The sequence below is a fragment of the Archocentrus centrarchus genome, chromosome 22 (genome assembly GCF_007364275.1).
Source record: "Archocentrus centrarchus isolate MPI-CPG fArcCen1 chromosome 22, fArcCen1, whole genome shotgun sequence".
Taxonomy (NCBI): Eukaryota; Metazoa; Chordata; class Actinopteri; order Cichliformes; family Cichlidae; genus Archocentrus; species Archocentrus centrarchus.
This window is the reverse complement of record NC_044367.1, coordinates 22,097,894-22,206,722: the sequence shown is the minus strand read 5'-3', so window position 1 is coordinate 22,206,722 and position 108,829 is coordinate 22,097,894. Positions and strand designations below refer to the sequence as shown.

The 108,829-nt window shown below is 41.8% G+C and overlaps 2 protein-coding genes and 1 long non-coding RNA gene across 7 annotated transcripts; 2 read left to right on the top strand and 1 right to left on the bottom strand.

The window, feature by feature from the left end:
- The first annotated feature begins 4,186 nt into the window (after positions 1-4,186).
- Positions 4,187-20,376, top strand: dcaf5 (ddb1 and cul4 associated factor 5). Its single transcript, XM_030759179.1, has 10 exons — positions 4,187-4,294; positions 4,389-4,665; positions 5,863-6,006; positions 8,491-8,527; positions 8,674-8,813; positions 9,321-9,450; positions 11,494-11,707; positions 14,977-15,043; positions 16,001-16,128; positions 18,843-20,376. Exons 2-10 carry the CDS (start codon positions 4,458-4,460, stop codon positions 20,178-20,180), a joined length of 2,406 nt encoding a protein of 801 aa, XP_030615039.1. The 5' UTR covers positions 4,187-4,294; positions 4,389-4,457; the 3' UTR covers positions 20,181-20,376.
- A 14,370-nt stretch (positions 20,377-34,746) lies between these two features.
- Positions 34,747-51,037, bottom strand: LOC115801391 (uncharacterized). Its single transcript, XR_004021753.1, has 3 exons — positions 50,913-51,037; positions 39,052-39,177; positions 34,747-34,795 (listed from the first exon to the last, which is right to left on the bottom strand). It is a non-coding gene; the product is annotated as an uncharacterized LOC115801391 (long non-coding RNA).
- Positions 51,038-51,393: 356 nt separating this feature from the next.
- Positions 51,394-105,412, top strand: actn1 (actinin, alpha 1). 5 transcript variants are annotated; one of them, XM_030759178.1, is made up of 22 exons: positions 51,394-51,521; positions 76,929-77,043; positions 77,473-77,592; positions 83,951-84,037; positions 84,697-84,784; positions 88,017-88,095; positions 88,234-88,315; positions 89,045-89,130; positions 93,971-94,063; positions 94,720-94,950; positions 95,488-95,635; positions 95,804-95,954; positions 96,284-96,392; positions 96,806-96,946; positions 98,315-98,497; positions 99,281-99,415; positions 99,951-100,130; positions 101,268-101,414; positions 103,671-103,751; positions 104,062-104,127; positions 104,446-104,604; positions 105,194-105,412. In XM_030759178.1, exons 1-22 carry the CDS (start codon positions 51,414-51,416, stop codon positions 105,350-105,352), a joined length of 2,748 nt encoding a protein of 915 aa, XP_030615038.1. In that variant the 5' UTR covers positions 51,394-51,413; the 3' UTR covers positions 105,353-105,412. The 5 variants fall into 5 exon arrangements, with proteins under 5 accessions (XP_030615038.1, XP_030615037.1, XP_030615035.1 ...); XM_030759177.1 differs by lacking the exons at positions 89,045-89,130; positions 103,671-103,751 and adding an exon at positions 90,368-90,453; XM_030759175.1 differs by lacking the exons at positions 89,045-89,130; positions 104,062-104,127 and adding an exon at positions 90,368-90,453.
- Positions 105,413-108,829: the final 3,417 nt, after the last annotated feature.

Below are 108,829 nucleotides of genomic sequence, written 5' to 3'. Positions count from 1 at the left end.
AATAATTCAGGATTCCATCAATCTTGACAAAATCGCCAACACCTCTGGCTGAAATGCAGCCCCCAAACCATGACAGAGCCCCCACTGTCTTTTACAGATGGCTGGAGACACTCACTGTTGGACCTCTCTCCTGACCTCCTCCATACATACAGTATTGATGACAAAATTGTGTTTTTGTAACTGGGTACTAGTAACAAAGTACCAAAGATACAATTTAAAATTGGTTCTTTGCTAAGTTGTCTGTTATTTGCAGACACAACACTAATTCATTTCTTGAGTTAGGTGCCTTTTTTTTTGATGCTTTAATGATTGACAGGTCAGTGTTAAGTGGCTTATCAAACAAACAAAAAAAAACATTTGTCTGAAAATGGTCAGTCACAAGGACTGAAAATAAGTGAAAGAGCAGCCAAAGTCTAAAGAAAAACTTTGAAAGACTTTCAGAAAGCCTGGAGAAGTATTGATCAAGACCACTTTAAAAAGTTACAAAACAGTCTGGCTCCTTGGAGGAAAATGGGGGTGGCTCAAGACTTTTGCTCAGTACAGTAGTACTTGAGAAAGTTGGAATCCAAAGTCCAGTGTATTTTATAACTGTTATCTGGAGGAAGCAGACTCTGCACAGGTGCAGCACATATCACTCTGCCAAAAGCAGGAAGTTCGCCACTGATTATGGAAATGATGTCAGCATTGCTGGAATGCGTATCGCTCGTTCAAACGTGACTGCTGCTGATCATCGGTCACGTAAGACGCAAGCAGCCAGCACGAATTAAAGCAAAGTTATCAGAGTTCTTTGGTGTGTAATACATGCAGCAGCAGTGTGAAGTCAGAATCTGCAGGAACTACAACTGCATCATGGCCATCATGGTTAAAGCAGGGTACAGACTGATTTTACCTGATCACAAATTGTGTATTGTAGAGCTGTGATGAAGGTACTGATCTTCTCATTTAACTTATCTCTCAAAATGCCAAAATTGCAGAGTGTATCATCTGCATTAATCGATTAGTTTTATAAGAAACTCTTCCTCCTTGAGCCCCACACTCCTCCAACACACTCCATATGTTTCGCTAAAAGCAAATGTTACTTTTGCCAAAGTAAACGCTCATGAACTGCAGCTCACTCGTTACTTGTGTGGTATTATAGATGACTTCATAACGTAGAGGTGAATGTATTGATGGTACCTTAATGTAAAGCACTTTTAAATGTTTGTCCAGTATAGATTAGTACGTTACACCCCGGGAACCTGCAGGCACTACTGGCTGTCTGCCATCACGTCTGAGCAACGTGAAACAAGCATCTGCGTCTCCTCAGTGCTGTGAAAGAAAACGTCGTGCTCAGTGTGAGGCCTCGTCGGACTATTTTAGATTTCAGTTTCACGTTCTGTGAGGTTAGCCTAGAATGTGTATGCGGTTTATGTCAGTAGATTTTGCTCCATCTTTAATTCACTGTTTAGACTGAGTAGTATTTTTGCTTAAGTTTCTTTCAGTAGCAGTGTCATCATAACCTTTACCAATTTCTTGATAAGTGCCTAAATTGCTTAATTTTGACAAATCAATGTACGTAAATATCCCTGGCTGAAATGGTGCTGATTCGAGTCCAGACAACAACAAAATATCTCAGTGCAGCACATTGATTTTGCAACACAAACACGTACAGCCGTGCCTGTGCATCGGCGGGGGGTAAAAATCACGCTTGACCAGCTGGTTATCAGTAATTAAAAGAACACTACAGCCCATTCGTGTTGAGCATACATTTGTTGTTTCTCTGTGTAGAGAATGTTTAGATGTTTTTTTTTTCTTCCATGTTGTCTCAGAAAAGGCTTGTTGAAAGTTCCCTAAAGACTACCACTGTAATCCCAAAACTGGGAGTAATAAAACTACTATACACACTAAAATGTACTTTTCAAGCGTGGGTTACTTAGCTCTGTTATGTACCCGGGAACTGGTAAATAAAATATAAGCTATTAATTAAGAATATCTGATAAAAATGAAAACACAGTCCTTTGGATATTTCTCTTTAGCCCTTTCTTCAAGAGGGCCTTTACCTGGTTGCCACTGTAAGGTAAGAATGGGCTCACAATGACTTCCCTGGTTAAATAAAGGTTACATTGACTTTCTGCACCATCTTGTGGTACATACTGGTATTAGGCCAAAAGTATGGTCCAGCCTTAATTCAACTTCACTTACCTTCAACACAATACACAGATGTTTTGGACCTCACAGCAGTTGTGTCTTCAGTTTTAGCTTCAGGTCACTGTTTTTAAACTCACGATTTCACATATTCAAGGAATATAGCTGTCGATCATGTAATTTTTATCAAGAGACAAACTACTAAATGGACTGAGGTGATATTTCTGCGATCAATAATAAACTCAGCCAAGAAGTCATTAGTTTTGTTGAAAATATGAAGATCTACATGTCTAGAGAGGATCATGTGATCGAAAGTGCCAGAATAGATTTGGTGACCTTTATTATTCTGATGCCAGCAATAGCGGAAGAAGTGCTGACATCCTTTGTTTAGGTAAAAATGGTGATGCAAATACAAAGATGCTCGGGGAGTATTGTTAAGGGAAAATGTACAGTCTATAGTCTTATCAGATATGGTCTCAGCGGAGGAGTGGCTATCAAGAACAGGCTGAGGTATTCCAGTGGGGTGTGTGCTCCTCAAGCTCAGTTCCTTTACCAGAGGCCTTGGAGTTTGAGGGTTCTGTGCAGTATCTTAGCTGTTCCTAGGACTGCGCTCTTCTGGACAGAGACCTCCAGTGTTGTGCCTGGAATCTGCTGGAGCCACATTTCCAACTTGAGGGTTACAGCTTCTAATACTCCTATTACCACTGGGACCAATTGGGACTCAACCTTCCATACAGTCCAGTTGTTCCTTCAGCCCTGGTACTTCTCTATTTTCTCCTCCTTTCTGATCTTACTGTCTGCTGTGATTGCCACATCTATCACAACTGCAGTCTTCTGCTCCTTGTCAAGCACCACTATGTCTGGTTGCTTGTCGGTCTTGATCTATAACAAGGTATTGTACTTTACACACTGTTAGATCAGATCTAAATTTAAACTTAAACTTAGCCAAAAAAGTAAGGAAATTTGTGTTTGGTCAATTATTTCTTTGTTGTAATAATGTTTCTTGGCATTAAGTCTTGTTTGGTGTTGTTTATTGGAATGGATGATTGAAGTCTGAAGAAACAATTGACAATTTAACAGTTTATTAATTTAACAAAGGGGCCTCGGTAGCATGTGGAAGATTCATATACAGCCACAACAACCTGGCACCTTCTTCTCCACTCTGCTGTGTGACAATATCTTCAGCCAGCATTTGTTGCAAGCCAGCCAGTGGGATTGTGTTGGTCACTCTGGCATGAACAGGACGCCCAAGCTGATCCCACAAGTGTTCAGTGGGACTACAGGCAGCCATTCCATCCACTCCACTCCCAAATCCAGCAGGTATTCTCTGATAAACCCCACTCTGTGGGGGCAAGTGTTGTCATGTTGGAGGATAGAGTTTGGTAACAGACTGTGGATATGGCATTGCCACCGGTTGCAGAATCTCATCTTGATATCTCTCTGCATTCAGACTGCTGATACCTCAGCACCCCAGATTTGGCAAGTTTTTCGTGAGCGCAACCCACATACTCAACTCTGCTGTTCAACCCACAAATGCATTTTCCTTACAAGTGTGGCACCATTTAAAGGGAAATAAACTTTCCAACAGCATTGGCTAATGCCAAGTGCTAAGGATAGATAGATAAAATGGAATATAGAAAAAAGTTTATATGTATTTAAAATTTTTATGATATGTAAAAAAATGCACAACTGGTTTATTGATCAGTTTGGCAATTAGCAAAAAGTAAAATATGCACTATTCTTTTAAGACATCTTCATGCATACATGTTAAATAAAATGGATCCTGCCTCTCAAATATGAGTACTAGCAGCTATTTTTTTTTTTAAATATTTCAAATTTGTTACTGATTTTTTTAATATTGTACTTGTATAATTGCTTTGGAGTCTTCAGTGTAACATTGGCATTAATTATTAAACCATAATTTTTTTTTATTTTTTTTTTAAAGCGTAATTGGCAGCATTCCTGTGTCAAAATAGAAAGCAAACTAAAAGAGTAAAACGGGAGAAACCAAACACGGCTTCAGTGAACGGTAAAATGTGACTTGAATGGTTGTGAATTAAAGGGACTGAAGTGCTGGCCGCTGATGCCGAGTGACAGCCAGGGGGAGAAAGAGGTCCTCCTCCACCGGAGCAGGAAGCTGCTGTTGGGACTGGCGGAGAAGACAGAGGAGGTACGAAATAACGTCGACATCAGCAGGCAGGCGGGCAGGTAGCGGGGTATCCACCATAATGTAGACCCAACAGTGCGCCACCTCTTCCCCACAGCGCGAGCAGATGTCCCGGGTGCAGTGGTGAAAACAAAAGCAGAGCGGGCCGTATTTGTGCGCGGTGAAAATGAAGGAGCTGAAGGGCTGCGGTATGCGCTCCTCAATGGGCTTTCTGTCCCGCAGAGAGCTCACTGGGCAGCCGCTCCTGAAGGAGGAATTCCAGAGACGCAGGCTGGCAGGTTGCACCAGCCTCTACAAGAAGGATATGCTCGGACATTTTGGCTGTGTCAACGCCATTGAGTTCTCCAACAACGGCGGAGAATGGCTGGTGTCTGGTAAGTTGTCACCCCCCCCCCCCCCCCCCGCTTTCCTCTAGCTTGCACTGTTTTAATTTGTTAGCATGCTAATGCTAGCTAGCCAGGCAGTCAGCTGTAACCCTAGCCGATGCTAAGTTAGCATAGCTTTTTTTTTTTTTTTTTTTTTGCTGGCTAGTGAGAGCCAAACAGAGAGGGTAGCAGCAGCCCCGGACCGGTCCCCCCTCCAGTCAGGGCAGATGATCCGTGTGGCCGCTGAAGTGCACATTTTTCGCTCTCATGAGTCTAATCATGGCGACCTCCTGGAAGCTGTTAGTGTCCTGAGAGGATTAAAAACAATCATCTGGCCTAGTGTGACAGCCTGTGGCTTGCCATTTTGAGTCTACAGTTTACAGAGCTGCAGTTTGCTGGGATTCCAGCATGTTAGCGACCCTATGAGACGCATCTGTTTAACTGCCACAGTCAAAAGTGCATGCCAGGCAAACTTTGGTAGAGTTGATTAACATGTATGGATGTTGCATGAAATGCAAGTCATCGGGCGTTTTAGTCTTCCCCATATATATGTGGATTGGCTGTCATATGGAGACTTGAGCAGAGATCTGAGAGGCAAATTTACCTCATAGCAATCCTGTGAATTTGGATAAGGAAAATTAATTTGACTGGGAATCAGTGGCTCCAGGACCAGCATGTTCATTTTTTTTTTTAGTTTACTGCTGTTTTCTCATGGCTTTAAACACACACACACACACTCATGCTGATGGATGCATCAGGGGCAACTTGGGGTTCACTATCTTGCCCAAGGATGCCTCTGACTGGAGGAGTCAGGGATCGATCCACTGACCTTCTGATTTGTAGATGACCCGTCCTACCACCTGAGGGCAAGGGTGAGAAGCAGGTCACCAGACAAATAGACAAATAACCATTCACGCTCACATTCACACCTATATCCAGTTTATAATCACCAATTAACTTAACCCCCCTAACTAAATGTTGCAGAGACTCTTGCGCTGCCACTGGAAGGTGAGGGGGTTGCAGAGGGGTGTAGGAAGCAGGAGCTGAATCTAGAAATCCATCGGTTGATAAGCTGGTAGAGTTTCACTCCTGAAACCTCCAGAAAGTTTTGCAGTTAACCGATAAATGAAGGGAGTCATTAGTCTGCATCCTGTGATACTGCTTTGCTTTTGAAGTTTGGCGGTAACGGTCCATCTTTCCCTGAAGGAGGAGATGACCGCCGGGTGCTCCTGTGGCACATGGAGAAAGCCATCCACGGCCGCTCCAAGCCTGTGAAACTGAAGGGGGAGCACCTCTCCAACATCTTCTGCCTGGCCTTTGATAGCACCAACAAAAAAGTCTTCTCTGGTGGTAAGAAAAAGACAAACTCTATCTGATCCCTGCTGGGAGTTATTCTTCTTTCTAATCTTTGACCCGGAAGTGTTTGTGGGACATGTACAGCAAAGAGAATTAACAAAGTATTCTGACAGATAAAATGTTTAATGGGGACTTTGATGTGCACTTACGTGGCTGTGGAAAAACTGTGGTAGAGTCATTGCCCATGAATGATTATGGGTATAAATAATAGATGTAGAAAATTTAAATTAGATGCTGGAGTTGGTGAATTATGTTTTGGGTGCTGCTTACTGTCTACAGTCTAGCTGCTAAGCAAAAGAGTCCGGCGACTCAAAAGTGCTGTCAAGCTTTACTGAGCTGTTATAAAGTTACATACTATCTGAAACATTCTTGAAGAGAAAGCTACAGTTGTGGTGAGTTTACATACACTCATCATGAGAATGAATGTTATGGAAATTTTGGGCTTTTATTGATTTCTTTGAACTCTTCTTTTTCCAGGATGGAATGATTGTACAGGATACATCTTTAATGACCAAAAAAACAAAAAAACAAGAATTGGGTGCACAAATTTGAATTTACTTCTGACTTTCTCTGATCCATACAAGGTCAAAAGTATACGTACAGTCTCAAATATATACATACAGTTACTTCAATCTTTTAATAAATGGTGCTGAAGGTTCTACAGTGTCTTTTAACTTGACAATGGCAAGGCTTATTAGCTTCTCACTAGTGATCATGATTGGCTACTATTGGTGCTTTCTCTTTGCTGGCATAAAAATGATTTGTTTGATTCATCAGACTGACCAATACTCCCAGCAATAAGAAAGTCAAAGGAACTCAGTGAAGATCTAAGAAGGAGAATTATAGGTTATAGAAGGATTCTTGGAGCCATTTTTAACCATGTAACACCAAGTGTATTATATTTGATATGTGACTTTTTGAGACCTCTGCATCAGTGTGATATATTTCACCCCACTCCCCCCAGAAACAAATAAATTGCACAATACATGTTTAAGCAATAAATTACACAAAAAAATGCCAGATGCAGCAAAAATGATACAGATTAAAGCTGATGTATCATCACCCTCTTAAAATAATGGCGTAAGTCATTTTTTTAAAGGCCTTTCAGAAAAGACAAAAACTGAACCAAACACTGAAAAATATGATGATTTAGGCAAGAATAAAACTTTCATTAAAAATGACTTAGGCCATTATTTTAAGAGGGTGATGCTATGCAAACTGATATTTCTTTTTTTTATATATATATATATTTTCAGAAGGTTCAATAAACACTAAAAAACAGGCTCAACAACTGCGGATTCCAAGATCATCAGTTCAATAGTTGCACATAAGGACAAGTTACTCAGATGTGCCACCACTTTGTCAAGTTCTGGAAGAAGAGCCAAACTGTCACTGTCAGATGAGAGGAAAATGGTTAAGATGTTTGGGAACAAACCAGGAACCACCAAGGCCCAAGCCTGCCAAGAGCTGGAAACTGCTGGAACACCAACATCACTGTCCACGGTGAAGCAAGTTTCGCATCACCATGGACTGAGAGGGTGCCAACCAAGAAAGAAGCCCCTGCTCTAAAATCAACACCTTCAAGGTCAACTGAAATTTGCAGCTGCCCACATGGACAAATGCCTTTTTAGAAAAGTTTTATGGTCAGATGACACAAAGATTGAGCTATTTGGCCACAATGACGAGGTATGTTTGGAGGAGTAACGGTGAAGCTTTCAAACCTAAGAAAACTGTGCCACCTGTCAAACGTTGTGGTGGTAGCATCATGCTCTGGGACTGTTTTGCTGCCAGTGGTACTGGTACATTGCACAGGGTATAATGAAGGAGGACTACCTCCAGATTCTTCAGCTCAACAGCTAGACGGTTGAAACTTGGGCAAAGTTGTGTGTTCCAACATGACAATAATCACAAACACACATCAAGACTTGATTTTGAAATGGATAAAACAGGCTTACATTAAGCTTCTGGAATGGCCTTCCCAAAGCCCCAAGCTCAACCTTATGGAAAATTTGCGGATTGTGCTTAAAAGCCGGGTCTGTGCCAGGAAGCCAAACAGTTCAAATAAACTACCAATTCTGCCAAGATGAGCGGCCAAATATCCATCCAGAATTATGCCAGAATTGTTGGTGGCTACCAAAAGTGTTTGGTTGAGGTCCAGCTTGCTAAGGGACATTTAACCAAATATTAGTGGGGGTCTATGTATACTTTTGACCCTGTGTGGATTAGAGAAATTTCAGAATAAATTCAAACTTGTGCATTCAATTCTTGTTTTTTAAAGTCACTAAACATGCGTGCTGTACAATTACTCCACCCTGGAAAAAGAACAATTCAAAGAACTCATTAAAAGCCCAAAATTACTATGATATTCATGCCCATGATGAGTGGCTCTAAACTCCTGACCTCAACTATAGTGTGAAGATTAAAATATAGCCTTTTCCTTCACCTTATAAACCTTTTCTTGTCTTTGTTGTTGAACAGGAAATGATGAACAGGTGATTCTTCATGATGTGGAGAGGTGGGTAAAATGACCCCCCCCCCGTTACTGTAGTATCAAAATGTTTTGATGAGCTCGTAGCCATCGTGAACAGGTCGGCAGTTAAACTGCACTTGTCCCTCGCACTAACAAAACAATTAACGCTTGAATGATCGCTGCTCCTGCAGGAGGGAAACACTGAACGTGTTCCTGCATATCGATGCCGTGTACAGCTTGTCCGTCAGCCCGGTCAATGATAATGTGTTTGCCAGCTCATCCGACGACGGGCGTGTGCTTATCTGGGACACTCGCGAGCCGCCTCATGGAGGTAAGTGGAAGTGGATTAGATGATCAATACGTTTGTGTATATCAGGGATATTTTACTGGGTTATTCATACCTTTTTAATAACTGGATGTTTCAGGCAGTGATCTTTTATGTTTACTGTCATGGTTTTAGTTAATAAAGCTCCTCATTACTACAGTTATGCAGTGTATTTTGCCTCTGCCTGTGTGATGGGTCTTGGTGAGACTTGTTGATACTTTTACCAATGCAGCGGATCATCTTGCATGACGTCTCCATCTTTCTATTTTAGAAGCCTTCCTTGTGACCAAGTTGGCTCGATAATGCATTTAGCAGCGTTGGTCTTCCATTTCTGCCTGCAAGCCTTTTATGTCGCCCACTGTAGTCCAAATAAATGCTTTTGCATTCCTCTCGTGGTGGAGCTGCACATAATTTCCACTATGTTTTAAAAAGCCTTCTGCTGCTATTTGAGTGTGATTGTGTGAAACCTTTATGAAAAGCTGCTGTGAATCAGAAAATCTTCTCTCCCTGCAGAACCCTTCTGCTTGGCCAGTTACCCCTCAGCCTTCCACAGTGTGATGTTTAACCCTGTGGAGCCCAGGTTGCTCGCCACGGCCAATTCCAAGGAGGGTGTTGGATTGTGGGACATTCGCAAGCCACGCAGGTCAGACATATTTATTTTTTCTTTGTCTTGAAAACATGATGAACTTCTATTCTGGCAATTGTTAAGGTGCTGAAGCATACAAATAAATCAATGTATGTGGTTATTTAATCCATTGTTCACTAGTACGTAGAAGGTTTCATGCAGTAAACCTCAGCATATTTCCTGAAATGAAAAAACCCTGAAATTGTGATTGGTTCTCATAAAGCAATCTAAACTAGAAAAAAAAAATTATTGGAGAACAAACACCTGAATGACAATCTCCACCAGATGGTGCTGTAACGTCACCATTAAACTAACACGCGCCTTCAACCTGTGTCCTTCAACTGCAAAAAAGCCAAATGTTTGCACCAATGAAAAAGCGACTCTGTGAAAACAATGAATGGTGCCGAGTGTGGGTTTAGACATACTTGGGATTTTAGCACTCAAATGATGGTCAGTAAAAGTAAACACTGAGTCAGTTCTCCCCCACCGATGTTGGCTCTGCTTCTCTGCAGCGAGGGGATGTTTAGAGGTGCTTCTTAGAAATTCCCTCTGTTGACTATCAAATCTAAAAATGGCTTCCAGCTGAAAGGTGTTTCATGAAATATTTATTTTACTTAGCCAGAGTAGTTTCACAGCCTCTCCTTTGCTAAACTGTGGATGTGCTTTCTGATGATGTCATTTTCATTAACTTTATAATGTACAATACAGTGCAAAAGTCCTGAACAACCCCTCAGTTCTTTGTATTTTGCTTCCAAGGAGCCAGACTTTATTGTAATTTTGAAAGTGATCTTGAGCAATAGTTCTTCAGGCATTTGGAAGATCTTTCAAAGTTTTCCATTTTCAGTTCAGTCTAGTACCTGACCATTTTCAGAGGACACCTAACTTAAGAATGAATCAGTGTTGTCTACACAAAACAGACAACTTGGCAAAGAACCAAATTTAAATTGTATCTTTAGAAATGTTGTTACTAGCAGCCTGTCACAAAAACAGCTGGACTGAAAATCAGCTGTTATGGAGTGATGAGTCCAAATTTGAAAATTTTGGTTCAAATCGTCGTCTATATGTACGGAGGAGGTCAGGAGAGAGGCACAACATGAGTGTCTGCAGCCATCTAGAAAACACAGCGGATGTGCCCTCATGGTTTGGGCTGCATTTCAGCCAGTGGTGTTGGAGATCCTGTCAACACTGATGGAATTATGAACATAGAAATGTATCATCAGATTTTGATCCACGATGCAATACCATCTGGAAGGCATCTGATTGACAGCGGTTTAATTCTAAGCATGGCAATGATCCCAAACACATTGCCAGTGCTGGATAGAAAAACACACAATGCAACGGTGTTGGTCATGGCCTGGCCTCCCTAGAGCCCGGACCTCAACATTATTGAAGCAGTGTGGCAGCTAACATCCAAAGAAGAGCTTCAAATGTCCTTCAAGAAGCCTGGAGAACTATTCCTAAAAATTACATTAAAGAAATTGCAAGAGAATTCAGGCTGTGTTGAAGAATAAAGATCCCCTCACACATTTTATTTCCATGTATGCTTGCAAATGTTTGAATAAATTGCTGCACCTATTTCCCATTTTCCTAGCAACATATAAAGAAAAGACTCAAGACTTTTGCACAGCACTGTATTTTTCTCTGTCTCTGTTTCTCCCCTGGGTTTTATTTTGTTTTTTTTTAAGGTGCCAAAGTATGTGGAAAAATGTTAGGATCAGTACTCAGAAGTTGAGTAATGTTGTTTGTAGTAAACTATTGCAACACGTTCACTGAAACCAAAAGAAAAAGGAGTGATCTCATCCCTAACAGCAGAATGTCATCGGACTAATGAATCATCAGCAGTGTAGTTTTTCTTAAATATTTTAATATTTTTGGCTCTTATTACGGGAGCCATGCAATACTTACTTTAAGTTTACTTAGTGAGCTTTACAGCTGTTTATCCCAGTTTTCCCATTAAAAGCAGATGTTTGGTTACTTTCATAGCCCTGCTGTCTTCTCTGTGATTGTAGTACAAAGAACTGTTGCATGTCTGTTATAATTTCTCTCCTCTTGTCCGCTCAGCTCACTGCTCCGCTATGGAGGCAGCATGTCCCTGCAGAGCGCAATGAGCGTTCGCTTCAACAGCACCGGCACCCAGCTGCTGGCTCTGCGACGCCGCCTGCCACCCGTCCTCTACGAGCTGCACTCCCGCCTTCCCAGCTTCCAGTTCGATAACCAGGGCTACTTCAACTCATGCACCATGAAGAGCTGCTGCTTTGCTGGGGACAAGGATCAGGTCGGTTAACAGATTATAGGAATTGCTGTGTGTGTGTGTGTGTGTGTTTTTAAATGTCACACAGGATAGCTGACATTCTTCATTTTAATGTGCATGTGTAACAGTAAAAGAAAAGTCTCACATATAATGTGTCACAGTCAAGAATGTGATTTAGCTCCTGAAACAACAAGCACATGCGGAATATAGAACAGTGATTGTTTTAACTGACTTTGTGGATACCTCAAATGAAATTGAGGGATGTTTGAAGCATGTGGGCTTATTAGAAGCAATAAAAATAGAAGAATATATTAGTTCCTTCTGTGAAATTGGGACCTTTTGAGTGCTGGAGAAGCACCAGAAGCTCCTGGACTCGGTCACTGATCCTCCTGTTGGTCCTCCTCAGACATGACATCAGCCTGTAGTCATGTTTATTACGTTAACATTTGCCTTTGGTGTCAGTTAGGCTTAAAAAAAGATCTCAAGATAGTTCAAAGAGTGCAGAATCAGGTCAGGACAGGTTTGAATTTGCTCAGCTGCTGCCGTGTTGAATAGGGAAAATGGAACTGATGTGGATTTGGTGTGTGTGTGTGTGTGTGTGTGTGTGTGTGTGAGTACTGTCTGGCCAAGGAGTTTGTATTTAGTGGTGATTTTGCAATTGTCAGCTGTACATTAACATAATTAGTAACTCATTCTTAAGTATCTTGACCTGTGCTGTACTAACCTTTGTGCAGCAGCTGTTCTGGGCATGTTTTAATCACAAATCATTTCCCGGTACTTAATGCTGAGCAGGATTTATTTTAGGTTTGATATAAACAAAGCAGGAGGCATTGTAGAAGTGGATTAATATCCATGGAAATGGTTTATCTTCTGATTTTATTTTCCCCAGGAAATGCACTGCATCATAATTACATTGATTATTTTAAAAGTGAGTTTACAGAGCCCCGGAGCATATGCTAGCTGTAAGAATTACATCGTGGATGTGAGAGGAAAAGGACGCGATGAAAGTTTGACCAAATGATTTCATATGTTCAAACATAAGGGCTGTATCCGGGCAGCACTCCTTTTCATGCAGGCTCTACATGCAGTAGAGGATTTTCTCAGAATGGTGTGAGAGCAGAGGAGCTGAGTGGCAACTTGCTCCATGAAGCTGATGGAAAGGAAAGAGGGAGGGAGTTCTGGGTGCAACATTCCTTTCCTGATGTGTCCTCTGGGAACGTGAGGTGGAGCACACAGGTGTTGAGTTTAAAATGTGTCCGTTTGACCGGCAGCTACACTCATCTCACCCCACCCCGACTCAGGAATAATTACTGTTCATCTCTGTGTAAGGTTTCTCTTAGATGAAGAAACAGGAGATGGTTTTCTTCTAAAAGCATGCATGTAATGTTGAAAAAGAACAGTCGCAGTGTAGAAACAGTCTGGAGTAAAACCCTGAGAAGAAAAATGCACCGACAGAGACCAGCAGAATGTTTACAGAAGGAAATTGAAGACATTCATTTAAAATAATTCGCTGATGAAACACCACAGAAATATTCCACAGCTTGAAAGACTGTCAGGAACAGAAGACGATGCCTCAAAGCAAATGTGAATTATTTTATCACACAAAAATCTGCTTCCACATTCTAAAATGGGGCTTGAAAGACATTCCCATGAAATATAAATGTGCTAAAAAATAGTTCTGAAAAGATTTTTGGCCACATTGTAAACGCTGCGGCTAGTTATAGTCTAACATCTCGCTGTCTGATTTAAAGTTTCCTGCTGCTTTGATTTAAAAATTTGTGTAAAATGTGTCTAAAATATGCACTCACTGGACACTTCATTAGGTACAGCTGTTCAGCTGCTTGTTCTTTCAAATATCTTATAAGCCAATCACATGGCAGCAACTCGGTGCGTTTAGGTATGTGGACATGGTCAAATCAAATTGCTCAAGTTCAAACTGAGCATCAGAATGAGGAAGAAAGGTGATTTAAGTGACTTTGAATGTGGCGTGGTTGTTGGTGCCAGACACGCAGGTGTTTCAGAAACTGTTGATCTGCTGGGATTTTCCCACACAACCATCTCTAGATGAGAAGAGAATGATCCGAAAAAGAGAAAATGTCTGAAGAGTGACAGTTCTGAGTGAAAATGCCTTGTTGATGTCAGAGGAGAATGGCCGGACTGCTTCAAGCATAAGAAGCCAACAGTAACTCAAGCTACTGATGCAGAAGAGCATCTTTGAATGCACGGCACGTCGAACCTTGAAGCAGATGGGCTACAGCAGCAGAAGAACACATCCGGTGCCGCTCCTGTCGGCTAAGAACGGAAAACTGAGGCTACAGTCTGCACGGGCTCAGTGTCAGCTGCTACATTCAGATGGTAGGATCCGAATTTAGCATAAACAACATGAATGGATCCTTCTTGCCTTGTATCAATGGTTCAGGCTGCTGGTGGTTTAATATTGTAGATGATATATCCTTAGTACCAACTGAGCATTGTATAAACACCACAGCATACCTGAGTAGTTGTTGCTGACCATGTCAAGCCTTTTATGACCACATCTGGAAGCTCAGATTATCTCAAGCTGGTTTCTTAATCGTGACATGAATGCGATGCTCTTGTGTAAAGACACAATAATAAACAAACAGCAGTCTGTTTTGCAGACTTTAGAGCCAGTTAGTTACAGATTTATAAGCTATAAAGAGAATTTGTTTCTATTTTGTATAAATGTAGCCTTTATTTAATCAATCATGCTCCTATGGATTAAAATCCTTTTTTTTCTCTTTACCAACTCTCTAAACTCTGCTAAAATCACCAGGTAACCACACACACACTGTAAAGATGCTAGTTGTGAATGCATTAACCATAACGTCTTTTCTGTCCATGTTGTTTTAAGCCATGTGTATAAGAACAGAGAGCCCCCCCCCCCCCCCCCCCCCCCACACACACACACACACACACACACACACCCAGACTCTGTCAAAACCTACCTTAAACGACAGGTTGAAGTGGAACCATCTGTTTCCAAAGTGTACCAACAGTTGAGACAGGCAGCCTAACAGAGAGCTCTGTTAGGGTCAGACTGCCGTGTCGTGTAAAGACGGCGTTTGATCGCACATAATGAGGCGCGGTGCTGTGATAAGATCTGTTGTTTTTGTGCTGCGTATTGCCCACCCAGCTCAATTCCCTATGGTTCATTTCTTCCAGCATGTGTGTGCGTGTGTGATTTCCTCTTTTTTAGGTGAAATGGAAAGTTTAAGTCACACAAAGTGGGGCAGACTACAATCTAAACAATCCCGTTTGTTTCCCTCCTCCAGTACATCTTGTCTGGGTCAGATGACTTCAACCTCTACATGTGGAAGATCCCAAAGGACCCAGAAGCAGGTGAGTTATTGGATCTGTCTGCACCGACTGCATATTTATGTGGCCTTATGCTGATATGTTGAGCAGGATATATTAGGTTTTTTTTTTTTTTTTTCAGTGCAACAGAAAAAGTTAAATGACCTAATAATCCGGTTCCCAGTGTGAGATTGTCTTCTGTCTAGTCAGCACATTAATGGAAAAAAATGCATTCTTTTGTCTGTGTGTGTTTTTTACATTTTCAAATCATAAGTGAACCATGGCTTGTGCCGGTTCTTAAAGGGAGCTTGTTTGTAAGAGATTTAGTGGCCTCTCTTTTTGCAAGCTCAAAGATGTGCTGGAAAACCAAGCCTAATTTTAGTTTTAACTTTTAGTCACAGAAAGCCTGACAACTTCTTTGTGTTTGGAGACATCGTCAGGGCGGACTGCGGTTTGCCCTCAGCTCATTTGGTTATAACAGACTTCACAGGCATGAGTAACTACAGAATATCCTGTAGCATAGTTCTCAATGCAGTCAAATTAACGTTGAATGCTTCCACCTGCCCACACCGACTAAAAACAGTTTAGAAGTAACTGCTCCATTTGCTCTTACAGTCAAAATGCCTCTGATATAATTACTCTGGGAGGAAAATCCCCAGAAATGCAGCAATCCAAGAATGTGGTATTTGTAGCTCTATGGCACCACCTGCCAGATTTATGACTTTCACTTTTCCTGGAGTTACTCACACTTAAAATATGCACACAGAACCTATTTGTTGTCAGAATAATGGTATATTATAAGGATTATGACTACTATATTTCACATTCTGTATTTTCTGTCTCAGGAGCTCCAGAATCAGGTTGAATTACTGCATAGTTGAATGTTTTGGGGGCTTTTTTGGTTTGTTTTTAATGAGTCCCTGTTGTAGTCTTCCATCTCTGTGACTCTGAGCTGATGTGTTTTGTCCGCCGGTATCACATTAATAAAGTCTTTCTTTTAAGGAGGCCCTGGTCGTGTTGTCAACGGAGCTTTCATGGTCCTGAAAGGTCACCGCTCCATAGTCAACCAGGTCCGTTTCAACCCTGACACCTACATGATCTGCTCCTCTGGCGTGGAGAAAGTCATCAAGGTTAGTAAAGGAATATCCCTGCTGGGATTTTTAAGAAAGGAGTTTCCTGAGTTTACTAATTGCATAGAAATGATTTTGGAGCAGGCGCTGCCTTCGTGTTTCAGCTCTGGAGGTTGCTGCTTGGGATCATCAGGGTGATGAGTGGTTAGAGAAATGGTCCTGTTAGTGGACTGTCCCAGCATCGGTCTCTCAGCATCCTCTGTAGTTCAGATAGCAAACGTGCCCTTAAGTGAGACATTGATCTCCAATGACACCACTGAGTAACCGACTGAGCTCTAATGTCCCCCTGTGCAGTGGGGAATGAAAATAGATGGATTTCCCCGATCACTGACTGTCGACTGAAGCAGATGATGTTGAGCAGTGTTCATAAACTGGGTCATGAAAGATGGGAGAGGGTTTTCTGAAACCAGAGCCGGACTATGATATGAGATACTAAAATCTTTGCAATTTAAGGCAGCTAACAGCTTTGTAAGGATTCAAATAAATCAAGTATTATTGCTAAAGGCTTCAAGCTTGATTGGACTGCAGTATTGGTTTGATTTTGTAGTTAAAATTTAAAAACTGAGTCTCCTCATTAAGTCCTCTCAGTGTTAGGAAGCCGTTTGATTTGATCTGTGGACCACGTTGTATCTGGTCGTCTGCAGATAGTGAGGCGCTTGGCACAGCGTGAGGATTTTATAATATTAGAATTACAGTTGTAGTTCACAGCAGCTGCATTTCTGTATTATCTTCTGAGAAAATGTGTTGTCCTGTTGCTCACGGTCTCCCAGCAGGCAGTATTTGAAGTTTGCTTCATGTCTCAGTTAATAACACAGTTTTGCATCATCAGTTTGCCTCTGCCCATAGGATCTGCTGTTTTATCCTCTTTGTCAGTAAGTGGTCCACTTCCCTGGATGTATGCCCCCCCCCCCCCACCCCCACAAAAAGCTTAAATGAGAGAAGATGGTGTTATAAATATACACTGCTGTGCAAAAGTCTTGAACCATTCCTCGTTTCTTTATATTTTGCTGGGAAAACAGGTGCAGTGATTTATTCATACATGTGCAAACTTACATGGAAACAAAACAAGGCAAAAATTGAGGCAATTCTAACAAGCCTGAAAGTCAATATTTGTTATGACCACCTTAATTCAATCCAGCCTGAACTCTCTTAGGGAAGCTTTCATGTAGTTTCTTGGAGTCTTCAGGAATAGTTCTCCAGACTTGTTGAAGGACATTCAAAGCTCTGCTTTGGATGATGGCTTCTTTTTGTTCTGTTTCTGTGAAGATGATCCCACACTGCTTCAATTGCTTTGGGGTCCGGGCTCAGGGGACGCCAGGCTATGACTGATAGTGTGCCATTGTGTGTTTTTTGTTTTTTTGATACAGGTATGCTTTTACTGCATTGGCAATGTGTTTGGGATCACTGTCATGCTAAAAAATGAAGCTGTGGCCAATCAGATGCTTCCCAGATGGTGTTGCATGGTGGATCAAAATCTGATGGTACTTTACTGAGTTCATATTTTCATCAATTTTGACAAGATCCCCAACACCACTGGCTAACCTATAACCCCAAACCAAACACAGAACCTCCATATTTACTAGATAGCTAAAGAATAAAGAAAAACTTTGAAAGAGCTTCAGAAAGTCTGGAGAACTATTGCTCAAGACCACTTTTTTTAAAAAAAAAATTACAAAGTGGTTGGGGTGGCTCAAGACTTTTGCACAGTACAGTTAGAATAAGTTTTAACTTTGCATGAAGATAAGCACATTTCCAGCATACAATATAACCTGAGTAATGGCTGATGTTTCAGACTCACCTGACACAATGCATCCCACTAGCAGGGGAGTTTGTCTTCTTATGAAGCTAAAAAAATAAGAAGCTGGAAAGCAACTTACAAAAGAAATGCTCCTTCGCAATCTTTTAATCATAGTATGAAACTTTATATATTTGTTAATTTGGTTGTCTTTATTCCTTTATTTATGAATTTTCTCAGTTTGTCTGACCTCAAAGATGCAACCACAGCTTTTGTTTACATAAAACAAAAAATGGCTCCTTAAATTTAAGCAATTACGCCCATTGTTGGTGACAAAAGCAAATTTGCAAGGGAAGATTTAGCTTCCTTTTTTTTTTTTTTTTTTTTGTTAACACTGTAACACAAGCTCTCTATTTTGTATGTCACTGCACTGGGAGGAAGTAGATACAAGAACAGGTGTTCATTTATGATCTGATCTGGGCTAACTCTTCCCGATCCTCACTTATTTTGCATCATCTCCTTTTCCATCTGTTCATCTCAAATCTTTTTACCTCCGCCAAGGAGGTTATGTTTTCGGTCGCGTTGGTTTGTTTGTCTGTTTGTTTGTCAGCAGGATTACTCCAAAAGTTATGAACGGATTTTGATGAAATTTTGTAGAGTGGTTGGAAATGACAAGAGGAAGAAGTGATTACATTTTGGCGGTGATCCGGATCACGATCTGGATCCAGGAATTTTTTTTAAGGATTCTTCACTATTGCGGGATAGGGGGTTATTTTTGTCTGGGAAAGATGAAAGATTATTTCACAGTATTTAGATACTTATTACAGCGGCAGTGACCCTATGGCCTTGGGGGGGGTTTGCGCTCTCTGAGTGCTTCTAGTTGTTATGTTATTTAATTGTGTCATTCCCTTTTCCTTCCTTCCTTCTACTTCACCCTATACCTTTTATTCCTACCCTTTCACATTTCTGCCCATCCCAGGTGTGGAGTCCTTACCAGCAACCTGACAGTCTGGGAGATCTGGAGGGACGTGTGGAGGACAAATCCCGTAGCCTCTACAGTCATGAGGAGTACATCAGCCTGGTGCTCAACAGCGGCAGTGGTCTGTCCCACGATTATGTCAGCCAGTCTATCCAGGAGGACCCGCGCATGATGGCGTTCTTCGACTCGTTGGTGCGTCGGGAGATTGAAGGCTGGAGCTCAGACTCTGACAGCGACCTAAGTGAAGAGGCCATCATGCAGCTCCACGCCCGTGGACGTCGCTCCACACGAACCACACCAACAACTCCTACCGCTGCCTCTGCTGTGGGTCATCACAGTGACTCTGATAACTCCTCCTCTTCCTCCTCCCTGGCTGGACCCGATGCTTCAGGAGGGGAAGAGCAAGCTGGAGATGAGGGGGAGGAGCGGCCCAGGAGACGAAGCAGACATCAGCGCCATCAGTCTGGCTTCCTGGTGAATGAGGATTCAGACTCCAGTGAATTCTGGCTCGACCCAATGCCCCGGCCTCGATCCCCAAGCCCCAGAGACAACTCCACGCTTTCCAGCCCCACCTCCTCTCCCTCATTTCCCGCCGGAGCCTCTAGCTCCTCCACATCCACTTCCAGTTCCAGCAGCGACGACGAGGAGCGCCGCAGCGCTGTGAGGCGGCGCAACGTCATGAGGCGACGACGCATGCATGTTGTCTCCAGAGCTGGGGATCGACCAGAGTCTGTACAAGCTCTCTTTTCCGCCATCGACTCTTGCAGTTACCCATCAATCTCCATCGATGACCTGTCTTCCTCTTCGTCAGGCGAGGAACAAAACTCCCTCGACATCAAGCCCCGAACTGGCGGCGCCAGAGAGGAGGAAAAATGTCTGAGCCCTTCTGACTTTGTGTGTCTGAGCCCAGTAATGTCCCCTGGGAGCCAAGAGAATGAGGAAGGGAGTGACAGGACTGAGCTGGAAAGACATCCAGCTGGATCTCCTCAGTCACTGGATGCATGCAGGACTGAAGGGAGGGCTGCTACAGAGTCAGTTTTAGACAGCTCCGATAGCGGAGAAGTGTGTGGCAGCTCAGCGGCTGTAGACAGCACCCCTCAGAGCCGACGTAGCCCCGGAGTGAACGGGCAGCACCGGACTGTGGCACCAGCAGGGGAACACATGACTGAGAGCCCCCATGTTTCCTCAGACTCAGAGGAAGAGACAGGTGTTCCACCTGAAGACAAAAGGTCACGGCGAGAAAAAGGCCCCGCACAGAGCGCTCTAAAGCGGACTCATGTGGGATCAGACGAAGCAGAGTCGGGTTCCTCGCCCTCAGAAAAGAAGTTAAAAACATAATGATGCTTTTTCTCACCCTGGAAAGAAATCAAACTGTTAAGAGACTTCATTTAGGAAGTGGGTTTTCTATGCCTTTTTACAACTCAGCTCTTTTCGTTTTTCTGTCTTGTCATGTGACACAAACTCAACGCCGCTTACGAGCAGAAGACGCTAAGCAGTTTAAAAAAAAAAAAAAAAAAAAGATGGCGTGTTAGTTTGAGAACAGATTAATCGGACAGTGTCGTCATTCTTCAGGTCGAATCACAGATGACGTTAAAGCATAAGCTAAATAGTGTTAATAACAGTGAGACACGTTTAAGTGAGACTCATTTATTCTCGTGCACCATCAGTGTTTCTTTCTCATGCGCTGGTTGTTGCACAAAGCTCCACCCAGGATTTGGAGCTCTTCCAACCATAACAACAGAACAGTCTTTTGTAGGACAAAAGCTTGGCGGAATTTTAATTTCTGTGGTTTCACACTGAGTGTAAATCTGGTTGGGCTTATTCTCATTTCTAAGTGATTCTCAGCTCAAGGCTGCTTCAGGGGGGGCCTGAAGAATTGACTGTCTGCATAGAAATCCTGAGGAGCGCCATTTGTATAAGCTGCGCATTGAAATGATGCTTTCATTGTCTCAACCAGCTGTTTTTGGTCTCATTATCCAGCCCATGGGTACCATTACAAGCCAGCTCGCTTTTGTTTTCTTGCAATTAAAGAATAATTTGTTCTCTAGTGACAAAGCTACAGTGTCTTCCTGAGTCTGCCTCACAGTACGGGTTGATGGGTGAAACATTTATTCTTTCTGACACTTGTCTGTCTGAGGTAATGGAAAACGAGTAATTTTATTGTAGATATGGGCGCTCCGCTGCCGTGAGCTTACAGGGTTGCCGTGGCAACACAGCCTCAATTCTCCCGTGAAAGAAACGCGAAGCCTTTTCGGCTGGCCGTGACCCCGAGCAGCCGCTGTCGGTCAGAGTCGAATATTTTATTGACTGAACCAAAAGGCTGTCTTTACTTTCATTAGGAGCAGTCAGTTATTAGCAGTCTGCTATGCCTACAAACTTTTAGACATCAATACAAAAGGTTCATTTCTGAGAAACAAAATAGGAAAATACTACCAGACCACAGTCTTGGGACTCTGTTATGGAACAGGATGAGGATGGGGTAAAAAATTGGGGGTCAAGCCTTCTTTTTTCAGAATTTTCGAAGTTTTTTTTGTTTGGTTTTTTTCCACTTTAATTTCAGAATTCTTTATTTACTCTTAGAATTTACCTTTTTCCTGGAGAATTCGGGGAGGAAAAAAGTCAGAATTGGGAAAAAGAGTCATGGGCACATTTTTTTTCATTTTCAGTGTCCCCTAATCATTTTCCATACTCTGGGAATCTGTTTAAAAATGGTAAATTCAATCCAAAGGTGTTCATCTGTCGTCTGTTGCACTTCAGACCGACTACCCTGCAATCAGTGGACAGCCCACTCCACCACCTGAGCCACAACCACCCCTAAAACAGCTGCATTTAAAGCCGCTAACAAAACAAACTCACCACAGGTTCCATGCATCAGTTTTCATAGACCTGCCAATCACATCACATGAACTGTTGCTGACTTGGCGCGTGGATGCGTTCAGTTATTCTGGACTCTGTTAGGACTTCTAGTCCACATTGATTTAAAGATGAGGTTGAATGTGTATTTCTGACTTAAAAATCATTGACATTTGAGAATGCACAACACATTGACCAATCAAAAGCTTCAGAATGGCTTTGTTGCTTACATTTACACTTTGTTGTAAGACTGATCATTAAGGATTTATTGTACTTTGTGTCTGCCTTTCAGCACCTTTTAAAAGATAATTGTCCCAGGTCACCCTTTTCTAACTTTTGACAAACTCTGTGCTGACAGAGCTTTAGGAAAAATTATTTAAGTAGTCATTGAAGGCAGTAATGTTCCACAAACAGTAAGTGTTACATTATGTATCCCCTACCGCCAAAAAAAAAGTTCAAATATGCAGATTTTGGGGATCTGACTGTGTCTAAACAGCTATAGGAGCCAGATATCATTTATTTGTAAATTAGACCTACTTATTTTTAAAAAACTTTTTAATTAATAACCTTGATTTATAAGGTGCAAAGTGTCAGCGCAGTTATGGACATGACTGAACTACTTTGAAAAACTGCGCTGCGATTAACAGGCTGTTGGTTTCTGTTTTTATATCTTTGCAGCCTTTTGGACTACTTTTGAAATAGTTGCACAGCAGTAGGCTCATTATGCCTCGTGTGGAGTAACCAGCGCTAGAAAGTTTAAAATGGATATGTTGGATATTCCTTATGGTTTTTGAAGTTTTCCATGGACTTGGATAATTACCACAATTTGTTTTTCAGCTTGGAAGAAGATGAGTAATGCGGCGTTCTGCCTTTCAGGCTACCGTGAGGGTTCACATTTAGAAACAATTAGACTGTATTCTTGTCTTTCTGATGCAGGTCATGGTTTCTGCCACAGCTGCCGTACATCTGGCTTGTAGCCCTCAGTGCCAAGCTGCCACCAAAGTGGGCGTACACATGGGATATACTTAATATTTAAAACTTGTGCATTTGTCCGTCCTTTTAAAAACATGAAAGACGAAGGGATTTTCACACTGTGACTTTATATAGACACAGCAATGCTTTCTAGAGGGGCAGATGTGTTCTCTCAATGAGTGTTTTGTCATTGCACTATATGAAAGTGAATTATGAGATCATACAACCACTGAATTATTAATCCCTGACACACACGCTGATTCAAGAAGACATTTTGATGAATATCAAAAACATTTTGAGCCACTTGGTGACGTTAAGTTTGAATAGCTGTTTTTTTTTTTTGTTTGTTTGTTTTTTTGTTTTTTTTGTTTTCTCATTAATTTCAAGGTAATGCAGCTTCTCCAACATAGCTGAAGTGTACATGGTTACTAAAAATCAGCTCTAAATCGATGTGATGTGCAGAAAGTTCTGAACATGAGCAGAAATCTTGCAGAAACACACGAACTAAAAGGTCCATGTATGGATACATGAATTAATCACTGATATACACTTCTCACTATAAATTGGTGCATACAAACAATCAAAATAAAGGAAATTAAGTATATCCTATGCTGTTTTGTGTGTGGGGGGGGGGCAAGCCCTGCTTAATGAGTCCTTCCCTAAACAAAGTGCCCCCACATTCCCATTCTTCATGCACAAACTCTTCGTTCAAACCCCAAGATTTTGTCACATATAATGAATTCTATTGGCAACAGCAAACAAGTTGATAATTCTGGTGTGTGTACTGTTTTTAAACTATAATGTAGACATTGTGTTTAGAACTGGAGATAAAGTTGATCAACAGCCCAGGAGGTAAAGAATGAGAGACTGATATGGGAAACCTGGCACTGTAGAACAACATTATCATTCATTTTCTGGCCACTGGGTGAAAGTAAATGGTCTCTTCACACCATCCCAGCTCTATTTTTCATCTTTACCAAGTCCAAAGGGATAGACCCGGAAGCTGCTAAATGCTTCACTGTGTCCAAAGGCATTTCCCAGCTGTATCAGTCAAGTGTTTGGTGCTGAGCAGGAACTGTAAAGCTGATTTTACAGCTTTTTCTTGCCCAGGAATAAAAAGGAGTCTTATTTTAGCCATACCCAAAATATTTTCAGCAAATAGTCTCACCACGCCCCCTCAGACTCCACTCAGCTCTCCCAACAGTGTAATGATTGTCCGTGAAGCACATGATCTCATTAGTTTCTGAGGAAACGGGCATCCTGTCTCCACTTGAGCGACGAGACTCTTCTGCCGGGCAGAGACTAACGAAGGGCACACCGGCAGCTGTCGAGAAAGATTACAAAAGAAAGCACAACACAAGGCATCACAGTCTCTCGAACTGGTACTCTCCAAGTGGTAATCTGAAGGCAGGCTTATCGAGCTGTTTGCACAGCTTTCTTGTCAAAATAATTTCCTCCTCCTTACTACTGGTTGTCACTTATCTGCAGGAAGTAGACACCCTCATTTAACCCATGACTCCTCTGGGACAAGTATTCAAGTTACAATTGCAATTGTATGCTTTGGGGCTGCTGACGGACTGCGTGCAGCTTAATGATTAATTACAGGCTACAGGCGCACAAGGAGTCCGCCTTTTTTAATAGCTAATTGTACTGTTTTACGCACTGATGTCAATCAGTATTATGTAGAGAGTTAAGTAACCTAAAAATGAAAACTGAAGCGTCCTTGGCTGGTCACATCAGGAGGAGAATTGCACTTGTTTGCGAACTCTTTATCTGTATTTGTTCAGGCAAGGTTAACTAGCTCTGTGTTCGCTTTCCTTCCCTCATAGAGGGCCAGTAGAGCCACAGCCTTTGAGGACTTCCACCAGAGCAGGCATGGGTTTAATCGCCTGTAACGTTCTGGTCTGGGAGGGGACACCATGTCAGTTTCAGTTTCTTAAAAGCCTTGGAAATGAAATTTCTCCATCAGCCTCCTCCTGGCGTGTTTTGGTCCAACACAAAGACTGTTTTCTGACAGTTCTGTTATTTTCTGTTGAGGTATTTCTGGGTTTTTTTATGTTCATCTCTTTGCATTTCTTACTGGCTTGTAGATGAGAGGGCACCATGAGTGAGGATTTAGCAATATCTGAATATGTATTTATCGCCAAACTCAGTCCTATCAAACCACATCGTGTTATGCTGACAGCATCTAATATATAATGTATAATATAGCTGCTAACCCCTTTTAGATTTTACTTACACTTCTGATTTGCCCAAACAGACTGATTTGTGTAATTTCGGGAGTCACCCGCCACTCGAAAATGTGTCACTTTAAGCTCTTGGGTGTTTGATTATCACTGAGTACAGCGTTAAGTTTGACTGAGTGACTTTTTCATATTCAGCTGCTGTGTTTTCCAGTATTGTGGCTCTTTGAGTCATGCACTCTGAATACTTGACCCTATCACAGGCATACTCATCCAAGGACACTGGTCCTGCTGATAGCTTTGTGATTAGATACATATTCGAAACCTTGTTTTTAGGAACTTTTAAGCCCAGTCTCGGTTTTTGACTCCTGAGCTTCCAGTCAGCAACCCACCAACTGCTGCATTATCTTTCTTCAAAAAACACCAAACTTTCATCTGGGCTGGGTCGTGCTGTTCTTTATCCTGTTCCTGCAGTATGTTTTTTTTTTTTTTTATCCCAGATGGTGTTTTGGCTCCTGATGTTTGACCACAAACCCAAACACATGTACAACTCAATAGGATTATCATAGCTGTGCTGCAGTATCCCATACATGGCTCAGCTTTAACAGCAAGGACAGCTATTTAAGAATTCCCCTCCCGACATGACTGGAATACCTTGGGAACTTGCCAGAGACCAGACAGAGCCAAATGCACCAGCTCTTCACATGACCTGCTTGCCTGAGAGTCTTTGCACCACTAACTCTTTAGCAGAATCCCAGAATATCTTATAAACTTTGACGTCAAGCAGTTGGACCGCACAGAAATTCCCCTTGTCTACCCACCCAAAGTGTGCGGTGTGGAGTGTGCCACCAGAATAATTATACATATTTCAGTGGTTAATTAGAATGAGTTAACTGATGCGTTTAATAAGCCATCATTTGGAGCACTGAGAGGACGAGCCTCTTTTGTCAGAGGGCCAATTAGAGCTCCTGTTGCTGCTCTCTGGGGTGGGCTTCCATTAGTGTGTGTGAGTGTGTGGCTGTGTGTTTTAAAACATAAAAATAGAAGCCTTATTAGCCAGCATAGCTGTAGGGATCACAATGTTGGTCAGTCCAGACTGAAATTTTATACAGATGTGTCCTACTGATTTTGGGGGATGGTCAGCTCTTAAAGGGGGGGCTCCAGCAATTTAGTACTGCGCTTCTGTGAAGGTGGGGAACTCATGATAGCTAAAAGCATCAAAGCAGGAATACTGACATTGCCATTAATTTACAGTCATGGTAAAAAGAAAATACACCCTAGTTCAATTCTGAGGTTTTCCATATCAGGACATAATAAAAAATTAACAGCAAAACATGGCAAATTACACTGTGTCTTTATTCAACAGAAACAAAGTGAAAATGTAGAAGCAGTGTGTGAAAAACTAAGTACCCCTCATGATTCAGTAGCCTATAAAACAACTTTCAACAGCAGTAGCTTGAAGTAATGTTTTCTGTGTGACCTTATCCGTCTGTCGCATCATTCTGGAGGAATTTTGGCCCACTCTTCTACACAGCATTGCTTCAGTTCTTTGAGGTTTGTGGGAATTTGTTTATGCATGGCTCTCATCCTGCCACAGCATTTCAATCAGGTTGATCCGGACTTTGATTGGGCCATTTCAGCGCCTTGATTCTTTTCTTTTTCAGTCATTTTGTTGTAGATTTGTCTGCTGTGGTATGGATCATTTTCCTGATCCAATTTGGGCAAAGCTTTCACTGTCTGACAGATGGCCTCATATTTGACTCTCGAATACTTTGGTATACAGAGGAGTTCCTGGTTGACTCAATGACTGCAAGGTGCCCAGGTCCTGTGGCTGCAAAACAAGCCCACATCATCACCCCTTTATCACCGTGCTGACAGTTGGAATGAGGTGTTTGTGCTGATATCCTTTTGGTTTGGTTTCTCTGTGTATTATAGCCAAACATTTCCACTTTGGTCTTGTGTGTCCAGAAGGACATAGTTCCAAAAGCCTTGTGGTTTGTTCAGATACAACTTTGCAAATCTAAACTGTGCTCCCATGTTCTTTTTAGAGAGTAGAGGCTTTCTCCTGGAAACCCTTCCAAACAAGCCATACTTGTTCAGTCTTTTTTTAATTGTACTGTCAAGAACTTTAATACTTGGAAATTCCAACTTCCAACAGAATCACATCACACCATGATTCACACCTTGGCTCACGTGACCCTTAATCACATAATGACAGGGAGGTCAGGGACTCTCAGCACCACCTCCAGGGGGCAAACCCATGCGAGGGCATCTCCATCAGGTTTTAGAACTGAAGGAGCGACTCAGAGAAGTGAAACTTCTTCACAGACCAAAAGTCCAGTTGCCTTCTGTTCAAACACTTAGGATGACTGAGCACCTTCACAGCATGCTAACAACTAAGTTTATTAGAAGGGGAACTGGCTAAACATTGGCATATTGGCTCATTGTTAGTATGCTGATGGCTACTTAGCTTCTCAGCCACTTAGCCCTGGAGAACAGTGTGGTTGCAAACCCTGCGTTCTTAATAAAGTGCATCTTTTTTTATAAACTAATTAAATCATTAGCACTAATGGGACTTATCAGTTATTTCACAGAGATAATGAACACTGTACAACCTTTTAGCCAGCTGCTTCTGAGCTAATATTAAAAGTAAATGCAATGAATTGCTTTGTTCTTCAAATGGCTTTAGGCTAATTAGCTAATGGAAGTGTGTATAATTGAGTCCAAACTCTGTTAGTAAAAAGCTGCAGTCAGCTGCCTCTGGTCTTCTGTTATCTTTGAGCGGCAGAGCTGCTGCTGCATGCCTCTCTCTGCTCCTCTGTAGGTGCAGAGCAGTGGCAGGCAGCTTCCTTTGGCCGGGGCCTGTGCAGGCAGTGAGCTGGCAGTCTGCTCTCTGACTGTGACATCACTTTTCCAAACACTTACCACTGGAAGTTTGTCCATATATGGAAGAGCTCTACTTTCTCCTGACTGTCAGGGCTATCCCGCTTTCCTGCTCCGTGTGTGTGTGTGTGTGTGTGTGTGTGTGTGACAGAGAAAGATAGTTTTACCGTACAAGGCAGACAGACTTGGCCATCTCTTCACGTGTTTGCAGGAGCTTTGTGGTGACTCTATTGAGAGAAAATTGACTCAAAATATCCGTGTGTCTGTAATGCTGGATTTGTGCGTGACTCAAATATCTGTGTCTGTAATGCTGGATTTGTGCGTAACTTGCTGGATTTGTAATTTTTTGTAATACACGAATCACCTGATACACACACACACACACACACACACACACACACACACACACACACACACACACACACACACACACACACACACAAAACTAAAGTTACACACGAATCACCTGATACACACGCACAAAACGGCGGTTACGAGTGCACAAAGTTTTTGAGACACATTTCACGCTTCCGGTGAGCTCCCAGATTCGTGCGTAACTTGGTGCATTTAAATGCTGGTACAAAGCTGGGTCATCTGAGTTTTGTTCTGGGTCTAGTGTTTTTTCCCGCTGAACTTATTTCACTCTATACTTGTGCCGAAGTGGCAAAGGCTACGTTCACACTGCAGCCTGAAGTGACCCAATTCCGATTTTTTTTGTGAAATCCGACTTTTTTTTTTGCGCGGTCGTTCACGTTTCCAAATATATGCGACTTGGATGTGATCTGTGTGTGAACAGCAGACGAACCTGAAAGCAGGCCCGGTTCTAGCCCACTGTAGTTGGGTGGGCAGACTGAAAATGTAGGTGGGCAAGTATATATTTAATATGACACAAAATATTAGGCTATATTTGTTTGTTTTTTGGGAGTTGAATACAGCCCTAGTAGGCACAAAGATATACATATACCCTCTCCATTTATCTGGGTTTGGGACATCACAAAAAGTACACAGATTTGTGACCTTCTGTGGCTGGATTATACTTTTTTTTTTTTTTTTAATTCTTTTTGTTTTCTTTTTTTAATTATACAACAGTACAACAGGAAGAGAACAGCAACTGCAAAAAATGCAAAATGTGAAAAACTACAGAATCATTCTTCTGTATTTTTTTTGGGCAAACTTTGTGACAAATTCCTTCGGGAAGCAGAAACATGTGTCCTGAGCCACAGTATTCCAGCCAAGGTCTAGTGCGGTACCACGCCGGGTCGAATGAGCGGAACATATTGGCGAAGGCACGATAGCCAGTACTGGCTGTGTGGGCCAGGGTTATAATAGTTTGGGATTTTTACATTATTGTTTAGTTTTAGTTAGTTTTTACTTTTTTTTCTCTAATTCAGTTAGTTTTAATTAGTTTTCAGAGTGGTTTTGCTTGTTTTTTATTAGTTTTTATTTTAGGTTTAATGCTTATAGTTTAGTTTCAGTATTAGTTTTAGTATTTTCATACTTTGTCAGGTGCAAGATTCAATGCACAAAAGTGACTATTGTGTAATAAAAACTCAACAAAAGATACCATAAAGAAATATATTCAACAACCAACAGTTCACAAGACAGCAGCACTACATGCTAAATGTGTAATAATTAGGACATGAACATCAACAGGTAGAAACAAAGAAAAACATGAACTCCCAAACTCAATAAATTCTACAATAAACTCCCAATAAACTCCAGTGTCAGTGCAGTAGATTAACAACAGCTACATGTGGTGTTTGACAAAACAAACTCTTTGAAGATGTCAAAGTTCAAATCCAGCTGCATCCTGATGTTCTCCACCACCCGAAGCTGCTTCTGTTAGCTTGGTTAGATGCTCGCTGATTAGACTTGCAGGGTCTTTGCAGCCTCTGTACATAACCTACTGAAGTGTCCGACCTCGATCATGTCCGCATTTATGCTTATGTAGCTGTGTGTGTTGTGTGTGTTAATTACCTTGTGGTCGTGTGCCGCTGTGCCAGCTGGGACTTTTTTTGGTCCTCGCTCTTTGTGTTCAGTTTTTTGGCTGCAAACATATTTGTCCCTGTTTTTCCACTGCCTTCATTTCCTCACGTCCATTCCGACAGCAGTCACCCTCCAGGAATTTGCTGACATTTGTGAGTCCTTATACTGATGCTTTGATTATTATTCCTGATTGTTATTCTCTCACTGGTAAAGTAGACGGAAACGCACAAGGACTGAACAGGTTAATCACAGCGTTGCGGCAGCGTGGACCCGCTCTGAACCCGGTCGGTTCAGAGCGACTCTGCCGCTTTCTCGTGCACACACACGCACACAGCTGCCCGACGGCGCTCCCAGCTTCAACTCGGAGAGCGGAAAAATTATCAATCCACAATAATTTCAGTTAGTTTTAGTTAGTTTTTTAAACTCACTATACAATTTTAGTTAGTTATCATTTTTTCCTTTTAATTGTAGCCTTTATTTATTTCAGTTAACGACAATGTTTTTTCAATCTTAGTTTTCGTTATTTCGTTCGTTTTCGTTAACTATAATAACCCTGGTGTGGGCACAGTGCTATTCAGGTCCGCAACGGTAGGACCTGGCGCTGAAATGGCCGGAGGAAGGACCTGCTTTGGGTCTGGGGATGTGGCTAGAGTAGGACTAGCATCAGGGGTGTTTGTGCTATTACATGCAGAGAAACTAGTTGGTAGATTGTCTGCTAATCGGACAGAGGAGTTGACGGAGCAGGTAACCCGCTCAGGGGGAGATATTTCAGCACGAGCAGCAGCGGGACGGAGCTGTTGGGGATACCCCAGTGCTAGATTTACTGATAGACGCGATACATGCTCATGGTAAAAAGAAGTAAAAATATTAACATGGAAATTAGAGTGTGACCCAGATTAAGGAAAAGCACGAAACGAGGGGGTGCAGCCCTGAATCAGGCCTCTTTCCCACCAACAGGGTTCTGGAGCCTGTGCCGTAATTTGAACCATGAGGCGGGTTTTCCACCGCCGAAACACTCGGTGCTCGGCCGAAAATGGGTTCAATTCCGCTAGCTGGTCTCGAACCACGAACGCGTGATGAAAGCGTGTGAGAAAGTGGAAAATAAAAACTATTGTAGGCGTAGCTTGATGGGAGTACTATTCGCTGCCCGCAGGCGGTATGGGAGATTTTGATTGGGTGGGCAAGAATCAGATTTGGGTGGGCTGAGCCCACCCTTGTCCTATGCTTTCGCCGGCCCCGCCTGAAAGTGTCCCGCATGCGCAGTAGAGGACGCGATAACGTCACATGTAGCGAGCGTGCTCAATGTTTGCGGAAGTCACACGTTTTCCATCCCGCGTCCGTGTAACGGGACGCAGAATAGTGACGTTTGTCGAGTATCAGTGGCGTGCAGGTCGGATAAATGCGACCTGGCCGTACACATTCAGGTCGCATTTAAAAAGATCAGATACGTATCAGATTTAGGACCACATATCCAAGTGGCCTGAGTCGCATTTGAAAAAATCTGATCTGTGTTGTTCAGACTGGCATGGAAAGATCAGACACAGGTCGCATGAGGGCGAAAAAATCGGATTTGGGTCACTTCAGGCTGCAGTGTGAACGTAGCCAAAGACGATTTTCTGTGGAAGATGGGATACCTCAGCACCCTTTAGTTATAACACATACACCTACATCTACTTTTTAAGTTTGTAAGCTAAGTCTCAAATAAAATTGTGTTTATCTCCATAATAATTTTACTTATTTAAAGTGTTTGCTTTTTGTAATGTTTTATAAAATAAAATTGCTTGAAAATACAGACATCTTTAGTAGTATTTAGGCTATTATATCTGTCAGTGAATTATTCATTTATTTTACAGAATTACACTTAATATAAGAATTTATGTTTAACACAAATATTCCTTATTTAGTTCTACTAATGAAAATTGATGTAGTCAAATCAAATATTTTAAATCATGATATTCATCATTTTTATTAAGCATGCACAATTACATTTTTTTGTAATTTTTACAGGGTCCTTGAAATATTTTTTAGCGTGTGCACTTGACACAGTTCCTCTGTCAGGGCCATCTCAGCCATGTCCCATGGAGGCTGTTCAGACCAAATGCTGTCTTCATTATCGTCTGCCCTGAATGGGGAAGTTTCAAATCCTTTCAGGATTTAAAAGCTAATAACTTCAGCATACTTGAAGCCAAGCCTTTCAGCTATTCAGCTATTACTTGGTGTTTCAAAATATTTTACGGTTTAAGCACAGTGAGCGTTTAAGTTTAAGGTGTTTTTTCAGGCATTTCAGAGTTTATAATGGTTGTGTATTGCGTTTGCTAGAGTGGGAGCCTGATTAGTGAAGTGGGAGACTTCAAAACTTTCATGTGGAAAATTTATTTTTAAACTGCCACTGTGTCCACACTCTTTGCGCGACAGCCATCATTTTATGCTCAAAATGTAGAGCTGCTTCTCTACTTTCAAACAATGTGTCTCTAAACCCTGTCAAATGTATACTTTTTAAACTGTGAGGCTTCAAGCAGAGGGAGTACCTTCCAACTCCTTCATTAACCTCCATAGTAATTTCAGAGAGGTGGATTTTCTCCAAAGCAGAAATGAGCACCTTTTTTAAACTGCTCCCACGGCCACACTTTTGAGCCCAGGAAAATAAAAATTACACCAGTGTTTAGAACAGGTCCTTGTGACGCTCACAGTTCAAAAATTATTTTGATAGGAGCTACGGTTTTTGATTTAGAAGCAGTTATTTGACAGGTGCGCTGAGGCAAATTTGACAGAGTGCATGCATCTCAGCAGCTAAGCAGTGCACCTGGCAGGTGTTTTCAGTTAGTGCATTTACAAGCATTCAGCTTGGCAGAGCTCTCAAATATGTATGCTTGCAAACCTCAATCCTCCTGTGACTATCCTGTTGGCTCAGTGGTCGAAAAGGGGACCGTGAATGCACAAGAAGCAGACAGAGCAGGTTCAAGTCCCACTTTACTCCAAACTTTAAAAATTTTCCATTGAGCATTCATTCACCAGCTTAAACTCTTTCAGCCAGATTTAAGCTCTTTGGAGCATTTCCTGGCATTTCAGCTAGAGACACCATTTAGGCTTTAAAATAAAGCCAAGCCTTTCAGCTGTTTAGCTATCCAGCTGTTCAGCTGTGCTTTGAAATGTGATAACTTCAGCATACCTTCAGCTAGAGACACCATTTAAGCTTTAAAATAAAGCCAAGAGTGCATGCACCTCAGCAGGTAGGCAGTGCACCTGGCAGGTGTTTTCAATTGGCGCATTTACAAGCATTCAGCTTGGGAGAGCTCTCCAATATGTATGCATGCAAACCTCACTGCTTGTGTGGGACTCCTGTTGGCTCAGTGGTAGAAACAGGAACCATGAATGCACAAGAAGCAGACAGAACAGGTTCAAGTCCCACTTTATCCTAAACTTAAAAGATTTTCCATTGAGTTTTGAACTTTAAATCTTTTCATATTCAATGATATTATACTTATTCTTTCCACAGTTTTCTGCACCTTCTTTCTCCTTCATGTTTAGGACAAAGTTTCAGTGTGTGTTTATTTCTTCCAGCCATTTTTGACACTTTAAAACCTTTTATATTGACACTTGAGCAAACTCCCGCTGAACAAGAAAAAAAGGCTTGTTGCTTTTTGCTGTGACAATGCTCACTCTAGTGGTTAACCAGAGAAGCAGTAGCATTAATGACACAATGTCATAAGAGCATGCTCAGGAAAAATGGCCAGAGGTCATCAGCTGCCATAGCCATCTGACTCATGGTGGCCCATTATCAGCCACCCTCAATAACCACACATTGACATCACAAACCAACAATCACAGTGAAACCAACAAAACATCACTGAATAACTGATAAAGACCAATAACTAAAACTCCCAAACATCAGCATAAACACTCCCATAAGTCCCTGCTTCTGTGGCTCCTCCCATTGGCTGCCACAATTTTACATTCATTCTGTCCACAATTTTCTGCACTTTCATTCTCCTTCGTGTTTAGGAGAATCATTCAGTTTATTTTAACATTTTCAACAAGATTCCCAAATATTTCAGGAATGACAGCAATTCAGCTGAAAGCCTTCAGCTGCAAGACATTAAACTACAGTACTAAACTTGGATTTAACTTCTCAATATGTTTTACGGTTTTTCTTCAACTCCAGTTTAAATATCTTCAGGCTGATTCTTGCCATTTAAAACTTGTCAAATTCATTGATATATTGGCAAGCTACAATTGAAGTCCTTGTAGTTTCTGGCAATTCATGTGATCACCTACTGCTTACACAGAGAAGCTGCATTTAATTTAGACAAAGTGAGAACACCTTACACATGAAAAATGGACCATGGTCATCTGCTGCCATAGCCACTTGAGTCATGGTGATGCCCTTTCAATATCTTTTCTGGTTTTTCTTCAGCTGCAGTTTAAATGTCTCCAGGCATTTTTCTTTATCTTTCACAACTCTTTATATTGAGTGGTAATTAAACAAGCTTGAGTTAAAGAAAAAAGATATCATCTAACTCTTTGCTATCCCTGTGCTCACCTACTGGTTGCACATAGGAACTGCACTTATGTTACACAAACTTGAACAGGAAAAATGGCCATCAGCTGCCATAGCCATCTCACTCATGGTGGCCCATTTTACCCATTTCAATGTCTTTTATGGTTTTTCTTCAGCTGCAGTTAAAATTTCTTCAGGCTTTTTTTCTGCCCTTTAAGAAAATCGAGTTTAATTTAGCTACTTTCTTGACAATTTCAGCTGTTTTGCATTTCAAATTCATTTTCAGCATTTTTCAGCTGCTTTAACTCTTTCAGCCAATCAGAATTCAGCTCTGAAGCATTTCCTGGCATTTCAGCTCCAATCTTTCAGCATGCAGCATTCACAGTGCATTTTCTTCAGGAAATGCTTTTTCTAGTTCATTGTAATAACATTTAGCTCTGTTCGATGATTTATACCTTATTTTTGATCAACTTTGCTCTCTGGGCAAATTGCAGGGTGGACAAGGTTTCTCCAAAATATTCTGAACCAGGGTGCACGTTGGCTATGATGCAAGTCTTGGCATTGCCTCCAAGGGAGTTCTGAAATAAGAGTAACAATCAAATTGTTAAACTACATGTCACTGAACATTAAGATAAGATAAGATAAGATAAAACTTTAATAATCCCACGACGGGGAAATTTGTGCATTACAGCAGCTCAATACAGAGAAAAAATGAAAAGGATGAGTAAGAACAAATAACTAAACTAAAAACTAAAATTCAATAGAATAAAATAAAATAGAATAAAATAGCAAAAAACTATACACATATACATAAGCACTATATACATAAATATATATATCAGTGTCAATACCCACATTTACATATACACACATATACACACACACGTCAAAACACTATATAAAGATATCAAAATATTATATACATTTGTAGCCGGTAAGGTACACAGCATACACGGTATGCATTATATGGGTGAGTGTAATAAATAAAATGTATCTGACTGTATGGATAAAGTGATGGCAGTGGAGGTAAAGTGTCCAAGTGACTCAAGACATTATGATGTGTTATACAGTCTAACTACTGTTGGGATGAATGACCTGCGAAAGCGCTCCTTCCTGCAGCGAGGATGTTTCAGTCTCTGACTGAAGGAGCTGCTCAGCTCACCCACGGTCTCATGAAGAGGGTGATGGGGGTTGTCCATGATGGATGTCAGCTTTGCTAACATCCTCCTCTCACCCATCACCATCACAGACTCCAGAGGACATCCCAACACAGAGCTAGACCTCCGCACCAGTTTGTCGATCCTGCTCCTGTCCCTTTCGGTGCATCCACCCCCCCAGCAGGCCACTGCGTAGAAAAGGGCAGATGCTACCACTGAGTCATAAAAGGTCTTTAACAGAGTCCTGCAGACACCAAAGGACCTCAGTCTCCTCAGCAGGTGTAGTCGACTCTGGCCCTTCTTATACAGGACGTCTGTGTTTGTACTCCAGTCCAGCTTGTTATTGAGATGAACACCCAGGTACTTGTAGGAGACCACTGTCTCAATGTCCTTTCCCTGGATGTTCACCAGTGCTGTAGGGGGTGGCTTCCTCCTGAAGTCTATGATCATCTCCTTCGTCTTGCTGGCGTTGATTTGGAGTGCGTTGTTCTCACACCAGCCGACAAAGTCACTGATGACACCCCTGTATTCCTGGTCGTTCCCATCTGATACGCATCCGATGATGGCCGTATCATCTGAGAACTTCTGTAGGTGGCAATGGTCTGAATTGTACCTGAAATCTGAGGTGTACAGACTGAACAGGAAGGGTGAGAGGACAGTGCCCTGTGGCGCCCCCGTGCTGCAGACTACTACATCAGACACACAGTCATGGCACCTCACATACTGTGGTCTGTTGGTGAGGTAGTCGATGATCCATGCCGTCAGCTGCCTGTCCACTCCGGCTCCCTCCATCTTCCCTCTCAACAGTGCAGGCTGGATGGTGTTGAAAGCACTGGAGAAGTCAAAGAACATGACCCTCACAGTGTTCCCTGCCTGCTCTAGGTGAGAGAGGGATCTGTGCAGCAGGTAGATGACGGCATCGTCCACCCCGATGCCAGGCTGGTAGGCGAACTGCAGGGGGTCCAGCGCTGAGCTCACCAGTGGGCGGAGGTGGTGCAGGATGAGCCTCTCCATGGTCTTCATCAGGTGAGAAGTCAAGGCCACAGGTCTGTAGTGGTTGGACTCCCTGGGCTGTGCGATCTTTGGCACTGGAACTATGCAGGAAGTCTTCCACAGTTCAGGGACCCTCTCCAGATTCAGGCTCAGGTTGAAGATGTGCAGGACCACCTGACAGAGCTGGTCTGCACAATCCCTGAGCACTCTGGGGCTGATTCCATCTGGACCCGCTGCCTTCCTGATCTTCGTCTTCCTGAGCTGACTTCTCACCTGATCAGCTGTGAGGTGGATGTGAGGCTGGGTTGGGGTGGGTGATGGGGCTGGCTCCGCTGTAGGTGAGGGTGAGGAGAGTGCAGGCAATGATAGCATTGCACCAGGAGAGAGGGGGGTCAGCATAGAGAAGGGGGCAGATGGGAGCTGAGGGGTGGGGGAGGTGGTCAACGACCCAGAGTCAAATCTATTGAAAAACAGATTCAAGTTGTTAGCCCACCCCCGGTCAGCAGACACTGTGGCTCCTCCATTGTCCTCAAAGTGGCCAGAGATTTTTTTCATGTTTCTCCAGACTTCTCGGACTTTGTTATGTTGGAGCTGTTCCTCCATCTTCCTCCTGAAGCTCTCTTTGCCTCTCCGGATCTTGTATTTTACATCCTTTTGCACTCTCCTCAGTTCCTCCTTGTCTCCAGATCTGAAGGCCCTCTTCTTCTCGTTCAGCAGGGCCTTCAGCTCTGGGGTCACCCACGGTTTATTGTTGGAGAAGCACCGTACCTTCTTGGTTGGCACAGTGTTCTCCACACAGAAGTTCATGTAGTCTGTGATGCAGTGGGTGAGGGCGTCGATGTCCTCACCGTGAGGCCTGCAGAGTTCCTGCCAGTCTGTACATTCAAAACAGTCTCTCAGGGCCTCACTGCAGTCCTCAGACCACAGTCTTATTGTCTTCTTGGTGGGGGGTTTCCTCTTCACAATGGGGGTGTAGGTGGGGTGAAGAATGACCAGGTTGTGGTCTGAGTGGCCAAGCGGGGGTAGAGGTGATGAGCTGTAAGCCTCCTTTGTGTTAGCAAACAGCAGGTCTAGAGTTTTATTGTCCCTTGTGTGGCAGTCAACATATTGGGTGAAGTTAGGGAGAGTGGAAGAAGGTGAGGCATGGTTGAAGTCCCCAGAGATGATAATCAGGGACTGCGGATGTGCCGTCTGTAACTGAGAGACGGTGGTGTGGATGTCCTCACAGGCTGCTGTAGCGTCGGCCGACGGCGGGATGTAAACAGTTAACACAATAACATGTGAAAACTCCCGGGCCAGGTGGTATGGCCGAACGCTAACCGCTAACAGTTCAATGTCTTTGGTACAGCGCTGCTCCTTCACAGTGATGTGTCCTGGGTTACACCATCTCTCATTAACGTACATCGCCAGTCCCCCACCTCTCCTCTTACCACTCTCCCGCATGCTCCGGTCCGCTCTCACCAGTTGAAAGCCCTCCAATGTTACTACGGAGTCCGGTGTGTGGTCCGTGAGCCAAGTCTCCGTGAACAGCAGGAGGCTGCTCTGCTGGTACTCCCACTGCAGTCTGGTTAGCGCCGCCAGCTCTTCCATCTTGTTGGGTAAAGATCTTACGTTACCCATGAGAATAGATGGAATGCTCGGTTTGTACCGTCTCCTCCTCTCCCGGTACTTCGCTCCAGCTCTGCATCCCCTCCTCCGACGCTAAACATGAAATACTATATCTTTAATTTCACATAAATTGATGCAGAAGGTGCCTACACAATGCGAGATTTTAGAAGTTTTATATATTCATTATAATCCATACTCTGCAACTTAGGATGTTAAGTTTGCAAGGTAAGACCCTACAACACAATGAAAATACCTGACTCTTAGGCCATGGTGCATATCTGCAATTCCTCTGCTATTTGTTTCCATGCTACGGCCTCCCTGACATAAGTCATACTAACAGCTGGAGGACAAATTACAAATAAACTAGATGTTCTTATTTGTTGGAATCTCATTTGTTTATTTTACTTCTGTCTATTCCATTTATTTGTTTTTTTCTCCCCACAGTATAGCATTGCTGCATTCCTATTGGCTGGTTAGCAGGCTTAGGTGATAGCAGAAATTATACTGTGCAGTCATCCTAAAGACCATTAAAACAAGTGTCCGGTGTCAAACATGCAGCCCAGGGGGGACAGATTTGGCCCCCGGGAGGGTACAATTTGGCCCGCTGGATGACTTTGCAAAGTGTGAAAACTGTAGCATAATAGAACACATTGCTATTTTGGTGTAGTGATGCAAAGCCAGGATGAGGAGGATAAATAACTTTTACATTTAAACAAATAGTTTTCATCCTAAAGATGTGGCACCTACTTCTATCTATTTATTTAGACTCACTGTGGAGTAACTAAGACATATTATTTTTCTGAGGACATCTCAGGCTGTTCATCAAGATTTCGGTAAAATGCGCATGTTTTCAGAATGTACTCATACTTCCTCACACTTAATAAAATGGGTGGATGTTTTTTCATGTAGGTAAAAAAAAAAAAGATTTTACTCTCGGCCCTACTTGAGATCAATTTTGGGCTATATGTGGTCCCTGACCTACAATTAGCTTGATGCCCCTGCAACAAACTTTGAACCTATCTTATTGCCCTACCTGGGGCATCCCAAAACCAAAATGTATTAGCATCTACACTTACCCTGAGAAGAAAAGTGAGCTTTGAATTCCTGTAGCAGATGTGGCGGTTCTTCCCATTAGACACGTCCACGAGTGCCATGATCACTTGGCCAAGGCACATGAGGGAGCGACTGATATTGCCGGCCTCCTGAAAGAGAAGCAGTGAAGAAAACAGCTGATATAGACCAGAAACCAAATGCAGTACAACAGTGTAATGGCATTCAGGCACAAAGCTTTACCTTCAGTCTCAAGCCCTCTGTGTGTGTGTGTGTGTCTTTCTGTCTCTCAGACCCTGCCAGATCAACCAGATTCAGCTGAGACTAGGGCTGCATAAAACGATTATTTTAGTAATCGAGTATTCTATCGATTATTCCATCGATTAATCGGATAAGAAATACTTTTTTTATTAACAGTTTATCTGCATATTTTAACTTCCGTACTGCAGTTTTTCGCCCGTGAACAAGCAGCGGTGGATGGAGCAGCTACAAAGTTCTCTTTTCTTCACCTTAACACTTGCTGATCAGGTGCTTGATGAAGGACCTCCAGCTGTTTCACATATTTAATGGTGGTTACTAAAAGAAAAAGCTGCTGTTTTGGACGCTGGAAAAACGTTTCCTTTTGCACTACTTGAGCTCACTGTCTCTTTGCGCTTGCGCAGTTAAAACCGCTGCCTGCTATGAGTGTTTTGAAAAACTAGTGGCTGCGGGAGCCATGGCGCATGTGTGAGTAATGTTGTAACGCTTTGTATTCACAAGCATTCTCGAAAATACGTTTCTACTGCAGGTCTATATTTAGTCACTAATAAGGGATTCAAGTATAAAAAAATATTTTGACGGAGCTCCTCGGTCCTGGGGGGCCGGGCCTTCCGGTACCGAACCATCGCTAGTGCTAATGGCCTGTGGTCACTAGCAAACCAGTTCTGGTAGCTACAGCTGAAGTAAAGACAAAAATAATAAATAACAGCTGAAATTCCCAGCGAGCACAACACACACAGACACACAGAGAGCAGTGGAGGTGTGGAAGTGCATGTCAGCGATAGTTGCCACCTGTCCCATAAAGTACGGGACCCCTGCATGTTACGGAGCCGTATTCCACGGAGTCCCGTAACATACGGGGTTCTGTATGTTACGAGACAGGTGGCAACTCTAGCGATGATCCACTCTGTGTGAAAGGAAACCCATCGCAGGGACGGAGAGCTTTTTAGAATCTCTGTGTGCGCGCGCGCGATTCATACTCCAGTCCAGAAGGTGGCGGTAATGCAGTTCTATGTTGGTTTGCCAGCCACCAATAAACCCACAAAAAGACGACGGAGCACTAATGCTGCTAATGCTAGTGAGGAGCGCCGCTTACACCGAGACAGCTGAGCGCTGGTGTTGAGACCTCCGTTCCCATCCCAGGATCTCCCGTAGTCGGGTTTCCGAGTCGTTCTTCTCCACCCTCATCGTCTGCTTCTCCACTTTCAGCCCTCGTTTCCGTAACTCGAGGCCAGCTTCGTGCGCACTGTTGTATGTGCGGACTCCGTTCTCCCAGTGTATGCGTATGTTTGTGTAGGGTGTTTGAAATCGTATGCCGTTATCCTTTAAGCATTTCTTTACTGTTTGATACTCTTTGCGTTTTTTTGATGATCTCAGTGGCGTAGTCATGGTCAAAATAAATTTTCTGGTCGTTCAACTTGATCCGCCCTCTTTTCCAAGCTTCTTTCAGCACCATTTCTTTTGTCATAAATTCCTGCAAGTTAACCACTATTGGTCTCGGTGGTGCTCCTGGGGAGGGTTTCTCTGCCGGTGCACAGTGCGCCCGTTGGATTTTCAGATCTAAGTCAGCTGGTAGTGAGAGCTCCTGCTTGAGAAGGTTCACGATGAATTGAGTCACTGATTTCCCTTCCTCTCCTTCTCTCACCCCAAACAGTTGAATATTGTTCCTTCTGGACCTGGATTCAAGATCGGTCAGTTTGTCTTGATTGGATTTTTGTCGTTCAATGCTCGCGATTAACGCTTCGGCCAACTCCCTTGTTACGTCTTCAGCATGTCCCACGCGAGTCTCCGCCTCATCCATTCTTTCTGTCAAAACTTGCATCTCTTTAGTGAGGTTGTCAAGTTTGTTGCTCATTTCCTGGTGTAACGTTTTAATATCTTTCCTTAGATTACCGTTGTCTTCCTTTATATCTGCCTTGAGGTCTCCAATAGCTTTTAGCAGGTCACTTGTTGTCACGCTAGCTCCAGGGCTAGCTGTTGCTAGTCTCGCTGTGTTGCTAGCTTTTGTCGGCGGATTGTTCTTATCTTGTGATTTTGGCATTGTTGCGTTTTCTTGGCCACTTGAGCTCTTCTTCACCCCTTCTTTGTGTTAATAAAGTACTTATCCTTAAGTCTTTCGAGTTTATAGTGGGGTATTTATAATTATTTCGAGGAGCGATCACCAGGCACGTCTTCCTTTCTACGCCATGACACCAGAAGCCTCTTTGATCAGCTTTTTAAGTTGTTTTTAGAGCTGCAATTTCTTTACCTCAGCGTTCACGTATCATGCTTAGAGCTTCTTTAAATGCCTAACATCGAGTTATCATAGCAGCGTTTGGCCGAATTTTACGCATTTTAGGTGAACAACGAAAAATTATAGGTTTGATTGGGCTACCTTTCCCACTGGGATTCATTGCTGACATGGAAATATCCGCCGTAAAATTACGTTGGCCCTGAAGTGCAAACCACAACAACATTAACTAAGCACAATTACAAATTACAAAAACACAACAACATTAACAAAAACACAACGACATTAACTAAGCACAATTACAAATTATAAAAACACAATATTAACTAATCACGAGCAGTCGCGGGCAAGGTTGGTGGTGGTTCTTCTTCGTGGATTCAAAAAAATCGTTTTGGGTTTTTTTTTTTGTTTTTTTACCAACGTTATTTAGTTCAACGTCATCAATAGCCTATCCGGTTGTTAAGTGATGACGTAGAATTCCATTTCCGGTGTTGTGCAAAATTCTGTTCCCCGTGTCGGGAGAGCGCAGACAGAGAGGCTATCCGACAGTCTTCACAGCTCTTCTGATCAATTTCTCGGTAAAATCTTTTACAGCGTTTATTCCTCTCATTAAGAACAACAGCTCCTGTGAATATGAAAACATTTGCTTTTTATTTGCCAAAGTTACACGGGGGGAACGAAATATTTCAGCCATCCAAAATATTGTGTTCCCCCTCCATGGCATGGGAACAAATTAATTTGCCAGCAAGTCTTATACAGTGTCATTTTACCAAGAAATCGATCAGAAGCTCCGTGAAGACAGTCCGATCCGCCTCTCTGGCTGCAGTTCGTGCTCCCAACCAGGGTTATAATAGTTTTGGATTTTACATTATAGTTTAGTTTTAGTTAGTTTTTACTTTTTTTTCTCTAATTCAGTTAGTTTTAATTAGTTTTCAGAGTGTTTTTTCTCGTTTTTATTTTTGGTTTCATGCTTAGTTTTAGTTAGTTTCAGTATTAGTTTTAGTATTTTCATACCTAATCAGGTGCAAGATTCAAGGCCCAAAAGTGACTATTGTGTAATGAAAACTTGACAAAAGATACCGTTTAAAGAAATATATTCAACAACCAACTGTTCACAAGACATGCTAAATGTGTGTAATATTAAGGACACACATGAACATCAAAAGGGAGAAACAAAGAAAAACATGAATTCCCAAACTCAATAAATTCTACAATAAACTCCACAGTAAACTTCAGCATCAGTGCAGTAGATTAACAACACCTACATGTGGTGTTTGACAAAAACAAACTCTTTGAAGGAGTCAAAGCTCAATTCCGGCTGCATCCTGATGTTCTCACCACCCGAAGCTGCTTCTGTTTTGGAGCTAGCTTGGTTAGATGCTCGCTAATTAAACTTGCAGTTTCTTTGCGGCCTCTGTACATAACCTACGGAAGTTGCCGACCTCATGTCCACATTTATGCTTGTGTAGCTGGATTGTGTGTGTTAATTACCTTGTGGTCGTGTGCAGGTGTTTTATATGCGGCGCAGGCTGGGACTTCTTTTTTGGTCCTCGCTCTTTGTGCTCAGTTTTTTGGCTGCAAACATATTTGTCCCTGTTTTTTTTCACTTTCTTCATTCCTTCACATCCATCCTGATAGTTGCAGCAGTCTCCTACCAGGAATTTGCTGACAGTTGTGAGTCCTTATATTGATGCTTTGATTATTATTCCTTTCCTTTGATTGTTATTCTCTCACTGATAAAGTAGCCGGAAACGCACAAGGACGCAACAGTTTAGTCACAACATTCTGGGCTGCGTGGACCCGACAAGTAGTCACATTTTTCCTTGCTGAGAGGTCGTGTTACAAAATAAGCCTTGTAAAGGTTTATCCATCTGGGTCAAGAGACAAGGCTAAGAGAGTCTACGCCATCTTAGATGAACAAAGCAACCGATCGCTAGTTACCTCATTGTTCTTCGAAGTCTTCAGCGACACAAGTTCAAGTTCTCCTTACACTTTGAGAACATGTGCTGGAGTGAAGCAAGTATCGGGAAGAAGGGCTTCGGGCTACGAAGTGGAATCTCTGGATGGAACTGTTCGCCTCCCATTACCATGTCTTATAGAGTGTAATGACATCCCGAACAACAGAGACAAGATTCCAACTCCCGATGTGGCATTCCACCATCCTCATTTAAAGTCATTGGCACACCTGATCCCAGAGGCCGATCCAAATGCCCCAATCATGCTTCTTCTGGGCCATGACATGCTTCGTGTTCACAAAGTCCGCAAACAGGTGAACGGCACTCACAACTCACCTTACGCGCAGAAGTTGGACTTGGGGTGGGTGATAGTCGGCAATGTATGCCTGGGCAACGTGCACAAGCCATCAACAGTTTGCACCTTCTTCACCACTGTCTCTGATATTGGACGCCCCTCACTTTTCCGACCATGTCCAAATGTGTTTTCATGTTAAGGAAAGTTATGGCGGATTCCCAGCCAACGAACACCTTCCAGCATGCTTGGAGGAGTCATCTGTTTGTGATGTCTCCTCCACTCAGCGAAGAACAAGAAAGGTGGTACTTACCCACATTCGGTGTTTACCACCCGAGAAAACCGAAACAAATCCGGGTTGGCTTCGATTCGAGTGCCCAGTTCAATGGCATATCCCTCAATGATGTGCTGCTAACTGGACCGGATTTGAACAATACGCTCCTCGGAGTTCTGATCTGCTTCAGAGAAGAAGCAATTACCTTCATGGTAGACATCGAGCAGATGTTCTACTGCTTTCTAGTCAAAGAGGAGGACAGGAACTTCTTACGTTTCCTTTGGTTTGAAGACAATGACAAAGGCATTGTCGATTATCATATGAGGGTCCACGTCTTTGGCAATAGCCCCTCTCCTGCAGTGGCCATCAACGGTCTGCACCAGTCTGTTCAAGGTGGTGAGTTCCATGTCAACCATGATGTTCAGCATTTTGTGATGCATGACTTCTATGTAGATGACGGGCTGAAGTCTCTACCCACAACTGAGGCTGCCATCAGCCTGCTCAACACAAGATGTACTCTCGAAGTCAAATCTGAGACTGCACAAGGTCGCTGCAAATAGCAAGGAGGTCATGGAGGCTTTTCTTCCATCTGATCGGGCCAGCGATTTGAAAGAGCTAGACCTTGATGTCGATCACCTTCCAATGCAACGCAGTCTTGGACTCGGTTGGAACCTCCAGACAGACTGTTTCCATTTCAGTGTCACAGAGGAGATGAAGCCTTACACCCGACGTGGAGTCTTATCTACCATCAATGGTCTTTACGATCCTCTTGGGTTTGCAGCACCAATCACTATCCAAGGCAAGGCAATCTTAAGAGAGCTCACTCAAGGTAGTGGAGATTGGGACGCACCTCTACCAAAGGAAAGGGAGGAAGCCTGGTTAGCGTGGAGAGTATCTTTGACTGAACTCTCTCACCTTTCGATTCCCAGATTATACACCAGAATGTCACCTTCAGCAGCTGCCAGGAAAGAGTTGTGTGTCTTCTGTGATGCGTCGATTAAGGCTATTGCTGCGGTAGCGTATTTGAAAGTCACAGACACTGGAGGTTGCAATCAGATTGGATTTGTCATGGGCAAAGCCAGGCTAGCCCCACGTCCAGAGCATACAATTCCCAGATTGGAGCTCTGTGCAGCAGTGCTTGCCATCGAGCTAGCTGACCTAGTGTCCACAGAACTGAACTTTCAGCTCGACACTGTATCTTACTATACGGATAGTAAAGTGGTCCTGGGCTACATCCATAACGAAACCAGACGGTTCTACGTCTATGTCAGCAATCGGGTACTACGGATCAGAAGATCATCTAATCCAAACCAATGGTACTTCGTACCCTCAGATCAGAACCCAGCAGATCATGCAACTCGTTTTGTTGCTACTGGCCAACTCATCCATACCAACTGGTTGGTTGGACCTAAGTTTCTGTACTTACCTGAGCTAGTGGTCTCTGAGAGAAGATACGATCTGGTTGAGCCAGACATAGATCCAGATGTGCGACCTCTAGCATCTACCTTGAGCACAACCACATCCCCTGAACATCTGGGTTCCCAACGATTTGCCAGGTTTTCTTCCTGGAAGTCACTCACCTATGCGATGGCCCGCCTTGTGCACATAGCACATCTTTTCCATGTCAAGGTAGCCAGAAGTGACTCCTGTAGAGGCTGGCATTACTGCAAGGCAGATATCAGTGTTGAGGAGAGGAATCAAGCTTCAGCCATCATCATTAAAACAGTACAAGAGGAGACCTATTGCCAGGAGATCAAGTGCATCCAGGAACAGAAAAAGATTCCTCAAAACAGCCCTCTGAAGAACTTGGACCCCTTTGTTGCCACTGATGGTCTGTTAAAGGTTGGAGGTCACCTTCAACATTCCAACCTGGGTCAAAGTGAGAAAACTCCAGTGATTATACCAGGACAACATCATATTTGCTCATCCGACACCACCACGAGCAGGTACAGCACCAAGGCCGACTCTTTACTGAAGGTGCCATTCGGTCAGCCGGCTTCTGGATAATTGGTGGGAAGAGGAAAACGAGCAGGGTCATCCATCAGTGTGTGATTTGCAGACGTCTTAGAGCTCCTGTTAGTGTTCAGAAAATGGCTGACCTCCCAGCAGCTCGCCTGTCTTCAGATCCTCCTTTTACACATGTTGGACTTGATGTTTTTGGTCCTTGGATCATCTGTTCACGACGGACTAGAGGTGGTCTTGCACACAGCAAAAGCTGGGCTGTGATATTCACTTGTATGAGTGTGAGAGCCATTCACATTGAAGTAATTGAATCCCTTGAATCATCCAGCTTTATCAATGCCTTCAGGCGATTCATTGCAGTTCGCGGACCAGTCAAGCACATCTACTCGGATTGTGGCACCAACTTCATTGGTGCTTGTAAGGAGATGAAAATACCTTCCAACATTGACAGTACCACAGTGAAAACTTACCTGTCAGATCAAGGCTGCGTGTGGACTTTCAATCCTCCTCACGCCTCTCATTTTGACGGAACTTGGGAGAGGATGATTGGTCTTGCAAGAAGGATTCTTGACTCTATGTTCATCCAGATGAAAGACAAACTTACCCACGAAGTGCTGACAACTTTCATGTCGGAGGTTGCAGCAATCGTCAACGCCAGACCTCTGGTTCCTGTGACGACTGACCCTGATGACTCATTCATCCTGACGCCTGCTGCTTTACTCACTCAGAAGATAAACATCGTTCCAGCACCTGCAGGAGAGTTTGGAGCTTCGGACCTTTACAAGCACCAGTGGCGCCAGGTCCAGCATTTGTCTAACACCTTCTGGGACCGATGGCGGAAACAGTTTCTCCCAACACTGCAACCACGCAGAAAGCGGCTGGTAGCTCATCCAGACATCAAAACAGGAAGTGTCGTACTCCTTAAGAACATTCAGTCGCCAAGAAAAGAATGGCCTCTTGGATTTGTGACGCAGACTTTCCCGAGCAAAGACGACAAAGTCCGGAAAGTTGAGGTGAAGGTCTGCAAAGCAGGAGGTTCTTCAGTCTTTCTCAGGCCTGTCACTGAGAGAGTGCTTCTCTTCTCTCCAGATGGCTAAGAACTGTTGTAATCTAGCAGTGGCGTGAGATCACGCCAGGCGGGGAGTGTGCTGTTGAGTGTTTTTTAGTGGGTGTATCTGTATATGTGACTGTCCCTTTAAGAGGTACAGCCCAACTATGTGTCATGTGACCTCAACCAGGAAGTAGGTCGAGAGTGAGATTTCTGAGTGTTATCCATGTGTTTAGTCAATTCAATAACATCTGCATACATCTTCGCTCTGAACGTAGCATCGTGGGTGTTATGTTTGATATTTTGTTGTAGATCGTTATGTTCATAGAATTTTTGGTTTGTGAAGTTTGAACTAAAATATTTGTGAATGTTCTATGTAAGGTCATAGTATTGCTGTTGATTCATCATCAGACCAAGCTACCGTGATAAATACGCTAGTTCATTGTCATATATACACGGGAAATCATTACATATTATCGGCGTAAGTTAAGATTGTGTAGAACAGCAACAGTTAAGAACTAGAAGCTAATTCATGTGGAGAATCATTTCATTTATTCACATTAATCGTATGTGTACATGTTAAAAAGAAAAGCAAAGACTGAATAAGTGATGTATCTTTTTGTGTGTTTTAGTTTCACACTTCCTTGGTGTCAATAAACCTGTGGACAAGAAAGCAACTTTCCTCAGAGTCTTGATATTCAGGAAGAGTTTAGCTGACTGTCTAGATGCATTCGCTGCATGTGATGAGGGCAGTACAGTAAGACTGTTGAATAAGTGCAGCTTCTAATTTTGTGTTCTGTTTGCTTTAATGTAAAATATATACTCTGTCACTTCATATACAAATTATTTGCATAGCTTCAAGGTGATAATTAATTGTAGTTTGTAAAATATTTAATTTTGCTCTAATTGATGTTCTTATCCTTGGCTTGTTATGTTCTATTCATTTTATTCCAGCTTCTATACTCTTTACTGTGGCGGGAGACAGGTTCCCTTTGACCCCCTTTTGTCTTTGGACTGATTACTATTTGTTTTGGAGAAAACGTTCATTAAAATACAAAATACCAGATAAATGTGTTAGTCTTTACTTTCAGAAAAATTTTGGGCCAAAAGTTTTTACATTGTTTCTTAAGCCACTTTGGGCTCCTGAACCCAGTCAATGCTACAGTGTACAGTACACTGTAAAAAATTAACAATTGGATCTATCTTAAAATAATTTGTTACCTGGCTCCCTTAAAGTTGGATGTTTATTAAACTGAAAAACTGCTTGATTACACATTTATGAGTTCCTTAAACTTAGAATAATAACTTGGGTTGACAAAGGTTACACTGATGAATTACTTTGATCAACTTATTTAAAATTTAATCAACAAGCTTTTTTAAAAAAAAAAAAAATCATACAAAGAAAGTGTGAAATGCAACCCCAATTTCAAAAAAGTTGTGACACTGTGTAAAATGTAAATAAAAAGTGAATGTAATGGTTTGCGAACATCATAATCCCATAGTTTATTCACAATAATGTACAATTTTAAGAAAAAAAAAAGAGGTAATTTTGAATTTGATGGCACCAACACATCTCAAAAAAGGGCCATAGGGCCATATTCCCCTCTTCTTTTAGCAACAGTCTGTAAACATCTGGGAACTGAGGAGACCAGATGCTGGATTTTTTGGGAGAAGAATGTTGTCCCGTTCTTGTCTGACAGAGGCTTCTAGCTGCTCAACAGTCCTGAGTCTTTTCTGTCATATTCTTCGTTTCATGATGCAACAAATGTTTTCAGTCGGTGAAAGGTCTGGACTGCAGGTGGACCAGTTCAGGACCCGCACTCTTCAGCGATGAAGCCATGCTGTTGTGACAGATGCAGTATGGACTTTAACGTTGTCTTGCTGAAACATGCAAGGCCTTCCCTGAAAAAAAAGATGTTATTTGGATGGGAGCATATGCTGTTCTAAAACCTGCATATACCCTTCAGGATTGATGGTGCCTTTCCAGATGTGCAAGCTGCCAGTTCCATATGCCAAAAATATCACACATAATAAATACTTTTTATACTGGATGCAGCATAAGTATGCAGGACTTTTACTTAGTAACAAAATATTTTGTTCATTGTGGTGTTGATCAGAAACTAGTTGATCACGTGCTGTATTTAAGTAGCAGGTGATCAATTACTTTGATCACCTGAGATATGTTGACTTTAATTTTCATGCTACTTTGCACCACACGTTATATTACACATTGCATTATACTCTCTTATGACATGATTCTAGTTATTTTGCAGATCCAAATCCAAGTGAGAATAGTTATCAAATGTTCCGACTTATGCCAACATTAATGTACCTTGTAAGTGTCAGTGTATGAATTACAATTCAATAATTTCAAATAATACAATTACACAATATTTAAAGGTATGGCATAGTTTTCAAAATTAGATGACTGCTTGTGCTTTTGTGACTCCAAGACTTCTGCTAATATTGAAATGTATGCTGTGTTATGAGTTATAAGTTAAGATTAAGTGGAAAGTAACATTTTTTACATAATTCTATTTAGAAATAGTTTAAGTGGGACCATTTATGTTTATCCCTGCTTACTGATATACAACACCTTTGCCTGCAGTGCCAGTGTGGTTTAATTCATTCACACTTTGCATCTCTTTTTGCATTTGTCACGTATGATGTGTTCCACAGGGATCAGTTTTGGCAATGATTTTATTTTCTTTATACATTATTCTTTATATAATTCAGAGACACTCATGGCTAAATAGATTCTACTATGTGAGCTTATATCAAAACTGTTACAAAGGCTCTCAATAGTAACCTAAATTTTGAGTAGACCTCCACAAAAGTAATACAGGCCTCCTTGAAACCACTTCCTTGTTTGTTTTGCAGTTGTAGAAATGATTCTAGTTTGCAGACACAAGCCATATGATCGTCCTCTTAAAACATAGATACAGTTGTCAAGCTGACACTCTTTGACACTTTTGTATATCCCTTCTTACAACATCTTTGCCTACTTTTGATTTTAAAATTTATGTTAAAAAGTTAGAGGCAGCAGCCAACAATATGAAGCAGTTGACAGCCTTTTTAAATTTAAACTAAGGCCATTGGTATGATTAGTATGCACTGCAAAAAACACAAATATGACCCCCAACCCACCCCCTCCAAAACCATTGGACTACAGTACTGTTAATCTTATAATCCCCCCAAAAACTTGTGCTTTAAGTCCTATACGTTACGCTGCTTTCAGCTTTTACTACACAATATTTTGAGTGAAGTACTTTGTACTTCATGCTATTTATTTTAAAGGTTTAGTTACTTATTATTTTGCAGATTAATTGCTTTATTAACAGCTGCAACGTTAAAGAGATATAGAGATATAGAGATCAATAAAGCAGTCATTGAATGTATCATCAATAATATAATTCTGGAAAGTGTTATTCCACATAATCAGTACATTTACACTATGTACTTTACACAACCTGTGCACCATTAATGTACTTAAGGAGGATTATAGCTTTAATTGAGTAAAAAGTCTAAATATGTTCATCTCCAGCAGAACAATTATCCAACATAAGGCGAAGTTCAAGGCGCAGTTCCACTTTTCACATGAGAAGTTGGTAAATTGTGCTTTTTCTGATTTTTATTTCTATTCTCAATATCTCAATATCGAATATACCCACCCCCATTCAAAAACACCCCTGCCCACAGTAAGCCACTTGAATAAAGTTACTTTCCTCTACTTCACTTTGAATGCAAGGCTTTTAATTGTACAATGTTTTGATACTTTTGTTTAAGGAACGATAACTGCCTTCAATTGTTTCAATAACAAAAATCACTTTTTAAACATGTGCACCATCAATTAAAGCGCTGCACTTACTTTGCCCTGATTACAGGCTGACAGATATTTGGCTCGAGCCAGGCAGTCAACCTTGGTTATAAAGCCTCACCACTGACGGCCCAAATAGCCACTCTGCTTCACGGAGGCGGGGTCTGAGGTCCAGAGGCGTCCAATCAGAGTCCTCGGTGTGCTATCGATTCCAATTTGTCTGAAGCAAAGTTTTTGCGTCCGTCTCTCCTTGATACTAGTCCTGCCTACCGCCTGCCTGCCAGCCAGCTTACGGCTGAGTGCTCCTGCTTGGAAAAAAAAAAATTAAGAGCAGATAGAGGAAGAAGAGAGGCAGAGTTGGAGGGAGAGAGAGCGAGAAAGAGAGAGAGAGAGAGAGGGAAGCCGGGGGTGGACCGTTAATTTCATCCGCACACCGTCTTGAATGCTTGGAGGAGAGTAGACTGAGCTGCTGTAAAAACATCACCTCACCGAGGACCGGAGGACTTACGAGACAAGCAGAGAGCGTCTATATATATAAAGCTTTTTAAATACATGTATAATATGGATCACTATGATGGAGACGTTGACTATATGCAACAAGAAGATGACTGGGATCGGGATCTCCTCTTGGATCCTGCATGGGAGAAGCAGCAGAGAAAGGTAAGGGGTTTGACTTCCTTCTACCTCCCGTGCGGAAGTGGGGTGGTTGCCTGTTATAATAATTAGTCTCTAATAATGCAGCTCATTAATATAGTCGCCGCATATCCGCTGGGATGTGCGCTTGGCGACTTTGGTAGCAGATTGATCCATTAGTGGAGCCAGAAGAGAGCCAACGAGACCTAAAAAAAAGAAAAAGAACAGCTGGCAGTGGTTTGATTTAATTATCAGGCTCATTATCCCGGCGAAATTCACCTGTGCGGCTTCTTCGACTACTTTTATCTGCGGCTCCAAAACTTTTCTCGCCTACAGATCTCGCAAAGATTTGCACATATCCTGCGTAGCATGTCTATGTACGTATATAAAATGTCCCGAAGCAGCACTTTACATGCGCCAGGAGGGAAGGAGTAAAAAGGGGGAGAAAAACAATTACAAGGCGGACGGGACAGCCACCTTTCCAGCGCAACAGATGTCAGCCATGCGCTTGACTGCATATGGTGTGTGCCTGGCCCCTCCTGTCATCTGGCTTACGATGCGACGTGGATTAGGCCGTGCTTAACAACCCGGGGATGGAGTGTATTTGTATGAGAAGGGGGGTAAACCCTACCATAAGTCACTGACTCCTCTTTATTTAGCGATTTTACGCATTTTCCAGCGCCACGAACAAAAGAGTACCGTAGTAGTAGTTTTAGGAAGTTGTTTGCGGTGTTGTTACCAGTGACAGGGAGTTAGCTGTTATTTTTTTTCTCTTTTGGGTGATTATGAGCTCTGTAACCCGACCTGCACACAGTTTTTATTTTCAATAAAGAGCTTTAAGACGTCTTAACGAGCCCAGATCTCCTACACGCGTCCCCCAGCAGCTGCCCGTTCCCCAGACTGAATATGAAAGGTCTGTTTCGAGAACGGGTGCTACTTTTTCCCTCCCTGCTCCCCATACTTGTCCTCTGCTTTGAAAAAGGGGGAAGAAAAACGCTGTGGAATCTGAGTAAGCGCTGTGGTTTGGGCTGGGCTTGCATGGGAGCAAGCGTGCCCAAAAATGGTAATAAACGGCCCCTCTCGCTGCTGTTGGAAAACTTCTCCCCGACTTTCTTCCTTGCTCTACGAAAGCTCTCGACTTCTGGTTTCCTGGATTATGTCATCGGCAGGCTGCTACCGGTCGAAAGCAGATAAAGGGGAAGTAAAGGAAAGGTATGCGGGGCTGATGTCAGGTGTGAACAGTAGACTGAGCTTCTTCGGACATCAGGAGGTCATTACCTCATGCTGCTGCTCCTTTGGTGCCCTTTCCAGTATATAAAAAATCATCATGCAGCAAAGAGAGAGTTTGCATAGGCCTGGAGGATGCAGTTTCACCTTGCTGTTTAGTTCAGCCCATATCACAAACAAGTCAGGTTTTGTGGTGAAACGCTTGCCTGTGATGACCCGCACATTTCTGCGCCTGCATCGCCCTCATTGATCTAATCATCCTGCAGCGAGCAGGAATTTCTTATTCATGTAATTCTTGTCTCCTCTGAGAGCACTGATAAGTTATGTTAAGATCTGTCCAGGCACAATTACAGACTGAGAGGGACAGCAGCCCCCCTCTCCCTTTGCGGGCCTGTGCCCCAAGGAGGACATGGCTAATTGTCACATGTGTGCACATTCATGCGTGCGCACAGAAACAAAAAGCATGCAAAATTCCTCCCAGGCTTCAGCAATCAGCTTTGCTGCTGATGAACAAGATAACTTGGAAGCCTTTCATGCTTTCAGTCTCTCCCCCTAAACTTTCTTTATTCTTATCTTAGTGTTTAAGGGCTTTAACCTTTAAGAATTTGGTCGGCTCATTTAAACATGGAATGAAATGATAGTCGATCATTTGAATGTGTTTGCTATTACAGTACAGGCAGAAGTCTGAAATCATATGAATATAACTGGAGTTATACCAACTCACTGTTGTTTGGATACTAATGCAGACCACTCTTTGGCTTGACAAGATGTGATAATTAGGCAGGAAATATTTTACAGCCAAATTAATGCTGTCCATATTTTGTGGTTCATTACTGTTTAAGCATCTTTTAAAATTTTAACAGTGCAAAAGTACAAAAAAAAAAAAAAAGCACACTGTGCAGGTGAGGGCTTTTTTCCAGGCTATTTTGCAATTCACTCTGGCACACACACACAAACCTAGCATGTCTAAGAGTACTTAAAATATTTGGAGTCTGATACAAGTCTTAACCTGACCCCCACGCATGAAGATATCTTCTCTTGAAATCCTAATGTCTTTGCAAACCCAGGTGTCTCAGCACCCCTGTGCCAGAGGTTACATAAAGCTCACATATTCTCACCTTTACAACACGTTGCATTGTTTATGTATCACCCCGAATGAACTTTATCGTCACAATCCTTTAATTTTTTATTTTTTTTGTCATTTTGTTTTTCTGTAGCTGGAAGGTGGAGTTCAGGTGTTAACTGCTCTAGCTAATTTGTCCAGGTTTGTCCTTATAAGGGTATGAGCTGCAGCACGTTCCACCGGTTCTGCCTGTAACCCTCCCGCCTCCTACTTCCCATCTCACACACCCCTAAATTCTGCGTTCCCAACCCACACCCACATTCCCCTGGCCAGACTGTACAAGCCAGGTCGCAGATCAGACCCTCTGATCTCATGATTTGTTCACTTTTGCCAATAAAGTGCAGACAGACACAGAGCATACCTGTTCTCTGAGGTAAAGAGGAGAAAAGTGGTGTCTCTCTAATTTGTGGTGGCTGACAGCTGCAGAATCAGTGTGTTGGTCAATAGATTTCTCTGAATTGTGATGTCAGTGAATTAGTGTGCTGTGCAGGCTAGAAGGCTTTGCACAGGCTTGCTTTTCTATGTCATACATATGTAGGAAGTGTATGTGAAGAGAATCAGTCACCACTGTGACCAATCAGTACTGGGCGTGGCTGTCGCAGGCAGCAGACTTCCAAATTTGACATCCTGACCTACGTCCACATACAGACATTTAACTGCTTCTGGAAGAAATAACATCACAGTAACTGCAAATGTGTATTATAGCTGCAATGATTAGTTGATTAATAAATTTGACAGGCAACAATTTTAATAACTGAAGTAAAAATTCCAAACATTTGCTGTTTAAAGCTTTTTCCCGTTTTCCTTTACCATACATGAACATTTTAGGTCTCTAAACAAGCAGTCTGTTAATCTGCAGCTGGCTACTTGCTGCCCTAAAAACCATCAATCATTACCACCAAAAAAAGGAATTTATTTGATAATGTTATCTGACAAGTTTCAGCATTCAGGAAAATGACTCAACACTTGAATGACAGTGTGACGTCTTAGTTCTAGTAAGAAAACCAAAAAGAGATGAGTGTTTTGTTCCACACTGGCAGCTGTTTGCTACATTGCATAATAGGATGTGTAATGTCAGCTCTGGCCACCTCACAAAATGCTTCCTGTCATCAAATTCCTCTGTTCCCATGATGCACCTTTCCAAACCCTGTTTTTTAACAAAAGGAGAAGAGTGTCAGACCGGTGGTGACAAAGCGGGGCATGTCAAAAGACTAAACCCCTCTTCAGCCACCCACCCTCTGCTCTCTGGGTGGCAGGCAGCTCTGCTCTCCACACTGATGAAGGCGTTATGTGCTGAAATGTTGCTCCTCTTCACTACATAAAACATGAGCAGGCTGAAGAGTGTGTCACATTTTATTTTCCATTTTCAGTAAACTGTCTGCCTGTGTCATGTGATGTTTTCCATGCTGCTGCCTGTCATTGAGCCCGGATAACCAGTGTCACCGAGGACTTCGCTTAAACTCACATGTGCTTATAACTGTTGTGTACGTAGTGCTTGACTGATATTTTGAGCCAGTAAAATGTAATTTTGTCAATGAACTTATGAGGGAAACGGGGTTGTTTACATTTGTAAATCTTATAATCACGCTTTATATAAATCATGGATAAAATGCAGGATAAGACTGAGATATGCAGAAATCATGAACGACAAAAGGGAAGATTCATTATTTTAACTTGTGAGGGTGCGTTTGTCAACACAGATTTACAAATGTGAATTTAGTGTGTTTAAATATATAATATAACACACGCACACGCACGCAGGCTGCATGTTGGAGTCCACTGGGAAGAGTTGTTGCTCAACCAGCACAAATGTAAAACACTCCCAGTGTTCTTCACAAAAATGTGCAATCGTCAAAGCCGGAGTTTGAAAATATATCCACAGTCATGCTTTAACGTGTGAAAAGTGAAAATGAGTGAAAAAAGCATCCAAAGACCTTCAGAAAGCCTGGAGACCTATTGCTCAAGACCACTTAAAAAAAAAAAAAAATTACAAGTTTCTCGCTCCTTGGAAGCAAAATATAAAGAAATGAGACTTGAGCACAGTCCAGGACACTGTAGGACTTGGAGAAGCTGTTTTTCGGGGCCTATAATGCACTCTTGAACAGAGCTGCTCAGGTTAAACAGCTTCTTTGGCCTACAGAATACTATCCAACATCTCTTCTTAAAAAGAAAATACCTTTCAGCCCATCCGTTAGGTTTTTCCCAGCTTGGAATGGGCCTTTAGCGGGTGGCTATGCGCAAAGCCATGATTAGTCTGGTCTGAGTTATCTTATTTAACAGAAATATATGTGTCTTCTGTTATTTATGAAATATATAACTTGCTTTCTATCTTTCTGTTTGGAGGAAAAAACTATAGGCTATAGCTAGAAGATGCTTAACTTAGTTTAGCATCCACCTAACAGCACCTGTATATCTCTAATGGAAGTCAGTTCTCCCTGGCAAGAAACACTGAAAGGATAACCCCATAAAATTAAATTTTTTGCTTTTATACTTTAGTTTTTGTACAGGTTAAGGAGAAAAGGTGTAACATGTTCATTTGCGAGCTTCAGAGATGCTGGTAAGTGTTAGCCACTCTCCCTCTTTCGGGGCTGTATCTTCATATTTAGGGGACATTTTTAAAAAGTCTTGAATTGTTCCTTTAAAGAAAGGTGATACCGTGAAGAATCGCAGTTGGTTCTCAGATGCCGACTGTGTCTGATTCAGAGATGCTTCAGGGAAGTGAGCAACTTTTTGTCTGTTTGTTTGCAGGAGGTGGTTCAGCACCCATTTCCCAGTCACTTAGTCATCCGTCAAGGTGGCTGCAGCTCCCTGTGAAACACTAAAAAGTCTCAAAATTTGAGATGTGGATGAAAGACCTCTTATTAAAAGTCTCAGGGGCTCCTGGTTGCTGGCCACCCTCCTTACACTTATTGTTGTGGTTACCGCAGCCAGACTATAAATCCTATCACGGGCTCCCCCAGAGGAGCAGTCACGATGCCCCGGTCACGGCTCTCCAGGGCTCTGTCTCGTTTTTCTGTATTGATGGGTTCACATGCTGACACTCAGGCTGAGAGGGCCCAGGATCATCCACTCTCCCAGTCATAGGAAGTTTTATGTGCGTGCTCCTATCTCAGCTGGAGGGGTATGGTTAGAGGAGAAGTCTAACCTTTATATAACAGAAATTGAAGGAGCAAATTGTTCTACCTTGAATTGGTAATCAGTGGTTAAATGGCTCAGAATTGTTCACGATTTTGACTGAAATTGATTTTTATTCATCAAAGAAGCAATTACTGTCAACCTGTTGCCATGGACCCATTCCCATGAAAAACTGAACATTTCTACTTTTCTCCCAGTTATCTCATTTGGGATTCAAACCTGCAATTTACCACCAACAAGCTTGTTTTTATTTCTGCCTCCTTTCTCCTTCTTCTTTTTTAAAATTTTTTTTAATTCTGCCTGTAAACTGATCCGGCGTGAACACGATGTGGGTTTGATGGAGTCAGTTTCATAATTAACCGAAACATCTTGTTATCTGCTGCTAATGAGAAGCTTTCAGTCAGGAGGAAAACCTTTATGGCCTGAAGCTTCTGGCTGATGTACGGTGTGTCAGAAGACTCTGACCTGTGTCTAATGACTCTTATATAACCTGACTCTGCATCTCAGGAAGGAGTTTTAGTCTACTGGGGCTTTAGTTGGAGAACTGGTGTCACCGTTTGCCCAGGAAATGTCAAAGTAAAGGAGCTTTTTTACTTTAATTGCTTCTTATGTGATTGTTCCCTTGCTAAGTTAATAATTTTTGGAAGAACTACTGGATGCATTGGCACACAATTAGACAGTAATGGTTCTCAGATGTAACCCAATGAGTTTTCATGATTACCAGCTATGGTATGAAGCCAGTATTGTTTCTATCTTGTGAGAGTACGTGTGTGTGTCTTCGCTGGAAAATTGAGACCTGAAAACACCTTCTTTCTTCAACCACAAAGGCCATTTTGAGGAGTCTGGTAGGTGCCTATGCTGACGGGATTTGGCAAGGAAATAGCACTGCAACTGTGCAAGGTACAGGCATAAAACTTGTGTGGTTAAGATGGTTTTAGTTCTGAGTAAAGAGTGCTGGAATTAGAGGGGCAAATGTCCATTTCCACTTTATGCCAAGTTTCCTTATATGGTGCATGATTTTGAAGAGGACTATTTGCTCACTGGCTGGCGTGTACCTGTCTTAAAGTGGTGCATCTTTTCCTCTGGCATGATTGTGGTTTTAGTCTCAAAAGCTGTTACATAAATTGTCCAGTTTTAGCGGTTTGGTTCTAACTTTTCACCTGAATATTTTTTTCAGAGACAGGTTTTTTTTCCCGATCATATGCTAGAAGAATTTGTTGTTTTCTATCTTTACTAACTGAATAATCATGCAGCATTGCATTTTTACTCTCTTGGGATGCATCTCCTCTGCGTGTTACCATGCGGTGAGAGCCAGCGGTTGAGAAAGCTGTTCCCAGCTGTCAGAAGAGGGAAGGCTGGACCACTGCACAACTTCTCATCCTTTCTTGGCCAGGAAAAACATTTCCATGCTCTTGTTGAAATTCCCATCCCTGAACACTTTCACCTTTATTTGTTTCAGGAAGGTGCATGCTAATTCGTCCTCATCCAGCTGAACACTGCGTCTTAGTTTGTGAGAATACACTGTTTGAAAAGTCAAATGTGAGCAATTACCGGGCTCTTATCTGAACAGCTCCCAAATGCCAGGGCCCTGATGCAAATTCTTGCATAGCTTATTTTCTCAGGCTCCAAATTTAGAAATGCTGTACAGAAATCAGCCCCAAGCCCTCGGTTATAGGTCATTAAAACAGTTTCAAGGCCCCTTGTGCACTGAATTTTAATTACTTAGTTTCACGGGTTTGGATAAGTTTGACTGCTGTGCTTCATTTGGAGTTTCATGAAAGACAATTAATCCTGAACAGACTGTAGTTTGTTGTTACATTTAAGGCTTTGTGATCACTTTGAGAACCCAGACTCTGAGTCTTTTAGATTTCGCATTAACTCAGAGCTTTGGGGTCAAGGTGCATTTCCTGTGGAGACAACAGTGCTGAGCAAAGACTAAACTGCTCAATATGCAACCACGTCTGGACCCGCTGCACACTTATGGTCACATGTTTTCAATAGCATGCAACCCAGAGGGGAGTTTATAGGTGATCTGTCTCCATGTTTCCAAGGAATTTTTCATGCACCACATGGGAAGGATGTAGTGGAGTCTTTCTTCCGCTAATGCTATTAATCAAACCACATGCGTTCTCAAGTGCATGTGCTTGCTGCTTTGAAGCCAAGAGGGGGTTTGTACTGTATTCAGAGGGTCTGTGCACATGCTAGTGTATTAGCTTTAAGCCTCCTAATGGGAGCAGCTGCAGTGCGTTTCCTATACATAAAAAAAAAAAAGAAGCTTTGAGTAAACAGATACCACAGTAAAAACAGGGCACAGGCACACCTTTCCATTCAGTAGCTGTGTGGGTATAGCTCAGGGGGAGAGAAAGAAGAGCAGAGTGGGAGGAGGCAGCAAGTGGAAGAAGAGACTCGGACAGAGGAGCTTTCAGGTATCGGCACAAAGAGAGAGTGTTAAAGGGGCCGTCTATTGTCACATTGTCAACCTGAAGTCAATAATTCATCATCACCAGCTAGGTTAGCGTTTGAGCTATCAAATGACTTTCCTCTTCAGGTGCTTTAAGGGGGCGGGGATGGGGGAGGGGATCACCTCTGCTCAGTCTGCCACTAGCAGATAAAAAAGGTTACATGAAACATGTGATCAGCTGCGTGTTACTTATTAAAAGTAACAAGTAAAAGTCTCTGTTAAACACCAGCTTTTTTGGGGGGTGGCTTCTTGCTGAGAGTTACATGAGAAAATTGAAAGTGTTTTCTAATTATTAAAATTTTAAAATAGTTAAACTACAGCATTAAAAAAAGAGAGAGAAGTTTTGTTTCTATACCTCAGATTTTGTAGAAAGACAAAAGTAAAGGAGATAAAACACGTTAAGTTTCAGTCACACACAGGCCGTGAGGCTGGTCAGGCTGGTCAGTGAGCTCCTGCTAACTACTGGTTCCAAAGGAAAAATTAGTATTCTTTATCCAGTTGCGAGTTGTTGCTGGCAGTCGCTGTGGAATGACTTGCTAAAGCCCCATTCGCACAGGCCTAGAGACCAGTTAGTAAATACTTTCTGACTGTGGCTAGGGAAAAGTGTGTATTCTGCAACCAGTTGGTGAGTGGTTGCTAGAGGTTGCTGACAATTGCTAACATGAAATTTGTAGTTTGCATGGAAGACTTATCTGCAAACTGCTGGCCAAGTGTTTGTGAATCTGTGAAAAGTGCAACGCAGACTGGAAACGAAGTAAAAGTTGTTGTGCCTTACTGTGGCAGCGGTAACGTTCTGTTTCAGGTTTGCGTTGGAGTTTTCTTAGTTTCACCACATCTCAGAGAGTAAATAACGAGTGTTTGGATATAAGTTGGTGTCTTCCATAGAAACTACAGGCGACTGCAGCAATCTGTTAGTGACCAAAGCAATTGCAAGGAGGTTTTTAGTGAAGCATCCTCTTTGAGACTAATTTCACCTTACGACAACCAGCAACCACTTGTCAGACAGTTGGGGAATACACATTTTTCCCTAGTGACTGATCTCAAGTTTTGTGTGATGGAGGCTTAAATTAGTGAGTTTTAAAGGTGGATTGTTGTTAGATGTGGACTCTTTGACCTTGTTTCCAGTCTTATTGCTAAGCTAAGCCAACTGAGCTGTTGTTTCACAAACCAAACCAGCTAAAAACATGGTAAAATTAAACAACTTGAGATTTCCAGGAAGCAGTTTGCCACCATTTTTATATAAGCATGTGCCAGAATAGTCCTTCTATGAAATTGCCAGAAAACAATTGCACACCCAGAATATTGGATTCCTAGTAATTGTAATATAATTCCTGAATTCCAGAATCGAATCTCTTGATTTTAGTGTTTTTTAAGTATTTTTGAACAAAGCATCACAGTCCAGCACTAGGCTATTAATCACAATAATCCAGAATGAACCTTTTTTTTTCTTTTTTCAAAATCAAATACCTGTAAATTACTTTCCCTGTTGAGCCATGTCATCCCTCAGCACTTACACTTGCTACCCCAGCTACTCTTCTTCTTCTCATGTTAATCAAAAATCTGCTTCTGCTACTGCTACTGGTGGAAATTGATCAAGACATCACTTCCCACATGATGCAAGATTGTTCCCAGGATGGCTTAGCTGACAGTGGATGTTCAGTGACAAATACTATCAGATGCAGGGTTAAAAACAATCACTTTAGCCTCCTGTTAAGCAAACATCATCCCATAACATTAGTTTGAAACATCGTAGCCATCATATTTCCTTCCTTTCTCTCCTCTTCTGTCCCCATTGTGTGACTGAGTGGGTGGCAATGGATTTAGGCAAAAGATGGTTTTTTTTTTTTTTTTTCACTCTCCTTGCGTGTTCCAGTCTGGGCATGTTGAAAATCTCCCTCCAGCCTTATCAGGAAGCCAGTCTTCCACTACACACAGGGTGGTGCGTCACTCTTATTTGCTCTGTGTGTAGTAAATGGGCAATTTCAGCATTTGAACAATGAAGCTGGGATGTTTCTTAGGATTTTATTTACACCGTGGGCAATTAAGTGTAATTCAGAAGGAGTAAAATTCACTGCAGTGACTAAGCCTTCCTAGGTGGCCAGTGAGAGATGAGAGGCAGTAAATTAAAATGCAGAGGTTAACGTCACCGATGAAGAATATGATCCTGTGAGCTTAGAATGATGATATGTGAGTCCTCGGGATAGGGAGTATCACAATAAAAATTGAGTCCAGGGGCTATTTGTTCTGCTGTAGTCCTACACTTTTGTAAAGTGGGACAAATATTGAACCTCTGAATTTCAATCAGTGGCTGCTATTGATCGTCTGCTCCACCAGCACTCATGGCCAGTTAGAGCTGACTCCCTGCAGGCACGTCACATTGTGTGCTGATGACTCTGTGCTGTTTGTGATGCACATTTAAATTCTACGGCAGCAGCGACGGCTGACCGACATCTCAGCTCCCTGCCCTCCTCTTCTTTCTCAGTTTCCTGCAGGATTAGCCTGCACGCTCCTGACGTCACTTCATTTGCGACGGTAAGCAGGAGCAGCAGCTTCTGTGAAGTGCTTGCAGCAGATCTCATTACAAGTAGTAACAGACACCTCCCCTCCGCAGCCCCACCCCGGTAACCCAGAACAGGAGGAGAGCCGGCCTGCTGCTTGTTGGTGTGTAGTGGAGAGCCCTTGGCAGAGCGACGGGGCAGCAGAGTGGTTTAAGCTGTGTGAAGTGCTGGCAGGTGCTGTGGCTGGTGGATGGACATCAGGAGGGAGGGTGGTACAGCAGTCATGGTAGCAGCTAATTGTGTAGTCTTGACTGGTTAGGAGCTCTTCAGGGGGCAGATTTATGCACATATGTCCTCCTAAACTCTTTTCAAACTCTTCCTCTTTTCTCACCTAGTTTTTCTTTTATTTCTCTCATTTCTCAGCTTTTTTTAAAATTAAAACTTCTAATCCAGCTCGGAAAAGCCAGAGGAGAAACACAGATGTCACAATACTTTCTCTGCCCAGCAAAAATCACAGTTAATGTATCACTTAAGCTGCTTGTGTTGGGCCTTTTGGTTGGTTTTATTTGTATGAAGTTCTTTACACTTTTGTTCATGTAGTGCAGCACAGTCAGTATAGAGTCTAGTGATGAAATATTGTGGTTTAGCTGTGATTCCCTAAAACTATCCAAGCACAGGGTTTCTCTTAGGAGCAAAACAAAGAAGGAATTAAAAAAACTCAGTCCATAAGATGGGATAGATTAATAGAACCAATCACTGATCCATCTGAATCTCATCTCAATCGAGCAGTTACTAAATGACACATTTCGCACTCACTTAAATGATGTTTACTGTGTGAAGTTGGGCCACTGCTCATTTTCCCTCAGTGATCCTGGTTTCATTAAAGTGTTACAGTTTTTTTTTCTGGTATTAGCAGCAGTCATTTCATGCGAGGCTGGTGTGCCTCAATCAAAACTTTCTGGGGGAAATCAGCAATATTTCTGCAAGACGGTTCGTTTAATGCAAGCTTGAGAAATGATGTTAATGATGTTAAAAAACCCTCAGCTTACAGCAGCCCATCGCAGCGCCAGTCTAATCAATGTCATCCACATTTGTGTATCCATTTTTGGTCATCCTGCATGGATGTAGGTTGTTAGATAGCCAGCTGTGCAAGAATGTGATCCCAATGATCCAGAATTACTAGTGCAATTGCACATGGAATTGTTGCCATGGAAAGTATGTGGTGCATGTATTCAGATGGTAGCGTTAGGTTTAGCTTTTATGATACAGGTATTCTGAAAAAAATAATATTTAAGCTAAATTCGGATGTTCTTTGGGGGTCAGCAGCAGGTTGGCCAGTCTTTTGTGACATAAACGCACCACTTTGAAGGGCTGTTTCATGTTAGAGCAAGTCGATGGCCCCTGGAGCTGAGCCGACTAAGCCACAGACGCTCTAACTGAGGTTTATGTGTTTGCATTACTTGGATGTTTGGTGATGCTCGTCTCTCTCGAAGCAGATTTTCAGTTCAGGTTTATTTTCTGAACTGAAAGATTTACCACTTCTCTGTTTGACTCACAGGTGGAAGTGATGATCGCAAAGCTTCATTTTTGTATGTCTGGCTCTCAAGAGGATCCCATGTATAAACAACACTGGGCTGCACTGTTCTTATGGCTCAGCGCTGGAACTCAACTATGTTTTGTGTATTTTCTTAATATCGCATTTTACAAACATGGCTCATCCAGAGGTAACATTTTAACCTAGGTGGTTTCTTCAAACATTTTATTTTTCTAATTTGTGTAATGCCATGTTTAAGGCTACGTGAATATAAGAAATTGAATAAACAGGTCTTATTATTTTTCCCTTTTTGATGCAGAGAGCTTCATCACAAATAACATGTTAGTCATAGAAAAACAAGCAAACCACCTATTAAAAGGTTTGCAAAACCTTCATGTGACCCTCACCATGGAGCCGTCCCTCGAGACTCTCCCATTAACGTTAAAACAAATCAGCATTTTTTTTTTGGTTACTTTGGAAACAGATTATCAGCAACCAGCAAAAACTCTAATATGTGAGTGCATTTCTGTTGTGCTGTTTGCCACAATGTAACAATATGAAACATAGAAAGAGGAAGTGAAGAACTACAGATATGTTTTTTTTTTTTTTTTTGACATGTGAAAGATACAATATTGATTAATTGCTCTGGCTATCTGGAGAATTAAACATCTTGAGGGATTTTCAAGTAATTCTAAAGCAGCAAAGTGTCTTTGTTTTTTAACTGTCTGTATTCCTGAAAGCCTCTAGTTAGGTGCACAGAAACGTACCGCAGAAGTGCAGTGGCCTTAACAGGACATATACAGTACAGCTGACGTGTAGATGAGTTGAAAGTGTCCTTTGTTTGAGTGCAGTGTAGCTCCTCCCCAGCTCAGCGTTTCTCTGAATCAGGTGACGGTCAGCAGTGAAAAACGCTGCCCTGGCATAAAGCAACACCAAGGCAGGGCCGCTTACCATCACACGACGGCTGCTGGCAAACCGAGCTCGAGCTGACTCACGATTACTGTGTCATGACTCTGAAGTGGGCCACCGTGCTTCATCGTATCTGTTTAGATTGCTGTCCAACTGTTGTCAGAGACAGCTCAGGCATGACTCAGGACTTAGAGCTGTGCTCAGTCGTGATAACAAGTTCTCTTTGCGGTGCCAAAATCCAAATCTCTCTGTCAATTTTTTCTTAGCAGAATTGTATTGATACTGAAACTTTAAGCAAACAATATAATTTATTTGAAGTACATAAAAGATACATTTAAACTTTAAGTATATGCACATACTTTTCCCTTGTACCCTTAAGCTCAGTACTCCTGTAAAACACAGTCCTTCATGTTTAAGTATCAGGAACATAAGCTGTACTTTCAGTTTGGACACATACGTTGCAGTGAAACAGGATCCTTTACAGAATGGCCTTTGTGCAGTGGGAGACTCCTGCTTTGAGCCAGCGAAGCGGGGAGATACATGTTCACACTGAGCTTTTCAATGACTCGCTGCTCAGCAAGGCCTCTTTGATGCCCGGGCTCCATTTGAATAGCATCTGCACATAGATTTGCATCCAATTTGTGTGCTGTGAGATCACCAGAAGTGCTGCGTCTTATCAGCTTGCGTCATACTCAGTTAGGCATTTGTCTAGATATAAAACTTTTTGTTCTTACCCTCACCAATTATGGAAACTTCAGGAGGGAAATGCAGGCTATTCTGCAGTCTTAACTGTCTTCAAAGTTTGCTGCAGTTTGTAAATGTGAGGAAAAAGAAATAAAATTACTGCATATTATAAGTTGTTACATATTGTTAGTTATTTCCGGTGCTGGAAGAAATTCTCAGATTACTTAAGTAATAGTGTGACAGTCTAAGGAAATCTGTCATGTTGTGTTCAAAACCAAAATGCATTTAAAGGGTCAGGGGTTGGATTGTTATTGATGCATCATTTGAATGAAGTGGTGCTCAAAGTGCAAAAATACAAACAAGTCTTGTTGTGTGCTGGTTCAAGTCTAGTCAGTTTTATGTAGCCTATTATAAAACACCAGAAGCTGACCTAAAGTGCTTTACAGGCACACTCGTTTGCAATCCAGGTCTCCAAGAACCCAACACACAGAACTCACATAAAAAAACAACATAATAAAGAACATAAGAATAAAAACATAACTAAATTCTAACTGCGGTTAAAAACAACCAAATAAAAGCGCGATAAAAAACATTTACAGTGAGCTCGACCAAACCCATGAGGGACCTCAGATGTGACTAAAAGCAGCTGAAAAGATGATCAATATATGAACAGGTTCTTATGTGGGAAGGCAGACTATTCCAGAGGCCAGAGGCAAAAACAGCAAAAACCCAGTCACCTTTAGTGAGGCCAGGACACTGAGTTTTTACATGAACCAACAGCTTCTCCATCTTCTTTCTACCATAATACATCCAGCTAAACAATAGTTTAACTGAGGGTGAGTGCCATTAGAGTTACATCCTGCTGTGCCATCACAGATGGATACTCCCTTCTGTGCAGTGATGTGGTTGACAGTTGTAATTAGGGATGTCCCCAGAACTGTTACTTACGCTACCTTTTCATACCAAATATCTGAAAGTGCTGTGGTACTATTTTTCCCCCTCTAGTAGGGTTGTCAGAAAAATTGATGCTCAGATGCAAATTGATACTAAAAATTTGAATTATTGACAGCACTGTTGCAGACAGGCAGGTACACACTAGCAGCTAAACTCATGAACATGAGCCCAACAAGCCCAACGCAGCATCTTAAAAACTAACTTCCTTCCTATTGAGAATTTCAAGAGATCGGTAAAGCTCCCGTTTCAACAGCATTGCAGTATTACACAGTTATCATAATGTTGATGTGGGAACTCGGCAGCAAGTGTTATCAGTCCTGCACGTCCGTAATGTTAAAAGACAGTGTTAATTTAACAGATAACACAATTGTGTCTAAGAAGCGTTATGTTTCTCTTAAAGTCCCAGATTGAAGCTGAGAAAAGACTGCCAGCGACCACATAAACAGTGGCACCCTACCTTAACAACTATTCGCTCAGCGATGAAAATAAGGTGCCAGAAGCACAGAAAATAAACAGAGCTATAGCTGCATAAGCCAGTATTGTTCTAATGATTATTTATAAAAAAGAAAAATCAGCACAGTGGCATGGTGGTTAGCACTGCCTCGCAGCACGAAGGTCCTGAGTTTGGATCCACCGGCCGGCCGGGCCTTTCTCTGTAGAGTTTTGCATGTTTTCCCCGTATCTGCGTGGGTTCTTTCCAGGTACTCTGGCTTCCTCCCGCAATCCAAAGACATGCTTGAGGTTAGGTTAATTAGTGATTCTAAATTGGCCATAGGTGTGAATGTGTGTGTGAATGGTTGTCTGTCTCGTTACGATAGATTGGCGACCTCTCAAGGGTGTACCCCGCCTCTCACCCTATGACAGCTGGGATAAGGTCCAGCCCAACCATGACCCTGGATAAGCGGAAGAGGATGAATAAATGGATGTAAAATAGGAATGTTTTTATTAATTAATGCATGCTTTTGGACATCTAAATCTGATGGGAATTTGATCCACGATTACTTGAACTGGGGGGTCTTTGGGAGTCCAACAGATCATCCCTACAAAGTTGTTGATATCAGGGTGAACCTCGGAGGAAACCAGACACTGAACACAGACATTTATGAGGTCATAAACTTGTGCTGCGTGGAGAGTGTGTGAGCGTGCTTGTGTGTGTGTGTGTGTGTGTGTGTGTGTGCACGTGCACACGGGTTTTTAAGAGCCTCTGTGCAGCCGAGCTGTTTGTTTGCGAGTCTCCAGGCTTTTGTGGTTGTCATAGCAACCACCCAGTGTCAGGCACTCTGCGGCATTTTCACAGACGAGCCGCTCTTTGTTAAATGAACACGGCGGAGGAAAGAGCTATTGCCACGCTTTGACTTTCTATTGTAACACACACTCACACACATGAATATGCAGGAGGGCAGCTCTGGGCCACAAGAGAGTAAATATCAGTTGACCGGTCACAATGGCTGCTATTCTTTGTCAGTCTGCACTTTCTGGCCGCTCCGCGGCTCGGTCAGCACGCGCAGGAACAGTGAGGAGCGTGTACAGCTTCACACTGACTGTATATGTGCTCCTCTGTAGCATTTTTTTTGTACTCAGATTGGCCTTCTTGCATATGTGTGTGCTGAAGAAGCAATAGTTAAGTGTAATGGGATGACTGTGCTGAGTCGGCAGTTTGTAACAGCCTGTTTGAGTGCTTGGTTGGATGGATGCTGCACCTGAGAGACTAGACTTTCACACTCCATCGCAGCTGCAGGAGGAAGGCACGCTTCCTCTTCTGAGTGGAGATGAGCTGTATTAATCCACAAAAAACACCTTTTTTTGCAGTTGCTTTATTGTTAGTATTATATCTAAAAATTTTTTTAGATCTTCAGTCGGTAATTTTATGCACACACGTGGTGTCTTGTGCACATGTCTGAGTAAAGTCAGTGAGCGTCAGCTATAAACTGGACTGTAAAGCTTAGCAGGTTCAGAACTGAAAGTTGGCACCAAATATAGAGATGTAACCATTCTAAGATCATTTTCAAGCAAAACTTCATTATGTCTGTTTGTTTTCTTTTCCTCTGTTTTATATTTTTGTTGAGACTATTTTACAGTTTTTAGCTAGACATTTTAGGATACTGTCCATAAACTATAATTGCATTCTTTTGAGCTGTTATTTAACATGTTATAAACCAACATAGAACAACAAAATTTTATTTGAATGTTTATCCAGACGTTTTAGCTTGTTTACTTAATTTTTGCTCAGATATTGCCTTGTTACACTTGTTTATCCAGAAACTGTAAAAGAGGTAGTAACTGAGAAAACAGGAAAGAGAGAGAGAGAGAGGTTTAGTCATGCAGCTCTTGGGGGGTAAATGAGGGAAGCAGCAGTGCTGGGATTATCGTGGTAAGTGTTGGTTCACACAGCCTCAGCTCACCCTCGTTTACTGTTTTCATAGCCAGAGAAGTGAGCTCTTAAATATCTGTGTGGGTAGTCAGGCTGCATCCTCTAGTGAGCTTTGAAGGAAGGAGACAGAGGGGGATGAATGATGACCTCCGACCCTTTCAGAGCACTCCCCCTTGGTAGTTGGCAGCCCCCCAGACCCCTGTCCTTCCTCTGTTAGGATGAGAGAGCTGTGTGAATGCTCTAACTGAGAGAGAGAGAGAGCAAGGCAGATGCCTCCCCTTCATCTCTCCTCCAGGTTCAGAAGGCAGAAAGGTCATATTGTTCCTGTCTGTGACTCACTCTGAGCAGGATGGATCGAGCAGTGGCTCTTATTACACACCTGTGCGGGGCTGTTAGGAGCTTCTGTTTGTGTTTGTTTGTTTACCTGTCTGACTGACTGGTAGCATCGTTCCTAAGTACAGTTGTGAAATAAATAGATGATTACAGCTTGGGTGTTACTTTTGGGAGCTATGGCCACTGTTTTCATTGCTTGTGGTGATATTGTAGCACAGCAAACGCCATTAGGACAAAAGAGATGAGCAGCTCAGTCTCAGTGACCAGAGTTGGACAGAAAGTGAGACTAGACTCTTAGTCAGACATTTTTTTTTTCTTTTCTTTTAAAGCCATGTTCCCACATCCAGGAGCTGAGCCCAGAAAGCTGCCACTGAACTCATTCCTACTATAAAAGTTGTCGTAGCAGCAGTTAAGTTTACACCCTGTCTGAAAACCACACTGAAACTGCTTTGTGGAGTACTTCATACTTTGAAAAAACTCACTAAGGTGAGCCTTAATTTTAGGGCATAGCTTCCTCCATTTACTCTCTGTTCCCTTAAAGGTCAGTGATGTCAAATCTGGGAATTCATATCTAAAATACCACAAGGGATTTATTTTTATTTTTATTTTGGTACAAATTTAAAATGATCAATCAAATGATGAAGCATTTTATACCTAAAAGTTCAAAGGTCAACTTGACTGTGACATCACAATGTTCTCCAAAACACTTTTCTGACCCCACCCCCACCACCAAGCTGGGCATGGTTGGAAAACCTCTAAAGGGAGGGAGGCTTAGAGCTAGTAACTCTAGTTTCTCTTTCTAAGTCTTCATTGTCTTTGTCTGTGACATATAACATAGTTGTTCCTCTCCTTACCATCAGTTTTCTTTTTTTGCCTTCCCCTCAATTACTGAGATGGGTTTTAAGCCTTACTGCTTGCCAGATGCACGGAGCCACAGTGCAGCAGTCTGCAGAGCGTCCAGACAGCAGTTTGGCTCGTCCTGCAAGGTTCTCTTTCCCGCTGTGCCTCCAAACTGAGGACGGCCGTAACCCAAATCTTGTTCAAACTGCTCTGCCAGACCTTTATTGTCAGTTCTGGTTTTTGGACGGCAGGATGTAACAAATATATGAAGCCAATATCAGCTTATAGCATTGTCTGACATGCACAGGGGAGCATCGGGTCTGCTTTAGCTTTAGTTTAGGTTTTCTTTCATTTTTTGCAACTTTTTAAGCAAATTGAGGCCTCTCCTGGATTATCAACAAAGTTATTTAGTATTTGTTTTTGTTCTGATTCGGGCTCAGTGTGTCCAATAAGGTCTCTTTGGACCTTTGTTTCCTCAAAGGTCAGCACTGGAACAGTGGCTCGTTATTGTTCAGTGTTGTTGTCAAAGTTCACCAAACTTCAACTCAGTCTAAAGGATTTGTACTGATTTGCTTTGCGTGGATGAGCGTCTCTGTAATTTATTTGAATTAAAATGACAAACAGAGCTATGATTAAGCTTTTTCCTGTTCTCCATGCACAGGAAAAATAAAAACTCACCCCTTTGTCATTTACCGCTCATAAACCCCCGAGGAAGGCACTCCTCTCCTGCACAGCTGTTCCTCGAGGGTGCCACTTTAAATCAGAACCTGCGCTTGGCGAACACGTCTGCTTAAATGCAGTGTCCTAATCCATCACACATCAGAAAATCATCTGGGAGTCTGAGGAGGAGGAAAGTGCTGTATGGCTGTTAGCAGCTCCGTTTTCCTGGCACAAAAAAACTCTCTCCGTCAGCACTTTGCTGCCCCATGAGCCAGAGTGAATTGAAGGTAGGAGAAATACTTCGGATAGAGATGACAGTTTTTACCTGCCTAGCATGCACAGAGACCCATTGCCATGCCAACTCATCCAGACAGTATTCATTCTCATTACAGCTGGAGCTGCAAAAAAACTCTACATAAAAAAACTGTAGTTTTTTTATGTTGTGGATTTGATTACACCATGTAACACCATGTTTGTCTTTGACAAGCAAGTGTTATTTTCTAACTATTTTTATTGTAAAACAGTAGAAAATGTCCATTATTCCTGTCAAACTTTGCTTTTGTGGATTTTAGAGGGATTGTTTTTGTTGCCTCAAAATACATAAATATGTCAAATTATTGTTATTTTTGCTTTTAATTGAACATTTTTACAATTTTTATAGGCAGATTTTGAAGAGAAAACAGTTTGAAAAATGGTTAAAACCTAAATGAAGACCTCTAGTAACTGGCATTATATGGGAAAATGATACATATAATATGTTTATAATATATATCAAAGCTTTGGGATAATATATATATATATATATATATATATATATATATATATATATATATATATATATATATAGTTTAAACCCAAAGACAAGACAAAAGTGGAAATTTGTTGTGTTATAAAACAAAAAACCTTTCCCCCTTCAAACTCCTTTTTTTTTTTTTTTTTTTTTTTTTTTTTACCATCTTTGCTGAACATTTTGGAGGAGATGGTGGAACAATATTTTCCTAGACTCTTTTTCACTGTAGTTTATCTGCTCGTTTCTGGGGTTTCACGGGGACACGAGAGGCCCTGAGCTGGAGGCTGAGGCTTGAGAAATCGGTCGCAGTGTTGAAAACCGCCTTCCTGTGTCAAAGGCTCTGCCAGCACCGTCTGCCTTTCCTCTCTCCCCTAAACTCACCCTGCCTGCGTGTTTGGAAATGGCAGGGGCTCGCACTCATGAGCTGGCTTGTTTCACTAAAAGGATTGTACTAATATGGAACTGGCAGAGAGGCAGGAAATTTTTTTCTAACTGAGGGTGATTAATGAAGTGGGAGAGTGGGCAAAAGGGGGAAGCTGGAAGAGGAAGAGGTGTGATGGGAGATAGTGGGTCTTTAAGGAAGAGGGAAATGTGTGAGAGATTTACACAGTGAAAAATGATTGTAGTCATTTAGATCAGTAAGGGGAAAGCGCTTTTTAATTGTTTATTTTAGTGGAGTATAGTCATGTCGGGATGATTCTGCTGAAATCAAGTTCATTTTCATCTGTATCATCTTTAATCATAAAGTTTCAGTCAATATGACCTTAATCATGGATTTAAAATTCTTAAACCAAAGCAATTTAAATTTAAAGGAAAAGGACTCGACTAAGAATCTATTAAAGATTTCCCTCCCATTTTCTTCCCGGTAAAAGTAATCTGACAGGTTGAGGTGTGTGTATATAAGTAAACCTATTAAATAATTACAGCTACATCCAGAAATGTGCAAACCCAGAGACATCTGTGTGTTTGTTCAGGTTAATAGTCTTTCATTTTGGTCACCAGTCAGTTGCATCATATCCCCTTTGCGCATCACAGCCACCAAGCTAATGCAAACGGTAACCCCATAACATTACAGCAATATTCATACGCTGCCTTTATTTTGACCATCCATAATTGCACTGGGCTTTCACACCACTATATTAGCCACATAACTTTCGCTACGGTAGCTGTATGAGTAAGCAATTAGCATTGACATATCAAATAAAAATGGAATACACTACCTCGTCTGTGAACTTAGACCTAAGTAACAGATCTAGAGACTGGTTAGCAACCGTCTGGCAACCACCGCTCTCAAGGGAAATATCTGTATTTCATGACTGGTTGCTTGAGGTTGCTGGCTGCCGCTGAGTGAAATCTGCCTCAAAGAGGGTGCTACACAAAAAACTTCCTTGATGAAAGACGCCAACCTGTTTGGGCACAAGTCGCCATTTTACTCTCAAACCAGAAATAGAGACCATCCGCCTTCAGACCTCTTAAAGGGGCCACACCATTCTCATAACAAGAGTAAAAGTTGCACCGTAAAAGTTGTTGGTTGCAGCGGTAAGACACAACATTTGCTCGAAGGGAACTTTCTCCGTTTCTGGTTTGCGTTGCAGGTTTCAGAGCTTCACTGTCTGTTTGTGAGTAGTTTGCTAGTGTTTCCAGCCAAGTCAGCATCTGCCATGCAAACTACCGGCGACTGCAGCAACCTGCTAGCAGTCAGAGCAGTCATAGGAGGTTTTCAGTACAGCCTCACATACTTCTTTGCAACCAGTTTCATGCCAGAGACTGCCAGCAACCACTCGCTAACTGGTTGCAGAAAACACACCTTTCCTGACTTACCTCTTGACCTGCCTACCTGCAACCAATTTCACAGCAACTGCCAGTGACCACTCTCAACAAGTTAGGGCATACACATTTTTTGCCTTGGAATCTGGTTGCCATATGGTTGCTACCTGGTCTCTCAACCTGTGTGACTGAGGCCTTAAGTTGAGTCATGTCAGATTTTTTTCATTGGTGCTGGTGGTAAAAAAACAAACCAGTGTTTATCACCACTGAGTACAGGTTATCCATTCAGTGGTTGCCATGGGAAAAACTTTGCATGCAATGATGCTGACTGGCAGACTTCCCCGATTTCTCCCACTCTTAACCCCTGTTGTTTTTACAGTCTGCCTCAGTTCTGAGAGAGAGAGAGAGAAAACAGGGGAGGCCTCAAATTTTTACAACCCTCCAGTTCCTCCCACAGACATATTCATCCTTCAGTCATGCTTTCACTTTGCTCCATTACACGTTATGCTGCTGAAGCTGCAACAGACTGTGTTAAACTGCAGTAATGAGAATGATTTTGCACTGGCAGGACTCTGGAGCAGACATGTTAACAGCCTACAGAGATTCACAGCACATACTGTACTGACAAACTGTACAAGGACCAAACAATCACACATGGAGTGCATGGGAATCACACGAGACACACCACACTATGCATTCATACAGTGAATGATTTTTTAATCACTTTTGAAGCTTAAGGCAGTACTGTTTAACATCTGCATGGGCTTGTGGTCAGTTTTCTGTATTGATGTGGGCACCTCTGTTAGTCCTTTGGTTGCAGATCTAAAAATAGTTTTTTTTTTTTTGATCAGTTCAAATTTTTCAACAATCATACAGAGAGAAATTGATGGGAGTGGAGACACAGAGGCTAATGCCACCAGTCTCAAACATCTATGGAGAAGATAATAGGAACCTTTGGTTTTCTTTAATATGGTTTGTCAAAAATTAATTCTTTAAATTTTTACGTATATTAAACTGATAACAGATTATATTGTGTCTGATACTGGGCGATGTTTCACTTGTCAGTCAGTAGAACACGTTTTTGACAATGCTACTTATCCTGCATCCTCTGGCTATAAATACACAGGCACTCTGCACAGGGAAAACTCTTCGGCTGCACTCTTGGCTAACTCTCAGAGGACGTGTTTCTCTTTTAGCTCCTGCAGGAGTCAACCACAGTAATCAATTATGTTGTGCTGTGCTTCTGGTAATCTTCAGCAAAGACAAGCTTGAGTCATATGGAAATTCATTACACAGTGGTGGCGTCACTTTCAATGCCAAGGAGCAGCCAGTGGGAATCAGTCGCCTTTACTTAAGGCTAGTAATTGTTGTTGTTTGTACATTTTCCAGTCCGGCTTGGTGTAGCAGTTCTTGGTCATGTTTGATATAGTCGGAGCCTGATTTCAGATGGTGCTAGATGGGGAACAAAAGAAGTGAACTGTCTTGTTTTTAAACCAAGAATCCTTGAAAGTGGATCTTAAATCTTCCTGGATAAAACGTTATATTCCGGGGGGAGAAACAAAAAAAATCATCATGTTAACATTTTATTCATGGAAAACTAGAAATAAAGAATTGGATGAAGATGGATCAGGCAGACAGTATGCTGTTACTTTTAACATTACAAGAAATAGCCTTTTAGGATGAGAACTGAACCAGATCTTATTACTGTGTTGGGTAATGTTTCTGGCAAGTTCCTTAAATACGGTGACCTCTGAGTGCATTTTGGGTCAACAGAATGTACACATTTCTTTTATGATTTTTTTTTTTGTGTGTGTGTAAGATTAGAGTGACTACAGCATTCTTCTTGGCTATCTGCTCATCCAGTAATCTGCCTCTGTGATCAGTGGACCAGTAACTCAGAGTCCTGCCCTGCCAAGAGCCCCAGAACACCTGAAGGTGCCTGGGAGTGTAGACCACAGCACAGCCAGAGGGGGGGGGTCATGTGACGGTGCAGGTGGCTGCCAGACTGGACTGTGTGAGTCTGCCAAACTCCACAGTGACCCAGAGACTTAGAGAAACTGCAGGAGGGCCAGTTAATTCTTGTCAGGAGGAGGCCTGTTGTCCAACCCGAAGCAGCCAAACTTGCACTTCTTCCAAGACATTTAACAAGCGAACATTCCTTCTGTGAACTTTTAGTCGTTTTCACAACTGTGCTCTTTGCAGCTCAACTCAGAGCATTTTAACCAATCTGGTCCTCGTAAAAGCTGCACTAATCATGAGTTTTAAAAATTGTAGACAAAAAGAAACAGAACATTGTAAGAATTTGAACCTGCAGAGCCAGCAAAACACTCTTATCTAAATACTTTGATTAAATTACACAGTATTCACACGAGCTGCTGACACCACAGCTCTGTCTCGACTGTTTAAAACATTTGGCAAGCGCCTTTAGCGAGTATTGATTAAGGTATTTGAAATAATCCTAGTGCCTGTTGGAGCTTGACTTAAGTCATGAGTAGCATTGCTGGAACACAGTATCTTCTGGGCTAAGGGCGTGTGCCTGCTATTTGCACATAAATCTTCATTGCTGGTCTTTTTCTGTCAGTCCTGCCCTTGGGGATGAAACACCATATAATCTGTTCGTTTCCCTCCACATCTTCTACAGTATCTACAGAGGCTCGTCCAGCTTTTTCAGTGACTGAAACTCCACCGCATGCCATCAAACTCGCACACATCTTAAACCCAGCCCTTCCACACTGTAGTTTATTGATAGCCGTGTAAACCTCACACCACTCCATTTTTAAGAGTGATCTCATTGCGGAAGTTCCACAAGTGCTTCGAACCAGTTCGCCAGTGACTTTTAAGTGGCTTTTGTTCCCCAGTAGTGGAAAGCAGGCCAGTGAAAGACAGTGTTGGCTTTCATAAATGCCTGGCTCTGCTCCTGCAGGTCCTCCTTCAGCTCTCTGGAGGAAACATGGTGTCTGATGTTTGGGCCCTGGATGCAATTAACCCGTGGAACTCATAAAAAGGCGTTCGCGGCAGGGTGCATAATGGGCCCACTCCTCATGCCAGCTCCTGTTGGGTGGTTGAGGTCCTGCCCCAGATGGTTTCCATTAGCATGTTTGCATGCCAGCAATGCCAGAGAATCCAAGGCTTGCTACACCTACTGTATGTATACAATGCTCCAGTGTTCTGTGGTTCAGTGACAAAAGTCCAGAACTTGTTTTTTGGCACCACAGGGAGAGGTGAAAGGGTGGGACCAGGGACTACATCTGTCTGTCAACAGATTTCCATTGACATCTTATTTTTAAAGGTTCAGATGTTGTGGTTTATTAGTCCTTGTAGGAAAACTACCTCGGGTCTCACAAACCATAAATGGAGCTGGTAGTGTTTCAGTATTTTGTTTGCAGATATTCTAAACAGACCTATTCTCCTGGCAGCTTTTCCCTGTGGATAGCAATGTTGTGCCAGACTGAAAAATGTCAGCATCTACTTTGAATTCCCAGAAAATGCATGGATTTTATACGAACATTCGTGGTTCCCAGCAGATGAATTCTGATGATTTTGAGGATCCTCTTATAATATCATCAGCATGAGACTCAGCTGTTCTTTGTTTATACAGCTAGTAATTCCGATGCACTGTAGTACCCATGCTAATATTATTTAATATGTCTGAGAAAGCTTTAGTCCCATTACACATGCCAAGCAGCATGCCAAGTGCAGTGAGCCAAAAATGCAGGATTCCATTGTGCCAGTTACACATATAGCAAGAAGATTGCAGTCTTAATGCAACAGTACATACTTCAGATACAGTCCATATTGAAAGGAGAAGGAACCAGTGTACGATTTGAAAGACAGAGTAAGTCATGTTACAACTGGCTAGGGAAAAAAATATTCACTTCTTCACAAATAAACCTGCTAACCCAAATAATCTCCTCCATATAATAATCTCACCTTTACTTGCTTTATTCCTTTGAACTAGTGCCAGTGTCACCGGATTGTATAATTTAATAAGCCTGCAGTACAATACAGTGCAAACAAAGGAACTCTGGGAGCTTGATAAGTAGTCTCAGCACCTTTAAGAACCTAGTTGGCTCATGTTTGATGTGTTTGGCAGTAGATTACATACAGTGACTGATGGTCTTATCTGATTTCTTCCCCTAATAATATAGACATTTACAGCTTGGTGTAACTCTCACCTGAGGAAAGCAGGCACGCAGATTGAGAACATTGAAGAAGACTTCCGGGATGGACTGAAACTCATGCTGCTTCTGGAGGTCATCTCAGGTAAAAAAAAAGCTCCTTGCTTAACTAGATTACCTGAATGAAAACAGCGCTGTCACCTGCTGATTTTTAGCTACCAGAATCCCCCTTAAAGTGCCAGTTCAACAGTATGCTTTCCTAAAAAATGTATTTCTGACAGCTAAATTATACCATACACAACACTCTCCTGTCTGTTTCAATTAAAGGAACACAAGTTAAACAACCTTATCTCCCATAATGTGTCTGGTTATGAGAGGAATTTAAATTAGATCCTTCAAATTTGATTACACAGACAGAAAGCAGAGCTGTAGGTCAATTTGAAGGTGGAGTTCAGAATGAAATATTAAAAAAAAACATTACGTGTTTTTCGAAAGCTGTCATGTATTATTGTTAATCAATTTTTATTTATTTTAAATGTGAATGCTTAGAAACTCTCATGTGTTTCATGTCCAGGCGAACGCTTGGCCAAACCAGAGAGAGGCAAAATGAGAGTCCACAAGATCTCCAACGTTAACAAAGCGCTCGACTTCATCGCCAGCAAAGGAGTGAAGTTGGTTTCTATTGGAGCAGAAGGTGAGTGACATCACATCTTTCTAACAGTGACAGAAGGTCAGACATTTTCCACAAAAGCCAAATGAACTTCTCTAAGTTTGTTTGCATTTCACGTTATCGCCTATTGATTTTAATTAGGTTATCAGCCGAGCCAGTAGCTACTGTTCTGTTGTAAATAGTTATGTATAATGTAGCCTCCTGCCCTCCCTCTCGCTCTCTCACTTGTTACCATGGCAGTGGCACAGGCTGCTGTGCGGTTTAATGAGATCCTTATTGCAGAGTGCTCGGGCAGAGCTTGTGCTTTGCAGTGCATTTTCTGAGAGCAGATCTTAGGATCAGCAATCCCCTCCGGGGCTGAGGCTGCTCATTGTTCAGCACAAATAACTTGGGGATGTCCATCCTCTTCCCATCTGAAAGTAAACAAGTCTTTAGCAGAGTAAACACTCCACTCTCGCTTTCTCTCTCTCTGTCTCTCTCTCTATCTGTTTGTTCTATCTATCTGTCCTATCTACCACCTACCACATGCCCTTGTTTAGCATTTTCCTGGAAATTACATGCACTCCCCTCCAAAAGTATTATAACATATGAGATGAAAGATCAACATCTCAGCTTTTATTTCCAGGTGTTTTGATCTGGATCTGAAACGCAGTTCAGAAGACGGCACCTTTTGTGTGAATCTACCCATTTTTCTTTTGTATTGAAACAGATAAACTTAAATAGATTAAAGAGAATAAGGCTTGATATTTAGTTGCAAATCCTTTGCTTGCAATAACTGCATCAAACCTGACATCACAAAACTTTTGTGTTCTTCTTTTGTGATGCTTTTCCAGGCTTTCACCGCTGCCTCTGCCAGCTGTTGTTTGTTTTTGTTTTTGTTTTGTTTTTTGGGGGGAGGGAGACTCTCTTCAGTCTCCTCTTTTGCAGGTAAAGTGCTCTATGGGGTTTAAGTGTGGAGATTCACTAGGCCAGCCTAAGACCTTCCATGTCCTGCCCCTGAACTCCTTTGTAGTTGCGGCAGTGTGTTTTGGGTCATTCTCTTGCTGCATGTTGAAGGATCTCCCAATCAGTTTGTTTGCATCTTTCTTTAAATTGACACACAAAATGTTTTTGTAGACTTCTGAGTTCATTGTACTGCTGTCATCATCATGGCATCATCAGTGAAGATTAATGAGCCCATCGCAGAAGAAGCCATGCACGCCTAAGCCATAACATTACCTCCACTGTGTTTCACAGATGAGCTTGTATGTTTGGGATCGTGAGCAGATCCTTTCTTACTCCAAAATTTAGCCTTTCCATCTCAGTAAAGGGTCATCTTTGTCCATAAAAGTTTTTCCCAGAATTTCTGAGGCTTGTCTCTGTACTTCTTGGAAAATTACAGCCTGGCTTTCTTGTTCTTCTTGCTAGTTAGTGGTTTGCTTCTTCTGGTGAAGCTTCTGTACTCTTGTTGATAAAGTCTTCTATGAACAGTAGACTGTGATACCTTCTCTCCTGCCCTCTGGAGGTTGTTGCTGATGTCACTAACAGTAGTTTCAGGGTCTTTCTTTACAGCACTTAGAATGTTTCTGTCATCGACTGCTGTTGTTTTCCTTGGTCTACCTGTTACTTAGTACACAGTGACAACTTTCTTCTTCGGGATATTCCAAACGGTTGTACTGGCTATGGCCAATGTTTGTGCATTGGCTCTGATTGATTTTTTCCATTGCTGGTTTTTCACCTGCTCTCTGGTTTTCGTGTTGGTTACATCTCAAAGTATAAATGCACAATCTGCACAGGCAAAAGCCAAATATGAAACTGAAACAGCACTATTTATTGTTGGAATAATATAGGAATGGCGCTATAAATAGGAAAAATAAGGAATAAATAACAATATAAGAATAATATAAAAAGTAAAAAAATAGTAGAAAAAATAATAATAGAAGAAAATATATATCTTATATGCAGAAAAATGGTTTTACAGCAGCAGCAGAAGACAGCAGGAAGTTTGTGCAATGAAGGAAACAATTTTGCAATACAAGACAGCATTTGTGCAATGAGCAACCACTGGGGTTTGTGTGGGTATATGTGCATGGTATGTATGAGTATGTAAGGTGCTGTGATGGTGTTTTAGTCCATTCCAGACGGATGTCCTCAGAATTTGTCAGGTTTGTATGTCTGGGGTGTGGGTGAGTTATACAGTCTTATTGCACTGGGCAGGAACGATTTCCTGTATTGTTCCTTTGAGCAGCAGGGTTGTAAGTATAAGTATGTATTGCTGAATTAATCAATGTAACAGGACACAGCTGGGCAGCAAAACACACCTGTCAGTCACATGTTCCAATACCTTTGCTCACAAGAAAAATGGGTGGGTTTTGAGAAAAGGTGCTATCGTCTGAACTGCGTATCAGATCCAGATGTAAATACCTGGGGAAAAAAAAAAAAAGCTGAGATGTTCATCTTTTGGCTCATATTCATCTTTTAATGTCAAACCAAAATGTTTTCAGTCTACAGTAAAAATAAAGGGATTGGCATCACTGAGGGGAGCGTAGTTTGCATACGTGTGTTGCAACAAACAGGAAGTGTGTCAAAAGTTGTAAATGATCATGAAACGGCACATTATTATCAGATATTTTTCTGCTTAATCTGTTTGAGTAACCAAGCCTGTGCAGATGGTTTTGGTTCGGAGACATTTTAGAGTGAAAGCAAACAGAAAATGTACTGAGCTACTCAAAACATTGACAGAATATTATTTCTTTTATTTTTTTGCCTATCTTATCTGGCAGCTTTTGCAATCAGAATCATGGTCTGAATGCACTGTTGTGCCAAATATATTTCCTTTTCCAAGATGAACTCTATAAGTTCTCTATATAGTGCTTTTAAATGTAGTTTTCAGTGCTCTCCATGTACTGTCATTGTCTTGAGATGGGAATAGAAATTTCTCAGAATCTCAGCACGTCAAGGGATTAAAAATAAAATATGTGAATTTTGATTTTCTTTGTTAATGACCCTTTAAAGTTGACTTATTTATTTCCTTATTTTAAAATAACAAGATCACCATATGTACAAGTAATCAATGAGCGCCAAAAGCTCAGGCTTCTCCAAACATTCGGCTTCCCACAATTGTTTCGGCTCTTGGCTCTGTGTGGTATCAGTGACGGTGAGTACTTTAAGGTGTCAGTCACACAGACCTAGAAAATGTGTGTTCCCCAAACAGTTGGCAAGTGGTTGCTGGAGTTTACTGGCTTTCACTGGGTGAAATGAGTTGCAAAGAGAGTGCTGCACCTAAAAACCTCCTTGCGATTGCTTTGGTTACTAGCAGATTGCCGCGGTCGCCCACAGCTTGCATGGACAACACCGACTTTGCCACCATTTACTCTCCGAGTTGTAGTGAAACTTGAAAAAGTGCAACAGAAAACCAAAAATATAGAACATTCAGTTCAATTTCTACCTCATTGCTGCAACCAACACATTTCAAAAAGTACAACTTTTACTTTGAAGGTGAATGTTTTCCATTTCTGGAGTCAAACTCTTCACAGTTTCACTACCACTTGGTGAGCAGTTTGCGAGTGTTTGCAGACAAGTTGGTGTCTTCCAAGCAAGCTACAGGTGATCGTGCCAACCTGCTGCTGACCAAAGCAATCAGAGGAGGTCTTTGGTGCAGCAACATATGTCTTTGCGACCAGTTTTACCGAGTTCCTGCCAACCAGTTGGGGAATATACTTTTTTCCCTTGGTGTTCGACAGGTCTCTAGGCCTATGTAACTGAGGCCTAATATGGTCATCCCAGGCATATAGCCAATCAGAAGAAAGTCTGTGTAAAGGGATGCTGAAATTCCTTGTTCCAGACAGGATGAACTGAGGCACTTCATCAAGGCCCCTCAGAAGGTAAATAAGAAAAAATGAAATATGTAATATGAACTGTTCAAGCTACTCTAGTGAAGCCTATTCTAGTAGAATGAAAATATAGCCCTAGAAATCAGAATTATAGGTTCTCCTTTAAAACTGTATTGACTAAAAACGAAGACGTATAATTTTTTTGTGAAGTGACCCTTTAAATAATATTTAAATAATATGAACCCTTGCATGTTAGTCAACACTGTCCCTCCACAGTGCCACTGAATAAGGTTAACCTCTGACCAGTCTTAACTCCTGGTGTTCAGCACTTTCCATCTAGTCTCCCCATCATAAGTATCTGCCAGCATCGTACATGAAATCTTGAAAGAACTCCTTAAATGGAGAAGGTTTTAATGACAAAAGCTGAGCTGCAGCCTAAAATCTAATGAGGGCACAATTCTGCTTCATCTTCATAAACTTGGATTGAATAAAACAATGATTTCAGATATTTTGAATTCACAGGCTATATAAATGTCCACCTTTTTAAGTGCCTTATAGTGTTGTTTTATTAAAAAAAAACAATAACAGTTTGATAACTGTTTTAAATACATATGACTCTGGATCAACCTTAGTATTTCTGTTGATATATTTGGATTTATTACAGAGCTGAAAAAGGTGTGATGACCGAAAATAAATAAGCTTGGAGTGATATGTCTTGTTGTACGTACATACTATGTTGGTAATAATTTCAGATGATCGCAGCACCTGAATCAGGGAGAATTAGAAAGGTCCGTCCCACATGAACTCAGACATGATGAGATAGATGAGACCTCATCTGTAATGTCTAAAAGAAATAAATTGGTTGTGTCATTTTCTCGAGCTCAGACTAGCAGTCCGAAAGTCAAAAATATTTGATCAAAAACAAAGAAAACCAGCAAATAATCACACCTGAGACCGGTCAGTTGCATTATAAATTTAATGTAATTGTCTGAAAAGAACAAAAATAACTTGAAATTAGCTGGAGTTTTTTTTTTTTTTTTTTTGCTTTGCCCAGAGTAATAGTATAAAAGCTCCTAAGCCAGACCGGCATTCCAGACAGATTATCCGCCTGGAATCCCCTCCTGGTCCTCCCGCTCGTGCTAACTATGGTCGTGGGATGAGACTAGTTGGAGGCTCATGTCTATATGACTCCTCGGGGGGTTTGTTGTGGGTGAGGGATAAAAGAGGGGGATGCAGTTTCAAATGGAATTAGAAGGATTTTTGTTCTTCCCCTGGTGGATCAGTCATGTTCATTAGAGCTAATCTCAACATGTATCTGCATGTGTCAGCCTGAAGCACCGAGCGCGACTTTTTCTGCCTCCTAATTGTATCACGGCCGTCTTTCGCACCGCATTACATGTACAGATATCTGACTGGCATCTCGCAGTCTAAGTTCGTCCGTCACAGTCGAGCGGCAGTGGAGCTGCCCTGCTCCAAGCCTTATTGGATTAGCGGCAGAAACAAATGATTATTGAAGGCGGGCAAAAACAGGGTGACCCGTTGAAGGGGATTTTCCCTATCGACAACACAAAGAGGACTCGACGCAGGCAGTTCATTCACAGCCTTCAGCTGCAGGCGCACAGCTGATTGACAGCTTAACAGGTCTTGGCTGAAATGACTGAATCATGACATGTTTCATTGATAAAGGCTTTGCTGCACACTCCTTCAGCTGCTCCATATGTTGTCTAATCTAGGCATCAAGGTTAAAAGATTCTGAACACTGATATATCAAACAACTATTTTACTAAATAAGGATCAAAACATAGTGGAGTTATGGCACTCTTAGCAGCAAATGAAGTCAGCCTCCCTCTGAGTGAGCTGTAACCTGAGCATATCTGCTCTGTGTTTTGGCCCGAGTGCAAGTGCATGTTAGGTCATGTGAGTCCGTAAAGCTGTTGGCCCCACAAGCATTTATAAAAGAAAGGGAGAGGGACATCCCCGGAAATATAAGGAAAGGTGTTTGTTTTTTAGTTATTGTTCATTTTGTAAGTATAAAAAAACTATTCAGTTACTGTAACATTAATTACAGAGCCTAAGCCGGCCTGAGGTACTATAGCCGATGGTTCTCTTGTGTTTTTAGCATCTTTAAACTTTGATAATTTTAGTGGAAATAATTTCCAGACATCTGAAATACAAGCAACTTTTATTGCAAAAGCATTTACAGTAAATGCATTTACACATATAATTTAGTAGAGTCTTTAAAACGCTTTTGTTATAAGAAACCTTCACATTGAACATCAATATATGAAGTCTGTCAGGACAATACGCTGTTTGTTTGCACACATCTGTCTTCTTGAGAGTTTTTGCTTTTATTTTTCCCCCTGCAGAAGGGATTTTATTTATTTATATTCCACATCAAGGGGACTAAGGATTGATGCAGTCTGTAAAGCCCTGTGTGGCAAAGTTTCAGAGTCTACAGCAATCCATTTCTTGGCTTGGAAATCACCAAATAAGCCAGATTTGAGAAATATATTTTAGACTATAAATACCTGCTTAATGTTTTGCCTTGTCACTGCTTTGCTTTCTTACAGAGATCGTAGATGGCAATGCCAAGATGACCCTGGGAATGATCTGGACCATAATCCTCCGCTTTGCCATTCAAGACATTTCTGTGGAAGGTAGTGTGTGTGTGTGTGTGTGTGTGTGTGTGTGTGTGTGTGTGTGTGTGTGTGTGTGTGTGTGTGTGTGTGTGTGTGTGTGTGTGTGTGTGTGTGGTTGTGTTTGTGGGAACATTTCCACATGCATCTTATTCATTTGGTTTATTGAAAAGAATCCCTGCTCACTGTCTTCATTTGCAGTTGAAAACTCTTTTCATTGACACAGTGTCTCAGTGTTAAGACTTTTGTCACGTGTTGTACTGAGCTTAAAAAGCTGCACAATACCTCATAAAGACTTGAGGCAATTTGTGGTAATTTGTATATGAATGTGTCCGAGGTTGCTTTTTCTTCTATTGAGGTGGAAACGTTTGCGACATGGTGCTGTCCATAGTTAACGTATATAATGCACTTACAGGGTAATCCAATTTAACTGTCAGATGTGATCAAGTTTGTTCAGCCTAAGGTTTCCCCACTGTGTGTATTGGTGCATTTTTACTTTACTGGGTTGTTACTAAACACCATTTGGAAAAAAGAGAGCACGAAACCTCCAAGCAGTCACACATGCTTTCCATTCTCTTCACCTCCACTTAATCCACCACTAAACAGGGATTAGTGGAGAGTCAAAGTAAAAGCCTGAGAGTTCCTCCAACTTCACAATGATCCCTTCTCTCCGACCACAGAGACATCTGCCAAAGAGGGTCTCCTGCTGTGGTGCCAGAGGAAGACAGCACCATACAAGAATGTCAACATCCAGAACTTTCACATCAGGTATGATTCTGGAGAGAAACTCAAATTAGGCAACAAAAACAGTTGTTTTACTCACATGCTAAGCTGCAGTTACAGTTAATCACATGAGATTATGGAACCATAAACAAAGCCGTCAGAGGCTCAAATGTTGATATCAAGCAGGGAAAATGAGGCTAAAGAATGTGTGCGAGCAGGGGTAACATCACCTCAGCTAAAGTCAGTTTTATGCAGTCTGAACCTTAATGGAAAAATTTAATTTCTGTGCATTTTTGTATTTGGCTCTTCGTTGTTCTAATGCTCATTTATACCCAAACCAGGACCCTCAAAACAAGATAATGGAAAAAAAAAACTGTCCCCAGGTGTTATTGTTACTGTTGGAAATGTTTCTGTTTCTAACTGAAGCTAATCGTGGCAATCAGGAGGTACAGTAAGCAGATATCACATGAGCACAAGTTCAGTGCTGGATCACAGGAGAACAGTTAAATGTTTTTGTGTCCACTCTGGATTATGTTATCGTTTCCTATTTTTCTTTGCTTTGGAAAGTTTGAGAACAACAAATCTCTGAAAAAGCACAAACCTTTGCGTGGACATGATCACGGACAGACGATGAAACACTCAAACACCGTAGGCTTATTGTGACTGGACTGACAGGTGCGCACACATATAAACACGGGTGGCTTTGCGTCGCCTTGCGGTTTTATGACTCACTGTGAACTTGTATACACTCATATACGAGTAACACAGCCTTAATGCAATGCAGATTGTAAGGTTGCGACCCCAGCTGTGAGACATCCTGTTAGAGATTTTTTTTTTTTTTTTAACTTGCTGCCACAGAATATGTTTCTTCATGCATGTAAATTCTGTATTTTAGGTTCAATTTTTGTTTGTGTTTGAGGACCGGCACTTTCAGGCATCTTAATGCAACTATTTGTTGACACTTATGCCAAAGAATCCAAAGAGTGAGCCTCTTTGGATAAAGGGCTTTTAAAATTTGGAATTCCCCTTTTGACACATGATACTTACTTACTTACTTGTAAGCTTTTTATGCATGAATCCTTCTACCTTCAGTATATCTGCAGACACCACAGCTTCAAGTTAAAATGTGGTTTTCGGCTTGTCTGTTTCAGTGACGATTTTATGAGAAATTAATTTTCAAGAACACCCGCATTACATAAACACGTAATAACTCAAGAGTTTCATAAATAGCTCAGACTTGGTACAGATGAGAGCGTTTGCCTCAGACAGTGCTGATAGTAAACAGAGCAGACTTGAAAGAGCAGCTCACACACCCTTAACCAAGAACAGACAGTAGAGATATCCTCAGAAAGCAGACTAACTGAGAAAGGCAGGAAGTGGAAGTAATTATCTGTAGATTTGTTGTATGCAAACAATTAATCCCAGCGTCTTCATTTCATACTGAAAAGCAGGTTTAGCTAGACCTGGATCCATATCACAGAATGCCTCCGTGTTCGCTGAATTATTGAAAGAGGACCTCTGTGATCCTCAGATGTGGATGAAAGCTGAGATGAGAAGTTGGAGTTGAGGTCATTTCAGAAGAAGGTAAAGGGAGAGGCCGGTGAAGGGGGTTGCCTGAGCAGAGTCCAGGTCTTTGATGTGGTCTCTCTGTGAGAGATGATAGCAGGACATTTCAGGCAGGAGATGAGGAAAGGGTAAAGAATTTTTTATTTATTTCTTCCAGAACACTCGAATACTGCTGCTTCAGGTATACAAAGTTAAAAGCAGCCTTGTAAAAACTCCTCTTGTGCGTTACAGGCACTTTTTTTATGGCAAGTAATACATTAAGTATCCCATCTCACTAATTTGTTGTTTGGAAGCAGAAAGCACTAATAAATCTTCTCCAACTTCCCCAGATTGATGATATTGTGAGGCTCCATCTTATCATGCTGCATTTAGACAGACTGATTTCAGCACCAAGGGCAGAAATCAATGAGCCACAGAAGACCGAGCTAAAAATGTATCTCAGGGAAATAAAAACACAATCACTGAGCTACAGAAAAATCAAATTTAGCTGTGAGGTGCGTGTACTGGATTTTACCACCTGGGATCCGAAAATGATAGGATGCAATGACTTGCAAATAATTTGAAAAATAATATCTAATTAAAAATTGCAGAATACACCCTGTACTCCAGGTTAAAGAGGAGATGGACTATCTGGCTTGTTATCAACAAACAATTAAGTGGCCAGCATTCCCATGGTATGGAAGTATATTAGTGCATACAGCATGTTGATGCTAAACCATGTATGCAGGTTTTGAAGCAAGCATTTGCTTCCTTTTTCAGGGAAGGCTTTGCTTGTTTTATTAAGACGATGTCAAACCACATCTTGCACTTATTAACAAAGAGTCAGGTGCTAAACTGGCCTGCCAGCAGCCCAGAATCATCACCCATGGAAAACATTCAGCACATTAATTGAGAATTTCGCAGCCGAAGAGCAAGATTTGGCATTCATGTGTTGGTGGATGCCAAAACAAAACTGGACTGAAAAGCGTCAAGTGGCTGAACCATCACGTCACCCGAATGTTAATATTACTGCCCATCTCCTCAATATGTGAAAGCATATCACCTTCATAAACCAATAATCTTTGTATAAGGATTGTTGTGCTGCACCCTTTAAATCTGGCAAAAAGCAGTCAGTGTTGGAAATAAATTATAAATAGCTTTATACGATTCATTAAACCTGGCATTCTATTGTATTTGTGGAGAACAGAGCCAGCGGGTTTCTGCATATAGTAAAAAGTGGGCCACATAACATCTGTTAGTAAGTTGCAGTGAGGCCACTTGCTAAAACAATTACTCTGGCAAACGAAAGAAAACCAGCACCAAGATACCGCGTCTGTTCAGTGTACACAAGTGTCTGAGCAGCAATATCTTTGTCTTGGAATTGGTTCCAGTCTCCTGCACTCAAATTCCAACAGATATCCAAGTTTTAAACATTTTCTGGTTAGAAAAGCACAAAAAGCCTCACATTCTCATCTTCTTTTGGCCCTGAACATATATTGAACATCTGTCTTGTCTTATTATATCTCAGGATAAAAAAAAACATGTAATTTCTAAAGGACTATTATTTGAACAGGAGCAGATAATGGTAACATGAGGTTGAGTTACACAAAACTAATTAAAGACTGGATGGGAATGGTCTTGATTAAAATCAAATTCCTGTCATTTTTCCTGATCTCTTTATGTTTTGACTCCCTTTCACCGTGATCACGGTTTCTCTTCCTTGTTCTCTCAGCTGGAAAGATGGTTTGGGGTTCTGCGCACTCATTCATCGACACCGTCCAGAGCTCATCGATTATGGAAAATTGCGCAAGGTGAGTGCGCTGCTTGCCAGCACCTATTACAAACTTGAATTACCATGCTTACATCTCCTAAAGTGATGACCTGTTTCTAATGCCTTGAAAGTTGGGCATAAAAAGTCTTGATGATCTGCTGGTTGTTGCTGTTGCCAGGATGACCCCATGACCAACCTGAACACAGCCTTCGACGTGGCAGAGAAGTACCTGGACATCCCCAAGATGTTGGATGCAGAAGGTGAGCAGGCAGGGAGCCAAACCGCAAAATGATGTCGTGAAGAGCAGATTTTCTCCCATGTTTAGAAACAAAAATGTACTCTCTCAGAAGTTCAAATCTGAAAGCCCTGTTAACTCAGTCTTTGTAAATTTACATCTCTTTATGCCGACTTTTCAACCACACCAAAGGCCTCAGTATTCACAGCAGTCAGAGGTAATGTGCCTTCAGAAAAGAGTCAAGGAAAGCAAAAAATTAACAGAATTTGGAACAATACCATTTCTTTTTCTGCCTTTTTCTGTTGATTTCTAGGCTTTGACTTTAAATAACCAACTTTTCAACAACTGGACTTTATCAGATTCCTGAGAGGGTATATTTTGGGCTTAACATTCACATGTGCAGCTGTGCAAACAGGGGGAGGCTATTTTCTACTAAATGTAAATATTCAGTTCTTTCTCTACAAATAAATTAAGCTTGATCGACGTCATCCTGTATCTTCAAGTATGCTCTGCTCAATAAGTACTTTTAGACATGAAAACTGATGTTTTTGTTAAGAGAGACTGCAGAGATGTAACTAAAGCACATAAGCAGATCTGGACTGTGCCACTGATTTTCTTTTCGTTCCAAATATTATTTATGTGGCGAGTTTTGCTTCCTGTTTCTTCATTTAACTGTTCTCTGTTTAACAACCTCAACCCACCCCCGCCCGACCCTATCCTCCACCCCCTCCCTGACGTCCTCTCTTCCCCACAGACATTGTGGGCACTGCCCGTCCGGACGAGAAGGCGATCATGACCTACGTCTCTAGCTTCTACCACGCCTTCTCAGGCGCCCAGAAGGTATCCTGGATGCAGCGTCTCCTTCCTTCTCCTCCTCCTCCTCCTCCTCGCTCCCCTCCTCCCTTTTTTGTACCTCCACGTGTTTCTCCTAACGGTATCCTCTCTCTCTGCAGTGCACAACGCCCCCTGCAGGGGTCACTCTTCTTTACTTTCCGCATGGTTCACACCACCAAATGCATGATGGGACAAAAACATGCTGTTCTTAGAGGCAATGAGTGCAAGTGTGTCTCCAGTCTACCTTGTTATAAAGGCTATTAGATCCACCGCTGATTAGGGTTTCATGGTGCTGATCAAAAGCGGAGTGGGAAGTGTGGCGTAGTTTATCTGATCCAAGTGATGATGATTGGCTATGATAACAGCTATGGTTTGACACAAATTAGCCTGAAGTGTATCACAGAGGGGGAAATGTAACTGTTTAATTGGATGATTATGTTCAGCCCTCAGAGTGACAGCTTAAATTGAGGGTGAAGGAATGAATAAAATGAAAACTGGTGCTTCATAATCAAGCAGGAGGCTGGATATGTGGCGTCTGGCTGCACTTGGGAGTCCATTTCCCTGTTTCTTTGCAGGAAAGAAGTGCTAGTTTGGACTTTCTCAGTTAGATAATGAATGCCTGTCTGTTAGTTTGACAGCTTACATAGAAGTACAACAGGAAATGTGAGATTGTGCTGCATCTCTCCTCAGTTTCAGAGAAGCAGAGCATCATGAAGTAGAATTTATATCAGAGCCAGGTTCCTCTAAGAGGCCCAGCATTAGAGAGAGCATTTCACCACAGCTGTGTTTAAGCAACACGTATCAAAAATGTCTGTGTTTATAACTGGAGAGGGTGGTGAGGAGTGGTGTGCCTCATTGAGAGAAGTTAAACTACAGCTGGACTCTGGATTGCATCATAGATAAAGAGGTGTGGGATGGGATATAGCTGGTCCCTCGGGCCAAGTTTAGTAACATGAGCAATGAAATAAAAAGTTAAAACACTCAAGAAACCATTACTCCTAATAAAATTAATGCTTTTTCACTTCATGCTTACACCTCCCACTTTGAATCAAGACAAATATCTCACTATTCACAAGAAAAATTAAGAATCCCTAATAACAAACTAACTTGAAGACAAACTGCAGGTAAACTGGAGATAACTTGTGACTGCACCCCCTGCTGGCCCTTTTGTCTCTGCACACTTTTACTCTTGTGCCTTTTTCTCTTCCCTATCCTCTCTCCTTTTCCTCTGTTCCCTGGGCAGATATCATTAGCACCTTGAGGCCAGATGAGAAGGCCGTCATGACTTATGTGTCGTGTTACTACCACGCATTCTCAGGCAAACAGAAGGTGAGAAATTCAATAAATAAATCACGAAATACCTGCCATATTGTTTGGCAGTGATTAACAGCTCAGCTACCGTTTGATTTTGCAAACCTTTGTTTACACTTAATATTGAAGTTTGACTATTTGGTCCCATAACACTGACACAGAAAGGAAGTGCTGGATGCTTTAAATAAGAGAGTAAAAATATCACACATTATTAGGGCTTAGTGTTTTTTTTTTTTTTTTTTTTATGTTAACAGATCAAATGACCATGTGTACTATAAAAAAGTGACACTGTCACAGAATATACTGCATTTGCCTCAGTGCTCTGGAGCTTTTTAGCATTTTCAGCTCATTGTTTTGGTTGTACAGTTCCATCATTGTTTACAGTTAGTGTTTTCACTTCCACTGCCCTCATGTTTGCAGTAGGCAGCTCTTTCCAAAGAAAAATATTCAAAAGCCCACTCTATACACTATAGAGTGGGTACACTCTACACCAGGAGACAGACACAGAGTTTACGTATTTAACCTAATGGAGCATTCAGCAGCTAACAGGAGGACTAGAGCAGAAAGCAGCGTGTATGTTTTGGATGCATATGCAAAGTTTCATGTTTCCTGGTGCCATAATATACGTTAAAGAGCATTTTTCTAGTTCTGCAGAAAAGGCTTTGACTTCATATTAAAACATTAAGCAAACTCAAAAAACAAACACTCACACACACACTCTATTTGCATTCCTGACATCATATCTAATTCTTCTCTAGGGACTGATTTTATGTGCCTTGAAGTGCTCTCGCTTAATGCATTTTTTTTGTGGGTGCCTCCACTGGGAAACCTCCCTTATTCAGATCCTCCTTATCTGCTCTCTTTCAGCAGTGCATTGATCCCTGATACAGTGTACATCCCTGCAACCAGTCCCTGCACTCTCCGTGGAATATATTATTCTAAAGACATGCTAAATCCACTAAAGATCTCTGCAGCGAGTAATAGAGACTTATCACACATGCACTATATCTGCTACATTGCCTATATTTAAAATCTTTATTGGATCCGCTTCTTTCCTGAGAAACAGGAGTCTGGAAACAACTGCTAGCTGGCACACAGTTTTACAGTTCTGGCACAGATTTCACATAGAAACTATGGGTGGAGGAATAGTTACTCCTCCCCTGTTTCACACCTCAGATTTCACCCTTCAGGGCAGAAATTTAGCAATAAACACCATTCCCATGTTGGAATGGTCTGTATACATGGAAATCCTCACAATAACTCCACAAAGTTAAAAAAAATTCTTTTTTAAGGAAGTTTAATTCCAAATAATCTGGTTACAGTTCAGTTACTTCCTGTCCTCTTATCCAAAAATAGATTCTATGCTACATTATTACATTTTCTGGTTTCCACACTGGGCTTATATATATATATATATATATATATATATATATATATATATATATATATATATATATATATATATATATATATACACACACGCACTTTTTAGGTACATTGAGGTGATGTCCCTGTGGTGGGGTTTGTAGTTACACACATATTGCACTTGTTGAATGGCATTTTAGTTATTAGGGGAAAATGTGATTAAGTTCCCCTTTTTTATACAAGCTCCAATATTAAGTTGAGGTCCAATAATTAATAATTTTAGCTTAACACTGGATCACATGGTCTCTTTTTATTAGAGCAGAGTTAATGTAGCTCCGGAGACCCAGAATTTTATCACAGTTTGTCTCAGTTTTGTGTGGTGTTTCAGCTCTTATTTTTATTGTCAGACACTCTCCCACACTATTCTCATGTCACTTTTTGCTGCAGCAAACCACTGTTTCTAGTGAAAAGGTCAGTTAAACTGCACACTGCACCAAAGGACAGACCTTTAGCAGCTGAAGAGCCAGATAGGCTAAAAAGAAGGGAATATTGGATTCCTCCTCCGAATCTGTTATTTGTTTCTCTTGTCCCAAAGGGTCAAATTTAAGTGCTTGAATCAAGCTACTAGAGTAGTTTTGTATGATTCATAGATCAAAAATATTTATCTTATAAATACTGGGTAGCTTGGTGTAGCCTCTTAGTTCTTCCACTGCCTGAAACAAGCCGTCCTCTCCCTTTAAGCTGACTTTCCTCTGACCTGAAAGTTTGAGCAGCAGGTCTGTGGGACTTCTGCCGATAATACATAAGAGACACAAAATGGGCCAGTGTCCACATTGGCACCACAGATGAATGGGAAGATGGTTTTCACCTTAATAATCCCTCCCTTCTGCTGGCTGTGATGTCAGAACAAAGTAATTCATGAAAGAGGTCCTGGCTCTTCAAGTCTTTCGGTAAACAGGCCCAGCATGCAAACATTTGCTCACAGAAGCACGACCTGCACATCCTGGCTCTCCTTTTAAGGCAACTCCTGGTGGAGCCCCCGGAGCATGTCTCTGAACGAGCCAAGTTTCCCCTGTGATCTCTTAACAAAAGAGGCTGGAAACAGTCCTCAGTGTGAGATGCCAGTCTGTGAGCTATGAAACAGGGCAGGAGGGAGACTCAGGTCTAGCTTACTGAGACTATGTACTCTCTATAAGGACACTGCTGCGAGCCTGTGTTGCCTTTTAAATCAATAAATTTTACTTGTCAACCACTTCAGAGGCATATGGAATGTGATGTTTTTTTTGCTACAGTCACAGATGGATTTCTGTCTTTCTGTCCACTCTAAGAGGCTGGTTTATATCTGGTTGGGTATGCTGCATTTCTCAGCTAAAATCTGCTTCATATTTTCCAGACTTTATGCATGTTGCTTCAGTTTCTGCCTATATTTTCTTTCAAAATTCTTTTCTCTTTACAGTGAGCTTCCTGACCACATTTTCTTAAACACAACAGGTTACCTGAGTACATATTGTCATGGTGATTTGTTCATGAATTGTGTATTTGGTAATAAAGAGTGACAGAAGTGTTACCCTTCCTACTGGGCTTCACTCTGCCTTTCTCCGGTCGAAGCTCTCTTTATGTAGGTTGAGAGGCTAAAATAACACTATTTGCTGCTGCTGTTCTATAAAAAGACAGCGTTGCAGAGAGAAAGCTGCCCCTACACCTGGTGACAGGTACAGTTTAGTGCATCCTTGTTACAACTATCTGAGTTGTCACCGTTGCTCGCTAGAGTCCAGCCTGCTGGAAACAGACCTTAGATATTTAATCTTGGGGAATTTCATTGACATTCTCAGTACAGCACACAAGCCCAGGCATTATTATATTATAGGTATAGCACCATGCAGGGACTGTCCTGATTTTACTTTCCCGCAGAGCTGTTGGTGATATATTGCTTCATTCCCCAAAAAATGACTCATTTGGGAAATCTTGGAGTGCTTCTGTAGGCAGTGTGGATGGATGGATGCAGCCGAATGGCAGAAATAACTCAAATATATCACTTGTGGCGCACTCACCAGTTAGATATGCAAAGAACATTACAGATAGCTGAAAAACACCAAAGCTCAAAATGTGATCTCTCTCTCTCAGCTGTGGGTCTCACTCTGTTTCCCCCTCGCCCCCCCCCGCCATCTAGGCAGAGACAGCGGCCAACAGGATCTGCAAGGTGCTGGCTGTCAACCAAGAGAATGAGCAGCTGATGGAGGACTATGAGAAGCTGGCCAGTGATGTGAGCACACCCCAGTTTTTATCCTTTTAATTGCCCTGCACCTTCTCTACCCCCCCCCTCCCCTTTCCCCACCCTTTCTGAGCCATCCCCCCCTCACCTCCCAACCCTGGGGGTGTTTGTGCTCCATACAGGTATAAACATGGCAGATCAAGATAACCAGGCAGCCAGACAAACAGGTTTTAAGCATACAAGTGTACCAGATGGAATCAGATTGTGTAGTAGTTTTTCTGTTTTTACTCATTTTATACCATTTGCTTAAAAATTAGTTTCTGGATGTAGCAGAGAACCAGATGACAAGACTGATAAAGTACATAATACAAGAGTACATTAGAGACTTTGCTCATAATTAGCTTAGACACAATATTTGATGATGTATTATGGATAATGGTAAAGAAAGTGGGATAAAACATCCAAAAATGCAAAAACTAGTCAACTAATTATCTCAACTTTTATTCTTTCTTCACATGGCAATCACGTCCACTACATCTCATTTTCTTCCTCTCTGACAACCATTACTCTCCATTTTCTGTGATTTGCATGGTTCTTCTTCCCTATTCATGTCCATGAACTCATTTTCCCTCCATCTACCTCCTCTGAATCTCATCCTTTACCACGCACACATACATATGCTTGCCCACACAATACAAACTCCCCAGTTACTGGAGTGGATCCGTCGCACCATTCCCTGGCTGGAGAACCGAATGCCGGAGAACACCATGCAGGCCATGCAGCAGAAGCTGGAGGACTTCAGAGATTATCGCCGCCTCCACAAACCACCCAAAGTGCAGGAGAAGTGCCAGTTGGAGATCAATTTTAACACCCTGCAGACCAAGCTGAGGCTCAGCAACAGGCCTGCATTCATGCCCTCAGAGGGAAAGATGGTCTCGGTAGGTCACAGCGGTTTCTGAAAGAACAAACTTGCAAAAGTTTGAAATTCAAACATCTCCTGTGTACAACTATCAAACTTTTCAGCAACTTTGACTTATGAAATAGCCAAAAACTTAGCTCAACTTACTTGAAGTTTGCAGGCATTTGATACCAGGAAACATTATAACTAATTTTTAACCTCTAAAAACGTGTAAAACAATCATCAATTGCAAATAGAACAACAAATAGTACCTTAACATTTTACAGATGAGCTTTAACAGTCTGGACTCCACGCTGAGGACTGTTCTAAATAGAATAACTTGTCACTCTTCAAGTAGAATACATACAGTTGCTAAATGGAGACTCTAGACAGTGAGCCATAAAAGTAAATGTGAGGTTGAAATAAGGTAATGTTAGGTTGTGGATGTGTATAGTTGTAAAATAATATATGTAATCACAGAACACGAAAGTTGTTTTGTTCTTTTGCGTTTACAGCACAACAGATCAGAATCTATGTTAGACCGTTCCTGTGCTCATTTCTCCTTTGCCTCGTGCAGGACATTAACAATGCGTGGGGAAATCTAGAGGGGGCAGAGAAAGGCTACGAGGAGTGGCTCCTGAATGAGATCCGCAGACTGGAAAGACTCGACCACCTGGCAGAGAAATTCCGTCAGAAAGCAGCCATCCATGAAGCCTGGACTGAAGGTACCTACTGTTTGAAAAAGTACAGTCTGAACCTAAAAAAACCAAAGAGCTCCTGTGTTTAGTGCTGGATGGCTCAGGTGAAGTAAAACTGCAGCCTAGAAGTATAGGTTGGAGATATTTAGTGTTATTTTAGCTTTAATGATATACTTTCTGTGTCTCCCCCTGCAGGTAAAGAGGACATGCTGCAGAAGCGGGACTATGAGACGGCCTCTCTGTCAGAGATCAAGGCCTTGCTGAAAAAACACGAGGCCTTTGAGAGTGACCTGGCAGCACACCAGGATCGCGTGGAGCAGATTGCAGCCATTGCACAGGAGTTAAAGTAAGAGATTATAAACAAGAGGTGGGGTGAACAGATTGCAATCGAAAATTGTGCTGTAACCTTCCATGGATCAATAAAAGGATAAAGTAGAGCTGGATAATTTGAGGGCTTCTGTGCATTTACAGCTTCATTGTTTGCACTGTAAGAGCTGAGCCTACATCCAGGAGATTCTGCTCATTCCCATTTCACGCCACATAAAACACAAAATCAACAAATCAAGATGACAAACAGGAACAAAACGCTTATCTATGAAAGATGATTAATGTGAGTTAAAGCTGCTCTGTTGCAGATAATGAATCACTTATGTTCTTGTCTGTTTTGTACTCCAGTGAGCTGGACTACTATGACTCCCCCAGTGTTAACGCTCGCTGCCAGCGGATCTGTGACCAGTGGGACGCTCTGGGAGCTCTGACCCAGAAACGCAGCGAGGCTCTGCAGGTGACATGGGATAAAACAGACTCGGGGACAACCCTAAGGGAATCCAAACTAAACAACTTACCAAAGAGTCAAATTTCTAACATCTTGAATGACTCAGAAATGTGTTTTAAATTCCCACTGCCCGTGTTGGTGCTGGTGAGGGCAAAAATTTTGAGATGAAAGAGTGCTTCCTCACAGTGAGAAGCTGTGAAGACAATTTCAAGGTTCCCACTGGCCTTGAAAATCCTTTAAAGTTTAGAAACTTTATTTGTGAAGCTATAACCCCCAAATCTCCCTATGAGCGCTGTGAATGATCATGCAAAAAAAAAAAAAAAAGAAAACCTCTGTGAATTCTTGAATTTCACCCAGATAGACTTTGAAGGTCAATAAAAACCCTGTAAATTTATGTTTATCACATTTTTAATGCTCAACAGAGAACTGAGAAGCTTCTTGAAACCATCGACCAGCTGTACCTTGAGTTTGCCAAAAGAGCGGCTCCGTTCAACAACTGGATGGAGGGGGCTATGGAGGATCTGCAGGATACATTTATTGTCCACACCATTGAAGAAATCCAGGTGAGCTGGAGAGAAACAGTTTAGAGAATAAATAGGATCAGCAGCCTGTAAACAGCTGTGGGGTTACATAGCTGAGAATTCAATGCAGGTGTTCATCAGTTTGCTTACAGTCAGCTAAGTAGCTCTCGTCTCTGTCTAGTTAATGGGAAGAAGCTGCATATTGTTTGCTAGCTTAGCATAAAGACTAGGAACATGGGGGAACAGCTGCAGGTAAAAACTTGTTTTTTTTTTTTGTCCACACAACCGTTCAAATGATAAGCTTGTGGTTTCTACCTCAGGAAATGAAACGTCTCCACCCTGTTAAAAAAGGCTCAGAAATGACTGTGCTTCTTAGGGATGCTTAATAAGGCTAAATACTTTAATACATATGCAATGAAAACATTTCCTAACCCGAATCTGGAGTGTGTCAAAGAACCAAAGGCTCTGCAGCTGGTTATTAAAACTACATCACGAGCATGACTGATCAAGGTGAAGTGTGGTGTCTTTAAAAGGCCAAAGAATAACAAAAATCAAAATCCACTCCAGCCACAGCTTCTTTTTCATTTCTCTCTTTAAAGGTACTTTTTGTAATTACCCTCTGGAAATTTTAGCTAAAATTTTCACCACAAGGGGGCGGCATTTACTAGTGCCTGGTTAAAGTAAAGCTTGCATTGACACCATCTAGTGGTACAAAGTGGTATTCCATGAAAGTATGGCTTGAACCTAGTTTAAATTCAGTTGATAGCATTTAATGTAGATGTTTTGGTCAAGTCACAGCAGTTGTTTCTTCACATGTTGTTGACGACTTTTTCTGATGTAAGATGACTAAAATCATCCCCTATACTTCACTGTGACTGATGGCTTTATTTCATGGCTGCATGAAATAAACAGACAACCAGTCTAAATGTTGATGCTGTCATTTTCTTTGCCTGTTACAGAAGCAAACAGAAAAGTTAAACCAAAAATGCTGTTTGATGTTGCTTTAAAACTGAAGTGTCGGCAGGTGCATGCTGTTCTCTTCTGACAGGCTGCTGACTAAAGCCAAACATTAACCAAACAGATTTGGCACAGACATGGATCTTCTCATCTCACTCACAGCAGGAAAGCACTTAAATGCAGTTTTCAAAGTTTTACTTTATCACAGTTTGGTATAAAAGCATGAAAGCAGATCTAAGCAAGTTTGTCTTAACTAATGATTCAAGCAAGAGAAGAAAGAAAATGCATTTGTTTGAATTAACACTTCACCGGACCGAGGAAGCTCATATGTGCAACAATATCTCTGCACAGTATCATCCAAGCTCTGTGTCTCTACAGTTTTTGAGAGAAATTACAAACTGTCATTTTTTTCTCTCTCTCTCTCATTTTGTTTGTCTACATTTTGTGTCGCAGGGATTAAGCACAGCCCACGAGCAGTTCAAAGCCACGCTGCCAGAGGCTGACAAAGAGCGCTTGGCCATCCTGGGCATTCACAATGAGATTACCAAAATTGTGCAGACCTATCACGTGAATATAGCCGGCACCAACCCCTATACCACCATCAACCCACAGGAGATTAATGCCAAATGGGAGAAGGTAATACAATCACTACAAATGTGAAACATAATGATTTTTGTTTTTGTTTGTTGGTATTTTTTATGTTAGAAGGAATTATGGTTTTGCTGTGCATGATGAGTGAAAATTTAGGGTTTAGTGCATTTTTTTTTTCTTCTTTGAGCTCTTCATTCATCACTTAACCCTGATTTTTAGGTGGTCTGGAGCATTTCAGCACCCATTCAGCCAAACCACAAACCAAAAAAAAAAAACTTTTAATGGAAATAAAAGCAAAGCTATATAATATAAAAAGTTTTGGATGAAGCATAACAAAGTAAATAATAGAAGTCTTGGGATAACAGTGGGTAAAGAGAAAAACATCAGGGAAGGAAAAGCTCATTTTGTGCCATGTTGGTTTTTATTCCTTTTTAATATTTCAACAGTCGGAATACAAACACTCATTTTATTGCACACAATTCTGCATAATAATTTAGAGATATTTAAATTTAAAACAAAAAGACTGAGAGGCAAAGGCAAGCAAGAAAAAAGACAACAGAGAAAATGTAGGCTCTTTAAAGTAACTTAAAATGAGTACGGCAGCTCCAGTCAAAGCAAATTCATGCTTTGGTAAGCTTTAGTGGCACGAGAGATTTGTTTTTATATTCAGTAAGGGAATAAAAGCTTGTGTTATGAAAAAGATGAACCACTGAGGAGAGGATTTAAAGAGAAAGGGGGAAGGAGAGCATAATGTTCTCCGTTCATTATAGTCACACAAGTCAGTATTAACACATTTGGGTGTTTCCATTGCTCTCCTGGCTGCTGCAGGTCAGGCAGCTGGTGCCTCAGCGTGACCAGGCTTTGATTGAAGAGCACGCCCGGCAGCAGAACAACGAGCGTCTGCGCAGACAGTTTGCCAACCAGGCCAATGTCATCGGGCCCTGGATCCAAACCAAAATGGAGGTCAGTGCGAGCAGGGCCAGCAGGCAAACGACCACATTATGAGTAGAGAATGAGGCCAGCGTGATGGCTAATGCAGCGCTGTAATATCTCACCACAGCCTGCGTACTTTTGTGTAGAGTTTGGTCTTCAGGTTTAAGTGAGTGGTCTTTAATTAGTCATTAGTGTTTTCCTGTTTTAGTTTTTCACATTTCATGAGTTTAAAACAGAAAATGGTAAAACTTTCAGACTTTAGTTTTACATCTTTTTAACGGTTTCTCTTATGTGGTGTGAAAATACTATTGTATAACTCTTTAAAATGTGGAAGACATTTTTATGTTTGAGAAATGAGGCCAGCATTAATTAAGTGCTTGATCTTCGTGGTATTTACATAACTGACATAATTGACTTGAGTTATATTCAGTGAAGGACCAAGCAAAGGCTTCAAAGCCAGGCCGTTTTATTGGGTTCTTGGCTATTCTTCTATCATGTCCTCATCTCTGCTGTGACTCGTTGTTCTCATTAAACGGTGTCATAACCTGTCTGTGTATTTGTACAGGAAATTGGCCGCATTTCAATCGAGATGCATGGCACCCTGGAGGACCAGCTGACGCACCTCCGCCAGTACGAGAAAAGCATCGTCAACTACAAGCCAAAGATCGACCAGCTGGAGGGAGACCACCAGCTCATTCAGGAAGCTCTCATCTTTGACAACAAACACACCAACTACACCATGGAGGTAAGCATCTCTTCTCCGTCCAACAAATATCCACATTAGCATTCCTAATTTCACTTCTCACTCCAGCTCTTTGACGCATCTGTCTGACTTGGCTGCATCCTGCGAATACTTTGGTTTTGTGGTTTTGCAAAGGCTACAGAACAATAGATGGCAGTATGTTTACACAGCCGCAAGAAAGTTTTCAAGACTATGGAAGTTTTGGCGGTTTACCATCTGGTCTTCAGTATACAGTATCAACTTTCTGGCTCACGAGCCAAGTTTCAGGAAACTATTCCTGCCAAGGATAGTTTTTACAAGCCAAACTAATTCATATTTTGTCTGCATAATTACAGACATATTTTCCAAACTTTTATGTAGGCATATGTCCAGATTCAGCTACTGTGAAGAGATAAAAGCACCTTTTATACTGTTGTTTTTAATCAAATGAAGGATATTTTCTTTCTTGTTATCTCACACAACAAATCACATGCAGATATTAAGACCAGCAATAAATTCATGCCACCAAAAGCTCATTGGTGTATTTCTGTACCAGTGAGCTAGATTGTTGTCCAAAAACTAAAGAAAAAAAATCTGTCAGCTGTGACATTGCACTGTGTTTAAGGGTCAGTCTCATATACACAGTCCTCCCCAGACATCCACAGATCTGCAGCTGGAAATAGCCTCCAGCACGTGAATATCCACCATGCCCAGCTGCTTTAGTAAATTATTTTAGATACACCTATGTCAGCAGAATTGAATGAATTTGAGTCTGAGTACCAGTCAGAATATTAAGAGATGGTTTAAACATGTCTGTTTTGTTATGTTCATGGGGCTTGTTGACATTAATGTAGTTTTGGAGGATGCTGAATGAATTGCAGTTAGTTAATCTTTCTTCCTGTTAGGGGAATATGGTTAACATCAGAGAGAGAGCAGAACGGCAGCCAAATAAGAGAATGTGCGTACCAAAGCATTCAAATAATTGTGATGACATTTTATCCTTCAAAAGTACAACTTGCAATCCACATCTGGCATATCTGCCTCGTACTGAGCTGCAATTTTCCTTTTCCCTTTAAACAGGGAACCATCTCAGCTAAAAACCAATCCCTCTGAAGCGCTTCCTTAACACTTCCTCTGCCTTCATCTTTCTCTCCTCCGCAGCACATCCGCGTGGGCTGGGAGCAGCTGCTCACCACCATCGCCCGCACCATCAACGAAATCGAGAACCAGATCTTGACACGAGACGCCAAGGGCATCAGCCAGGACCAGCTGAACGAGTTCCGGGCTTCCTTCAACCACTTCGACAGGGTCAGTACTCGCACTGTGTTGACAAAATGGAGAAGTCTGGAGAGATGTCTGGATTTAGTTTGTCGTAAACTCGTGAACATTTTGACATGTGGGAATTATGCTTTTTGCCTTCTGAAACAGAGTTCAATAACAAAAGTGATGCACCTCTCATATTTGTCTGTTAAATATGAGGCTAAGCCAGCAACCAGAAAAGCAGAAAAACGGTCTGACCATGTTCAAAGCTACTGACGCAGGACTCTAGCTTGTTAATTAGCATGCTTTTTAATTAGATAAAAAAAGGCTTCAAAGGGCAAGTTGCACAGTTTTACAAGGATATTGGCTCAGACTGTTTCCTGGCCAGATTGGAACTTTAGTGTTTCTCCGCATGCAAGCACCAGTAGAGCAAAAAAGTTTGAATTCTCTTTGGGACGTGCCAAAAATTCCTCTATACAGGAAAAACTTCTGAGATGCCCTTTTGTGAGTTTTATTAGCTCTAACCATCTACTATCTCAGCTTTTAAACTCCCAGCAAGCAATTAAATGCATTTTTCCAAAATGTCAAATTATTCTCCTGCAAATTTATGCAACACTGTGTGGCACGTGGAGTCACTCATTTTTCTGTATATTTAGACATCACCAGCAAAGCAAAGAAGATGAGGTGAGGCTAAACACCTCCAGGGTTTAAGATTGTTTATATCCTGTCATGCTGCCCGACATGTGGCTAACAGCAATCCTTTAACCAGAAACCTGAAGAAAATGAGTGCGTAGAGTACAGTTTGTGTGTGAAATGCATAAAGGGTGCAGCTTGGTTGAAAAGGGACTTAAAGTTCAGTCTCAACATTCATCTTTAAAAGCTTTCAGACATATTTGGGAACACGCTTGGCAGAATGAGCCTCAAGCCTCAGCTGAATGCTTTTATGTTACATGAAATGAAACTGAAACATGGAGAAGGAATATTAAAGTCAGCATCACAGGTTTCCTTTTGATGGCTGCCTCTGTAAAATTATTTGCTCCTCTCTCTTATCTCCAGAGCTTAGGGTTTACATGAGAGCAGACATGTCAGGAGCAGCATCAGTTATAAATGAGACTTTATTTAATTCCACCACCTCCACCCCGACCGTTACCATAAGTTCATGCATTCATCCGGAGCCGCCCTGTTGTTAATCAGTGCCTGAGGTCAATGATCAGAGCCCGCAGTAACACAAATGTAGACCTCACCCTGTTTTGATTTCATATTTTATTAAGTCTCTGAGCTTTCAGCTCGACATGTGTTGGTAGACATGAGGGGGACCTAAGTGTCACAATTTTCTTTCTTTCTTTCTTTCTTTTTTTTTTTTTATGTTTATTGAGGATAAAAATAAAGAAAAAAAAGATGATTTGCTTGTTGTCGATGGGTTCACATATTTTGGACTGACAAAAGTAGCAAGGTTCTCCATGAGCAACTATGATGAAGACGTTTTATAGTGTAAAGGATTACTCGATTTATCAGATAATAATGAAAAAAATCCACAGAATAGTGAAGACTGCAGGCAAATATTTACAATCAAAAGTTGGACAAAAGGATGGTTACAGCTTCTCAAATGGTAATCATTGAGGCTTTGCTTCATCTTCTGTCATATTAAACTGAACATATTTGGGTTCAAGACTGACAGTCACACAAAACGAGTCATTAAAAGAGATCAATCTGATTTTGTGAGAAAAAAGTGATTTACTCAATAAAGTAAAAAGCTTTTTACTTTTTAATTATGACTTATAATTGTGGGACGTGTTTAATGAAGCGTTTATTCCAGTGCTTTGCTGTACAAAACAAAAGGTAAAAAGAAACTTCTGCTTCCAAGAAAGACATTTATTGTGTTGCTAAGTACATGTGCCATCAATGATATGAATAACCTCTCCACAAGGCCCTGTAGTCTGCCTGCCACACTGCACATTAACGCCTCTGAATGCCCTCGCCAAGCATGGCAGCACTGCTGCCACCGTGTGTTCACCTGCCAGATCCTAATGAATATGCACTGTGTTCTCTCTTTTCTATCTCTTGTGCATGGCCCTCTCCCTTCACCCCCTCACCTCTTTTTACCCCCCACCGTGCATGGTGCACCCCCCCACCCCCACCTCTACTCCTCCCCCGCCAACACCACCTCACCTGTCCTACCCCCATCCACCACCACCACCCATCCCCTCCCTCACCTCACCTCCCCATCACTGACACCCCTGTATGTGTTGCTGCATGGCCTGTGGCCCCCGACGCCTCACCTGGCACTGGCCTCCCACACCCCAGGACCACTCGGGCACTCTGGGCGCAGAGGAGTTCAAGGCCTGCCTGATCAGCCTGGGCTTCGATATCGCCAACGATGCACAGGTACTTAATTGTAGCCACACCCTTGCGGTGAGAGGTTTAACTGGTTTCTTCTTTTTTTTTTTTTCTTCTTTTGCACTTTCCCACCTTTTACTTCCATCCCTGCCCCTCTGTTCTTGCCTTTCTTCCCCCCCTATCTACATGTTCCTCTGTGGTTTTCACCTTGTAACATCCACATCATTGACTGTGTGGATTTCTTCCTTAATTCTACTCTTTCTGAACCTTTTATGCCTCACCTGGCTATCACTGCCCCTCCTTTTCTGTTTCTCTCTTCTCCACCTGGTTTTGTTTTTCCCTCGCTGACATCTTGTAGAAGAGAACAGGAATCATGGATGCTGAAGACTTCAAAACCTGCCTTATCTCCATGGGTTACAACCTGGTAAAGCCATGTGCAGTCTTCAAGTATGAACATTTGTTTGTGTGTTATTAACAAGGCCAGTCGAGAAGTGGTAATGAACGATGCTACCCTAAATTTGATCAAATACATTTTTGTATATGTTGTTTTGGACTTATAGTTTCCATAGACTGGTATTTTTAAATATATATGTAGAATTTATTGTGAACAGTGCATAAAATTTGCTTGTCTATTACTCACTTACACATTACCAGTAGGAAAAATATAGATCACTGCATGCAGGATGTCGGTCATTTGCTGCATTTTTTGCATTGTCTTACACTTCCTCTTGGGTGCCACCAGGGTGAAAACGAGTTCTCCCGCATCATGAGCATAGTGGATCCCAACAGGATGGGCATCGTCACCTTCCAAGCCTTCATCGACTTTATGTCACGCGAAACAGCTGACACAGACACGGCCGACCAAGTCATGGCCTCCTTCAAAGTTCTGGCAGGGGATAAGGTGCGTATTGTGTTGAACTATGACCAATGAGACACAGTAGGAATGAAACAAAGCCTACATATATTCCCAGTGTGAATTATGCTCCAAAATTAATTATACTTAATGTTGTTTAGGATTAAAAAAAGGTTGTCAGTAGCAGACTGACAGTCAAGGAAAATCCTAAAACAAACAGACAGTAAAGGTAGTGAAATTTGATTTGGGATTTTATTTTTGTTAGCTCGATTCATTTCTGCCAGGTTAGAAATGGCACATGGACAAAGGAAGAACCCATTTAACTTTGTTTAAGATCGGGATCATTTTCTTAAAAATAGCAACATCGGGCACTGGCTTAGTGGAAGTGTTTTTAGTACTATGATTGGCTGCATATAACAGGTCAGTGACCAGCAAAATAAGGTGAAAGTTACATTGAAGTGGAGGGATTGCTATGGAGCAATGATTTTTTTTTTTTTTTTTTTTATTTATTGATCAACATATTTAAAAAAAACTTGAAATTATTTCAAATATTTTAAAATGTCTTTTGTATTAGATAAATTTTATTTTTCTAATTTTATAACATTGATATCTTGCTTGTTTTTGTCATGTCTGTTAGAACTACATCTTAGCCGACGAGCTCCGCAGGGAGCTGCCTCCAGACCAGGCCGAGTACTGCATCGCCCGCATGGCCCCCTACACCGGCCCCGACGGTGTCCCCGGAGCCCTCGACTACATGTCGTTCTCTACCGCTCTGTACGGAGAGAGTGACCTCTGAACACTCGGTCAGTCGTCCTGACCTAGGACCACCAGCCTACTCTAATCAACCGCCACGTCCTCTGAAATGCCCCGTCGCCACTCCCCCGTTCATTTTTTTTTTTTTGTATGTCTCTGGCCTTATCGTTTTGTCATTATCCTTCGTCTCCTCCTGCTTCTCTCCCCCTCCACCTGTCCATCCTCTTCACCGCTCCCTCACACTCTGTCTCCGTTGTATTTGCTTCCCATGCAATGCAGCAGCTCTCCAGGTTTACAAAGAGGGAGAGACAAAAATCCAATGTTTGTTTTTATTTTCTTGTTGTCATTGTTTTTCTTCATGAAATGAATAAAGTTAACATATTTTATTATACTGAACAAAAAAGGTATTTTTCTTCACCTGATTGAAAATAAGAGACAACAATTGTAATAAAGAAAAATTGTTATACTTTCTCTTCTAATTCTCTGTTTGCTCCAGAAATCATCAGTGGGTTTCTTTTTGTTTTCAAAGAGCTTCATGTTGGGAGTTTGTGCCTGTGGCTGACTCTCTGGTCCAGAGCAAGTTATAATGACAGTTATGAGAAAAAAAACATCTTAAAACTGTATGAATCCTGATATTGAAAGTAAAAGCAGGTAGAAGAACAGAAACCCCTCTGAATGGTTATGGTGGCTTAAATCCTCTGGAGTATATTAACTTTGATCTAGTGTTGCTGTTATCAGGCATGAGTTGCGATTTATTTTTTAAACAATCTCTTGATGACACAAAATGGAAAAATAACGAAAACAATGAAAAGAAAACTGTGTCTTCAGCAGCCTGCTCAGCTGCTGACTTCCACTTGCAGATATGGACAGAATAATTTTACAATATGTAAATAAACCCGGCAGAAGCTCTGGCTCAGTTATAATTCACCGACTGTCCTCGTGTTATTTTGGCCCAGAGGTGGGGACAACTGTTCTCTGGATAACTCTGACAGCCCAGGTGGAACCCACAGTTATTCAGAAATTGTATTGCTTTGTTAGAAACGATACGTACATGAATGCTGTGTGTAACAGCTGACCTATGGGATGTGATGAAGACCGATATTTACAAACGAGATCATGCCTGCCGCTCCGCCGGTAATTAAGTAACTCCTTTGCTCCGTGCGTAAATGCGCGCACCACACCTTGCAGGCATTTTTTAAAGTTAAAAATCTAAGGCTGAGCCAGGCGAAAGCAACAAACAGGTAGATCTACGTGTGCTTTTGCAACGCAGAACAAGCAGCTGCTCTCCACATCCCTCTGAGGACCTGTGTTGTGCCAAAAAGTGATTGCCAGAAAATGATTGCCCGTATTTAAACTGTGTAAATGACTTCCTAGAATCTGTGAAAAATATGTCAAACATTTCTCTCGTGAATGATAAAGTAATTTTGAGTAAGAAACATTTCTGTCACAAGGTAGGCGCTGCAATCAGTTTTTAGCAGCGACTTTTACATATTCTTTATTTATCAGGGTAAAAACTGCGATCGGTCAGATTTTAAAGAGAAATCTGGCCAAGAGAGCAGCAGAAATCAGAACAAATATAACATTACACTCTATAAAGATATTTTAAGTGACCAAAGAGGACTGGATTTATTATAATGTACGTGCAATAATGCAGAGTCATAAACATAATTGAAAAACAGGTCATTTCTTCATTTTATATTTAAGCCCTTCATAAATCCTATTGACTACACTCTATTCACCAATATAAGCAAAGACATTACACATAAAAGCACATAGAAACATCGAAAATCACTTTATGGCAGACGATCACTTTTTGGCACAACACCGGAAACCTGCCAGATTCTACTCTAAACATTCGTTGTGAGGTCTCAGTGATAACTCGGAGGAGGAATCCAAAGTCTTGGCACGGAGCTTAAAGCTGTGAGACGTTCACCGGCGGTGATAACGCGCGATACTTTCAGCAGCAGCCCGATCAGCCACATATAAGATTTGCCTTTTTTTCTGCACAGCTGAGTATATCATGCTACATGGGGAAAGTAAATGAATTTCAATAAATTCATGAAGAAATAAATACAGAAAAAATTGTTTATATTGCGCTCTTTAATTTTATGTAAATTAATGACGACAGTGCGTTTGTGCGAATGTAGACCGACGCGCTTTGACACGTCACTTTGCGGCCGGCTACAGAAGGTACAAAGGCACTCAATTCGAATTCCCCGGAGTCAGTGCGCGATCGTACAGTACGAGGTGCTACAACATAAAATTTGAAGACAAAAAACAAATTACATTTAGATTATGCAGCCATCACATGAAGCTACATTTGACCGCACACAGCCCGGTTATGAGACCAGGGCCAGAGAACAGCATCGCCGTGTGTTTGTCTGCGCCACAGTGGTGAGAGTGCTGAACAAGTGTGGAGCTCTCCAAGTCTGGATGAAAGATGAATAGATAAGGTAGATAAGACAATGGAGGGGCCCATCATCCCCAACAGCGTCGATCCCACCAGGAGGCTTGTTAAACAGATCAGTAAGGCTGTCCTGACAGACCTAAAGAACACATTAAATGCTGAGCAGATGAAAAATATCATCACACCGCCAGATCCAACTGTGGACATAAAAATTGTGAAGTCCTTGCAAGCCCGCATCAAGGAGTTCTTTGAGCGGATTGCAAGGAAGCCAAGATCTTTGTGGCGAGACGATACTATCAAGTTCCTGATTGTTGCCACATCTATAACCTGCGCTTTTCTTTGTTTGGCTTTTCTCCTCTGACAGCTGAATGTTAACAGCTGAAGACGTAGAGTCCCCCCCTCCAACCAGTCACGGCAGATGACTGCCCCTCCCTGAGCCTGGTTCTGCCAGAGGTTTCTTCCTGTTAACAGGGAGTTTTTCCTCCCCACTGTCTCCAAGTGCTTGCTCATAGGGGATCAAATGATTGGGGGGTCTTTTTTTTTTTTTTTTTTTTAATACTGTAGGGCAGGGATCCTCAAGGGCCGGTGTTCTGCAGCTTTTAGACGTGTCCCTGATCCAACACACCTGAATCAAATGGCTGAATTACCTCCTCAGTATGCAGTCAAGTTCTCCAGAGTCCTGCTAATGACTTCTATATTTGACTCAGGTGTGTTGAAGCAGAGACACATCTAAAACCTGCAGGACACCAGCCCTCGAGGTCTGGATTTGAGGATCCCTGCTGTAGGGTCTTTCCCTTACAGTGTAAAGTGCCTTGAAATGCTGTAATTTGGCAGCATTTCAAGGCACAAAATATATATAAATAAATAAATAATTATATATATTAGAATCAAAAATCACTTTTTGAAATTCTTAGAACCACAGAAATAGAAAATTCACTATGTAAATGTCTCAAAGTGTTGGAAATAAAAACTATTTTGGAAATCCTGGAAGAGCTATGTGAGAAAGGACATCTGGCTGAAAGAAGCTTATCTTTATTTGATTTACAATGGTGAAAATATCTTAAATTCAACTTCTCTTCCACGTCAAAGAAACCTGTCAAAAACTTGTTAACA

Bases quoted from the DNA above. Each gene is read 5' to 3' on its own strand.
- dcaf5 (XM_030759179.1), top strand. From the start codon at position 4,458: ATGAAGGAGCTGAAGGGCTGCGGTATGCGCTCCTCAATGGGCTTTCTG. The intron at 6,007-8,490 runs GTAAGAAAAAGA...GTTGTTGAACAG, and splicing joins CAAAAAAGTCTTCTCTGGTG to GAAATGATGAACAGGTGATT. The intron at 15,044-16,000 runs GTGAGTTATTGG...CTTTCTTTTAAG, and splicing joins CCCAAAGGACCCAGAAGCAG to GAGGCCCTGGTCGTGTTGTC.
- actn1 (XM_030759178.1), top strand. From the start codon at position 51,414: ATGTATAATATGGATCACTATGATGGAGACGTTGACTATATGCAACAA. The intron at 94,064-94,719 runs GTGAGCACACCC...CAAACTCCCCAG, and splicing joins ATGAGAAGCTGGCCAGTGAT to TTACTGGAGTGGATCCGTCG. The intron at 104,605-105,193 runs GTGCGTATTGTG...CATGTCTGTTAG, and splicing joins AAGTTCTGGCAGGGGATAAG to AACTACATCTTAGCCGACGA.